We start from the raw sequence: 144,179 nt of genomic DNA, 5'->3' as shown, positions 1-144,179 counted from the left end.
TGACAAATGACAGGAGGCATGCGGCGACTGCGTGTTTGGCACGGCGCGTCGGGCGTGGATGGGTTAACAAATTAGACGTGACGTCATTTAAAGTCAAAGGGTTGAAGTTCTAGTTAGGTCACGAGCCGCTGGAGTGAAAGTGCAAATCAAGTCCAAATTCTTTTAGGATGTTCTGAGGTTAAATCTGGTTAAATCTGTTAAAAAATCTGAAAAGTGTGGCTGTATTTGCATTCCCCCTCCCTGAAAGGCGTGTGATCACCTTCTGTTGTGAGTGTTTCACTACCTGCATCGCACATTAGTGGCTGAAACATTTCTTTGTTCTTTTTTGTTGCAAACACAATCCAAGTCTCACCGTTGATTCTCAAATACGTTTAGATCCGGGCTTTGACTGTCTTTTAAAAGACAGGCATCGCTGAAGCTCTTTTAAAAATGTTATGATGTGTCTGGCCACCGTGTACAAGGCGGCGCAGGGGTCAGAGTCCAGGTGTGCAGTCTACATTCACCATGGGCGAGGCAAGGAAGGAGCAATCTGGGGACATGAACTTGGTGGAGAACGAGAGCAGAGAGAGGTAAGAGGAATTTCTACTGGAGATGCACCGATCGCATATCAATATCTGTATCGGTCCCGGTATTGAAGAAAATTCTGCGCCAGGTATCAGTGACAGATCCAAAATTACTGATCTATTCAGTCTAATTCTACACTTTGTGCTCATGCTTTATGATTTATTTTACATTACATGTAGAATTTCTAAATGCACTTTCTGAACCTTTTGAAAGAAGATTTGCTGAAGTTTATTTTTACATGTCTGGCCAAGCTAGGTAACCTGTTGTTTTGTTGTTGTTGTTTTTTTTTTTTATCAGTTTCAGCGTCTTTATCATTCATTTCACGTTAAACTCATAACGGAGCTGAGTGAACAAATTAAAGTTTTGTTGTTTTTACACCAATAGCTTGTGAAGCTACAGGTGTATCTTAGTGTGCCGTACCTGTGCAGAGTTATCAAGTACATTTGTAATTCATCCACTGTCCTTTTATGTCTAAAAAAATAAATAAATAGCATGGATAAAATGCCTCACTTTAAGTGAAACAATCTGCCAGTGAACTATCATATTCAGGAATTATTAACTTCAGATAAACTCTCATGTCTTGCTGAAAAGGTCCTTAGAAGAAAACTGGGCAAGATTTGATGGATTCGTCGCATAGACCACAAGGAGGAGATTAATGTTTAATCTCCTCCCGCATATGTATATGTGTATGAATCCGGTGTTACTGTTAGGTAATTGCCATGCAGAGAGTCCGTGACTGGGCTCAGGCTCACACACCACACCCGGAAGCACTGAGAGACCCGCTGCGGGAACTTTCATTCATACATCATTCTTGATCTCCTCTCCGAAATGTATGGAGCCAGCTCTCACGCGTTGCTGGGAGTAACATTCCTCTTAGCTTTCGGTAAGTTTGTACTATTATTATTATTATTATTATTATTATTATTATTGCTTTTGTATTAATTACGAAACAAAAACGCTCATGTTGCGCAGCCGGAGTTTAAAGAGTCGGTTTTCTGTAGAGTTGTATCATCCTACAGAGAGTTCATCTGTCTCTGGTGACGCAGAGCTGAGTGGGCGTCGCGCTTGCCGACACTTTGCATGTCATCGCCATTTAAATTGGTTTATTTAATCTGACTCGGTTAAAAAACATGATTTGTTCGCTGTACTGCACCGCAGGTGTGACACGTGGACGGAGTTCATTACCGCAGACATGATCACTTTGTGGTTGTCAGGCAGTTTTGCGGCAGCAGTCAGAGTCTCTGCCAGGCTGCGGGCCGTAAATAAATAACGAAAACACTTATTTTTAACTTACTCTAATATGAAACAAACAAATAGTTCTACAGGGAGAACTAACACGTTACCCTGTTGTTGACATTTTTTAAATGTTTTGTTTGTGAGCATGTGTGTGTGTGTGTGTGTGTGTGTGGGTGTGTGTGGGTGTGTGTGTGTGGGGTGTGTGTGTGTGTTTCTTTAGCATTGCATATACATCTAGCTACTTTGAAACAGTTGGCACGGTCGACAAAACGGCGAGAAACAGAAACAATTAATACTGATGCGTCACTCTTAATATTTTGATCTCACTCAGTAAGACTTGCTGCTTCCTCCTGCTTCCCATTTCAACACCCGGCTGCTGCGTAAATAGCTGCTTAGTGGAAACACGACGGCGGCTTAACGCCTCATAAAATAGTGTTGGCAGGCAGACAAGGATCTGACATGATTGAGACGAGTTGTTTCAGGAAAGTTGTTGTCTTTGCTAATCTGGCCCCATGCTAAAGAAAGAAACCATGAGAGTTATCTACTGCAGCTATGGAAACGGCATGAAGACAGTCATGAAGTGAGAAAAAGCTCACAGAACCCTTTCTTCTTCTTATTATTATTATTATTCTTTCTCTTCTTCTGTTTTTTACTGATCCCAACTCCTGCAGGTGTTAGAGAGTACACAGTTTATCTAATAGTTTCTGACTTAACCGCTGCATTGTAACTTTTCACATTATTGTGAAGTTGTGTTGATAGTCTTCTCTGTCTTTTAGTCCTAGATCGGCTCTGCGTGGCAGAGAAGCATGAGTGCATCGCTACTGAAACCAGTGATGGGACTTTTTACTCCGTTCCAGCCCCTAAATGCTCCAGATATTCTTATTTTTGGAGCAACTCTTCCGTAAGTTCTTACTGATCTAGCTAGAGGTGCACTGATCTATCGGCCAGCTGATTTATAGGTGCCAATTTCCTTAATTTTGGGAGATTAGTGATCGGCTGATTTTTTTTTACGTGTGAAGCCGATCTTATCTATCTTGGCAAAGGTCAAAGAATCAAACTCTGTCCTCATTTGCTCTCCGGTGAGGAAGGTTTGACTGACAGACCGGCTCACTAAGTTTATAATTATACAATAGTGACCCCACTGTTGCCGTCTCTCCAACTTTCTTGCTATATTGAGCAATTATTCAGACAAAAATAAATTGGTATTGGCCAAAATTCGGAATCGGCAGGTTAAGCTTTTTAAAAGATCGGTAATCGGCGATCGGCCAGAAAACTGCAATCGGTGCACCGTTAGATCTAGCATATGACAAAGTAGCTGTTTTCATTTGAAAGTTAACTGCCTTAATATTAGGGGTGCACCGACTGGAATTTTAAGGCAGGTCAGACTACAAAAAGTCTGACCTGCCGATTTCCAATTTCTGTGCTTTTCATCTGTTGTTGCCAAAGTCGCCAATAACACAGGAACAAGTTTGCTGAATTGGTTGCTACTTCCTTTTTTGAAAAAAGTCACCAGAGGGACCAGAGAAAGTTGCTAAATATAGCAACAGAGTCACTAAGTTGGCAACATGGACTGTACTGTATGCTGCAGGCGTGACCTACTAGTTTCCTTTTGCTTTGTTGGCCATCTGTCACAACAGAGGGAAAGGAAACTGGTTGATTTTCAGACTTTTGGGGAGGCAGAGGAAACTGGTGAATAAGATTGGTATCTGTGAGCATCAGCAGATCATCCAAAATTATGAAATCGGTGCAGATCGGCGGGGCCATCAATCGGTGGATCCCTACTGAATAAAGGACTCATTTCTTTAGAGAGCTTCATTAAAAGTTTTTTACAGCAAAGAGATTCTACACAATAACACATATACATCTTAAAAACACCTTAACTTGACACTATAATAACTTTAATTTGAAAAAAAGTATATCTTTTTTTACGTATTTGTTAAAACTGTCACCATGACATGACTGTTTGTCATGAGACAGATAATGTGTGAAAAGATCAACCTCTTCCACTTCCTCCCTGAGCGGCCACGCCCGACCAAAAACAACCAATCAGAGCCAGGGGGAGGGTCTTAACGATGTCACTCAACCCTCAAGTACTTGCTGCTAAATGTGCTAATGGCAGAGAAACAACTTACTGTTACAGGAAAACCATTTATCCGCTGTCATCGGTGGCCATGCTAACTAGCCTAGCATTCACAAAAGGCAGAGGAGATCGATTCTTTGGCACAGATTATCCGTCTCATACCACACTGTCACAACGTAGCGACAGCTTCGACAAGTATGTAAAGATTTTTCCTGTAAAATTTACATACTGCAGCTTTAAAAGTGATTTATTCTGTTTATCTGTTAGTTATTCCTGTTCACGTCGTTTCCTTGCAGGACCATGTTCTTTCTAATAGTGACAGAAAAGCAGAGGAGCTGGTGAAATCCTCAAACGGCACCTTCCTGCACACCTACCAGTGTTTTGATGTGATCGAGCACATTTCGGACTGTGATGATAAGGTATCTAAAATAAATTTTACTGAAACTGAAAGCTAGTGATATATATATATAAAAAATAAAAATCTTTCTCCATTGCTCTTGCTTTCTTTTACGCAGTGGGAGAAAAAAACGACGATTTGTGAAAGTGAGTGCCTGCATTTTACCCATTTATGTCAATCGTTGGATGGAAGATGGATGCACTAAAAAATTTGTTATTTTAACCATTTTGACTTCTTTAATCAGTTTAATACTCAAAATGAGCCACAGGTGATACAAAGCTAAAGTAGCTGATCTTGTTTCAGTCCTCCACCTTTTCTTCTGCAGTCCTGGACACAGTGCAGCTCTTCCTTCATCAGAAACATTTGTATCTGTTGTATAAGCCTATCTCTAATCTCTGTCTACTTGCATTCCTCTCCTACCAACACTGTAGTAATATTTCCTCGGAAATGTATTTATAACAGTAACAGAAGTTTTACTATCAACTCCAGGTTGATAGTAAAACTTCTGGAAACAGTTCAGTTTCCATCCCACTGAACCGAACTGATGGAAACTGAACTGCGGTTCAGTCATTAATTATAAAGTTTTGTAAAACGCATCAATATGAAGTTTCCAAATGCAAATGTTTTCCTGTTTTTACAGTAAAGTGTTCTCAGAGTGCCGGAGTTCACGACTCGCGTCACAGAGGATCTGGCAACGCAGCAGGTAGAGGACAGTCGAAACATCCGAGTTCACTTAGGATTTATTAAGTATAATAATTAATAATTCAGACATTTTCTTAGTCAGACAAGTCGATAAGACATGAAATGAGTTGTCAGTGGGAAAACTACCGAATACTCGTGGTTTAACTTTTCCTGTCTGAGAGCGGATGCTGAGGAAGACGGAGCCTTTCATTTATAAGAACATCTGATGACTTTTTATGGAGCTAAAACACTTTCCATTTTTATTAAATGTAATGCAGAGATATTAGATTTTTTTGTTTTGTTTTGTTTTTTAATCAATTCGCTATCTATGATCAAATTTATGTAATCATCAACTTGACCGGGGACTACAGGTGGAAATGAGCACGTTTTGCAGACATATTCAATATTCAATATTCATATTGAATATGTCTGCACAGCCCTGTTTGCTTCATACATCTTTCATTTGAAAAGGCCAAGGCAATGTCGTACATCGTCTCTGTGTAAAATAAAAGAAGGTCAAAGGTCACTGGGTGATTGAACATTTTTACATAGTACTTCATAAGCCGAGCCAAGCTCAGACATGGTAACTTTACCGACAAGCTGCTGAAAAAAACTGTCACATGGCCTATTTTACTACGTATCAAGTAAAAATGCCCGTTTTTCAGTACTTCCTCTTAAACTGTATTCATTCATTTTAACTTTATGCGCAACACATGCAATGACTGAGAATTAATCGTCCAACTCTTGTCTTGTCCAGGAACGACGAGGCGCCACATTCCCGTCCCGCTGGTTCTGCTCTCTGCTCTGCTGGCCCACATTTAGCCTCCAGCAGGTGTTCTTACTGACCCACCTTTATACTTGCACTGTAAAAACGCGTTTCTAGCACGTTTTGCTTTAACGATGATCGCTTTCGCTTGCGTGCAGAGATCTTTCCCGCAGACGCGAACACACCTGGAGGAGCTGGTGGCAGGAGATTCCCACTGGGATGTTCCGTGTTTCTCCCAACACAATGTGCAGATTGTTTTAACCCACAAAAAAAAAAAAAAAAAACGTCACTTTTTTTAAAACCCAGCAAGTAGGTCTGTCACAATAAGACATTTTTTCCGGATGATAAATCGTTCCAGTATTTATCGCGATAAACAATAATATTGTTGCTTTGAGATCATTTCTAAGTAATATAATGGTAATGACAAAAATAATAGTGCAAGAGCATATTCTAAAAAAATTCTAATGAACGTTTAAACACTGGAACTGGAAGACATTTAAAATGCACAGAATAAATAAGCAAAACAACAAATAAAATGAATTTTGAAGTCTGTTTAAAAATGATTTAATTGAGACCAAAGCACCAAAACTGAGACTTTTATCCTCCAGTTTTTGGTAGAAACAAACAACAAAAAAGCTAAACGATAAACCATGTCAATGGAAATAATTGAGTTTGTTTTAATTCATCATGCGATTAATTAATTTATTGATTACTGTGACAGGCCTCCTGCTAGCAATGCCTTGTGATGCGTTCAGCATTATGAATGTTCCATGACTGCTACGAGGCTGCCAAAGTGCCTTTGAGCCACATTAGTGGCAGGGGGTGTTGATGAAAACCAGCTTAAGTTACTACGGCTACTTGTAGCTGCCAGTTTTATGCTTCAGATCTGATCTGAAACATAAGAGTTTAATCAGTTTGAAGTTAGACAGAAAAAATGTGAAAAATGCTTTTCACTTTTATTGTGGCACTAATCTCAAAGCTCATTGTTTAGATCTGTAGATATGCTGCATGCAAGCTTCCTTTTTTCATAATAAGCTTCTCTACTTTTTCAGTGTTTCTTTTTCTTTTAAACTGTACCCACACGTTTTTTTTAGTATGATTTTCCAAACTACAGATTTTTTTTTTTTTTTTGAAGAAAGCATTTGTGTATCAAATTGATACAGACAGCAGAAGTGTAGCAGTACACACGTTCATACTGGATATGTCTGTACGGCCCTGTTTGTTTGGTACGCACAGACAGCAAAACAAACATGGCGTCGTTTTATATACGTTCATGTTGGAACTTTGGTAACACTTTATTTGACATAAGACTGCATAAGACTGACATGACACTGTTGTGAAAATGAAGGAGTCTTTATGAATGTCTATGACTGTTGTTGTGAAGTGTCATTTCATTAAAAAAAAACTTCCATTAAAAGTGCCAACTTTGCATTAAAAATTAATACAAAGTTGGCACTTTTAAGATGTTTTTGATTGGAATAGCTTTTGATTTTAGTACATGTGACCACGTAATGCTGCACATTCAAAGAATGACCATTTGCAGTTCTTTATAATCCATAAAATGTTTAGAAAATCTGCTGTGCGTAATAATTTGGAACAATGAATTTTGAGTGTTTTATTTTTGAAAAAATGACTGTTCTCATGGGGAGCTTTGTTCAGTAAAATTTGATTTATACTGTAATAGTTCATGACTTGAAAATTATACTGACCATCATTTGCATTGACCATTTAAGAAAATCTCACTTGCATAATAATTTGGAATACAAGGTAGTGCATATCTAGCTGGAACTTTTAGAGCGACTTTGCATTAAAAGTGTCATTATGGGGTGCTGTGGTGGCACAGGGGCAAAGCGTGACCCACGTTGAGGCCTTAGTCCTTGTAGCGGTGGTCGTAGGTTCGATTCCCGGCCTGGTGACGTTTGCCGCATGTCTTGCCCCTCTCTGATTACCCTGTTTCCTGTCAAACTACTTTCAAATAAAGGCCACTAGAGCCAACAAAACCTTACAAAAAAAAAAAAAGAGCGTCACTATGACAACAGTCATAGACATTCATAAAGACTCCTTCATCTTCATCACAGATGTTATGTCATGTTCATGGCAGTGTCATGTCAGTCTTATGCACACCCCTTAAAACAAAGTGTTATAGAAACACTTTATTCTCAGATGTTACAAAAATCCTAAACAACAACCTGGATTGTTTTATCGTCCGTCCGTCCGTCAGTCCGTTAGGGGTTACACCTGCTTATCCTCGAGCAATAAAAAAAAGTAACCAAACCCAGTCACTTATATAGCGGCTACCTTTTATCTGTCTCTATTGAGCGTGAACTTTAAAATGTGACTTTATGCGTTCATTAATTTGACTCCCCTGGTTTTGCTCTGTCCACCAAAGATAAGTTTCTGTGACTCAAACATTCCAGATTTCTGTCGTACTGATAAAACAATGCATCAAATCTGACTGCTGGACAAAAACCATATAAAAATCAGACCGTCTGAGTTTTGAGCAACCGTGTCCCGATGTCGACTTTAGATTTGTCATGTCATAAATCCTGAAAACATGATCTGTATGACACTGGCATCATGTCGCCATGGTTGTCTTCCTTCCAAATATGAAATAAAAGTATTTTCCAAATGAAAACGAGTTTTTGTCCAATATGTCCAATTGTCCAATTCTGATGTTTCTCAGCCAGTAAAGATGTTTGAGGTTTAGGCAAACAGTTACCACCTTTTCTGTTTTTTTTTTAATAATGGATCTTTAAAGATATTGAAGGAAACAGCAGCTTTTTGTTTAAAAAAAGTATAAAGGTATTGTTCTTTTTTTCTTCACTTCAGCAATGAACTCATAGGAAGCTGATAACGTTTCTCCAGAAATTTAAAAAATGTGTCTGCAGTTTACAAGCAAAAGGCAGATATCAGAAACACCCAGTGGTCATTTGGATGAATGCATGAACCCAAACCTAAAATGTTGTGATCTCACGTGTGACTCCTGTTGACAGATTAGATAGGATGTGAAACCCGACGCTCCCTCACAAGAGTTGAGCTTAAAGTGACGTTCATTCATAAAAACACAAAAGATTGCAGAAGTTAGAAAACCCAGACCTCTCACCCAGAGAATAGTTTAAGGAGGCTCTTTGTTCTAGGCTCAGTTTCTTGCTCCAACATTTACGTTTTAAGTATTTTAAAAAGATAAAACTCCACTTGTATTTGAGTGGAGTGTTGTGTTTTTTGTTTGTTTTTTTGGTCAAACTGACAGAAATAATCTTCCTGAGGAAAACAAAAAAGGGGGTTTCACTTTAGGAAGTGATGAGAGGGGAGTGGCCGAAGATGAATCAGAGAGGGGGATTTTAAAACAAAAGAAAGGAGCAGACACGTTTTAAATCAAACATTGATTCAGTTACTCGAAGCTCTTCTGTTTTTTATGATGCAAACTTCTTTTGTCCGTCTGGTTTTTTATGTTCTCTTATGTTTGTCTTTGGCTTCTCACCTAGTTCTGCTCTCTGTCTCACTTGCGCTACTGGATTTTCTGATTTCCGAGTCATTGTTGAATTTTTTTTATATATATATATATATGCATTGAAGGTACATGTTTGTTTGTCACAGCTCTGCTCTAATGGGTTATTTATTGGACGCTCTAGCAACACTTGGCAGTGAGCAAAGCTGTCAGGATTTGTCGGTGACGGCGAGTGGAGGATGGAGGTTATTGTTAGTACTGTAAACAGAGAAAATGTATTTTGTCAGTTTCTTTGTTTGCACAACACTTGATTAACGCCGTGTGCTTCAGGCGCAGTTTAAACCCTACGTTGAAAAAAGTATGAAACGTAGACAAGGGTGTAACTCTGTGTTGCATGCAGACTCAATTAACCCTAATATTCCATAAATTAGGGTATAAATCCTGATGATTATCAGATAACCTGCTAAAATGACCTTTTAGCAGGTATTAAACATACTGAAAGATATAAATATGTTAAAGCATCAGATAATCAATCTATAGAATGTTTTTCACTTGATTGAATTACTAAAGAGTGAACTTTTCCTTCATATCCTAATTCATTGAATGAGTGTGTTTATTCGCTCAGAGCTTGTCTACAGTCGGAAACAGTTACACAATGCAGTAAGATATTTTTTGTGAAAAATCGTCGCAATAATAGTTGCCTTTTATGAGCTGATTTTAATAAATGCTCATTGATGATGCTCAAAATGATCATCGTGAAAACACCAATCCGGCCCGTTACAATTTGACGTTTTTGGAACTTTCAGCATTGATATTTCTTTTGCAGTCATTAAGAAGCAGCGGCTTGACGACTGGCCGTGGTTTGAACTCTAATTTGTCTCTAATTCTCTAATTTGAACTCTGCTTTGCTGATAATCTGTCAGAAAGTAGACGCCTGTGGGTCGATTTATGTTTGTGTTAATTGAACCGAAACGCACCGAACTGCGCAGCACGGGTCCATGTTAGGGTTGACAAACTTAAACTACAGTTTTTGTCTTGTATTTTTATTAAATGAAAAACTTTTTACTGACCCTTGAAATGTAATTTTTCTTAGATCTTGCTATCTTGCTGTCGCAGCGTCGACAATTCACCTGTTTAATCCCAAACTTTTTCACTGTTGAATAAGTGCATGCATTTCAATCCTTGGACCCCCCTAACACATGATATTTATGATTTATTTACTATATTTGGTGAAAATATAGGTTTTACACTCGGCAACATTTGTAGCCGGTGGGAAACGGCACAGTCTACATCTGGCCTTTCTATACATATAAACAAAAAAAAATAAGAAAAATGATGACATGCATAACCTATTATAACAATGCACGGTTACAAGTGTGTTCAGATCTGTTGCAGATAATGCCACATCATGCAGATGACATTGTTTCAATGTGCCATGTGACCTTTAACCTCATTTAGTCATTTAGTTAGTGAAGTTTTAGTGTCTCCTGATTTTCTCAGCCAGTGAAACTGAGTGGGAGGGTTTGCACCCTCTTTATTCCCCTTTCACGGGACAAACAAATAAAGATGCTTTATTGGGGCTGATCAGTTCATGTGAGATTAACCTGGGACCAAGATAATCAAATAGATAAGAACTTCTTCTTATCTTTACTTCTTTAAAAATTAGATATGTCATAATTAAGTGCAATTTAGTGTTTGACCCCCGTGTGCAAATGTTTAGTTAATAGTGTAACGTTTTGCACATGAAAGCACACATCCACAACGCCAGGGACTTTCCTGAAGTGTGTCTGGATTCGTAAGAGCAGTGGAAACTCATACGACTCGATGCAGAAGGGATATAAAAAGGAGAAGTGACCAAAGACTTTTTAGTTTCTGTGGTTTTAAAAACAAAGAAAGATGATTATGAAAGAAGGTCTAAATAACTCACTCGCCTTTGTCCACAAAAAGTGAGTGAATTTTCCCATTCATATTTTGTTTTTATTTTTACCAAGTGCTCTAACTAACTTACATATAACTTATCAGTAAGAAATACGAGCTTTTAAGCAAAAAAAAAAAAAAAAAAAATCTTTAAAATTGATGAGAAAGTTTTAGTCCCCTGGGCAGATTATTTCACTTATAACATGGGAATAATGTCTTGTTATAAGGAAATTCATCTGCCAATACTAGTAACACTAGTAAAAACTAGTACTTTTTCATCAATATTAAGGATTTATTTCTTAAAACAAGCTCACATTTTTTGTCTGAAAAGCAACTTGTAAGTTAGTTTAATCTTATTGACACCACTTTGTTATAAATGTAAATTCTGTTGCGACACCTCCAGGCGCTGCAACCAGCTTCTGATGTCTATTTATTTCTCATTTTGTACTATTCATTTCTTTATCTTGATATATTACGTATACACACATAACCTGCATCTTAACTCGAATCGAGCAAATCTCAATCTCTTTGTAATCTGTTGATGACAATGACAAATAAATCTTATCTTATCTTATCTTATGTGCTCAGAGACATTTGCTCTAAAAGCTAGACCTAAAATGACTTTAGTGCAAGCTGTGATCTTCTTACGGTAGCAATGTGTCACAGTAATCTAAGACAAGATGAGAGAAAACGTTCCTGCCTTATTTTCTGTAATTTGACAGGTGTGTATCTCACACACACTCGGGTCTCGTCTCAGGCATCCAGTGATTAATGTCAGCCTCGCGTCCGGCCTGAAAAACCGCTCTGCCAGCACCGAGGTTGTTCTCACAACCACCGTTTGTTTTGCGTCATGTGACACCTAAAGCGATTACGTGACTCAGAATAGAAACAAGATTTTACAACACGAGGGTTTAACGCTGCACAGACTAAAACAAACAAACAAACAAAAAACACAAGACATAACATGCCGGAAACTTCTTTGTCCTCTCTCTTCTTTTGATAAATCTACTGAAAGACTAAGACCAGATGAAAAAGTGTTTGCACCTTTTCGTAGCGGCAGAACAATAGAAACACGACGATGGAGGTAAATCAGAGAGAAACCGGAGCTGATGGCCGACACGCGTCAGTCCTGATGCCACTGATTCATCCAGAAGCTTTGTTATCCTTTCACTTAAACAAACAATGGACTGGGTTCAGTCAGTCAAACATTTACTATGTTGATATGACCTCTGACCTTACGCACTCACTCGGTACTTACAGTCTACACAGAGCTTTCCATAAGATTAAAGGTGTCAAGAGCCTCAGTCGTTAAGGAGCTGACTAACATTTGTTCAGTCATGACTGACGACTCCTGCTGAGGTTTCAGACAGGAAATAATCTCCGGTACACAGCGATATTTGTTGTAACGCTGGACCTCAGTAATCCTTGTATGTTTCCAGGGTTTATTTGCTTAAACAAAAGCATGCTAGGTTGATCGTTCCTACTCACTTCCCTACTTCTTTTTTCCCTTAATAATGGAAAACACCTTCTTTTATAAGCATGTCCCGATGCACGTTACGATGTGCATGCAGATTAGAGACCGGAGCAATGGTGTCGCCAACAGGAACCTTCAACACTTGAAACGGCTCGAAACACCACATGTCATGAAGTTTATGGCGTCCCCCTAAAGTTATGATCTTGCACAAAGACCACCTGGCCAATCTGTAGAGGGGCAACAAACAGGAAAGAAAGGATCAAAATACAAACACAGAAGAGAGCAAAACCCAAACAGGTTTGGTTTGCAGATGCAGGTTGGTGGTGGATACAGGACACAGATTTGCTCTGGCGACATCACAGCATGTATGATTAAACTGAAGAAAACTCTGATTGGATCAGAGGAAGTTTTAGAAAAACAAATGACTCAGCCATACTAGCTCTGCCGCTAACGTTTGATCCTCAGAATTGACTTGCTGTAGCGGTGAATCACTTCGCCGAGGTTTGCAGGGAAGTAATGGTGCACACTTTTTTATGTCTCATAATTCTCAGAATAGTCCCCCACATCAGTGGAACCCACTACTTTCCTTATTCACGTGACAGTAATTTATTTCTATCCTTACATCAGAAATGTTTGAGTTCGGGTTAGTAGATTTTTTTTCTTCCTAGTCTTTCTTCAACACAACACACGCTTCTCTGCATTTGCTGGGTTGAGAAGCAGAAAATTAGTCAACTCCTACTGGTGATTTACACTTAGTGGCAGGGATCAGGAAGATAAGACTGCAGGGTTGGTGGGGAAACCTCCTTTGCCAAGCAGCTGTACAAGAAACATACTGAGTCATCGTCACTTCTTCATTTGCGTCCGACAACACCCCGTTTAAAGGAGTGTGGTCAGATTTTCTAAACTTTTTTCACTGTTTTTTCATTTCTTTTTTTTTTTTTTTACTCCTTTTTAGTAAACAACCTGGTCTTTTTCAGAGGATTTGTTTGTTTGCTTCGTTGTCAGGTGGCTCCGTTAAGCTACCTGATTCAGAGACGTGAGGTCTTTCAGGAATGGAAAAGGTCAAACTTGCCGGATCATTTCTAACCTCGAGGTTTACACCCACAGACTCTGTCTGATTTGAGAACGGGAGAGAAAAAAACATGAAATTTCTCTTTCTGTGAGTTGGTGAAACATTTTTCAGCCCTTACCAGTCATGCACAGAGTTTCTGTTTGTAGTGTGGTCAATGCAGGCTGCTTGTAGAAAGATGGACACCAGACTGACACCAGCTGAGGTTCTCCATGTTCTGCCCTGTTGCAGACATGATGGGCCAATCACACGTTTTATTGCCAAGAGATTCAAGTTGCTCAAGCAGAACTTCCTACCTCATTCAAACACAGAGGAGAGGTGCTTATTGGTGTGTGTGTGTGTGTGTGTGTGTTTCTTTTTGTTAAGTGGTGACTCTTAAGTGTCACCACTTGACCAGCCGCCATGTCTGAGTGCCAGCTCAGAAATGGATGTGTGATAGATTCTTGTTTACTGTATGAGGTTTGTTGAGCTTCTTTTGCCTAGTGAAACAATAGCATCCAGTGCTTTTATGTGAACTTTATGAATTAATAATAAATATTAATTCATAATTTTAGAACTGTTTTGTGTGTTTTGACAGACCTGTGTTTATTTTCGTCCTTGCTTCTTTTCTGCGTTTTCATACCCCGTTAATTTTTGTTCTCCTTTCTGGCTTGAAACGCGTCTCGTTTAAAATGCATTTGATTTTTCTTCTCGCAACAAACATCCCAACCCTGTGAGTCACTGTTTAGCTTCACAGCACTCCGAACTCGGTGTTTCGGCTGTTTCGCAGTTTTCTGGGAAAACGGCCCAGATTTGTTCCAGGTTTGAGGTGCGTAGAAGCTGACTGCTGTTTGGTTCTGGTTCTGGACAGAGCAGGCGTGGAGCTGCAGAACTAGAAAAGCGAGACAAACATGAATGTTTGTGCGTTTCGTGTCGCAGTTTCCTTCTGATTCATTTGTCGACCGCTCGAGGTATACAGCTACATGGAAAGGCTGTTTTTACGATTTTCAAATTTTTGACGTGTTGGGATTTCCCACACACCAGGGTGGCCAAGGTGTTGTGTAGCTAATAAAAACAAGACGGGTCGTACCAGCTGAGATTTGGCGTGAGCTCAACCTTAAAACGTCTCCGTCTTTCAGCTTTTATTGTCCACTTTTGTCACAAACTGAGCTGCAAATGAAGATTTGCCGCAGAAGAAACATTACAGAGAAATCTCTGACTGCATTTGCTTCTGACTTTCCCTCCTTCCTCTAAGCAGGTATTGATGTGTAAAAAAACGACACATTAGCGGTGGGAATGGAAAGTGAAAGGAACATTTTTTTGATAAGGAGGTGACTGATTCTGCTTTGTTGATTCCACGTCAGAAGCTCCTGTTCGTGATCCTTTACAAACTGGGCCGTGACACCGCTACACAGTCCGGCCCCAAAGAGTCATTTATCGGTACATTTTTACCAGAGGATTGTGAGAACTTTTCACCTGTAAATTGTAGCTTTTCAAGAGATGTATCCCTGAAAACAGTGGTCATACTCATATTTTCAAATTCTGTCAAGCTTAGACCCAAAACGTTAATGTATATTCTTGTGATGAACACACAATGTAGTGCATATTTGGTAAAGGTCAAAGCATGGGGGATGAATGTTCTTTAACCAGCTTTAAAGACGTGGTATGCATCAAAGCACATCAATGCCTTCTCTTACAACTTTCCACTCATGAATCATCTGCAGTAATTGTTGCCATTATCTTTATGATCTCTTTATGGGCTCTTTTATTTCCGTGTTATTGCTTATGATTCACCACATAAAGTCCCACTGAAACACATTAAGGTTTGTTGGTGTGATTAAGAAAACAAGTCAAAGTCCAAAAAGTGTTCATGCTAGGTGGGGAATGTTGTCAGGTGTTCTTTGATTATCTTTTTTTTTTATCAGCAATGGGAAAAAAAGGTGTGGCGTACGCCAAGTGGGAGCTTTGTTCCACATTAGGCAGCAAGACAAACAGGTGCATGTGTTTATGATACATAAAAGTGTCATGAAAGTCCAGAATTGGAAAAAAAAAAAACAGTCCATTAAAAGATGAAGATAACGGGAAGAACAATAAAAAGAGACGAGCTCATGTTACCTAACTGTCGGTGATTACAACACTCACTGGAATGAAGTTTGTACAGTATGAGCCAGACTTCATCTCCAAGACCTGCTCTGTTTGGACTAGTTCAAAACATCAAATATCGCCATAAACACCATAAAAATACACAATAAAACACTGAAATTGATCATCCTAAGTTATTTATTCCTGCCCAGACATCTCTCACTTGAACGGGGTTCCAACGAACGGCTACTTTTGCTTTTTGTGTCAACAAGGATTTAAACAGTTGTACCTAATAAAGTGTCTGATGGATTTATTGTTCTGAGATAAACTCTTGGTCTGATTTTGATTTATGTCATTTAATCCCACCTTTGGGTTTTCTAGAACAAAAACATTGTGTTATGCACGATTAAAGTCTGTTAAGTTAATAGTCCCTTTAATAACATCCTGTTCCTTTCTTGTTGATGTGCCTCTTATTGTGCTGGTATTTCAACAAGGTGTTTAACTGACACATTCAGGTGGAGTTTGGCAGGAATATTTCCACAGCTGTCTAATGCCAATAAAGGAAAATGCCAATAAAATACAATAAAGTAATAAAATCCTGTCATGTGGGATTTTAGACAACCGTAGAAGAGTGAGGCATAAGAGCTACAGGTGAGGATGAAAACTCCTGGAGAGAAAAGAGATCTTTTAAAAAGACAGGAACATCTGAAAGCAAAGTTCGATTAAAAATATTATTTTGAAAGAACCAGCCAAAAGCATTTCTAAATTTAGCTTCAAATAAGAGAGACCTCTCAGTAAAGTGCAACGTATGCTTGACCTTACCAGAATGTGAACTTTTAAATGGGTTAGTTTGAGAATCTGGAGTTTAATTTCACTTAAAGGGGCAGTACTGTGTGTTCGCCAGACACATAGTGCCATTTTATAGCACAATCAAGTAACCATGTTAACTTCAGTTGTTATAAAAATGTTGAATATATATATCACATATAACTCAAAAGAACTCTGACTTTGATTTTGTGTGCCATGAAATTGGGCCTCTGCTCCTTTAAAAACTCCTGTTCTTTGAGAAACTCCGCCTTCAGGAAGTAATCACAACATCGCTCCTCTATTAACCCTTTAGCAACATTCTTATTATTCTTACTTTTGTCTTTCTGTGGAATCTATCCAAAGACTTGTCATTGTCTCCCTATCTGCCCCACTGTGAGGCAAACTACATGAGGGTTCGAGACCAAATACAGGAAGTAGACCTGTGCGTAGATTGTGTACTAATTATAGTTGGCTTGCAAAAAAGCACAATGTGAAAGCAAATTGCACCAAAAGGAAGAAAAGTAAATCTACTTTTGATCCAGACCAAAGGACTTTCCTGGTGTGAACAGGCCATAATTAATAATCTGTCATATCCTCTATGCTAATGTCTAGATTAGCATAGAGAATATTTCAATAATCTGTAACATCCTCTATGTTAGTGATGGTATTTAGCAGATATTGGGTTCAGCTCCTCCTTATTCAGCAGCTGTTTAGAGAACCGTTTGTTTTAAAAGGAAGTTAAGTTGAGAAATGAATTAATTATTTATGAAGCTCTTGAAGGAATTTCTACAAAAGCACAGAGCTGCCACTGAGGCTATGCTTTTCACATTTGCACAACATACTATTATGATATTACAATATTCATATTTATCATATTATAGCAAACATCTATTCATGTCTTAACAACATCTCACATTGCACTAACATGATAATATACAGTACAAATATATTTATATTGTTGGAACAATAAAGCTTTTATTTTTCCACATATACACATCTCAAGTTTTTATAAATATTCAAAGGGGAAGGTGAAGTATAACATATGATGTCCCACCTCATAATTACTTTATTCTGCTTCCTATGTTATGATAAAAGTCAAAACTCATAGCTACACTGTAAAAAGTGTATTTGGTTATTATTAGGAAATAAGTTAATATAAATTATTAGTTCATGTTGTAGACTTTTTTTTTTTACATTAATCTCACTGAACAACTTGCTCTTTTGTGTTGAATTAACTTAACTGATAAATGTTTAACTTAAACAAATAAAGGCCATTAAAACAGTTAAGAGAGAAAAAAAGTCAAGTCAAATCAACTTAATAAATGAAGTTGGATAAACTTAATTGAATTACTTGCTACCAACTGAAGCAATTCAGTTAAGTTGGTTCAACAGTTGTTGTTTTTTCAGTGCTGGATGTAATCGAGTTCTGCTTCCTGCTTGGTTTGAGATTCTGCTGATATCCAGCAGCTTTGTGATAAACACACCGTGAGTAGGAACTTAAACCACAGCCACGCTTTCACACAGACTATCAATCAAAAGCTCCTTATCCTAACACACCTTCCTCTATTGTCCTAGCTGTGGAGTAAATCCTTTTGATACAGTCTACTTATTTCCTTTAGCGGCTGAATGTGAAGCTTTTGGGCGGAAGACTGAAACAAGAGAAACATGTGTTTCTACTAATGACATGGGGTCAATATTTCACAGAAAGTGCTGAGCCAAGTTGCACATTTGTGAAAGACCCACATGAAAAGCAGAAATGCAACAGCGGTTCTTGTGATCGTATGAATTGCATCTCTTCCCAAAACCTTCAATGCCGAAAGAGTTTTAATCTAAAAAAATAAAAAAACAAACAAAAAAATACATAGTTTAGTAGAACTTCTACTAAAGCAGAAGTTCTGTGCACATAATTTTACTTGTGTAGTAAATGATAGAAAATACCATCATATGTTTGGATCTTCTTGCCAAGAATGAAGCCGTGTTTAACCTCATGGCTGAATATGGAGCCATAACCTTCACTGTCTATGATATTGTTATAACAAGATTGCATACTGTACATACTGTATGTGGGCAATAAATATTCACATTGTAACATAATGTAGCTCTATTTTTCTGCTTCCTGTTGCTTTTGTCAGTTTGTTTGTGGCGGGTTTTTTTGACACATTGCACTGTACAACTTACAACCCACGGCCCTTACCACAGGGGCCGCTTCTCATTGGCTGATGCTCACAATGGTCACGTGCGTGGCCGTCTCACAAACACACTTAGCTTCCCGTTAGCTAAGTACAGCATAACGGCAGCACTGATACAACTTCTACACCTTGAAGCCTGTCTGCTACACAGTCTTACGTTAGCTAAACAGATCAATATGCAATGTGTCTGTATCTGACATACACTGAAGATTTTATTTTAGCAGAAAAGGCTTTGGACTAAACTGTTACTCATGTTAGCCACGTTAGCACCAAGTACAGCTAGTCAATCAACCATCGCTGTGTTCAGGGAAGCGCTGATTAATAATCGAGAAATAAATATCAAGCCTGGAAACTTGATATCGTTGTTATGAATGTTATGTTTTTAACGTAATCTTTGCTCGTCTTGCAGGCGGTTGCCACGGTAACAGGTGTGCTTAAACTACAAAGAGAGAGAGAGAGTAAAAAGGTAGGAGTGGTTTTGAGTTGATCACCTGTTCAGGTTATTTTACCTTTGTTTACCTTTGCTGTGGCTCATTACAGCCGCTGTAGTTTCTAAATGTTGGACTAATTACCTCGTTCGTTTGTGAGTTTACGTCATTCACAACAAACATCAAATAGAACAAATATATTTCATAACATTTTAACAAACAAATGGCTTCTACAGCGGTAATTATGGGAAATTAAATTAATTATATCCCAACTTCAGAAGATTTGCCTTTACCTTTACAGAGCTCTTTGGTTCCTCCTATCAGTCTGTAGCTTCTCATATTGAGGTCAAAGTTCAGATCTATCATAACTGACTGACACCTGCTGGCCTCAGGTTTGCAACCAGCTTGTGACTGAGAAACCAGTAACCTCCTCCCAGATGATGACATGAACTTGTTAGTTCCTCTGTCCATGTAGTAGCTGATATATTGTGAAAATCCGGTAGAAATGATGCACTAATCATGTTTACATAGAAACAACGCGCCGCGAGGCTGTTTGTGAGACCTGTGTGGGTCGGTTGTGGGCGGAGCTTGGTAAGGTCTATTCCTTATGAGCAGAAGGAAGTCACCTGAGGCAGGATATCCCCCCGCCCCTCGTCGGCTATATATCTAAAACACGCCCCACCTTCCTGTCAAAACAGGCAGGTCTTCAGAGAGGCATGCCACTTTCCTCTCTTGGCTTTGAACAGAGTTGTCACTGCAGCCTTCAAACAGGAACAGACATAGCAGGATCTATTGAAACCAGCCGCTGTCTTTGATTTCAGGAGTGAAAGCATGACGATCCGATACCTGCTTCAGCTGCTGGCTGTCGGTAAGAGGACTATTGTAACTCATAACTGAATGAACTTTTTTTTTTCTTTTTCATGAAGCACTATTTGCCTTTGCACATGCGTACGTGCTTGCACATTTGGGGTCACATATGGGCACATTCAGTTGCCCATATGTGGCAACTGAACTTTTTATTGTAAACCATGAATCATTTGTTCTCTGAAATCCTTCTTTAAATGGTCCAAAGATGATTATGTGTATCTTTACAAAAGCACAGTGGTGCCATAATCTCTTTATCTAATGTTGAGCAACTCAGGGATTCCCCAGTAGTCAAAGTGTGACAGGCAGGCAGGAGGGAATTCCCTCGGTATTCACCCTACGTAGCAGAAGCATATATGGTATTGTTTGTGTGTGCACTGACTGTGGGAAAGGGGTTAAGTATGAGGGGCCGTTTAGGACAAAATTTACGTTTTGTCTCTCACACACTACCAAAAGGTCTCGCATACTCCAAAAAAATAGCCACGCACACTCCAAAAAATTACGTTTTGTCTCTCACACACTACCAAAAACTCTCGCATACTCAAAAAAATTACATTTTGTCTCTCACACACTACCAAAAGGTCTCGCATACTCCAAAAAAATAGCCACGCACACTCCAAAAAATTACGTTTTGTCTCTCACACACTACCAAAAACTCTCGCATACTCAAAAAAATTACATTTTGTCTCTCACACACTACCAAAAACTCACGCATACTCAAAAAAAATAGCCACGCACACTCAAAAATTACTCACGCACATTCAAAAAATACTCAAATTGCGTATACACACACTACTAAAATGTCACACACACATTCACAAACGTTAACTTTCTCGCTCACATACACTGCTAACAGCTCGCACACACACAGACGTTTATCTCTCACATACACAAGACTAAAGTTGAACACACACACAGTACTAAGACTCGTTTTATGTATGTGTGAGAGCGAGACTCTTTATGAATGAGTGAGAGCGAGACTCTTTTTGAATGTGTGAGAGCGAGACTCTTTTTGAATGTGTGAGAGTTGTCACGGAAGAGGCGGGGCATAATTTTTGGATCAAACTGCGCATGCGTAGATCCTAAACTATAAGTTTCGATTGTTGACTCACTGTATGTTCTATTACTTAGTATATTTGTGCTTTTAAATATATATAGAACGTTTAACTTTCTTGTAGATTAAATGTGCTATAGAAATAAATTAATCTGATTGATTGATTAAAAATAGCAAAATTGCTGTAGTACAATCTGTCCACTGGGTGGCTAACTCTAATTCGAAACGAGAGAGAATTGGTCAGGCAGCTGCCATTTTAAACAATTAGAGTTAGCCATGTTCGGTATAGCAAACTCTTTCTTCTTCGGCACTAGTTGGCGCCGGTTAATAATTCCTGTAATACTGGCACCCAGTGGACTCAAAACGTAAATTTTGAGTGTGCGTGGCTATTTTTTTGGAGTATGCGAGAGTTTTTGGTAGTGTGTGAGAGACAAAACGTAATTTTTTGGAGTGTGCGTGGCTATTTTTTTGGAGTATGCGAGACTTTTTGGTAGTGTGTGAGAGACAAAACGTAAATTTTGTCCTAAACGGCCCCTCATAGTTAAGTGTGATTCTTTTCAGCTGTTGCTATGGGAAGGGGCCAGCGGTTGTCTACTGTGCTTAGCTTAAATGGTGGATTTATTTGGTTCTAAATGATAATGGCAAGATAAATGGACATTGTGAAGGAAATGAATGACTTTATGATTGTAAGTCAAAATGAACATCTGCACTGTGATTGTTGACTGAGCGCAAACATACCAAGAACGACAGCAACCAGCTACATAAATATCATCACCTCCCTAAAATAATGGTCTAATTCATTTTTTGCCAAACGCGATTTTTTTATTTATTTTTTTGCCTAAACATCTTTTGGCAAAAGATGACTTATTTTGGCCGCTACCCTGCATGTCGACTTCAACACATCCCTGTCAACACCGCTCAGCTAATCTGCTAGCATAAACAAGACATGTAACTATTATGTAGCTACTGCTAATCTGTTCATTTCTTCCAGAAAACAAATAAATATTTCAAATAGTAGATTTCTTGACTTTACTATTGTGCTTAGGTGATCAGATAAACATAATAAAAAAGGAATATTAACTTAGCTGATCATTTACCTCTGAATTTGCTAAATGCTGCCTTTGGATCGCTAGCTTCTACATATGTTACTGCTGTATGTAAAGTGGGGAAAAAATGCTTACAATGCCTTTCTTCTTCATTAGTCCTGGTCAAAAATGGCACTCATCCTGGAAAACAACACCCATTGCAATTGTATGACATTACATTATGTTTCTTCAAAGGTTTTTGACATAACTGGTCTGCCGTACCTCAATAAATAGTTGAGCTGTTTTTTGCTAGCTGCCATTTTTGTCGTTTCAGTCTCGGCTGGTCGCGGTTGCCTCTCCATGGAGACCAGCTGCACTGCCATGGAAACCAACAATGGCACAATTTACATCGTCCACGGCATCACAGGCTCTAATTGTGATTTTTCTTGGATCAACAGCTCAGTAAGTTTTAAAAATGGACCTTTTTCCACATCTTCTAGAGAAATAGCAGACGTTTGTTGTGCTGTGGTTGTTTTTTATGGAAGTTTCTCAGAAGGTATTGTTGTGCAAATGCCCTCTGGTGTTAAAACCATATGAAGCTTAAACACCATGTCTATGTAAGCTACTCAGTTTTTAAGTGTTTTTCCATGCTCCCTTTATTAACTTTAGAATCATGTTATGGCAAATGGCGGTGGCAAAATTGAGAAGATAATCAGCTCCAACAGCACACATCTACACACCCTGGGCTGCTACCAGACAGTAGTGTACTGCTGGGATTGCATGTCAGAGGTATGAAGAAACTAGTCATTTTTGAAACGAGTGGTAGCAGTTTTCTACAAAAACCTTCTAATTTTACTCCATATTTCTTTTTACACAGATGTCTACCACAGCAACATGTCATGGTGAGTATTTACCTGCTTCTTTCCACAGTCACAGTCGTGAAAAAGTTGAAGATAGATTCACAGACTGATAGGCAGATTTCATGCACCCAACCCGTCATAACCGGTCTTTCTTGTCCTCCCTTGTAATATGGTCAAATCAATTTTATAGCTCTACTTCCTGAAGCGCAGTATCACCTCGGTCTTTTTCCAGAAGCTATTATGATTAAAATGATAACGGCGCAGGGATTTTCTCAAGCATTTACAAGTTTGGACCAATTGAGGAGCTGTCAGTATTAACCTCCAATATTGAACTCGGCATAATATGTGATTGCTAGATTTTCTTTGCGCAAGGCAGAAAACAATTTAATTGCGTTTTAGTCAGAAAACTTTACTCTGTTAAATAAAAAGAAGCAAGAATTGAGGTTCTTCATGATAAAACGTTCTTGTTTTTGCAGTAAACTGCACGAGGAGCACAGAACATCCTCCAGAACCAGGTATGTAGGATCCACCGCAGCAGTGACATCACACTTTATTCACATGATGTAATGCTTACTGAGTCACCAGCTGCAGTAAAAGTGCTTTCCCTTTCCTTTCACTACGGAGCTTGACATTTTTACTACTCTTTTAAAGTGGTCTTGCTGTTTGGTTTGCCAGCCTCTTCAAAGTCATATTCACACATTTCTTAAACTTTTTGACTATTATGTAACTAATTTTCTAAAACAGGAGAAAAAAAAAACCAAATCTCTGTTTTTGCTACGTCCTAAAGTTTAAGCTATTCAGGATTAACTGTGGTCGGCTATGAGACTCGTATGGCAGGAAAACTTTGAAGGACATTTTCTCTCTATGCACAAATGTTTAAAAGGAGAATGCTTGGACAAGATAAAGTTCTGCTTGGAATGGATCTATGATTTCCTCGCCAGCTCAAAGAACTCCATATGGTTTAAAACGTGTGTTAAGCTTGTTCTGTATGTTTTTTTTAATTCTGTGTTATTGTGTTTTCTGCTGTCTGACCACAAAACAATGAATTTATGAATGATTTTGATTAAAGTGATTTTTAAATTTAGCTTGTTTTTCAATCTCAAACTTGGCCTTTTGTTGCCTCTGCACTGCAGCACTTTAAGGTCAAGAAACTACCGGTCCTGTCTGTGTTTTTGTTGTTTCTTAATTTTACTTTACTTTTCAGATTATTATTATTATTATTATTTAATCTACATTGTTCCCTGCTTGCACACTGCTCCTCATTGCTTTACTTATACTTTGTGTTTAAAGTGTTTTTCTTAACAGGTTAAACTTTGAGCCGACTCACGTTACAGCAAACAAATGTACGTCTTACATAAACAATGTTTAACATAAACAATTGTATATGTTGGTTTACTGATTTTGCTTCACCGAACAATACAAAGTGTTACATATCTATGCAGTGGTGGCGATAAGAAGCTTTAAAACATTTTACAAATAAAAATCTAAATAGTGTTAGTGTGGAAATGTGTTGAGCCTCTTTAACTGATAAAGTACCACACTGACAGCGAGGTGTGGACTGGCCCTCTGGGTGATACCTGGAGGGCCGGACCCCAACGGCTCATTGGCCCCTCTGACCAAAGCTATACATCTTTCCATTTGAGCTGATTGTAGTTGGAAAAGTGACTGTAAATGATTAAACGTTTTTTTACATTTATAACTGCTTTAGCAACTTTTATCATTGGTTTGCGTCATTCACCCAGTTAGCTGATGACGCTATTAGCAGACTCTTCTTTTTTTTTTTACTCCTAGTCCAGCCGTGTTGAAAGTTGTTTCTAGGGACTGGAGCTTTACCCGTAATGTTTTTCTGAATGAATTTCAATTCAAAGGAATGCATTCAGGGGTATCAAAATAAAATGTTTTGATCAAATAAAGGAGTATTTATTTTGTCAAAATAAAATATAAAATAAGATAAATATTAAATTTATTTTATTTTGATAAATAAAATAAATCCTGAATACCTTATTAAGAAAATAAGGTATTAAATAAGGAAATAAGAAGAAATGCACCAGGTGCGGAAATAATCGGATCGCTCCAATTTCCCTTAACTCTTACAAGTTAAGGATTTAATTCGTAAGAGTTAAGGAATATCCGGATTTCCCTTTACTTGTAAGAATTAAGGGAAATACCTCGGCAACAAACTGTAACAAACATGCATACAGAGTGACAGGATGTCACAGAATCTCTTTTTCCGGACTGTGGACTTGTCACAGTGAAAGAAAATATCAAAGGTCAAAAAAGAGGGAAAAGCCTAAAGGTCTGTGAATCGTGAAGTCTAGCATTTCAAAGAAATGCTAGACTAGGATCTCTGGCACACCAAGAAAATAATATAAAACCGGTCCTGCCATGATAATCAGGCTCGCTCAGACCACACCAGGAGGTGAGTCATTTTTATCAGCCCTAGACCGGTCCGTTAGCATTCCTGGTATCGGAGCACTTTGTCCACAATGTCCCACAAACATTGCTTCAGTTTTATTTAAAGGAATTTAGGGGGATTTCAAAGTGAGGTAAACACTTCCCTCTGGGGGTTTGAAATGTTGGAGGGAAGTGAAGATGGTTACCTGGACCTGTGAGGACGTGAAGGGATGAGAGCTGGAGTTGAAGACGATGACAATGGGATTTTCCTAAAGGGCCTTCAAAAAACTGTTTACTGGCAAAAATCAGAAACAAAGGAAGTGAAAGTAATTGAGTTAAAAGAGCCTCATTTTATAATCTAGAGTTTAAAGGGTTTCATCACCTTAATGCTTTATTGGCCAATGAGACAGATAATATCAGGCAACACACACACCTGTTTGTTTAACCCGTTACACGCCTGAATTGATTTGCCAAACAAATTTATGTCTGCTGCGTTACACAATGAAAGTGGAAGTTGTTTTTGTATCGTCCCTGGTATACAAAAACAAAGGGCGATACACACACATCAATAAAATGATGTGTGTGTTTCTTCACACAGAGTGGAAGTGTGTGAAGAAACACACACTGCCACTGTGTGTGTTTCCCAGTTTCAGTGGCAGTAACTCTTTATGCAGCTACCATCTGAAGAATCATGTATTCAACCTGGATCTTAATTTATGCAAAAGAACCTGAGTTTTGAATGACGCGTTTATGAATTTAGGATGTAAATTGATCAGAGTTTTTGCTGATTTCACCATGTCGCCTGTGTTTTGCACTGTGTACTTTGTGTGCAGTTCAAAACGCCGGCCATTAAGCATGATAAATGTTTCGGTAATTACACACAGATATCTGAGAATACAAACCTGAACAGCAAGACAACAGCAGAGCTATAAAAAAAAAAAAGAATAGAAATAGAAAACACAGGAAAGACTCAAAATACAGGAACCTGAACTCAGATAAAAACAAATGCAAAGTCAGTGGAATCGTCACATGCAGGACCCTTTTATTTAACCTTCATTACTCAAACTACTACTTTAAAACTGGGTGGGATTCCAGCATTATCTGCAACATGTCTTCTCTCTGCGCCACCACATGATTGTGTCTTTGCTGTATCACGTCTCACTAAAATGTTCACATGATCCAAAAATCCTCCCCAAAAACATGCCTCATCCCATCACATGAGTGGCATTGATTTTGAATGTTGAACGCTAATGCAATCCCCGAATTTCTGAAGAAGAAAAAAAAAGCCTTTCATCAGCAAATACCCACAAGACAACAGGTCAGAAAAGACATAAGATAAGCAGAACACACCAGAAAACAATGCCCACTGCTTTCCTTTCCTGTAAAGGCGACACTTCCAGTAATTACATTTCTGCATCACTGCTCTGCTTGTCACGAAATGCCCATTTTGCAAACTCATGGAGCTCTGAGATCACTGTTCATTATTCATAACACATTTACACAGTGCATCGCCAGAAATCAAATAGAATATATACTAGACAAGCTGTTTTGCCATAACTTATCGGCCTTCTGTATCTGTCAAGCTGAAACAGAAGTTCAAAACTCAAAGTTTTTACACATGGAAAGTTGGAAGGAGCTCTGCTTGTGTCTCGTTTTAGTTTATTGCTGGTGGTTTAATGGAAGAGTTTTGATTTCCTCTGTGTGTCCTTGTTTGGTTGGGTTTTTTTAAATGTGTGAAGGACGGCAGCGGTAAGAGAGGGCTGGCGGGAGGTTAGGATGGGGCAAGAAGAGACACTCAGAGAGGGTTGGTATGTTAGGGGAAAACCTGCGAATGTAAGCAAAAAGAGGAAGTAGTTTTGGAAAAAGCAGTGCAGTCACCACTCACCACTGTAATTACAGGGGGTGACATCGGGAAAAATTTTTGTCATGACAGTTTTTTTTTTTTATGTTAGGGCCAAAAAACATGTTTGCATTAAAAAAAAAAATCTTTATTTTTAGGCAACAGATCGCATCCAAATTGAACCCAAACAAAGACGGGCGTAGCTGCAATCCCGACTGATAAACTCCATCTCCCTTTTGACCCTTAAGAAACCTCTTCACGTCTCTTAACCTTTCACTTCTCAACCATAATCCTACATCTCGCTGGTGTTGGTTCTTCTCAAGTTGCCCACACAACCACAACGCTCACACAGTATTATCTGCAATACTATCTCTATTAGCTTCACAATCTGACTGTCGGAATGTGAAACTAATAGAGGAAGCGCACCAGCAAGACAGAGCCCCGCATGAAAAGTTGATTTACTGCCTAACTTTGGTTTCATTACCAGAACAGAAGATGAGGAGCCGCATTGGTTTTGGTTTCCATCAACAGCTGCAGGGCATGGTCTGGTCGCACAGGTGAGGTAAAATCACCTGATAAGTCAGGTGTAAGAGAGAGCCGGGCCCACTCCAACCTGCTCAGCAAAACCTCCCGCAAGCCGCAAAGAAAAGATTTCCCGCCCACCTGCTAGTTATAAGAACAGCAGCCACACAGGAAATATGTGATTATATTTCATTTTATTTTTGCTCAGAGGCTTGACAATGCACATTTATGACTTAAGAACATCCCGACGAGTCATTTGAATCATCAAGTGCTCCTAGATTTCTGGTCATCTCCGCCACCCTTCATCCCCTTGCATTGTTTCCCTTCACAACTTTGTTGCCAAGGTAAATATTGAACTAGCACACACCTGGTGGACCTGCAGGCCTTGCTGAGCAGATGATAAAAACTATTTCCCAGTCGAACGTTTGAAAATGATCAACAGAGGAACGTCTCAAAGGGTCAGAGGCGTTAAATTGTGAAGTCACGATAACTAATGACCGATGAATACAGCATTTATGCAGGTGACAGTTACTTGATTGTGCTATTGTGCTATTACACTGACCCTTAATGTTAGAAAAATTATCCAAGTTCATTTACTTATGAGTTTATTTGAAAGGCTATGTTTTCATATTATTATTCTGTTTGTTGTTTACTTGGCTCCTTTCTTTTGTGATACACTATTAACTGTTTTTAGGATGTTTGCCTGGAGGCTAGGAACATTGACACATTCCTGTGTCATCAGCTGCTTTCGTCATTAGCTGCCTGTGAAGCTGATTTGCAAGTCAGCCTCGTGCCCTTGTAAGGGCATGTCCACAGAAGGTTCCAGAACAGCTTGTGGTAAAGATTATTGATCAATTGTTTGTGTGACTGTGTGGAAAAAGCCCAACTTCCTTACTTGTAATCATAATAAAAGGCAGTTGACCCCAGACAGTGTTTGACTCCGCGTCTGACTCAGCTTCCCTCTTCTGAAGAAAAGTAACTTGTGCTTTTGGTTGATTCCTTGCAGGTTGGGAACTAAAATAGGCCCAACACTTAATAAACCTTTTGCCTTTCAACCGTAATAATTCTGCATTGTTCAGGCAGGAAACAAAAATGTGCGGTAGGGCGTGGTACTTTACAAATAACATGTTTAAGAAGACGTCTTACAGGACGAATCTGTCACAATGTGAGTGTAAAGGAAGGAACAAGCCAAAAAAAAATAAAAACCACAAAACAAAGAACTGTAAACCATCTATGTGGTCACCTCTGGTTAGATTAAAAATACACGCAAAGCTTGTTGTTTTGCATCAGCATTAAGGGCGCGGATCAGAAGACAGGTGAGAGGACAAACAAAACGCTACGCCAAGAATTTCCATAGTGAGAAACAATCTGCTAGATGTGACGACAGAAAATCACGTTTATGAAAAACAGCAGCCTGAGTCAGTTATCAAGAGCTTCTGATAAAACACCTGTTCTCCGTGTCATTAGCCTTTTCAAATGGTTTTCTCAGAAATGATCTAGTCTTACAATAAGACCCCACCTCCCTCATTCCATCTGACAACTTTGTTTCTAAGGTTTCTAACCCTTGCCAACTATCAGGATGTGGTTTGGTAAAGGTGTCGACTCACGATGGGGGCTTTTTTTTTCATTTGTGACGAAAAGAAGCAGCCTGCGTGTCAACTGAATGCAGCGCTTTCTGCTTGTTTGAAGAAGCTGCAGGCATCTGTAACCCAGAGTTGCGTCTTAGTTCATACAAACTCTGAATTTGGATTTGATAAATAACTTGTAATCCTTGTACAGGGACATTTGTTTCTGTTGGGGAAGGAGGCTGAGCCAGATACGGAAAGTAAAGATTTTAGTACGCCGCCTTTCATGAGTTTAGATTTCCTTCTCAAAGTTTTAACAATGTGAATACTTCTGATGTGATTTTTTTTGTTTGTGTGATTTTGTGATAAACCAAGTCAGACAAGTGTGTAGTTGCAACATGAAAGAACATTTTTCAAAGGTTTTTTTTTTAATACAAAGCAAAAAAAAAGTATGGAAATGTAGCTCCCTTTAAACTCCACTAACCCAACATGTGCTTTGCAAGTTTTTTTTTTTTTATGTGTATGTGTGTGATTTCTGAAACTGACGGTCTGACAGGACAACATCCCCGCTTCCCCAGAGTCCGACCGTGACATCTGCACCACGCTAGGAGGGCTGAACAAAGCTCGATTCTCTCAAACTGAACGGGACAAACAAATCACGCGTGGAAATATTTGTTTCTAATAAAATATTCATTTGCCACAATTATTGACTTGTAAAATATATGCAAGGAAAACATCTTTTTTAAAATCATTTATTTTCTAGTTAGACTGAGTCATGAACAAATAAAAATGAAAACGAATATAAAAGATCGAGCTCCAAATGCGGTTGTGTGATGATGAAAACTGAGGAAGTCAGTCTGGTTTTTAAAGCATCATCACGGGAAACCGCTACAGAGTCCAACTTCTGTTTGCTCTCCAGTGCTGCAATAGAAACGGTAGAGCAAAGTTGTTTTATGTAAATATGAAATTCAGAATGCAACAAACAGAATTCAGAGGAGCTCTATTTTTTTCACATATCATCTGTCTTACATTATATTGTCACAACATCATTTTAACAAGTAATGTTTGACCTTATAAATGCAATGGTTTGGAATGTATAGAATGAAAATACACATTAAATGATGATTCAGACATGATGATGAAGCATCTGTGAGAAATCAAAGGAAGAGAAACGACAATGGTCAAAATATTAAAAACATGTTATTTAAAAAAACAAACACATTAAAGAAACACATCCTGGAGTAAAAGATTGTGTTTGTGTCAGTTTTAAACATAATCTTGGTTTCTGCCTGCCCAGAATAAAAACACCCCTTAAGTTATTTTAATGTGTGTTGACACCTGCTACAGAGATGACAAAAGTAAGGCATTTTTATAAGAAAATTATTTATACTGCCTTAAAAACATTGAAAGAGGAAAAAAAAATATTATTGCAAGCACATACATTTCTCACAGCCATTCATAGAGCAAGAAGCCAAAGTTAAAATATTTTCTTCGGCTTCCAGCCTCCAAAGGTTAAACATCTATCATTTAAAACACTCCAGATGTAACCACAAATTATTTATAATTTCAACAGTTAACACTTTAAAATGTACATCATTATCCATTCACAGCTGACTGTTGTGACAGTGTTTTGCTTTTCCGATTGTTCAACTTCACAAACTGCATATAAATCACAATCACATATCGGGTCGTTGTGCAAAGCACTGAGGAATTACAAAGTGTCTCAGTCTGCCGTCCGGGAGGTTGCGTCTAAATAAAATATTCTTTCTGGCTCTCAGTCGGACCGAACTGCGAGATGGTCTGGCTGGTAAACTGCAGTCTGTTGCTATCTTCTGTTTTTGTCAGCTCCTGGTTTTGGCATGTCCCCTTTCTTCTGTACAGAAGTCGGATCAGTATGGCTAATGCAGCAACAATCCCAAAGATCACCACCATCAGGCCTAAAATGCAAAGAAAAAAGGCCAGAGATGAAGCGTTCTCTTAGGGCAGGCGTTGTTCTTTAAGGAAGAAATGCACGATTAAAGATTAGTACACAATGTGATCAGTAGACTTGACAGAAACTCAACTATCACAGCCATAAGAAAATTACCTAATTGCATTACACAGACACGATGCGTTATACAGACACTTCACTCACCTCAGGATGTTTGATGCTTGAAACATAAACATAAACTTACTGTGGATATATTTTGACTAACATATTTGACCACTTGGTCAAATACGAGCATAAAAAAGTAATTTCTAGACAGTCAATTTATTCTTACATACAAAAAACAAAGTTATAGAAAGATGCCAACATATTAATGACATAATCCTTCAGATGAAACAGAATACTCAATTCCACTCCCTCGATCCCAATACCAACACACTATTTAGAACGGAAGCAAAACAAGCTCTCCGTTCTTCAGAGAACTGTGAAATCTTGGTTATTCCGATCCAAAAGATGACACATGTGCTCCTGCTGCTTATGATCACGCTCTTCAACACTAAGCAGCTCTCTGATAGCAGGCACCATGTCAGCCGGCCCACTTCGGTGGTTCCGATGTTGTTTCGAGTTTGCAAGGCCTTCGTTCATATAGCGACATAAATCATGTGCCGATCAAGGAATGGAGTCTGCTGTCAATCAAATCGCTTGTGCGCAACACACATCTCAGCAGGGCTCCCTGTGCCACCCTGAAGTGGTAGTGAAAAATACTAAAGAGCTGGTAAGGATTTGCAAAATCGGTCCCTGATTGACCCCAAGTGACTAATGAGGAGAAACCTCTCAGTCACCAGTGAAACTCAAAACCTCATTGAATGTTTCAGCCTCTCTCCGGCTCCCAGTCAGCCCCACTGCCCTGCCAAGTCTGGCTGCAGGAACGTTCGCCAGTCTTCCTGCTCCAGCGGTCATCTTCTACCAAAGTCTTTGATTGGCTCCAAGTCTGAGCTCTCTCTTCAGACCAATTTATCATGTGTGGTCCTACCAGAGGCCAGTACTCTGGACAACATAGCTGCACTGATCACATTTATTCTAACCTCCCTGTTAAAAGAGTTATGACGTTTGCAGAACCAAAAACCGGCATGTATTTGGATTACAGAGTGGTCCACATCCTTATTAGTTCTATTCCTGTTTACCGTGGAGACAATGGAACTGTTTGGAGAACAACCGTGAGGGTTCATTTACACAGTGTTTCTTTCACAGAGTGGTTTTATCAAGCATATTGAATTAAACCGTAAAGTCCACCATCGGACATGTCCCGTCTCATGATTGATGATAATAGGAGCACAACTCTGGAACTAATTTCTGCTACAATACCTCCGATGAGAGCCGAGTCACTTCTGAGGGCATTCACTAACGGCTGGCCTCCTCCTACCGACCCTGATTGGTCTGCAGCGAACAGACAGTAGAAAGGAGACAAAAACAAGCAAAAGAAAATAGAAACACGTCACTGAACAATAAATATACATTTGAAAGAAAATAAAACAAGTGCGTGTTTATGAGATGAAGTTGTTTTTTTTCTTAAAGTTAAGAAAATCCTTATTCTTGACATAAACTCTTAGGTACAACACAGTAGACTGGTCCTTAAAACAATCAAAGGAAAAACAAACAGAAACATTACATTTGTCATTAGTTCATCCTTACAAACCCCAGAGATCAACAGAAAGAATGATCAGCCCTATAAAACTCAGACAGAGCTTGGTTGCATATTTTTTATTTTACAACCTGAATCCTTAAGAAGTTAATGTCCCTTCAGATTGACTCTTTAGTCCTTGTTTTTTATGTAGTTCTCCTTAATTAACATCATTGGATCCCACCTCAAAAATACAATCAATTCACACAATAAATATAAAACAAGAAAAGTACAAACACAATTATCCTGAAAAGTATAAGAAATAGTTCAAACTAAAATAATCCTTTATTTAGATGTCAAAACACAAGTGGTCATGTGGTGGGATTAGGATTAGGTATTGATTATTCAAAATGTTGACAGATCTGCTGTGTTATGAACCAATTCTTTAATTGTTTTTTAAAATAGATTATAAGTGGTAAGAGCTCTAATGACAGCTGTTTAAAAATGTTTCTCTGTTATCGATATTATTGTCGAATCCCTCAGCCACCAACACAAATGAAAATGGCAACATGAAGCTTTCTGGCGGTGCCCAATTTAATAAAAATTAAAAGTGAAATGATTCCCAGAATTTCTCTCCACGGACCATCAGTATCAGAAGTGCTTGGAGTAAGAATGAGCAGTAAAAATCACAAACGACAGGACGGCGCCGCCCCTCCCCGACCTGGCTGGTGGTGTGTGTTTTCCGCTGCGTGGGGATTGGCTGCAGCGGGGCCACAACTGGACCGGATGAGCGGCCCCCTGACAACAACAGAGCCGGCGCGCGGTCGGAGGAGGGCGGCTTTCAGAGGGCTGATGGAGTTGAAGAGGATGGCAGACAGACAGCCGGCGAAACCCAGAGAGCCGAGCTGAGCCAGCGCCGGATCCAAACCCTGAGAGTCTGTGGAGACAAGCAGTGAAACGGAGGACAAACTATTTTCTGGTTTAATTTTAGGTTCTTCAAACAGAAATAAATGAGAGCTATCTAAATGTTAGTAAGATGTGAACAAGTGTAGTTTGATATGTCTGAAAATAATAGGATTAATAGGATATGTAGCCAGTGATTGCATTATATCTTGTTTGCTAATTGCAGTGCTGTAATACAGGAGAGGAAGCCTCTTATATTCTTTTTTTTAAACTCCATCAATTCTCTGTCACCTGGGAGCAAGTCTTTGCACTTTTTCTCAGGTTTTTCTCTGATTTTCCTCCTGATGTTTCCATGGTTACCGGAATACTATTTACCCCTTTCAGTAACTCAATGGTTCCCAAAGTGTGGGGCGCACCCCCTAGGGGGAGCACAGTGCCATTGCAGAGGGAGGGAGGGGTCGGGAAGAGGTATGGATGAAAAACCCCCAAAAAACCAGTTACACAAAAGCGTTTCACTGTAAAGATGGTTTGTAGTTTGTTTGGTAACAACCTGAAGTGTGAAATAAACTTCAGTGGAGTTTGAAAACAAAATATGTGTAAAGGTTTATGTCTGGCTGAATGATGTGTGTGCCCAGTTGATTTTTTTTTTCTTTTTTGGGAAGGATTTTATTATAATCCATAGGGGGGCCCAGAAGAAAATCTTTGGGAACCACTGCAGTAACTGCAGGTGGCTGGTTTTAAAAGCAATGCGATTTCCTGAAAACAATCAGGGCTTTTTCTTGTTGCTGCCTGCTCAATGGGGCAATACGATAAAGGACAAAACACACACACACATATCTTCAACTTATTTTTAACTATGTTCTACATAAAACACAATAATTGTTACTGCTACCTAAAAGAAAAAGATGGTAAAGAAAAAAACTTCTAATTTGAGGCGAAACAATTATTATTATTATTTTTTTTTTACAAATTTTATGATAAAAAAATGTAAGGATATCTGTTGTTGTTTTCTTCCAGATCCAGTATTGTATACCCTTTACAAAATTAATGTCGTTTTGGTCTTTGAGAGGTCGAACTTACAGTATTATGTCCTTGTGAATACACCACTTGAAAATGGTCTCAAAACAACAATGTTATCATTAATCGCGATAATAACTAGGAGAATTTATCGTCCAGCAACGTTTGTAAACATGACAGCCTACTTGTTAATTATATTGCATGTTATTCAGTGCTTTGACCAATTTCCAGTGCTTAAATTTTCTTGCCCCGATTTTATTAGTATAGAACTTCACATTACATATGTAAGTAAAATAAACTCATCGGTTAGGTTCATTTTAATTTAGCAATCAAATGTAACAGGAAATTATTGTAAAACTTACTGTTGGTTCTTTGCTGGAGATAATAATTTCAAATCCAGACAGTAAATCAATAATAAAAAAAAAGGTTGGAGTTTTGAGGCATTTTATTAAAAAAGAGAAAATAAATTGAATCTTTAGTATTTAACTTACAAACCACTAATCAGATTAGTGAATGAAACGGTTTGTTCAGAGTTTCAATAGGGTCCCTGTGTCATTATTACAAGGAAAAACATCAGCATCTTTACCGTTGTAACAGTTTTATTTAACCAAATAAATTAAAATGTGGCATCTGAAGATAGTTTGAGTGCTCAAAATAATAAAAAAACCCTCTCATCTACTGTTTGTTTGTGCAGCTGAGTCACTTACTGTGAACTCTACCAAGAGTCAGTGACCTTATGTCACTAAATTCAACACCAGAGGTCATGTTGAAATGTTCTTTGCTATGTTGGTCAACCTGGAAGGAAATGGCAGACGTCAGTACCAAAAAAACAATAACAAGAAACACAAGCGCTGAATTTCCTTCACTGTAGGTAAATATTAAAGAATTTAATCTATAAATAACGCAAAAAAATAATTCTCATCCCTGAAAGGTTTTAGATTTTTTTTTTTCTAAACAAAATATTTCAGGTTAAAACTTCAGGCGTTGTGATGAAGCTTTGCTTCGAGAGTTCTGCGAAGTTCTAGTTGAGAAAACCTCATAGAACTGAAGTTGTGAAGCTGCCTATAACATAAACAGGCAGTTTAATGTGATGTCTGTTTGCCGCTAAAGTCGTTCTTCAACCAGTTTAAAGGCCGAGCTAAAAACCAGAGTTACTGAGGACGATGCGTTACCTGTATGGTGACGGAGTCGGCCAGTCTGCTGACGGAAACAGAATGCAGCTGTCCGTTAGCAAGGGACCTCACTCTGCTCCTGAGGATTTCTTCTTCTCTGCTACTTTCCAGCCTGTACCTCACCTCTAGCTGTTCTGCACTCACACAATGTAAGCATAATGACATGTTGCTATATTAATGTGAGACTTAAGCATATTCAGTATTGGGACAGAAACAGGCATGATGGTTGTATTCACTAGTAGACAAACGTTGATTTCTATGTCAGTATCCTCTGCCGGTCCATTCAGGCGCACGGCTTTTCCTGTCAAAGCTGCCAAATTCTAGAAGTTGCAGGTGCTAGATTCACCCGCAGTTATTATTTTGTTCACATTTTGCTGAAAACCAAACAGTTCATCTATACAATCATCTCGTATCTGGTCTCGTGTATGACGGTGGTAGAGTATATTTGGATTTGCTATGCAGCCACAGTCGAACACGTCTGCAGATGACAATATCCGATTGTCAAATATTAATCCATCTGTCTACCAGCTAAACTTTGGACAAAATTAAAACCCATCAAGAAAGTAAAAAAAGAAAATCGACTTTATTACTGATTATAGATAACCAAAGCACTACAGAAAAAGAAAAGAATTAACAAAATCTCAGTAGCTGCGTTTCATTGACCATATATTTGTGCAAGATGGAGTCATGAAAATAAATTTGCTTAATGGGAGAAATGGAATTTTTCAAAAAGCTCACATTTAAAGAAAAAATAAAATAAACAAAGCTTTTGCCCCAGGTGGTTTCTCGGTTGTATCAAAGTGAGTGCTTTTCGCAAAATTGCAATGGAAACGCAACACGAGTCCCATGATCAACAACTGGATGTTACTACAGGTGGCAGCAACAAAGAGCACAACAGGAAGTGGTAGGAGGACGAGGGTGTGACGTATCATGACTTATTTTAGTCATGTGAACAAACGTATTTACATGTGATTTTAATTGTGTTTTCTATTTAACAGAAATGCAGGAATTGCAAAATTGTGTTTTTTTCGACATTAGCGGAACATCGGCAACGTTTTGCTCCCCGTGTGTACCGAGCTTCTAGCACAATCACAGTTGATCAACTGAGATCAACAATTATCACAGTTGATAAATGATTTCAAAAAGCTGAAAATTCACTGGTAACGAAGGCAAAGGGCTGTAATATTAAATCCTAACTTTGAGCCTCAGGAGATGCCACCTTACATCAGCTAATCCTAATAAAATTACTAATTTTAGCCCAAATGTGTCAAAGAATGTGTTACTAATTTTTCTTGATAAAATAGAAAATGTACTTAGCGTTGACTCATTTAGAGACTAATAATGTTGCGGTCAGCAGTGTTTTCATGAGCGAATAAACGAATGGGAAGGCTATTATACACTCTCACATTGTCAATTATTCACCACTTACAGTCCTGAGAATTAATTTTAACAATTCACCACAACTCGTGTCTTGTTTCACGAAGCAGACCGTGTTCACACGGAACAATGACTCTCATTAACAAATCAAAGGAGGCGTTGGCACAACTCGCAAACAGCAGCAGCTCGGCTGGTAAAAACTTTGTGACGGCTGAAGATGTCGTTACATCTCACCACGTGTTTGTGTTCTTTAGATTTCCAGATGGAGGTTTGAATTAGATCCTTATAAAGTGCGTGACAACTTGAAAGTTGCTTTCCAGGATTCTTTTAAGAGTGTTTTGTGTTGGTGCTGTGGTGGCGCAGGGGCAAAGCATGGCCCACGTGTTGAGGCCTTAGTCCTCGTGCCGGTGGTCGCAGGTTTGATTCCCGGCCTGGCAACATTTGCTGCATGTCTTCCCCCTCTCTCATTACACTGTTTCCTGTCGAGCTACTTTCAAATAAAGGCCACTAGAGCCAACAAAACCTTTTAAAAAAAAAAAAAAGGTGTCGTGTGACTTACACTTTTAACTATAGATTACGATGATACAGCTGCAAAGGAAAAAAAAAAGATCTATGTACATATTACAAAATGTACATATGAAAAATGACTTCAAATACATTTGGCTTTGGCTTCTGAGAGTTGAAGAGGTCGCTGAGCCATCAAAAACATGTGAAATTAGAAAATGTTGACAACCTGTGTATTTTTCTGCTCCACTAAAGGACACGAAGTGATGTCCCTTTTCCTCCTCCTTCTCCACAAAAGCTACTAGTGAAGAAAGGCAGTAAGAAGTAATTGTTTTGGATGGGTTCATTGTAGTGCAGTCCAAACTGTGGCTGTTAACTCCTGTAATCAATGCCTAAAAGCAACACCTTACAAGCGTTTCTTGTAATTTTATAGATCCACATCTACTGAATAACAGTTAGGGAGTGTTTAAAAAAAACTTTCCACCTCTCTCTCACCTTGCTTGTTGAGCAGCAGAGCCAGGTACTGCCTGCGGCGAGAGCTGACGTAAAGGAACAAAGCAGGACTCTGGGCGCTCCTGAAACTCAGCGAAACGTTTTCTCCTCTCAGGTTCAGGTTGGGCAGAAAGGGGGACAAATGGGAGCGGCTGCTCCCGTTTGACTCATTCGGCAGGTTTTCCTCGAAGCTGTAGCTGAGGGATGTTTCCGGCTCGAAGGCGACTGAGACGTCTGCAGGGAAAGGTTCACAAAGCCTCACTGCAAAACAAGTCGGAACATTTTCTGCTAATATTTTGTAGTGCGACTTTTTAACTGTGCATCTTAATTTAGCAGAAATAAACTCTTAGCTTAGTTAGTTTCTCAAAACCACGCATGTTTTTATTCACCTTCCAGTAACTTTTGCTGGAATAAATAATATTGTTGTAACCAAGACCACCTCCCTGAGTTCCTTCTCAAATGCTATAAAGCCTAAATTTGGCAGTATCAGAATCAGAATCTACTTCTGATTGGCTGATCAGTGCCTCCTGACGACTCCTCTCCTGGACGCTTTGACTCCCAAGCAGCCTGGCTGTGCAGGAAGTGACAAACAGAACCAAGAACTTGTAATTTTGCTGTTTTTTGTGTTTATTAGTCAGGGTTCGTCCTACCTGAGTGAGAGCCAGCAGTGACCACCCTTCAGTTGTAATAAATGTTGTTTGGGGTTTTGTGCATTCAAAGTTGTCTATTTTTGAGAGAAGCTCTATAAAACTGTTTGTCACAGGGTGTCCTCTCTGTACTAACAGTTTGATTTCCATGTGAAGTGAGAAGCTTGCAGAATTTTTAAAATTTGTTAACAGTGCCCTCCATGATCCTGTCCCCTCACCCCCATGTCCTCTTCAAGCATGAGTTCATACTAACGTTTAACAATAAAAGTCAACAAACATCACTTACTGTCAAACAGGGAGATCCATGCAAATGCTGCATCCACTCTTTTTAATTATTATTATTTAATCAGTACCTCATTAGCATCCAATTTGCATAAGGGAACAAAATATTCCTGGCTTCTGACTTGGAATCATTTTTTAAAAAACTACTGCAACAAGAGAAACTTTGTGCATTATTTATATTTTTGCCTCTGTCACGCTGACATCGCTTCATTAGCGATCTGGCGAAAGAGCAGCTTGAGAAAACCGGCCGACAGGTGATAAAAAAAACTCTCCAAACCCGGCTTTCTAATTACATCCCAGTCAGGTGACAGAGTTCTGATTTACCTGTGGAGCTCCAACAAGCTGCACAGCTGGGATTGGTTAATTATCCGACACACATGAGGCTGCGCTGCTGCGCCACTGTCATGGCTCAGTGTGCCTTTTATTTCCTAAATAACACAAACCCAACAGATGAGTCGAAACCCGGAGACACTTTTGCCAAATTAGGGTTTCAAACTGATTAGATATGCACAAGAAGACTCTGTTTCAAACTTAACTACGCTGTAAACAATTGACCAGCAACATTTCCAGGGAATATTCTTTACTTCTAGGAAACACATTCACTTCATTATATTGCCGAAGAAGTTTGTTGTTCTGTGTTTAAAAGCTTAACTAATCTTGGGTTTTTTTCCCCACAAAAAAAGCTACAACAAACATGATTATTCTAAATGTACAATTTTCTTTCAAGCCAGTTTATTTATGTAGCAAAAACAGACAGAATTTCAGGACGCTGTAAAAAAAATAAAAATAAAAAATAAAGCAAAATATAAATCTGAAAAGTGTGGCGTTCCTTCCTATTCAGTCCCACCAACCACATTGCAATATTTAGTAGAGACATTTTGGTATTTTCACAACGTCTGGGAAAACAAGACATCATTTTGGCCTGGACTAGATAACTAGCTAATGATGACGATGGATAAACTGTTTTCCAAGTCATTTCTCTACCATTTGCATATTTAGGACCAGATACCCAAAGTTGACTGACTGCCCTTTGACCCTCTCTGATTGGCTGTTTTTTGATCATTAAATGTTTATAGTAGCTCAGGGAGGAGGAGCTTGATATTTTTATAGATGATCAGTCATACTTAGTAACAGTTTGATCGAATATGGAAACATTTTTGGTAGAAGTTTCATACTGCAGTTTAGATATAAAACTACTCTAAAATAATTTTTATCAGGATATAAAATGTATTAAGAAAGAAAGTAACACATTTACCTGCAATCAGAAACTGCCTGCTGCAGGTTATTGACCTAAGCTTGGGTAAAACTATCAACCCTACATCCTTCTGCCATGCCACCGAACCACATCTGATTGGAGGAAGTCTGCATACCCTGGTCACAGAAGGCTCCAGTGAAGGCAGACGAGCTGCAGTCACAAGAAAAGCTTCTGATTCCCTCCACACAGCGGCCTTGGTTCTGACAAAGCCCACCGTAGGTGCCGCAGTGGCCTGGGCATCCTGCCTGGACCCCGGGGGTGACCTTCGCTCTTTCCTCCAGGTCCAGAGTAACACCGTTCAGCTGCAAGGAGCGGATACATCCTCGAAATCCCTTCTGCCTGGAAGCAGTGCCTCCTGAGGAGATACACAAATGTAAAAACTGGTCGTTCAGAGACAATAGTTTTCAGTAGAATTACAAAAACGTCTCAGTAATCCTGTGAGCAGCTTTAAGATTCTTTTTTTACATTGTAAAATATATCAGAGCTGAATTGTCCTTAAGTGGATTATCTCAGAAAGTGTCTCTGATAATCATGTACCTTTCTGATTTGCTATCATAAATCCTGGTGAGTCATCAGCCTCGCTCTGACGTTTTGCTTTGTCCTGGCTGTCTGAACAGATTTTAAACCCGGGAAGTTACTGTTCCGTGACTTTTCCCTCTACAATCTGCAGCTGCCCGCAGAGTTCAGGCTCTGCACGTTGTAACTGTCTCAGACTGCCCAACTGTCAAGCTCAAAACTTTTGTGAGGAGACAAACCGTTTTTTTATGATGGGGTTCCTATCACAGCTCGCAGTTTTCTGAGGAACTGTCAGGAAAACACCAGCTTCGCAGTCCAACCTACTGTCCATATTTAGGCTACCAGAAGGAAACTGGACTATTAATTGTGAATTGAGGATATCTCGACCAAAGTATTATAACAAACATTTCAAAAACTGAAAATATGTTAACAAGCAGCTAAACATTAATGAAAAACAGAGAAAGATCTTATAGACTCTATGAAGTGTGAACAGTGTTAGCCGCTGTGCTAACAAAGTTGAACTAAATCCAAAACACGGGGGGTAAAAATAAAAACTAGAAGAGCAAAAAGACTTTCAAAAAAATGTTGAAGAAAAACAACATAAGTAACATAAATTATAGGAGTAAAAATGTAAGCTTAATAATGCTGAACAAGCAGAAGTCAGAATTAGCTTAAACTCCTAGTTATAATGGGTTGTTGTTTCTGTAATAATACTTTTTTTGTGTGTCATAATTAGCTTTAATGTCAATGTAAGCCAACATATGAAAATTGCCATGTTGGTCTTCGCACTAACATTAGAGAGTATTTTTAGCTTTAGCTAATATGCTAGCATGATCTGAACATCTAGCAGTTTAAAGGTGATGAAGTGATTCTCAACCCAATAATTTATAGGTTCTTTCTAACCTAAAAATATCAACTTAGTACCCAACATAAACATCCACTGGCAGAGATTTTAAATTTGCAGTAAAGCTGGATTAAGACTTTTTTCATTTTGTGTTAAACTTAGGCGTCACATTCCTGCCAAAAACCTGAGGAGCATATTAAGGCAATCACAACATTGCATTATGTTGCTAGAGAGACCAGTAATCACAAAAGTGTCTGATAGCCATGGATAGTGATGGGTCCAGTAACACCGATGAGTCGGCGCATGCGTCAAGCCCTTAGACAAAACTCTGTGTCGGTGCGAATATTACTTTCAGCAAGTCACGTGACCGATACAGGAACTGTTTTGAAATGACACTGAGGCGCCAAACTGTCTTTATAAGGAAGCGAATCCGTCAACGGGATGCATTTGCCAAAAATAATTCTTGATCGTTTACGGTACAGCGTCAACTATGGAGCCTCAAGGCAAACGAAAGGTTTCGTAGTTTGGGACCATTTTGATCTACATCAGAAAATAAGGCATTGGTTATCACTTCGTTGTTGTTTCATCCGGTTCTTTTCAGTTTCTACTTGATCTATCTGAATCCAAATTCAGCTGAAATTGACTCTTAGTTTACTTTCATATAATGTTCTGCAGGTTAAGTTTTTCATATATTTGACAGAAAGGTCTTATTTAAATAAATTCACCTCCTCAATGCTGAGGCATTAAAGGGCCAGGCATCAGAATGAAGTCCCAGATTCACCCAGGATAAACTCAGGTATACAGCCATTCAACAAATTACTCAGTTGCTTTTAATAAATTATTTCATATAAATGTATTGTTTACTTCATTTTTTTTTACAGAAGGAGCTTTGTCAAAAAAGCGTAACAGCGTAACTTATTCCAACATTTCTAAATGTTGGAAAAAGTTATTTTTTTGAATGAAAATTTGTGGGGGAAAAAAAACCCCAGTCCACAATCATCCTCATTCTAAACACTTTCACTTAAATTTTCATCACTTGGTACATGTTCACACTATTTATTGACTGTATCTAAGAATATCAAATATATTTTGAATTTAACTGAATGTATGACATAATACAATATATAATATACAATAAAATACAATGACTTAAATCTTATTGTACAGACTAGGTTATCAAATCAGTCTGTCAACTGCGTTGCCTGTAGGGATTTATAATGTCCAGCAGGTGTCAGTATTCAGTGTCGACAGAATATAAATAGTTTTGCTATGGGTCAAAACAATACATGACGCCTCATTTACCCATCACTAGCCGTGGACATACGCCGTACATCAACCAAAGCTGTAATAGAACCTCACTTCTAGTGTCAGTTTCTTTGGAAACAAAGTTAGCATCAAATTAGGTTTTAAAGTTTCATGACAGGAACTAAGTTTCACAGACCTACAAATAATTGGCTGTTCAGCTGCAGGTGGATGTGTCCGTCAGCAGGGGCTTCCTGTGTGGCGGCGGGGAGCTCATCAAGGCGAAGCGACGCCTCTCTCACGTTCCGCTCAGCTTGAATGCGATGCCACCTGTCGTCGTTCAGCGGGACGCCGGCCTTCACGCTTACCTCCAGTGGGCCGTTACCCACGTCAAAGGAAAAGACGACCTCCGTGGGGGCTGTGACAGAGAGGGAGAGGGAAAAGATACCTGCTGAACAGAATCAAGATGGTTCTTTCCTAATTCAACATCTTGAAAACTATTTTTCTCACTGGTTTCTAATCTAAAAGAGAGCTTTCACCTAGTTATATTTTTTAAAAATTGCCCCAATTTCCATCAACACCAGTGTTGATCTGAAGTTAAATCTTTCCTAAGGGAAAACGATCTTGAAAACAACATAGACTATGTTTGCTAGGCGATCCATATCATTACATTTAGGTGTTCCAATCAGTTCCACGTAGAGATGTAATGGTATGTAAAAATCACAAGTACTCAAGTTGAGTTTAGACGTAACTTGTAACACTGACATAAAGGTTTGGTCCATCTAAGCTCCGGGCTGCACAGTTGGTAGAGCTGTTGCCTTGCAGCAAGAAGGTCCTAGGTTCAATTCCCGGCCCGGGATCTTTCTGCACAGAGTTTGCATTTTCTCCCTGCGCATGGTGGGTTCTCTCTGGGTACTCCGGCTTTCTCCCACAGTCCAAAAACATGACTGTTAGGTAAATTGGTCTCTCTAAATTCTCCCTAGGTGTGAGTGTGTGTGTGCATGGTTGTTTGTCCTGTTTGTCTCTGTGCTGCCCTGCGACAGACTGGTGACCTGTCCAGGGTGGCCCCGCCTCTCCCCTGAACGTTAGCTGGAGATAGAAACCAGCACTTCCCGACTCCACTAAGGGACAAGGGCGTTAGAAAATGGATGGATGGATGGATGATCTAAGCTCCTTTTATTTTAAAGTTGTTTCACACCAAAACACGGCTGGGCTTCTGTGATACGATTTATATACATTTCTGAATGAACCTTACATAACCAACGGTCTATATGAGAGTATTTAGTGTGGAAGAACGAGTCTGACCTTATGAATGTTTTTCTGGAAGAATGGTAGGATGTCATCATAAATACAAGCTAATATTTTTAGCTTTTTGTTATTATATCATTGTACAGGTTTTCTTCAAAATCAAATTTAACATTCAAGTATTTTTTAAGAAAGAAAAAAAAACTATCTTACACTTTCTCACAAATTATTGTCACAGTTAAGTTTGGACTTGCATCACACCCAGGTGTCTCAATACGTTATACCCTCGGCGATCTCTCCACACACGGTATAAAAGGAAGTTGTGTGAAAAGGGAAGTGTGTCTTTTAAAGATGAGAAAGCCTAAGTCTGATGTGAGCCCATCAGCCCCCACTGAGCTTGATCCCGGATGATCGGCGCTGCTCAATTTGTACTCGTATTGCAGGAAAGTCGGGATTTGCCATCCTATTCCTCAGATTTCACTCACAGCTGAGTTCAAGTCGAATGAAGTCTCTGATGCCCAGGTTTTCCAGGAGGACGCCGGAGGATGAGGTGGTCTTAAACAGGAGCGAGATGTCGGCGCTCAGCTCTCCGTGGAAGGTGGGAAAGTGAAGGTACGACGTTTCCTTGGCAAAAAACGCAGCATTCCAGATACTTTCTGTAAAAAAGACAGAACAAAACAAAGATGAGTTACAAAAGCAGAAATCAGGGAATACAAAAATCGAGGTACTTCACACGCTGTACTATGATATCACTAACTTACTGTCTCCATAGCAACGCAGGGGTCCCACCTGGTAGGAGCTCTCTGATCCTGGCCTCCGGACATCCCCTAGTACCAACGATCTGACAGGCAGGGACTCCTTATGGGTCAGCAGACCAGAGTCACTGGACCTGGATGAACAGAGTCGGCGGACGGGAAGAAGAAGGACCGAATTAACAGAAGTCCCAGCATGCACCATCTGATAAGGAAAAACCCTGGATAAGTGTTGAAAATCCTAAGTGTTAAAAAAAAACCCAGAAAAAGTAAAACTACAGTACCACACAGTGCGGTCAGCATCACAGTTGCAGTGGCGTTTGGGGTCCAGGCAGTTCTCCTGCAGACTGCAGGCACACTGCTGGCTGCCTGGAAGGGCCCCGCCCCAGTAGGTCTGCCTTTGTCCTGTGCCGGGCCCTCCGACCCACCAGCTGAGCGGACCGCCCTCTGAAACCCACAGACAGGGTGGACAGATGGTGTCAGGCTGACCGTTCTACTTCTGAAAGTCTCTGAGTTGTGTCCTTAAACTTTTCAGTGATTCTAACAGCTATTAAACATCTGAGAAAGGAAGAATGTTGTGACCTTTTTGAACTACTGGAAATGATTTGTCTGTGATCATTTCTGTGTCTGTATCATTTTTTATAGGGATGCAGTGATGTGCAAATTTGGGCCAATATAAATCAGAGGTGCAGAAAGAAAAAAAAGACAGAATTGCAATTGATAGTCGTGGAAATTCCGAATCAATTCAAAATGCTCAGAAATCATTTTTAGTCTGCTTAATCTTTTGTAAAATGATATTTTGAATAGCTTTTTTATTTTGTTTTTTAATCTACGAAAAAGCTAGGCAGCTAAGCAAAGGGTAATTGAAGCTGCAGAATTTTATGCACAAACTTATTTTGTTTAAATATAAACTGACAGAAATTGAACCGAATCTTTAGATTGTTTCTAAATCCAATCCTGATCCTCAAAATCAGAATCAAATTGCTCTTAAATTGCTCTTCATGTTAATCTGATTCTCTTGTACTCTTGCTGTAGTTAATCGTCCAACCTCACCTGGCGAATTGAGAAGGCGGGACTTCCTGCAGTGGTAAGCCAGTTCCTGTTCGCAGTACTCTGATTGGTTGATGGTTGCCATTAGCTGCTCTTCGTCCGCAGCGTATTCAAAGTGAGTCAGATGCTGACTTCTTTCTGTGGACGGCTGGATTTTGGTCAGTTCTGTGTTGTTGTGCTGGACCACTGTCCACGTCTCGTCTTCTGTATCGAAAAAAAAGAATAAATTTTTTATATTCTGCCTGAGTGAGAAATTCCCTTTAAAGATCCAGCACAAGCAGGAACGCTGGCTGTTGAGAGACTGGACACCTGAGTGACGACATGCTGTGATTGGATGGCGTGTGTGTGTGTGTGGGGGTGTGTGGGTGTGTGTGTGTGTGGGGGGGGGGGGGGGGGGGGGTGCGTGTGTGTGTGAAAGCTACCTGTCATATTGCAGAATAGCAGCTGTGGTTTGATGGGTCCACTACCGTCAGCGTCAATGTAATAATATCCCGATGTGTTGCCTCTGTGTTTATAGGCCTCACAGGACCGCTCGTATATAGCTGAGGGCAAAAAAATAACTATATATATATATAAAATTCTTCATGTTCTGATGCCATCCTCTGAGGATGACAGCTCATCAGAGCTCGTCATCCTCAGAGGAAACATGGAGATTGGTGCAAACATTCCCACATAAAGTGAATTATGTCCAAAGCAGCAGTAATCAACACACATCCTTACAGCTGTGACATGTGGCTCCACCATAGCCGGTGCCGGAGCACTTGCAGTCAAACGTGCTCCACGACTGAGTGCAGCTGCCTCCATGCTCACAGTAACTTGGGGAACATCTGGGGGAGATGAAGCAGAGGTTATCCGGTCCGGGACTGACTAACAAACTTAAATATGTGCTGATACTATCATCCTCGAATCCAATGTTCTATATACACTTAGAGCTTTAGCCTTGGTCCCTGTGGCTTAATCAAATAATATTAATTAAAAAAACAGTTTTTTAAGTTGTGCCCACGCCTTCTGTTATACAAGTATTAACAAGATATTTAATTACATAATAGGGTGTGGATACCCCTCGATTTGGAATTAACCATCAAATTCAATGGTTGACGTTTGCCTGAGTAACTCCAAATCAAATCCAGTTGTTGCAAGTCACCTTGTCCTGACATTTTCTCAAGCACAGATTGCTGAGGGCATTGGTGAGAAATAAAGCACTAAAGACTTTAGAAGACATTAAATAAATCATAGAAAATGGGACAGACCACAATCATTAGGTGACGAAAATGTGGCACAAGACTGACATTGCAACATCTGGAAAAAACTCTCAGATTTTATGTCAATATTTTTTTTACTAAATCTTATGTCATTGTCGTGGAAAAAAAAACTATTTCCAAGCACTGTTCAGGTGAAATCACTCAATCAGGTTTATTCATATATTGTGCACAATACAGAGAACAAGGGGCGAGACAGTCTGGTTCTGATGCAGCTGTAGAAAACAACTTCCAACCTTCTACATGTAAGCACTCTTTGTATTACAAAGAGTGCGCTGAGTCAAACTGTATCATCGTTATTGGTTTATTAAGGACCAACAAACTCCCAGCGTGGGCTTTATTATAACAATCAGTGTCACCTGGACTGCCCAAGCCTGACGCTCTTTTATGATGTCATCACAGGTGGCCATTTGTAGTTTTTAACCATGCGTAACATTAACGCCACAATTCTCTGTATTCTATTTTAGTTTGGAGTTTTAGGACAGACATTTTAGGCTTTTCCCCTCCCAAATAAAGTTCTTTATCATTTTGTCCAGGGTTTTAAATATAGAGTGTTACAAAGAACATAAGATTGTCGTTGTTAATTTTATTGCCGAGTGCTTTTACACGGACATGCCGGGTAAACTGTAAATAAAGTGAAAACAAAACGTCAATGCTTAGTATCGCAATATTCAATAAACACAAATTTAAACATAGATTTAGGAGCTAGGCTTGACTTGACTAACTGGTTATAAGGCAAAGTTTAGTCTTAGAACACTTCGTAATGTAATAAACATCGGCATTCAAATATCACCGTGTAGCAAAACACAGCTAGCATTTTAGCATTTGGCTATATCAAATTATATATTTATTTGGCGATGTTCTCCACCAGAGCCAAAGCGCTGTGACACAATTACGTTGTGCCGCGTAATGCTGCTGCTTATGTACGTGTGATTGTATACACACCTTGATCACCTTAAAGTAATCAAACCTGTCTGGAGTTAATCTGTTAATCCAACCCCGTTTTCTTTTTTTAGTGAGAATGAAATGACCCCATAGATGCATTTCATGCGCTTCGATGCACGGACCAATGCGTTGCACCTTTATAAGACAAAAACTGAGGTAAAGTACTATTTACATTCGAGTGAAGTTTTCACATCCGTTTATTTTTATTTTCTTTATTTTGTCTGCGTGTTATATTGTTGTTTGGTTTGATGCTTCATGGTCTAAATAACAATGAATGAATAACAATTAATTTTTATAAAATATGGCACCGCACATGCATGAGGCCCCAGAACGACTGTGGCAGTTACTATGCTGCCTAGAAAAATAATAAAGTCAGGTTTTCAACAAAAAGAGAGAGAAAAAGACATGAGAGTCAATTTGTAGCACAGTTTTTTTTCCAAGAGTGGTGGGTAGACTCTGTGAGACTATCAACCATTTAGCATAGTTAGCTTAGCTACAGACTGTTGTTTGCCTCCATTTCACAGGCATTTAATGAACGAAGGAAAAGAAATTCCAAGATATTCACATATTTAACTTTCCCTGTACCTTTTACCACATTAACAACAGGTGAGTCAGTCAGCAGCAGCTCCAATCCCAACATAACCTTTGACCCCTGTCCCAGTAAAAGAACAGGTGAGCAACACTGTGTTCATTTACAAGCTAGTTAGCATCATTCCAGGGAATCTAGGATTTTTCTGTGTCTTTGCTCTTTTTACAATTATCAATATTTTTACTACTGACAGAAATTCAAACATTCTTAATAAAATGATTATAAAAAACAGCCTCCTTTCTGCTCTGCAGCCAGTCCACAGTGTTAGCTTGGCATTTTTTTTAACATATTTGTTGAAACTATCATTATGTTGTGAAATTATGGCATGAGAGATAATATGTGAAACATTTATTTCCTCTTCCTTCTCCTAGTGCTATCTAGAAACAACCAATCAGAGGCATCCATCCATCCATTTTCTTCTGCTTATCCCAGACTTCCCTCTCTCCAGCCACTTCTTCCAGCTCCTCCGGGGGAATCCCAAGGCGTTCTCAGGCCAGCCGAGAAACATAGTCCCTCCAGCGTGTCCTGGGTCTTCCCCGGGCCCTCCTCCCGGTGGGACGTGCCCGGACACAATCTCCTGTTCCCTTCTTCCCTCATTCGTGAACAAGATCCCGGAGTTCACTGCCCCAAGTGAACTCCTCCACTTGGGGCAGGACAACCCCCCCGACCCGGAGAAGGCACTCTACCTTTTTCCGGCTCAAGACCATGGCCCCCTATAATTGGAGCACACCCTCTGGTCCCCCTTTTTGAACAGGGGGACCACCACCCCAATCTGCCAATCCAAAGGAACTGCCGCCGATGTCCATGCGATATTGCAGAGTCGCGTCAGCCAACACAACCCTACAACATCCAGAACTTTAAGGAAGTCTGGGCGGATCTCATCCACCCCCGGGGCCATGCCACTGAGGAGTTTTTTAACCACCTCGGCGACCTTGTCCCTAGAGATTGGAGAGCCCAACACAGAGTCCCCAGGCTCAGCTTCCTTAATGGAAGGCATGTTGGTGAGATTGAGGAGGTCTTCGAAGTATTCTGCCCACCGGCTCACAACGTCCCGAGTCGAGGTCAGCAGCACATCATCCAACAGTGTTGGTCCTGTACTGCTTCCCCCTTCTGAGACGCTGGATGGTGGACCAGAATCACCTCGAAGCCGTACGGAAGTCTTTCTCCATGGCTTCTCTAAACTCCTCCCATGCCCGAGTTTTTGCCTCGGCAACCACCCGAGCCGCATGCCGCTTCGCCTGTCGGTACCCATCAGCTGCTTCCGGAGTCCCACAGGCCAAAAAGGCCCAATAGAACTCCTTCTTCAGCCTGACGGCATCCCTCACCAAAGGTGTCCACCAATGGGTTCGAGGGTTGCCACCGCAACAGGCACCGACAACCTTACGGTCACAGCTCCGATAGGCGGCCTCGGCAATGGAGGCACGGAACACGGTCCACTCAGACTCGATGTCCCCCACCTCCCCCGGGACTTGTTTGAAGTTCTGCCGGAGATGGGAGTTAAAGCTCCGCCTCACAGGGGATTCCGCCAGACGTTCCCAGCAGACCCTCACAACACGTTTGGGCCTGCCAGGTCTGACCGGCATCCTCCCCCTCCACTGGAGCCAACTCACCACCAGGTAGTGGTCAGTGGACAGCTCCGCACCTCAGAAACGACGACAAAGTCTATCATCGAACTGCGGCCTAGGGTGTCCTGGTGCCAAGTGCACATATGGACACTCTTATGCCTGAACATGGTGTTCGTTATGGACAATCCGTGACGAGCACGGAAGTCCGGCAACAGAACACCGCTCGAGTTCAGATCGGGGGGACCGTTCCTCCCAACCATGCCCCTCCAGGTCTCGCTGTCATTGCCCACGTGAGACAATGACGTGCCCAATGATGTCATTTTGATAGTCCAGAGGCAGTCAAGCATAAACAACCACATCCTTTTACATTTTTGCTCTTCCAAATGAACTGATTTGAAGAGGCGGTAGATAAACAATTTTTCGGGGTTTCTTCATAGACTTTGGGTCTGAGTCCTCAGATTTCAGTTCGATATTTTTTGACTCAATGGGTGGAAGTCTATTTTTCTTTGATAATGAGATGTCTTTAAGTTTATTTTTCAACTCTTCGTTGGTGGCATCTTGCAGTTTTATTCTTGCTACATATGCACTAATCTCTGCTTCTTGGGCTTTTATCTGTCTTCTGAGAGCTTTAAATTTGGTCTGACTCACATGCATTTCATGCAATGCATCTTCCGGCAGATAGTCTAACTTAGCCTTGAGATTCTTCACCACATGATGCAGCTTCTGCTCCTCAAGCTTGAGATCCTTAATTTTTGTCTCTTTCTCTTCCAGTTTTTTGGACAATCTGCGGTTCTCAATCCGATACATTTTTAGTTTTTCTGTTTTCCTGTCGGTGTCTGGGAGAAGTATAATATCTCCTCTCTCTTCATCTAGCCCTAACCTTTGCACCTTAGAATAAGTTGCTCTAACCACTTTAAATTTCTGAGCATTCTCATGGTGTCGCAGAACTTCCTTAGTTAGCTCTATAATCTTACAATCCTGTTCGCGAATTAAATCAGCCTGTATTCCAATTTTTCTCTCATTACAGTAAAGTGCTTCTGTGGCTCTTCTGTTTTTTGTCACAGCGTCTTCTCTCTGCATCTTCAGTTTCGTAAAATCCTCTTGTGTACGCTGGAGGTCTTTTTCAAATTTTATTTTACTTTCCTTGGCGATCTGAATCGTTTCAGCCATCCTTATCTTCATCTGCTCCACTTGATTCTTCAGAAACTGATTCTCTTGCTGGGACTTTTCCAGGAGTGTCTGGGTTTCAACAACCTCTTTCTCAAGACTCGCTGTAGAAATGTCCAGTTTGTGGGTTTTTTTCTGCAGGATTGCTCTTTCTGTGTGTGCATTTTCAAATTTCTCCTGGAGGTTTTGGTATTGCAAATCTTGTTTTGACAACTTCATCTCAAAGTCGTACAAAGACTTGTGTAGTGACCTGACTTCTTTTCTTAAACTCAAATTTTCTTCATCCATGTACTTTACCCGCTTCAGTGATGATTCTTCATTCTGTCGATTTCTTTTCGCCTCAAGTTCTATTTCTTGGGTAACTTTGTGTTGTTTCTGAATCTCTTCTTTTAGAGCATCGATTGCCTTTTGCTTTGCATCCAAATCGAGCTTAAGATTGCCAATCGTTTTCAATTTCGTTCTCAGAAGATCTAACTGCTTTTTAAGCTCGACTTTAAGGGCCTCTGATTCATTTCTAAATGTGGTTGCTTTCTGGTTAGACATGTCTAGCTGTACTTTCACTCTTTGGTTTTCATCTGTAAGCTCCTTCACCTGTTTTTCTGCCTCCACCGCTCGTCCTTTGTACACCTTCAGTGTTGCCACTGTGTCGGCCAGGTGGTACCCCCGTGTGGTTTCAGCCCTGAGAGCATATGTCTTCTCTGCAAGACATCGTTCCGTGTATTTTACCTGACCTTCGAGTTCCTGAATTCTAGTTTCACTTTCCTGAAGTTTAGTCAAAATCCCTTTATGATTGCTAGAAAGTTTAAAATGTTTAGCCTCTAGCTGTTTAATTTCCTTCTGTTGCTTACATACATTTTCCAGTTGTGTCTGTAAATCTTTCTCAATACTTTGAATTCTCTCCCTGGATACAGAACTTTCTCTTCGCTTGATCTCTTCCAGTATGGAAGGCCGCGTTGTCTCTCTAGCTCTTCCACAATCATTTTTCAGGGTTTTCTTATGGGACCGTGGATCATTCTCAGTTAATTGATCCAACCTGGCCTTGGTCCGCGAATCTTGTGATGAACGTTTCATTTCCTTCTTGTTTTTGGATAGCAATCGTTTTACGTCTCCTACTCACAGAACGTAACCTTACCTTGGAACTCTTGGAACACAATGACTGACCGGGACTTTGACAGAGTCAAAGCCTCTCACTATGACATCACTATGACCTCACTATGTCATGATCTTTGTGCTCATGACATCACAGCAGTACCCTAAACAATGAGAGTCTATCTCACTTGAAAAGTCCATAAAAAAATAAAAGAAAACCCTGACTAAAGTCCACTTGGCCTGATTTGTCCCCAAATGCAGGAAGCCCAACCAAACACTGTGCACAGCAAAAAGCCCAGTGTTGATTTAACTCCCACAGAGGTGATTTTTACGGAGCCCTCTGGGGGACATGGGGAAAGAAATGTTCTTTTACGTTCAAAAAACAGAAAACTGTTTTTTGAAAGAATAAACAAATGAAAAAGTAAGCTATTAGTTCATTTGACAAAATTAATTTGAGTAAAACAAAAAAAAGAATTTGTTGGACTTTTTTCCCCTCACCTGTCCATAATGCCACACATGTCGATCTGGAGGTTGCTGTAATCTCCCATCAGCCTCTGCTGGACCTTGATGAGATCCACCAGTTCGTCTTCCACCGTCAGGAGACGCATACATCCTTGGAAAGCACTGGAGGGATTTCTGCACGAGCGGCCGTTTCCTTCGGCCGGGCAACCTAGGAGTAAAAGATGAGTCAACCAGTGAAGTCCAGAGAAAATCATGAAATTGCCCTAAAGTTTGGTTTAAATCTGAAAATCTGCTTGATTCTCCATCGTCGTACACTACAGTTGTCAGCTAAACAATCTGAGTTATTCTACATGACCACAGCTGTTACAGGCGATGTTAGCCATGACACTTTAAAATCTACACCTCAGAATTACCTTAAAATAAAGTAAAATCCAAAATGTATTCATGCTGTACAGCACAAACACTTTAAACCATCAATATCTGGTTTTGAATTTTCAGGAAGTATAACTAAGAATCTTTTAGAGTACTCTTAGCTTCTCTGAAGGTCTCAAAGAGTGTTCTCTTACTCATTCCAGTACATGTAGCTAACCTTGACAGCATGTTGTGCAGAGTGTGCACATAAGAAAAGTTAACCTGTGGATGTCAGGCCTAAAAACTATGGGAAATGAATAGAATTTAAAGGTAATGTATTTTAGAAACAGAGGAAAGATGATTAAGTTCTTTGAAAATAACCTTGTCGGAGCTATGTTCCCAACCAATGTTATCTTTGCTGTTTGTTTTTTTTTTGTTTTTTTTGCATTAATGCAAAAAAATAAATGTTGAAATATTTCCATGCAACTCCTTGGAAATCTAGTTTAAATAAAGTTGCCTGGAATTTTGACATAGTGTAAGCAAACTCTTTATAGAAATGTTTGTGTTATTGAAAGTAATAAAAGCCAACTGTTGTACCTGTCAAACCTGCCATGTTTAAAAGATTATTAAGAAAGCATAGCTCCTCTTACCGCCATAGAAAAGATGACCTCCTGGAGTGATGGGGTATGTGGGGCTTGCAGAGGCAACTTCAGTTCCATCCACTGTGACGGTCAGATGTCGTCGTGATCTCAAGTCCACTGAATGCCACTGACCGTCATTCAAGCATGAACCTGCAGTTGCATGTAGTTTTTTCACAGTTATTTACCTTTCTACTATCACAAAAACAATTCATATAACCTCTGATATGATTGTGATGCATGTAGATCTGAAAAGTTCTGAAAAGCGACCTGTGTTATCGCCTTTCCCTGTTACATAAAATACAACTCCTCACGTATGTGACTCACTTTTGTCTTCTTAAACTGTAGCTAGAGAAAGAATGTTGTACCACAGGGCTGAATTCTTGGTCCCCTACTATTCACCTTACATGATTTGCCTTAAGCGAGTCTTTGTGCACGTTTTCTATGTATGCTGATGAGGCTGTTGTTTATATGTATATGTGAAATATCTTGATTTTGTTCTGGATTCTTATTTTAAATCTGAAAATATGTCTAAACGGCGAGCGGAGTTGCCAAAGCAAATCTACATACATCTAAACCACTTAGAGATTTTCTTCCATTTCATTCTAGTATTGAGTATTTGCTTGTACTGAACGCTTTTTCCAGTGCAAGCAAACAATAAAGGAAGAAAAAGCAGATGCTGCTTTGCAAACTGTGAACTTTGGATCGAGACCTGTGAGCGGCCGCACTGACCTGCTTTTAGCTCTACAGGGGGCCTTCCAGCCTTGTGGATTTGAAGATGTACTTTGGCATCTCTCAGGTGTAGCCATACCGTCCCGTCTCGCTTCGGGAGATCAAAGGTCAGCAGCAGCCCCTCCGTGTCCCATGTCCGAAACTGAAGCCCCAGCGAGACCCCTGCCGAATGCAGACCTATGTCCCCAGGCAACCGCAGGAAACTCCGGGGGCCAGTGAACGTCACGGCAACGAAGACTGGTTCAGAGCAGGAAAATGTCACGTTGCCCTGAGTCAAACGAGTAAAAGACAGAGTGAGAGACATGAGGTTCAATAAACATGGAGGACTTTTCAAATCTGTAGGTACTGAAACCTCATCAGCTGTTTTTCCTTACAAAGGATGTTAGAATTGCCTTAATACCATTGGAACAAACACCAAATCAAACAAAAAGTACCAGGGAAATGTTTTCTAAGGCCACAGAGGAAGCAAAAGGGAGAAGAGCTGAGAAAATAGATGGAAAACATTCCTCCTCTGATCAGCAGACTTTTAGATGTGAGAAGTCATATCTGCAGCACAAGTACTGCAAGAGCAGGAAATGTGATGCGTCACATCCAGCAGGAATACCAGCTGTCCTTTTTACATCAAGCATGCAACACTTAATTAATTCCAAAAGCTCTGTGTGGGATTAGTACAGCAGTTTGAAGTGCACATCAGCTTGAACCAATCCAATAACCAAACACACACACACACAGTGTGTTTTTCTAGCTCCACAAGGACTTTCCATTGACTTCCTTTCATTTTTCATTCATTTCTGCAGCTTAAAGCCTAGAAACAAACCTCATCATTAATAGTTAATACCAAACCCTAGAACTATAATCCTAACCCTGAAGCAACACTTCATAATCTGTGCTTCTGCTGACTTTATTTTAAAAAAAAGAAAAGTACTGGTACCTGGTACTACACATAGCAACTTTGAATGAGCTAAAAGTTGACTTTTTTTTCTTCTTGCTGTATTCTAGATGTACTGTATGTCTTGATGCTGCTGGGTTTCCTTAGATAGAAACTTTTTAAACTACTTAGACTAATGAATTCAGCTATTGGCATTGTTTGATAAGTAGGACCAATTGAAATGTATGATTGAAATCAAATGATTTTTTTTGTAAAGTGCCTTGAGACGACAGTTGTTGTAAACTGGCGCTATGTGAATAAAACAGAATTGAATTTTGTTAAGCAATTTAACTATATATCCTTTATCTTGTGCATTTAAAGGTAAAATGAGGGTTTTTCCACGAATCCACTGGAAGTATATCTACCATCGCAGTAACACTCTGGTCCCTCTGTTTAGCCAAGTCAATCAGGTTCTGGCCATCGTAGAGAAGGTTTTCAACACAGCCGTGGAAATTTCTAATTGAGTTTTGAGAGTCGAGGTTCTGATCTGCTCCAACGGTCATCTGTGAAAGGAAAACATGTCAGCATGAAACTATGAGCTGCACTGGAAGCATACTTTGCACGCGCACCTCATAAATCAACATTTTGAAACTTCACCTGGTCATAGTCCCAGTGGGTGAACCATGGTGGGATCACCACCCACTTTGTGTTTTTGTCCACGGTGAGGTTGAAGTGACTGCTGTGTTGCTCCACCGCGATACGATGCCAGTGTTGGTCGTCCAACAGGCTGCCCAGAGACACAAGATGCTGTCTGGAACTCTTCCCTAGAATTCGAGAGCAAAACGACGATTGATGATGCTGATCATAGATTGAGGCAATTAGGGTACTGTATTTGTACGACAAACATTGACGTCATTAATTACATCAAATACACACAGAGTTTAATTGGATGTTTTCACACTTGATAGTTCGGTAGATTCAGTTCGACTGGGGACCTAAGTAGCAACATTTGTTACATTTTAAACTGATGTGGTTTGCTTTCACGCTGCTTTGTTTCAAACAAACTGAACCCTTTGAAAAACCTGTTCACCCAGAATTCCCTGCGCCATTGCTCGCTTTGTGCTTTTGGAGCATTGCCCAGTCCACTTAGCGTTCACATATGCATTCGAACCGCACCAGAGTTCACTTCACCCAAATTGAGGCCGAGGTTTTTAGGCGGACCAGAGTTCGATTGTGCATTTACACCTCCCCCAAACAAACTGGACTTTCTAAACGGACTGGAGTTAAATTAAAGCGGACTAAACAGGGTTGGTGTGAATGCACCCTAATTGTTAAGCCTTGGTTTGTAAGGTGTTCATTGTGTGAAAAAAATTGCTTAGTGTCATTAAAATTACTTCTCAAGCTACAAATTTCTGAATATTTGGGGGAGGGGGGGGTTATTAAAAATGAAGGGTTGAAAAGAAGCGTTTCTCCCAGGGATCTTGTCTCAGGAACAAGGCCTTCATCTGCACTTGCTGTTAAAGCCTCAGAGAAAGCCGGCATCAACACTTCATGTAATTAACACTAAAAGAGGTGAGAAAAGAGGCCGACGAGCATGAATAGCATGTCTTTCCGACATGAGCATGTTGCTGTGCAGATAAAAGCAGAGTAACGTATTGACATCTCCGTGGCGAGAGCACGACACCTTCCTGAAAATCCCGTTGAATCTACCATTCAGCAACAACTAGAATGAGTCATGACCTTTAACCCTTTGCTTCAATAGGAGAGTTTTTTTTTCTTCATATTTTCATCTGATTATCTGGTTCTAATGAAAGAGAAACGATCAAAGGTGCTAAATAAAATGCAACAATGTCATTATTGTGAGCTACATTGTGCTTTTTTTATTTAGCAGCTTTGAAATGTTTTGATTTGTTTGTGCTGAAAATGAAGTGAAAATCCAACAAAAACACAAACGTTTATTTGCAACCGCACTAATCACAGTGCCAAAATGAAACCCCAAATATGTGTACGTGAGCCTCTGATATATGCTGAGGCATTTTGATAAATGTGCATTACTGCATCCACTGGATTGTATTTTACATCCTAAATGAGTCTGGAAATCTATTCCGGCAGCCTGGACAGCTCTGGGCAAACAGAGTGGAACGAAGGGACTTCTATTGGAGCTTCTGAAGGCTGCTGAGGCTAAATGAGTGACCTCAATGGGTTAGCTGAAGCAAAACCTGCACTAACTAATGCAAATCTAATGCAGACAAAGGTGCAAATTAGCCAGTTGTTGCCTGTGATGTGATTTTTAAAGTCAGTGAATTGGAATTAGAAAGGCAGGGATTGAGCAATTAAAACTGCTCACAGATGGTTTCCTGAGGTAGACCTGCAGTGTCTGCATTTGCAAGACGGGAGGAAATTGATGAATCACAAACCAGCCAAGCCTCCAATTTGTTTAATTAGAAGACAACCTCTGAATACTTGTCTCATCTGGCTGTAATTGTTATTGGAATGACAATGGAACCAAACAAAACAGCAAAGAAAAAGGTACCTGCTAAGACACACAACTATTGAAGACTTGAGTTTTAACCATCAAGGTGTCGGATTCGTACCTTTTCTGAGGAGCAGCAGAAGTCGTCCGTCCTGTAACTCCAAAGTGAGGCCGAGCTCATTCCGTCCTTCAGCATGAAGCAGAAAGCCAGAGTTTCTCATGGTTTTAAACGTCAGATGGATGGTGTTGGTGGACGTCTGTCTCGGTCTTTGAGTCAGCTTGAAAATAAGGCTGCTGTCGCCGTCAAAGCTCACCGTGTCAGAATCTGAAAAAGGACGATCACAACAGCAGCTGTGTCTCCATCGACCACATAAATGTGCAATTTGACATTTTGAAAATAAATTAGCTTAATGAAAGTGGGACATTAAAAAAAAACTCTTGTTTTTTGATTAAAAGTCTTGGCGCCAGGCTGGTGTTTTCTGTGGCCATATTGAAATTAGTTTATTTCGCAAAACTGAGTCTTTCAACATTAGTGAAATATTAACAAAGTTTTGTGTGCATTTTTTCTTGTCCTTTTTGAGAAATACATGAACAAAATTCACAGCATTGTGTATTTTTTGGAGAGCTCTTCATCTTGAAGTCAAAACGTTTTGACTTCACCAACAAACCTTATAAGTTTGAATTAAGTCTCAAATCTCTAATAACTTTCCTAAGGCCTTACAACATAAACATTTATTAATTATTGTATTCCTTTGAATATTCACTAACAAATCTAACAAACAAGTGTTTTAAAATTCAATCCAGCATGCAAACACTGATAGTCTTCTGAAAATTGATCAAGTTTAATATTTACTCCATTGGAAATATAATCGCTAAAAACATATAGAAAACAGAGATTAAACCCTACTAATGTTGAATTTCTGAATAAATAACAAACTGTCTTTGTTAACACACAAGTTCATCACTGTCTTCATATTGTCTACACCTTCACTATATACAGGGAAATGGGAAATCATTTTTAAATCCACAGTGAGAATTTTGTTCTCAATTATGAATACTAAAAATGTTCAAACACACAGAATGAATTCCAATAAATTAACTGTATTAAATACAAATAAGGCAAATAAATTAGAATGAAAATAACATCTACAGCCTGATTAAGAATTTTGTGAATGAGCCACAAGTTTAAAAGTAACTATTTAAAAAATAGTTATTATTTTTAATCTTAAAAGAGGTTAAACAAATTTTCGACTGATTTAAAAACAGAGGAAAACATACATAAAATCAACATATGAACAAACAGTCACCAGCACTAATGAAGACAGATGAATATTGCAATATGGATGCTTCAGAGTAGAATAGGGGGGGGAAACTGACTGTAAGGACATCCGTAAGCCTCCAGCCTGAGTCCAATCCGACCGTTTGAATTCCAGCGGAGAGGAGCGACGCGGACGAAGCGAGCGATCACAGGGTGCTGCAGGTTGTGCTGGACCACACTGTCTGCATTACTGTTCCCAGGAAAGGCCTGTAAAACAACAACAACGAGAAAGATCTTCATATATCACAACATATAGACGACAACACCACAGCAAAAAGGACTAATAATGTGATGTAGGATATTACTAACTACATATTATGCTAATATGTAGTTAGTAAATGATGTAAGGTGACCTTGCATCCTAAGAAAGATCCCTATTAATAAAATGTATTATTAATATTATCGGTTATCACCTGACTGCAGGTTCAAAAGTGGATTTGGTTGAGAAAGCTTGGATCCTTTTCTTTAGTGCTTGCAGTTCTAGCTTTTCACTTGAGCTTTTAATTATTTATTTATTTGAATATGATTCACCATTATTTTTGATGTAAAGTACTTGATTTACACACGTCCGATATGCAATTAAAATTCAAAAATACTTTATTGATCCCAAAGGGAAATGAAATGTTGTAACTTTTTAATTAAAGAAATACGTAGTGTATTGAAAAGAAATGACATGCTCGTGTTTCAGAAAACAGAAGTTTCAGAAACAGGAGGAGTTTCTTAAAGCGACAGGAGCCCAATTTCAAGACGTTATACGACAAAGTAAATTTTCTTTGAAATCATATTTGATTGTGAGGGACCAGACTCAAACAAGGACAAAAGATGTTCAAAAAATAGAAAAAGTTTCAATTTAATTATTAAAAAATATATAGTTTCCTCCTCCAGGTGGTCTGTAGTTGCAGCACCTCAAACAAAAGAACAAATGTGAGTAAACCATTCAGACAAATATTAACTAAAGTGTGCACCCATTAGAAAATGTGTGTCTAAATAAAATAACTTAAACATACTATAAACTGTAACTAATAAAGAAAAATAAATACTAACACAATGCGATGGTGGTAGGAGTATTCACCACATTGATATACAGCCTATTTTATAACAGCTATTGATTGTGCTATAATATGGCACTGTTTACTTGGAAAACACATCATACTGCCCATTAACACTTCTAAAACAATACTATCAGAGAGAATTAATTTGTTTCTGCATGAAATTGAATTTCATGCTTGTGTGACACCTTGTTCTATGTACAATAAAAGGACTCATCCAGTCCCAAACTCCAGCTACATAGTACTTTCAGCAACAAACCTTCAAGAAAAACAGTATTAAGTAAATTCCACTTTTTACACTTTCAATCACTTACAAGACATACCAGGATTCAGCTGGTTGGCACATTATGTTTGCTTTCCTCTGGTGGTTATACTGGTGAAACTGGTCTGCATGTTCCTCTTTCCTACAGTGAAATCTCTCCCGTACTACCAGAAAGCTTAAGTTCAGAAACACTTGGAACAACTGTAATCCCCGTTTTCGGCTCTCATGCTCCTTCACAGGCAATGGGAAATGGAAAGAATGTGAGAAGAGCAGCGAGTCAGAGAAATGCAGCCTTACTGAGCTTAGAAGGAAGTCTTGCAAGAGTTATGACAGACGAGCAGCTCAGCGGGCAACTCCAAGCCTGGAAAGTCGTGATAAACTTTGCAAACCAATATGTGGTGCTTATTAGGAGTTTTAAGGCCCCCCATGAATTTGTTTCAATATGCTGCAGGAAAGATCATCAGGATCTGAAAGCCTAAAGGCTGTCCCTGTTCCTCTCATGTAGTCTTCAGGAGACGCAAGTATTGAGCTCACCTTTCATAGACTTTAAGCTACAAAGTTAATTCAGCGTCAACAACTTTGTGAGGGCGGGGGTGCACCGCGCCAAACAGGCTGGGACTGCCTCTGGTATAGCGACATGGACCCCACAGAAATGTGGCGGTTTGCTCATTCACTTACTTCTAAAAAATCCTGTGCAGAATCAACGACCTTTTTCAAACTGTGCTCCCCAGGCTCCCCCTAATGGTCTGGAGGGTAAAGCACATAAATGACCATATATTTGCCCTGACATGAGCTCAAAGTACGATGCGTACAGTTGGCTTATTGGTTGTTTAAAAATAATAATGAATAAATGGCTTAAAACTAGATTACTCAAAAACTGAAGATACTGGCGGAAACAAAACAACATTAATATTGATTAAAATATAACATGGACGAAATGTTATAAGTGAAATAATTTGAAAGTGAAACTGATAATTTCTCATTAAGAAATGATTAACTTAAAACTAGTTCCTATATCTTGCTGAAAGGGTTACTTGTAAGTTAGGTTTGCCTTATTTAAAGTTTTAAATAAGATATTTACACCACAAACTAGACCAGAAATACTTGGAAATGTTTTATGTTTTTGCTGTTTTATTGCAACAACAAAAAAAAAGAACTGTGAAATTTTGGAAAGACTGTGGTTTTCGGTGGGTTTAAATAAAAGTTGGCCCCCAAATGACATTTGCTTCGGGCCTCACATACGTTTGGACCGGCACTGCTTGGAATATCTGAACTGGAATATCAGCTGATATGACTGTTTTATTCACATTAAATGAAACTTTTTTATCAAAAACATCTGATTTAACAAGTGAAGAATCAAAATAAATAGATTTTTTTTTTTATCCTGACAGTTGCTATAGTAAAATCCCAACTCGTTAGATGTTTTGTAGAGGAGAGGGGGTTAAAGAAAGTCAGAGCGGGAAATGTCTGAAGAGAGGTAAAACGTCGGGAAGCAGGCTGGTTTAAAAATACTCCCTCTGAAGCCAGAAATAGACTTTGTACAACCTAATCTAGGTGCAACAGAAGCTTATCGTGCTTTAATTGTGGACGAACTGGAGGTTTGTTGACCACAAAGAAAGAAAAGGAACAACTTTGGAGCAGAAGTTTGTCATCTTTGAAAGAGGGAAACGAAACGGCTGCATCTGCTTCGCCTTCCCAGCTGTGAATGAAAACATTCTCAGCATCTACATCCAAACCGGAGCGAAACGCAGCGGAGATGCCTTGATGGAGTTCCGCTCCAGCTTGGCTGTTTTCCCCCTCAAGTCCAGTTTTCCAGGTGATCTGCCAGGAGGAACCATGGCACGCTGGAGGTGCTGCTTTCTCATCCTCAGCGTCGTTTTTGCGCCCGTCTCTGGCGCACAGCTGTCAGGTACGGATTATTCATCGTGATCAGTGCGACTGTATAAGCAATGAGCAATTTGCCCCGTGAGATTTATTTTGATGTTAACTCATTAAAGTAATTTGCTTTTACGGCGCTGAGCAGCCGCAACATCTGGCTAACATAAACTAAAGAAAAATGCAACTTGGTAATTTATTATTGTTGTTGTTGCAGTCCTATAGTTTAATTGAACACCCAAACTATGAAAGACATCCTCCAATCAGAATTAAGTTGAAAAAACAATACTTTTAAAATAAATCAAACATTTAATCCACTTCTAAATGTAACTTTCCGTGTGTTGGCAGTTTGATGGAAGAAAGTTGAAAAGTTTTTCTGTGATGCATCTCAGTGGAATCAGTGACTCGATGAAAAAGTTGCTGTGATTGGTCAGAATCAGATTTATTCTACTATTAACAGGGGGAAACAATTTTAGCATGAAATTAGTCTGGAAAATGTGTTAAATACAATAATTTGTTCAGCTTAATTATTTGAAAAATGATTTTCATTTATTTTAAATTGTTGTCTCAATCAATCTTGTGTTGCTCATACATTGTGATAGATAGACAGACGAATTTACTTATTAGGGGAAAAAGGTTGTCCAAACAAACCTTGCCCTCGTTAAATTAGGACGTAAATGTGATTAGGTACTTTTTTTGGTTAAATTTTGCCACCAACACATCAGCCTGGTTCTGGTGTTTTTTGCCTCCAGCAAACCACAGCATCAGCCTCTGCCCTCAAATGAAGAAAACATAAAACAGGCCTGAACCTTTTCATGAGTGGCTAGTTTACCAAAGTTACTCCAGAAGAGCATAAACACCTCCTCCAGGCTAGCTTTCTCCAGCTGAATTTCTGCTGGGCCAATCAGCCTGATTGGCAGCTAGCCAGAAGGCGGAGTTGTGAACGATGATGTCAATTTTCTGCGCCGTTTCAGAATTGTAGTCTGCCTGTAGTTTTAGCTGTGGCGGCGAAGAACGTGAACGAAGCCGTTCAGTCCATGTGGGTCAACGTTTCCAGATATTGAAATAACATTAGCAGCCGCCTCGTTCGGCTCGGTACTTCTCTCTTCGCAGTGGAGGATTGTTGTTAACAGCGCATACTACTTCCGTTAACCTTCATGGCGTCCAACAGGCGCATTACATACGTCACGGTCGACCGTTAGCGAACTCAAGGCTTCTCCTTCTTCTTGTTTTCTGTTACGACCGATCGTAAACACAAGGGTTTGTGTCACATTTACCGACTAATATCTTGGTCATCCCAAAAATCTTTGGGGGGATAAAGGAATGTGGAAGCCAAATGGGAACTTTTTGTACCGTTACATTCGTATGCTATCACTGCTTTAGGAGCCAAAGCACCATACTGGCAGTTAATTATGGTGGTGGTGTGATGGTCTTGACCTGCTTTGCTTGGTCAGAACTTGGACGACTTGTTATAACAGATTGAACTGTGAATACGGGATCTTCTTGACATTTTGAATAATGTCAACTTTGTATTAAAAGTGTCATGATTTACTGAATGACACTTTTTGACAACAGTCATAAATATTCATGAACACTTACTCGTGTTTATGACAGGTGTCATGTCATGTTTATGATGGTGTCATTACAGTCTTATTCACAACCAGTCAAATAAATGTTACCAGGATATTTTCATTTCAGGTGAATATATTAAGATATTGTGTTATTTCGTTGTGTTATTTAAGTTGGGTGGTCCATGAGAGTTTGTTAAATGGGTTAAGTGGTCCTCAGCCTGAAAAGGTTTGAGAAAAACTGCTATATAACAATAAACTCACTCCTATGCGTCCTTCCCATCGGTACTGTCTCCAGTTGTGTCCCGTGTCGCTGAACATCAGCTGGTAGGCCGTTTGCCAGTCAGAGCTCCCATAGCGACCTTGCGTAGAAACAGATGTGATTTGCGTCCGCCCACCCAGGTCTACCTCCAACCACTGATATTTGTCTGAGTCCAGAGGAGACCAGCCTCCAGCACCTGCAGCAGAAACAAAAGAGGGAAGAATCTAAGCAAGAGAGAAAAATCTGTTATTTCTCAACACAACGAGTTCAGATGAGGTGGTAAAAGCTGAAAACGTTTGTCCTTCCCATGTACACGTTTACTGTCGTTTCCTCTGCATGAACATGTGAGCATTGTCAGTGGCATATCGGCGAAGGACAGATCTATGAAGCGCTGAGATTCTCCTACAAATTGAATTGAGATGTAGCTGGTTTGTGAACTTTTTCAATACTGAATAATGCGTGTGGCTAATCAAAGGTGAAAGGCAGAAAATGAAACAATATAATTATCTTTATAGGGGCAGTCCTATGTGTTTTCCAATCACATGGTGCCATTTTATAGCACAATCAAGTAGCTATGTTACCCTCATAAGTTATGAAAATGCTGTAAATGTCAAATATGACTTAAAAGAAATTTTACTTTTCAATTTAATGCCTTGAAGTTGGGCCTCTGTCTCTTCCTGAAACTCCGTCTTCAGGAAGTCATCACAACGGCTCCTCTATTGACCCTTCAGTGTTTTTACCAGAGGTGCACTGAGAAGTCGTTCATATCATGAGCTCAGCAGATGCGCAGCTCCACCTGGTGTTTGCTCATTTCTGCTGGCTAGTCTGAAGGAGCTGAGGGGTGGAGCTATGAGAGAGGGGTGCTGTGTGAGGCGGAAGCTTGGAAACTGTAACTCTGAGGAGGAGTTTCATCTCAGAGGCGGGCCTACGTCCACACAGAGCTAAAAGGTTGCCACGGAAATTAAAGGGTCCCAGACACACATGTCACCACCAAGGCAACACAGCAGGTATGTTTTTGATGAAGGAATAACATTATAACATGATGTAAAGGTAGAAAAAAAAGTTGATTTTACATAATAATGCATCTTTAATAACTTTGGCTAAAAATTAGAAGGACTTAGTTCATGTTTTTAATATATATGTTTTAATATATATGTCTATATATAATAGACATAATAAAATAGTATTATGTCTATTATAATATATAGTGTATTATAAGGGCTTTGTATTGCTTATGTATTTAAGTATTTTTTAAATGTTTGCATTTTTATAGTTGGTGTACTATAGGTATTAATCTTCCAATCTTTCAATTACACATAATTATCAGATGATATTTTCAAATTTCCTGCCAACTTTAAGCATTTTTTAACTCAAAAACACGGCGGGTCGCTGGATGAATGACTGACCCAGCGCCCAACCACCAGGCTTAGCAAGTTTTCTGGGGGAAACCTTGCTTACTGATATAAAATCTACATATTTCTGTATGAATGCGTATTTAAAACATTTTTTAAAATGTACATACATTTTTTTGAATGGCCTTAAATGTGTAAAGAAACATGAGATCTTCACTCTGCCATTATTTAATCGGTGTTGAAGATTGAACACTATTCAAAACAAACTATAAAGACATGTCTGCTTTCGTTCCCTTTCTGGTTAAACAGGACACAAATATAAAAGATTATGACTTTGTTGTGTAGTCAAAAGATGATATACTAAAACATTGAGAGAAAATTCTAGACAACTATACCTGTTAGTAACCCGATAACACTAAATTGTATGTCAGCAAGTACATTTAAAACTATTTTACTTCCTGGCATGACAGAATTCCTACTCATGTAGACACAGACATGTAATCAAATCTTACTACTTAATTACTTCTTAAAGTTAACAACTTTTTCTCTTTCCACTTATTTAAGAGTAACTTTGTTTACTTCCATTTGTCTCAACCCGGTGGTCCACTATGTAATAGATTGGTTGATGGTTATCAGCGTGTCTCTGCCCAGTGGATCCTAGTGGTCCACTATTTGGTTTTGATGGTTGTTAGCGCTGAAGCAGACCCAGCAACATTAATCAATGATATTGACTCTTTGAAAGGTTGCTATTACTCCAAGGGCAATCATGTTTCAAGGAAGACCAAGACTATCGTAAATTACCTGCAGCTCAATTGCTATTGTACTATAGAATGAAATTGACATCGCAAAATGACTATTTCGAAGGGTGGAAAAAATGTTGCTTTCCATATTATTGTCAACTAATCTTAAAATAAGAAGTGTTGTCTGTAAAAGGTATTCACCCCGTGATTGTCCTACCCTTTTAATTGCTTTTATAAATCAAAATTTGGCTTATGTGGCAAAAAGAAAGCTCCATCATATCAAAGTTAACTCCTCCAAGTTATTTTAATACCACATTTAAGTAGCTGAGACTTTGGCACAGTTGAGTGATCCAACAGGATACTAACCCTACACGGAAAACTGGATTTCGGATGAAACAGGCTAAAATTAGGCTACTGACATGGTTCTTACATCAGTCCCACTAAAATTCAAAGACTCTCCATTGTCTAAAGGTGCATGCCAGGAAAACATCCAATAAAAATGAACTCTACTCCTTCCACTAAGGATATTTTCAAGATTATTCAGTCCGTTTTTACATTGGTAGAAGTGATTGAAAACCAGAAGTGAGGTGATGGTGGACAGGAAGTAGTTTGTGCCGTCATCAGAGGACGCAAACAAATTAAGTTCTTTAATATCAATTGAATTTGAATGTGATAAACTATTGAGAAAGGTGTATTTTGTACTAGATGAGGGTTTTAACAGATTAGCTTTAAGCTAACTAAAATTTTTGTGATCTCATGGGTTATTTTAGAACATTAGCAGCTTATTAGCACAATGCTAGTTCTTGTTTACTGCACAGTATGGCATAATGCTAATGTGTTGTATACTGTAAGAGCTTAGATAAATCTAAGATTAGATTGATCTAATTTGTGTTAGATACATCTAGCATAACTTTGGTGGTGATATGCTCACAAGGTCTAAATCTGTGATTTAAGTTTGTGATTATTTGAATATTATGCAATACTAGGTACTGCAATTTTGGTTTACTTTGTTGCCAGATTAACTGGTAAATCACCAGGCAATACATAAATAACACCAACAACACCAACTAGTTTATTTCTTTGTAACACATATTATATACTTTATCAATCCCAATGATACGTAACTTCAGAGCGCTTCTGTAGCTGTTCTAGATTGAATCAGGAAAACCATGTTGACTTTATTATTTATCAGTTATCCAAACATGAACCGCAGCACAAATGAGGAACCTTACACCGCCATCTTCCCTCCTTAAAATCAAATCATGAGGAGTTGGCTAATTTGAATCCAAGTGAAGCTCATCACATGGTGTGAGGTGTCATGGTCAGTGGAGCAGAAACAGCAGGGAGATTCTCTGCACAACCACTGCAAACACACTGGGAATTTAAAAGAGCTTGTGTAGTGAAGGATATAATAGGCAGCAATTATTTATTGATATAAAACTCCTAAATGTTACATGTGACAACAGGACTACAAGTGGGTGGGAGGCGTATTTTGCTCAGCACATATCTGAGGGTTTGTCTGTTTTCCCTTAAACAGAAAAAAAATTATCTGTGATCATTTTGGTATTTGATGTCCAACTAAGCCTAAACTATGTTTAATCTCAGCAGGTTCCCTTTCGGCACAGTGCGAGATGTCAGCATCCTGCAGAGCGTAGGAGTATGAGGTTGGCTTGAGGACAGCAACCCACTGAGATGTATCAGTTATCTACATGCATGGCTTTATACAGCACAAGTGAAAGATGTGCAGTGATTTACATCCTGAGTTTGTGCAGCATTATTGATACGTAGCTTCTAAACTCCTGGCAAAATTTTATCCTTTTGCTGCATCTGTGAAGGTATTGAAAAGTCAGTTTGGAAAGGAGTCAGTACTTGGATTACAAGTACTTGAACTTACCTGAAGTTAGTATTTGAATTGAATCCAAAAGTGCATTCAAAGTTTCCACTTTTGTTGGCACTGAGCACTAAAATTTTAGGGTGCCTTCACACCTGACAGTCATTTAGACTCGGTTCATTTAGGGACCTAAATTGCAACATTTGTTACATTTTGGTGTGGTTCGCTTTCACACTGACTGCGCTGCGTCAAATGATCCAAACTAATTGGAAAACCTGTTCCCCTCTGTCGCCACACCAATAACTATTGAAGGAAGAGACACAAAAACCTCCAAAGGTCTGTCAGGAATTATGTTAGCTGCACATTTATGTGCAGGAAAAGCTGCTCCCCGTCTTTCTGCATGTTTGACCTACGTTTTCCCTGCGTACTCCGGCATCGTTCCACAGACCAAAATCATATTACGGAGTGTTCACACCAAACATGTTTTGAGCGTCAGGCGCATCTGGTTTACATTCAAAGTCTATATGAAGGCGTGCCGAGGGACATTGCGGCGCAGCGAGATTTGAACCGTTTGGAACGTTTGACACATCAAGAGCATCCAACGGAAGCTCTTGATGTCTAGACGGCTAGAGCTGACGCGCCCTCGACGCGCCTTCACATAGAGTTTGAACGTAAACCAGACGCGCGAAACGCTAGATGTAGAATGCCAAGCAGTTGCATTCAAAGTACACACACGTCGAACATGAAGTGTCAAACGCATTTGGTGTGAACGCACCATTAGGTTAACTTTTTAGGTATGAGAGTTGTTTGTCCAGTGTGGCTCTATGTTACGATGTTATAGACTAGTTATCAGCGGTGGGCATACTTACTCTAAAGCGCTAATAACTACAGTAATGACCACACCATGATATAATTTACAGTATAACGGCTGCAGCGATGTCACTCACCTTCTCTCCGATTTAATTTAGCAAAACCCGGCCCATGACTGCTGGACAGCTGCGAGGAGCTTCTGAATGACGACGGTGATAAACTCGATACCAGCGGCCTGCGACATGTTTCTGAGAATCACAAAAAAAAAAACATAAACATTAGAAAATGTTTTGCAAAATCACAGTTTCATTGGTGACATTCTAGATAAATAGTCGTTAAATTCGAATACCATTTCTCAAAAGTCACAGCAGGACTCCAACTAACTCCAGGCACATAGAGCTCACGCGTGTTCAGCTCAGTGTTCAGTGGAAGACACCGATCTGGGATTTTGAAAGCCCAATTCTTTATGAATCAAAAATATCAGAACATACCAGTTTCTTTCAAAAGCTTGGTGAACTTGAAAAAAAGAATCCACGTCTCTTCTAAGCCACAGCACATTCACCCTACTTTCTTTAGTAAAGGTCATGACCCCTTGGTGTGGTGGAAAATTTGAAAAATATAGAATCGATTTTGAAGATGTGAGGCAAAAATAGACAGCATGACGTCTTTGTCACAGAGGCAATGTTAATGTGATTTAATAAGGCAAAAACCCAGAGGGGAAAAACTCCAGATAATCTGAAGCAGAAATTTTACTTAATTTGTGTTTCAAAAATGATCTGGCAACTCGTGAAGTGTGCATGCAAGACAAAGGATTATATGTGAGACTCCAGTCATTTTTCTGTTACCTGCTTTTCAAACTTTCCTTCACTAAGCCAGCTGGATGTTCCCATAGTTTCTGCTGGTTTAACATTCACCCTACAGCAACAGCAAACAGAGACCCCTGCTGCGGCCGGGAGACAAAGCTCAAACCTGACCTGCTGAAGTAGTGAGAATCTTACTGACATTTTGCATTTTTGAGCGAAAGGGGAAAGACACCCACCTTTGTTTTGTCACTGTTTAGAATGTGTGTTCTATCTAATTAACACTTTACTTACTTACTAACTCAAACTGCTTATAGAGGTAACTATTTCTAGTGGGTATTGCTCATCTTGAAGACCAGCGCTGGCTCCTTATCCAGCGAGGTGAGACTCCAAGCCCTACATGTTAGGCAACAAGACATATGTCAAGTAAGGGCAGGAATAAATCCGAAGGCTACACCAAAGTAGTTACTTTGTAACTTTGTAACGCGTTACTGACATCACTGGTCGCATATCACAGGTACATCAATTTCCATTCATGGACTGCATCATGTTTTTCCTGTTATGACGACAGATATTTACACACACTGTGTGAAATTGAAATATTTCTTCAATATTTTCACATACAATATTGTTCATTCCTCTATTCCGCTATACGCACCAGTCTTTGTTGCAACAAAATACCCTCACAACATGGTGCTACTACAGAAATGGAAAAGATGTTCCCAGATTTGCTAACTTCCACTGTTTCTCCTCCAAACGTAGTAACTGTCTTCTGACCAAAAACTTCACCTTTGTCTCCAAAAATGAAAATCTTTGTCTTTATTTTAAAAATACAATCTGGCTTTTATCTTGCTTTGACGTAAAAATGTCTTCCTTACTGAATGAGCTCTCGACCCATCATGGTACAAAGAACCGTTTGTTTCCGGAAACAGGATCTTCCTTCCTGAATGGTGTGAAAGCTGGATACCCCAGTTGTGTTTTTACTCATGTAGAACTGAGTGATGATTGTGGCAACCTTCAAGCATTGGGAAAGTTTGTCCAAAAAATGAACCAGACTTCTCTTCTCAAAATGCAACTCATTAACGTTTAGCAAGTAACTCCAGACTCCTTCATGACTGAAGCTAGTTTATCCTCCCGGCTACGTTTAGATTGCCTCGACTTCATCAGCTTCCCTTGTCTGAACACAAATCTTTACAAATGACGCTAACAGCAAAGTCAGAGCCTCTCTTTAGCTTCTTCCAACTTTTTATCTCTGCCAGTGCCACCTCAAGCTCTCGTGTCTCATAAAACATTTATCATCTTCACATTGAAGGCTGTGTGGCTTTGCAGACAGAAATGCAGGACCTATCATCCTCCGCCTGTGTACCAGCTATAATAAGAAGCCATATGGTACGTTTCGGTTTGGTTACAGACAAGATTTGTTTTGCACCGTTTTGTCTTTCCTGGGGGAAAAAAAGACAATTTTGGAAGGAATTTACTGTAAAGTACTTTTTGTTTTTGTTCAATTTTATTGAAAGGTTGGGTGTGCCGTGGTGGCGTAGGGTGGAGCAACCCACGTTTGGAGGCCTTGAGTCCTCGACGCGGGTTCGACTCCCGGACCCGGCGACATTTGCCCCTTTTCCTTCCCCCCTTCCTGTCAGCCTACTTTTGTATAAGGGACACTAGAGCCCACAAAAAGACCCCCTGGAGAATTTATTGAAAGGTTCGGTCGTGCTTTTGTTGACAATTGCAAGGTTATATCTGACAATTTCACATCACATTCAAATTCTCTCCTATCTGCAAAGTGCTTACAGAAGCACACAATGGCATCTAAAACCCTCCATTCAACCTCAGTCAACAAAAGAAGTCTGCACATCATGACGTGACACTTTCTGACATGTTACCATCTTTTATCACTTGATATTTTGTCATATCACAATAAAAATCTTCAGTGTATTTGTCTTACAGAGGCCTGGCAGCCTAGTAATTCCGCTCCCTTTTATTCCGATATCCTTTATAGACTTCAATTGCAGCTAACCAGACACAGGGTTAGGTTATGAACTAAGCTTTGAACAACTCACAGAGCTCTGTAGACTCAGTCGTCAGATAATGGAAACAATATGACAAACTGCAACCCTACCAAAACATCTCAGGTGGGAGAACACGCTACCAGGACAGCTGTTCATTGTGTGAATCATTAGCGTGGGAAGAAGAAAGCCATCGTTGAAAAAAACCCCTAAGAAGTAGAGATGTCAACTATTTTTCAAATTTTAGGTCCCCAATGACTGACAAACATTTCAAAGCCAAATTCACCATGTCTTGGTCACCCTTAACCATAGATTAGTGTAGGTTATGTCCCAGCCTGTACCTTAGACCTAACCAAAGGTCCAACACAGTTAGGCTGATATTACAGCATGAAAATATTAAGTTACCTTTTAATCTTTTAACATTTAAGTCACCATCTAAATATCTAACAAAGTTGATCTAAATAACCCCAATGTAAACCAGAATCAGACTTTATTGACATCATACAGAAGGACGACAAAATTTGTATTAGTGCAGCTCAAAGACAAACAAGCAACATAACAAACGGGTAGACAGATCCCTGAAGCTACAGCCATACGAGGCGCTGCTCTTTCATTAGACGAGAATACATGAAATCAGAAAAACACACATCTCGTATATGCAGCAAAACCAGAGGTCTGTTGTGTACAGACATTTTGGGGGGAGATCGCCAAGTATGAAAAAAAACAAAACACCAGCTGCCTTAGTAGTGTGAGATTTAATACAGGCCACACATGGCAGAATGTTTCAGACGGCTACTTTTTGATTAGAGGAAAAAGAGCAGGCGCTCTATCACCACCTAGTGGCTATCTGACATCCCTGAACACAACAGTTTGCAGACTAAAAAAAATTTCAATACTTTGTGTTGGTCAAGCATATAAAATGTTAATAATACACACAGAGGTTTGTAGCTGCGACATTGTAAAATGTAGAAAACCATATTGAACCATGTACACGTTTGAAAGGCAAGGCACTGAACTTTTACTTTATGAACATCTCTTATGATCTGCGAATGGTTCATTATCTGAACACACACCACAACTTGTGAGCATAAAAACACAATCGCTAACACCTTTTTATCGTGTTCACACACTGCTATTCACTTATCTGAAGATGTCAAGACTCCACTCACATGAGAACACCTCACACACGCCCACACACACGCGTGCACCCCCACCTGCACACACACACACACACAGGCAGAGGTTAGAAAAGCTGTGATATCATCTGTCATTAGCTTGTGATTAGAACACACACTTCACCGACTCCGTATCAGCCGAGAGACGAGATAGCGTTTCAGCGAAGGACTGCGGAGACGGCGAGAAAATAACATCACCACTGTTAAAAGTCAAGAGAGTTGTGTGAGAAGGTAAAACGTCTTTTGAAGCTAATGTCCTGCCTCATAATTATGGTCTGTTTCATCAGAGCAGATATGGGCTTTGGATGTGGCTAGTCTGAGCTAAAAGGCAGAACTTTCTCCACTCAACTATCAACTGCCTTTGTGTGAAAACCAATGTTGTGGAGACCAAATTATCCACACTTTATGGGCCCATGAAGATGTCGCCATGTTGCTACCGACCTCCATGTTTTTTCTACTTCTAAATAGAGGCGGGTGGATTGATTCAAAATGTCAATAATATCCGTACCAAGTCGGGATCAGTATTGGATCCATACTGGTGTAGCGACTTTGATACTGTAGTTTCAGATTCCCTCTTGAAATTGTATTTTATTTTTGTATTGTAGTTTCTAAACTCTCCATCAAAAGAATTTTGTTTCGATTTACCCTCAAATGATCATGTTTTGCACTTGTTTGTGCACTTAAAAGAAACACTCTCAAATCAATTCTTTTTGCTGATAAACTGTCTAAACAAGTTCTTTTTTTTTCTGTCTATAGATATTTAATGAAAATTTAGACATTTTTGGGAAATTCTTCAGCATTATTTTGTCTAGAACAGTCTCTCTACTGACCTCACCCATTGAGTGATACAACTTCGTCACTTTGTTGGTGCTATGACGCTTAAAAAAATGTTAAATTATTAGGTGGATTGTGTACTGCATTAGCTTTCCAAGATAGCATAAATCATTCTAATTCGAATGGATTTCAATTGCGCTCATTTAATTGCCACACATTGATGACTTCTTTGTTCATAATGTGCCCTTTGTACATTGAGGTCACACCTGGTAGTCTGCTAAAAAAGAGTCAATAATCCTAATAATATTAATAGATACAAATTTTGACATGAAAAAGGGCATCCAAGGTTTCCCCCAGAAAACTTGCTAAGCCCGGTGGTTGTGTGCTAGAGCAGTCATTCATCCAGCGGCCCGTTGTGTTTTCGAGTTAAAAAATGTTTAAAGTTGTCAGAAAATTTTAAAATATCACTTGATAATTATGTGTAATTGGAAGATTAACACCTGAACACCAACTATAAAGTCTTAAAAAATGTAAACATTTAAAAAACTTAAATAAGAAATGCTTAGCCTGGTGGCCCGCCAGGCTTCTAATGCACTGAGGGAAGTCTGGGGCATCCATCATAACTGTGTTTATTGCACAGCATTTGTCATGTTAAATTGTGAGGAGAGGGCAACTTTAACCTGAAGCAACATGGGAGCAACTTTCTCTTCTCTTATTTTCTATTTTTATTTTTTGTCTCATGTAAATTCATCTTATTTTTATTCTATTTATTCTATATCTACATTGTTTAAATATGAAAGCATGACTTACTGATTTATCTTTTTAAAGGATATTAAAGATAAGACAGTTTTTTTTTTAATTTACCCTAGAATTTTTTTTTAAATCAGCGTTTGTCCTTTAGTTCCCATTCAAATATATCCTAACCAAACATCAGCCTATTGGATAAATTCCAACAAGCTTTCAGTCATTTTAAAGCATCACTAGATGCCCTCATGTGGACATTTTCTCAATTTTAAACCCAATTTCACATTTAGATGGAAGGAAACTACATCTTTTCTACAGTATTGCATATGCTGGAAGAGGTGCCTAAAATAATTTCTTATTTGAGTCTTTATTATTTATGAGGTTCATGTTTTTGAAGAATCAAAGGTTAGATGGCACATCATTATAACATATTGTAAAATATAGTGAGTCGGGTCACGTCAGCTCCTGTTGTTTTTGATGACTGACGAATTATTGTGGCTCTGTTAATATTCTTGTACTTTTTTTTTTTTCAAACTCTGCTGTAATTTTTTGGAGGGAAAAAATGCTTAAAATTAAATAAACATTAAATACTAAAAAAAAAAAAAAAAAAATCAACTCATTTTTCATGTTTTCCTTTCAGGAAACAAAGGATTCAAGTTCAACATACAGAAATTCTGAAGGGCTTATTAATTGCTGCTTTCTTCACATCCAAATTTTCAATATTAACACAAAAAAAAAAGTTTGAAAATGCCCTGGAAGAAATCGTTTAATGCGGCTGAAATTAATTAAACAACATCCGAGATGTTTGGGCTCACCTGCATTTATGTCCACACACCAGCTGACAAGCATCAGGACGAGCCATGTGTTTGTTCCCCGCCTTCGGCTAGTCCACAGGCCCATGATGAAGTGGAGGGAAGCCGCAGCGTTGATCTGCTCTCCCTCTCTGCTGCTCTCAGAAGAGTCTTCGTCGCTCGCTGAAATCCTGGTGAAACCTCACAGGCTGCCGTCTGCACGGCTGCTCTCCGCAGACTGAGGGGGAAGAGGAGACGGTGGGAGGCAGAGGCACAGAGAAAGGGAGTTCATTCACCACCGTCACATCAAGTGCTTTCCTGTCATGAAGAGACTTTAATGACTAAATGCCCATTGCAGGCTGTTACATGATGGTCGTTCACACTTGGCCAAAAAGAGCGAATGAGCTTGTGCTTGATCGATTCATTCTTTGTTGTAACAAAAAGTGTCTTGGACGCTTCTTTCACATTGTTATTAATCATTTCTCCTTAAATGGTGCCACATTTATAATAAAATTCGCTTGTGTATTAAACAGCGGAGCTGAGTGAAAACGTGCCAAATCCTCTTTGTTAATGCCAAACAGCTTTTGGTGGAGGCAGAGTGATGCTGTGTGTGGTGGAAGACCTCGACCTAAATCCAATTGAGAATCTGGAAAGTGATGTTCACACATTCCCTTGAGCCTCAGCAGCTCTGAAAGAATCATAGGAGGTCATCTGCAAACTATTTTGTTCTGCAAAGTGATCGGGGCATCACAAAATGTGAGAAACTTCAAGGGTATGAAGATTGTATACTACGAGAATTTGATAAGTTTACTGGGTAGAACAGGTATATCTGTATTTCTACCACTAGGGGCAACAAACCACTCTATTACACTGAGTGTTTGCATTTGGTCAAAACACAGAAAGTTGAGACAGAATTAAATAGTTTGAAAACTTTCTCTCTCTAATTGGGACCAACTTGTGCACAGTGAGGGTCTGAAAGCATGTCAATAATACTTTCTGCACTTATATTTACTCTCATCGACTGCCATTTTCATTAGTACACTGATGCAGCAATATTATGTAAATAGTTAAGGCAAAAAGGTCTCATGTTTTCATGTTTTTTTTGGACAGTGAGGAGCATTTGCCTTAGAAATCTGAGGAAAGATTTCTGAAATTCTCTAAAAGACAATGAGCAATGAGAAGACGGATGACTGATCACAATCTTTTCCAGGTTTTGGTTCGGATACCACTAAAGCCTCTCTCCAACTTTTAGGAAATGTTCCACATTCCCATGCTTTGTTATATAAATCCAATAAAATTAACTTTGAATATCCAATAAGTTCACTTACATAACAGATTTGATCATTTTCTGGAGTTGACATTTCCTCAGGGCAGATCTTAACTCCACTGTTGAAAAATACATATTAATGACATTATATTGTTCTTGTTGTATTAGATCCTCACTTTCTAATAAGGTTGCTGTCATTCTTCATTATTATTATGTGTATGTTTCATTTTTGGGAAATGTCTACTCTAACATTGTTGATTTTTCTTCTTTTCTTACTGGTGTCATCTCATCACTAATTAAAAAAGGACAACCAGATTCCCTTCGTACATTGTTCATTAAGTTAATCTGTGTCCCTCCCTCTCTTCCTCTAAACACACCTTGAAGCTGGGCGGATCCAACAGCTGATTGGCTGCTGCCTCTCTGCTCTTACCAGAGCTCAAGCCAGTTTCTGTTTTCAGGAAGTGAAACTAACACAGTCGCTGTGACTGAGAGCAGAAATGGAGCAGAATCAGCTGGACAGAGAAACTTTCTCCTGTTCCATCTGTCTGGATCTACTGACGGACCCGGTGACTACTTCCTGTGGACACAGCTACTGTATGAAATGTATTAAGACCCAGTGGGATGCAGAGGATCAGAAGGGAATCCACAGCTGCCCTCAGTGCAGGGAGACATTCACACCGAGGCCTGTGCTAAAGAAGAACACCATACTAGCAGCTTTAGTGGAGCAGCTGAAGAAGACTGGACTCCAAGTTGCTGCTGCTGCTGCTGATCACCCCTCTGCTGGACCTGAAGATGTGGCCTGTGACGTCTGCAGTGGAAGAAAACTGAAAGCCATCAAGTCCTGTTTGGTCTGTCTGGCTTCTTACTGCGAGAAACACCTTCAGCCTCATTACGATTCAGCTGCTTTAAGGAAACACAAGCTGGTGGAGCCAACCAGGAACCTCCAGGAGAACATCTGCTCTCGTCATGACGAGGTGATGAAGATGTTCTGCCGTACCGATCAAAAGAGTATCTGCTATCTCTGCTCTGTGGATGAACATAAAGGCCACGACACGGTGTCAGCTGCAGCAGAAAGCACTGAGAGGCAGAGAGAGCTGGAGGAGAGACGAGGAAACATCCAGCAGAGGATCCAGGACAGAGAGAAAGATGTGAAGCTGCTTCAACAGGAGGTGGAGGCCATCAATCGCTCTGCTGATAAAACAGTGGAGGACAGTGAGAAGACCTTCACTGAGCTGATCCGTCTCCTCCAGAAAAGAAGCTCCGAGGTGAAGCAGCAGATCAGATCCCAGCAGGAAACTGAAGTGAGTCGAGTCAAAGATGTTCAGGAGAAGCTGGAGCAGGAGATCACTGAGCTGAAGAGGAAAGACGCTGAGCTGGAGCAGCTCTCACACACAGAGGATCACAACCAGTTTCTCCTCAACTGCCCCTCACTGCCAGCACTCAGTGAGTCTACACACTCATCCAGCATCAACATCCGTCCTCTGAGACACTTTGAGGACGTGACAGCAGCTGTGTCAGAGCTCAGAGAGAAACTACAGGACGTCCTGAGAGACACAGGAACAAACATCTCAGTGATTGTCACTGAGGTGGACGTTCTACTGTCAGAACCAGAACCAAAGAGCAGAGCTGGATTCTTGAAATATTACCATGAAATCACTCTGGATCCAAACACAACATACAGATCTCTGGTACTATCAGAGGGGAACAGGAAGGTGACAAGGATGAATCAGGATCAGTTTTATTCTACACATCCAGACAGATTCACTTATTGGGAACAGGTTCTGAGTAGAAAGAGTCTGACTGGACGTTGTTACTGGGAGGTGGAGTGGAGCGGGACAGTTTCTGCAGCAGTCACATACAAGAATATCAGGAGAGTAGGAAGTGGGACTGAATGCGGATTTGGATTTAATGACAAATCTTGGGCTTTATATTGTAACAGTTCTAAATTTGGCCACAACAACATCTGGACCTCCTTCTCAGGTCCAGTTTCCTCCAGACTAGGAGTGTACCTGGATCACACAGCAGGTCTTCTGTCCTACTACAACGTCTCTGACACCATGACTCTAATCCACAGAGTCCAGACCACATTCACTCAGCCGCTACTGGCTGGAGTTTGGGTTCGGCACCACGGAGACTCTGCAGAGTTCTGTAAACCCAACTAGATTTATTCTGTTGTCTCTGATTGCTGATCAGGGTTCATTGTTCTGATCTCTGCTCTGTTCTTTACTTTTTCTGGTTTAAATGTATTTATCTGCGTTCCATGTTTTTTGAATTCTTATTTGACACAGAAATATTTCTCCACATGAAAATTTAATCTTCTCTGGGCTCTAATAGTTTTGCTTTAATATTCATATTGATGTATTTGGATGTTCTGGTTCCTCTTCCAATGTTCTGCAGAACAAATGTTGTTCTTGTTCAAATCAGTTGATATTGAAGTGAGATGAACTCACTGGTGTTTTCTGTATAGTGATCCAAAGAGGAAACTGAATCTGTCATAGAACTGATGCTGTTTTCTGCTACGGTCTTTAGATTTAGATCAGAAATATGAATGTCTGCTGTTCTGTCTTCTTGGCTTTCTTCAATAAATTTGATTAAAGAGAAACTTTGGAAAAATTTGCTCTTCATTATTACAAGAAATTGTATATTTTGCTTTTGATCCAATACCTGAAGATTGTAATTTAATAATTTTGAGGTTTTGAAAGAGCTCGTTTTCCAGACGCCAAATAACATTCATTTACTACCAGAAATCTTTTTTTTTTTCTTTTTAAACATGACGGCATTTGACAAAATGTAATGTTTATTGCGTGTTTCAAAATTTTTGACTGCATTATGTTTTTATGATGTACAGCACTTTGGTGAGCTTCGTTACTGAAATGAGTTATACAAATGAACTAGAACTTCAACCATTTATTCGGTTAATCATCTTCCAGACATTCCCTGATGTCCCTCCTTCTCCTCCCTGCTCTTAAACTCACCTTGAAGGTTGTAATGTGAGAAAATGTGAGACGTTTAAGAGCAAATATCACAAGGCACTTAGACGAACCGTTAACGTTCATTTCTGTCTCTCTATCCTCTAATCTGAAACATAATGGAAGTCACAAATTCATTAGACGTCCAATAATGTCTCATCTGAAAGACTATTAACTCGGCCATTAGATGACTAATGGAGAAAATAACCATTTGGTGTATCGATCTACCATTTTTCTATTGCTTCTTTCAGATCCAGCACTCAGTTCAGCAAAGTTTTCAACATGTCTGTTGTTTCTCTTGCTTTCACTTTTTCTCCTTTCTACTGATTTTATTAGCCTCCCACTTTCAACCATACTTGTACTGGCATGATTCTGCCTCTTTATTTTCTGGACATGTTCACCTTCCTTACAACAACCACAGCTTTATGTCAAAGACGCTGTTATGAGGCAGAGGAGCTGCTCCTAAAATCACTACTTGTATCAACAAAGTGGGAATAATGAAACCAGAAAGCCATAAAACAACTACAAACTGAGAAGCACTTGAAAATGCCACTGTGTTACAGAAAAGCAAGTGCGAGAGTAACACAACTCAAATTTCTTCATAGCCAAGGTAGAACAGTAATATTTCTGTCTTTTGTCACCTCGGGTGGAACTGCAGCATTCCCTTCATCATGTGCAGTTTTACATTTCATTATTATTTTTTGGCTGTTTAAGAGATTTCCCCTTCAGAGAACCACATCCTCTTGATTCTTGAGTTGAAGTGTTGTTTATTGCTAAACAATGTTACAAACAGCAGAGCTCTCCTACACAAAGGCTTGGTGGTGTGTGTCCACCATCATGTGTTGCAGCTCATTTCACACAGGTACTTCTGTTTTCACTATTGATTTTTTTTTTTTTTGCTATAATTGACCACACTAGTTTTCTGTCTTTTTCATCTGACCTCCAAAACAACCAACCTAATGAATGTTTCAACGCCAGATCGATAAAATGGAGAGATTTATAGTGCTGCTCTCAACCTTTAAACATCAGGTTTGTGCATATTGTGAAAAAAAAGAAGACTCTCCATGAAATATTCAGTTCTTTCAAAGGAATCTTAGGAAGTCTGTGTTATTTTTTATTATCTCTGGAGAATAAAGTGACAAAACTGAAGGAAATGTGGAGAGCCGTTTCATCATTCATAAATAAATACTGTTGCTAATTAATTATTAATAAGTATTCACTGTCAGCCCGCTTCACTTAAATATTTTTTTTGAAAGGATAGGACATCCTATTTACCCTAATAGTGTTACACACTTTAACTTAAAGTCACACCTGGTAGTCTGCTAATACACCCTTGCTAGCTTCCTAGCTTTTCTTGCCTGTAAACTTTCGCCCATTGGCTGGTTGACGTTAGTCTTCGCCGCTTTTCCACTTCTGTTGCCAACCCATAGGATGCTGCTGTGCAAAATAGCTTGGCACTACTTCATTATAACATATGTAACAATCTTTTTTACATTTCTGTTGTGATACATGTCTAACATTTCATTCACAAGGTTCTCAAAAGGCCTTCAATTTGAGTTGGTGAAACCTGCAGGAACCCCGATAGAGAAGATTTAGCGTTTTCAGCCCGACTTGTGCTGCGGCTGAATTTCCTGGTTAATACTGACTATAAATGTGTAAACTGTGCTGGAAAATGTCAGCTTTTGAGATCAAAACACTGTCAAGCCAACTGGACCCCCTGCCTGCAGCTTTTTGATATCTGGCTCTTCTTCAAACTGAATGTCTTTTAGCCTCACTGACTGAAATGATTGCTCTTCCACTTGTCTGCCGGACCTGAGCTGATTTGCTCCTGTTGACTTTGACCTCGGCGAGCAGCCGCGTGAATTAAACTATGTCCTCTGGTGTTTTTGGGAGCACTCTGGGCTTTTTCACACCGCTGTCGAGTATTGACCGCAGAGTGGAGCGTGATATTAGGTGCAGGGCTCCATGCCAGGATGCTTCAGAGCTTTAACGATTCGAGGCGTTGCTTACCCATCTGAAGTGAACGACAGGGGGGTGCTGAGCTGAAAAATAAAAAAAAATCCCACTTTGGTGAAAACTGAGGGAGTAGAGAATATGAATCTGCTGCTAGATAATGGCTACTTTGGAACATGGGATTTATGTTACATCATGTACCATCTTACAAGGTTGAAAGTTTGTCAGGGGTTCCGCTCCTTTATTTTCAGCTTCTCTGTAAATTAGCTTCATTTCCACAAAGAGGGGAAAATATATAAAGTATATATACAGTATATATAATTTTTACCTGCCACTTTGGCTGAAATGCACGTGTAGGTACTGTACGTACGTACAGTCACATGAGAATATTGGACTCCCTGAAAGCTTCCTTCAGTCTGTAAAATGTAATAAAAGTTATTAAATATTAACCTACTAATGGAGAATATCTGGCTTTTCAAGCAAGAATTACACACACTGTGCAATAGTGTTGAACATGCAGCCTGTTTATTTTACCTGTATGACTAATGTTAACAAGCTAGCTAGCCTGCTGTACTAACTACATCCATCCATCCATTTTCTGTTCACCCTTTGTCCCTAATGGGGTCGGGAGGGTTGCCGGTGCCTAAGTCCAGCTATGTTCCGGGCGAGAGGCGGGTTCACCCTGGACAGGTCGCCAGTCTGTCGCAGGGCAACACAGAGACATACAGGACAAACAACCATTCACACACACACTCACACCTAGGGAGAATTTAGAGAGACCAATTAACCTGACAGTCATGTTTTTGGACTGTGGGAGGAAGCCGGAGTACCCGGAAAGAACCCACGCATGCACAGGGAGAACATGCAGACTCCATGCAGATTCCCCGGCAGGGAATCGAACCCAGGACCTTCTTGCTGCAAGGCAACAGTGCTACCAACTGTGCAGCCCGTGCTAACTACACTTAAAGCTAATGTTAGCTTAACTTAAAAACCAAAAAACTATTCTCTAGTGTACAATAAATCAGTAACACGTTGACATTGTTTGAAACTATACTTCTGTCTCCACAGCAGGAATCCAGAATTTTCTTTTTAAAATAAAAATAAATGAATAAAAATTCCAATTATAAAAGAACAAAACAAAGCAAACTCCAATAGTTCAACATTTTAAAGTGATCTGCTTAGGAACAGCAGAGAATTCCCGCGTACAAAAAGATATTCTTCTTCAAGTAGAGCTTGCAGCACGATAGCTGAACAAGTTATGGATACATTATTTCCATGGCTAGAAGTGCCAGTAGATTTTTATTTCTACTGTCTCTCACTATATTCCCATCCCTGCATTGAAACCTAACAGACACCAAGGTGTATTATTCACACGAGGCAACAAACTAGATTTAACAGCCGTAATTGCTACAAGTTGCACAGAAGCCTCGGAATAAGTTGCAGCACTGAGTCCCTTCCTCTGCAACAGGATCCGTCTCTGTCACCGAGGAGGGGGCAAAATTAATCACCAGGCTTTTGGACAGGCCCTTACCACTGGCAACTTACTGTGGTAAACCAGCAGAGTATAACGAAAAATGAATTAACACGCAGCCTTACAACTGCATGGAGCGGTAATGAGGGTCTTTGTGCATCAGAGGCTCCAGCTCCAGGGCTAATGGGATATTATTTGTCAACTAATCTCCAAAGATTGGTCCGGAAGAGAAGCCAATGAGAGTAACTTGGATCTGCACAAAAATCTAATCGGTTCTTCTGTTTTCTATTTTAGCCATTTCATAGAACAATGCTAACAACAAACATGAAAAAAAAACCCAAACTGCACACACTGCTTTATTTATTAAAACCTCCATATTGAAATGCTGAAGTAAAAAAAATCTAATATGATCACAACATGGACTACAAATTTAAAGGAGTCCTGTGAAGTTTACCCGCCTTTATGACACAGTTGCAGAATTCTGTTTTTATGCGTCCAGCCGTCACACACACTTTTGCAATCTGGAAAGATTCAACTGCGCTCTCGGCTTGAAGGCGTCGGCTTTTAAGAGCCACCGCTTCAATCTGCTCGCTTAGTATTCTGTGGTCACGGCAACTTGGATTGTGTCGTTTTGGCCCCCGAGAAAAATCAAAGCCGATCCAAAAGCTTTGATTACGGCCTCCGAACTAAAATCACAGTGTTTTGAGAAACCTGGCGGTTCTCAGCGTGATTAGCTTTTCTTTTTGCTTGCTCAAAAGAAATGTGTTGTTATGAGGCTTCCCTGACATCAACCTGTGTCATACACAAAGTACACACTAATAACAGACCAACTAGTTCTGTAGCTGTTTACAAATTAGAAATGAACACACTGTTGCAATGACCAACAGTAAGAAAAAAATGGGTTGTTTAGGACTGTTTCTATGAAGAAAACTGAAAATCAAATACGGAAATAATTCCAGAAATAATTGTTGTAATGCAACTTGCCTAACATTTTAGGATGATGATTATGTGTCGTCAAATTATTTTATTTTACTAAATTTTTAAAATAATTCATTTCACTTGTTTAGTTTTATCTGTTCAAATAAGAATGATAGGCTAACTACGAACATGAACAGACTTCAAGTTCAAGAATAGGTCACACGTTCTATTTAAGATTTAAGTCAGTCAGGTACTGAACTTTTCTAAGATATTTCTTGGTTAGCTATGCAGAGAGTAGTAGTAGAAATCACAGTTTTGTTAAAAGATCCAGATGTTTTTCTGCACAACTGCTTAAAGGGGCGGTTTTGTGTATTTTTTCCGGGTACATGGTGCTGTTTTATAGCACATTCAAGTAACTACGTTATCTTCAGTTGCTATAAAAATACAGTATATGAAATATAGCTTAAAAGGAATTTGACTTTGTAATTTGACACCTTGAAATTGGGCCTCTGGCTCTTTAAGAAGCTCCTGTTGTCTTCAACACAATGTTTCTCCATTATGCTATTTACACCAGTTCTTCGGAGCATTGCAGTGAGAAGTATTTGGTATGATGAGCTCAGCTCCATCAGGCGTTTGCCTTAGAAATGGTTTTGTAGCTCTTTCCAGACTGATGGACGCTAATGATTTTTCTACATCTGTTTGTTTAGTTTGTTGCTGTTTGAACCGCTGTAAAAACAGCGCTGAAAATAATAAAATCATGTGGTCTTGCTAGTGGCTTTACTTTTGAAACTCCTTCCGAGATTCAGCCAGCAAATGTCTAAAAGTTACTGACACTACGTTTTGTGGACTTTTATTTTATTTTATTTTTATTTTTTGCTGTCATACCATACAGGCATTTTCTTGTCATTTAATGCCAACATAGGGTTCCCACCTACCACCTTTAAAAAAGAAGAAGAAAAAAAGCAATTACCCTAAAACTCCTTCTCCCACCTGCAGTTAAAAGTAAAAGCTCAGTAAATATCGACACTAAATAAAGTGGCTGGGAGTGTGTATAATGCAGTCTGATTGCAGAATTTTATTAAATATCTTACATTTTTTGTGGCCTACCATTCAAATGATGAAGAGCACAAAACCCGTTTAGTTAGAACGGTATTAGAAACGCACCCCTGGCTTTTCTCTGCGCTGTCAATTAAGTGTAGTAATCACCCTGATCCCAGTGTTACCGCACTGCTGCTGTGAAAGAGAAGATGAGTTCATCTCTAATGAGATCAACCACAAACATTCCAGCACGATTTGATCCGCTGCACTTCATTAACTCTCTGTCATTCATCATTCATCTGTTTTTTTTCTCTTCCTTTCTCTCTCTCACGCTCTTTCTTTCTTCACAAACTTTCTTTTCGTCAGGAAGTTTTGAGTTTTTGAAGAGTCCCGAGCCCTCTGAAGGGCTAAGATGCTTTATGAGGGGGGAAAAAACACAAAAAAACGTTGAGCTTTTCCAGGATCTACTTTAAACTTAAAAGGAAAATTCTTCGAAAACATCCTAATCCTGAGACTTGAAAGAGAACTTTGATATGGTGAGAGGAACTCTTTGTGCTCTTGAAGCTTTTGAGGCTTTGGGTTGTGCTCATTAAATCACACGGAAGTGACAGATGTTGGTGACTGGAACTTAAAAGTAGCTACAGATAGAAGTTCAGCGATGAAATTATTGACAAATGGTGATAAAGGTGTGATAATCATTCAGGAAAACACTTACCTAAAAGACATCGACTTCTTCGAGTCAGTAGGTAATTTTTCATCAGAGTGGACAGAAGTCATATGTGGGGTGACATTGAACCCAGAGTTGACCCAAAGTTCAGTCCTGGGTCCCTTCCTATTTAATATCTATCTGCTCCCGCTAGCTCAGGTTAGAACAAGAAATAAGATGAGCTACCATCGCTGAGCAGATGATACACAGCTGTACGTTACGATGTCACCAGGTGACTCATACTCAGAAGTTGAGACGCTTAGGACGAATCAGTTTATGACAAATCAATTTTCTTCATCTGAACAGAAACAAAACTGAACTTATTGTCTTTGGATCTAAGAAGGAACGATCTGGAGTCAGCTCAGACTATCTCAACCATCAGAGACACAGAGACAGTTACTAGGTCAGCCTTCAGTAACCTGGATACAATATTTAGGATTAAAGGACTAATGTCTCATCAAGATACAGAGAAACTCAAGTTCTCACAAAAACCAGGAAGACTGAAGACATCGCCCTAGTTATAAAAGTCCTTACACTGAGTCCCTGTAACTCAAAGAATAGACTTTAAAATAGTTAGTTTATAAATCACTACATGACTTGGCACCAAAATATATTAAAGATCTGCTGTTGTATCAACCTTCCAGACCTCTCAGGTCTTCTGGTTTAAATCTACTCTGCACCCCCAGAGTCTTAATCAAATGCTTTCAGTTTTTATGCCTCACTAATCTTGAACAAACTTCAAGGCTAAAAGACCATTTCCTGTAGAGTTGCTTTTGATCAACAACAACAGGAACATCACTAGTTTTATTTTGGATTTCAACTTTTTATTACCTTTTCATTTTGCCATTTGAGACTGTAGCATGACGGAATCTCAGCAAGTTCAGGAGATTTGAACGCTTTAGTGAGACACTTTAACAAACGAATGGGTTTTTGTCTCAGCACAAACTTGACAAAGATCTGCTACAAAAGTGGTTGGCGAAGTTGTCTGATGTTTAAAATACCAAGTTTGTCAAAACTTTACATCTCCCCAGGGCCCGATCTTTTCGAATAAATGCTAAAATGTCACAGGTGGTGAAACATTCTTCCCAGAAGGTTGTATACTGATGACCGCTGCTGCTTTTTATATCTCAGGTGGTGCACCGGCTGTCACCAGCTTTGTGGTCTCATTAAAAGCACGTCAGGTGTGTTGCTCTGGGCTCAACTCCAGAAACAGTGTCTGACTAACATCAGATTGTACAGGACCGTGTTGATCTCCGTGCTCTCAGAAATAAAGAATAAACACACTAATGGTCTAAGGCAAGCAGTGAGCACACAGTCCCTCATGTTTGACAGCATTGCTGAGACGGTACAAGAAGATACATTTGTGTACATGTGTTGGTTTTAGCCAAAACTTTGTCTTGAACAGTTCACAGTTTTCTCTCACTTGTCATTCTGCATTACAGTTTGCTGTTGTGTTTTGTCTTCATAAACTGTGCTCAAAATGTAATGTTTCATGGTCCGAATAATCACGGATTATTCAGTAAAATTAAACATGGCTTCCGACCAGGCCGGTTTGTCAGATTGAAAGTATTTTTTAACAACCTTTCAGCCGGTGCGCCTGTCACGATAAAAAAGTTTGTCGGATGATAAATTGTCCCAGACTGTTATTGCAATAAACGATTATATTGTTGTTTTGAGACCATTTTCAAGGAATACAATGGTAACGACACAGGAATGCAAAGACATGTTCTCAAAAATCGATAGTTTAAAATCTAATGAATATTTTGACATAGAGAGATACACTGCCTGGCCAAAAAAAAGTCGCCACCAAAAAATGGTCACACTCTGTAATATTTTGTTGGACCGTCTTTAGCTTTGATTACAGCCCGCATTCGCTGTGGCATTGTTTCAATAAGCTTCTGCAGTGTCACAAGATTTATTTCCATCCAGTGTTGCGTTAATCTTTCACCAAGATCTTGTATTGATGATGGGAGAGTCTGACCACTGCACAAAGCCTTCTATACATATATATATTCTGTTTAAATTGAAATTGTGCTGTGGAGCTGTGACTGCACATCCCACATGTAAGGAGGTTTTCTGTTTCATCAGTCAAACAATTGGAATATGGTAAAAAAATAAAAATAAAACTTTTTGTCTGTGTTTACATACAAAACTCTCAGGACAAGCAGCTCCTTCAGGAATGACTGTTGTCTTCCTCTCCCTGTCCATGACTGTCTTCTGGACATGTCCACTCAGCTGTCCTCCCCATGATTGTGTCCTACTGGCCCAGACTGAGACACTGTTTAGAGGTCTAGAACCCAAACACCAGATCAGACCACAGTCAACATTTCTCTAGGAATAGAACTGCTATAAAGTGCAATCCATGTCGGTTACAATGTTGGTTCGTTATCTATAGCAACCAGGAAATGTCCATTGTTCCAGTGCGTTGATCTTTTTGCCTTTTCAGTTTGTGTTTTGTATGTACATCTGTCTCTCTGCTCAGGTTTGTCCACCCTCGTTTTGGACCCATCAAATGCATCCGAACACTGAGCTGTGCAGAAAGACGAAGAGCTCACGGTCGCCTACGGTTATGATCACGAGTCATTGGGGAAAAACGGCCCGGAGGCTCCAGATTGGTACAAACGTGAGCTCGAGGTTTTCCAACAAAGACAGGCAGCTCCTGTGAGCCACTAAAAACCCAAAGGAAGACCCCCAAACTCCCCAAACTTGTGCTGCCACTTCATAAAACTCCTGGAACACTGCTGCAGCTGCCGACCTTCCAAACTGCTTTGGCCAGAGTGACACAAGAACTATGCAAGAAACCAAGTGGTCTTAGAGGTTGTTGTTCTGACTGGAAGTGCTGCTTCATCTCATGTTTTAAGATTCACATGTTCATCACTGGTGCTTCTAGATGTCATGGAAACCCATTGTTTTCATTAGGTCAGTTTACACATTAGGACTCTGTTTAGGTGTTTACTGTAAGAGCTGTACAGTAGATCTGACCTTCTGCCCAGACTTCCATTGCCTTAACATGTCTGTTGACCTGACATGTGAAACATGCTAGAGATCATTGTATTTATTACAAGTTACATGAATTGTGTTTGTGAAGGACTCTGAAGAAATGAGTGGACTTTCTGCTACACAGGAAAGAATGGAGCTTTCAAAATCTGTACACCCCAAATAATGAAACGCCCCAAAATAAACCAAACCAAATCCATTCCAATGCTTCTTTTTTCAATTTTCTTTTCTTTCACTGAAACTCATTGTGCCTATATGTGACAAAGTCTTAAAGTTCCTCTTATTTTTAGCCTGCTGTTCTATGATTCTTCAGACTAAAAGCGAAATGAACTTCGAGACTTAAGCCAAAGTATTTCAGGAAAAGAACATATGGTGGTGGTGGCAGCATAGTGGTTTGGTTGCTTTGCTGCTTCCAGATTCTAGATGGTTTGCTAGTTATAGATCCCTCAGTTCTGCTCACTAGAAGAAAATTCTGGAGAATTTATAGCCATCAGTTTGTGATCTTAAGCTCAAGTGCATACGGTTATAAAGGGTTACAAAGTTTTTTCAGAAGTAAAATTAAAGTTTCAGAAATCTTAAATTATGTTGGAAAATATCTTTGTTTGATGTTGGCCAGATTTGTCTCGGTATCCATTTTAAGCCGTTTCCAAATCATGAACTTTCAGATGCCAGCTTCGTTCCCATCTGCTGCACATGTTGTGTGCTGCTATATTTGTGCACTTCTTACACGAAGATACAAAAAAATACAGATAGATATTATAGACAGTTGTTTACTGGAATAAAAAAGAAATTAATTTGCAACATTTTCCAAGAACAGTTTGAACAAATCTACTCTCAGCCAGTCCTAAAAACACAGAGAATATTGACTTTTCAAAAATTGGATATATTTCCTAAAAATAGTCTTTGAAATTTTATGAACAGCGAAAGCAAGGTCTTAAAAAAATACCCCGCTAATCTCCACAAGGCACCTGTGATTTCTGTACCAGGAACGAATGGCTATAATGTGATGTGGGCGGGGTGTGAGAGCCTGAGAGTCCAAACTCTGGGCAGAAACATCCCACGCTTCCCCCTCCACCTGCGCCCGGTTCAGCCAGGTTAAACTTCCTGCCTCCAAACTGACACCGAAACTTCTCCGGAATACTGCCGCTGAGGTGACGAACCTGTCAATGGGACTTTTTTACAAGAAAGTTATTTTTTTTCTCCAGTCAATAGTTATTAGTGTTAATGTTTCTGAGTCATAAACCCAACCAAACGGCGCTTAGCATCAGCCTCGCTCACACGTTTCCCTCAGAGCTTCTTCAAACCGAAACAGAAGCAGAGCGGGGGGATTTCCGTCTGAACATGGACCGGTACCGGTACTTCATATTCAACCAGAGGAGTGTGCTCATCCTGGGCATCCTCCAGATAGCCTGTGCGGGTCTCTGTGTCGTCTGCGGCTTAATGGACGCTGCTTTCCGCAAGAACACCCCGCTGAGCACCAGCAGGACGCCGGTGTGGGGAGGACTGGTCAATCACCTGGAAGGCTCTGCTCAGTGGGCATCCAGGTATCAGGATACCTACGGAGTGTTATTGGTGTGTTACAGGCTCATATAGGAGACCGCTTTCTAAAATATGGTGTGGATCCTCTTGGAGAAGAATAATGACTGTTGACAGGGTCGGCCAAAGATTGGCTGAGGCCGTGAGCAGACTTTCATTCGCCCCCCTCCACTTCCATCTTCAGTCTTTCATGATTATTATGAACATGAAGAGTCGGGACGACGGCGAATCGCTTTTTAAAATATGCTTAATTAATTTGCTTTAGATTCTGCTGCATAAAAACAACAACTAAGCAATCATTGATTATTCCATCCATCCATTTTCTAACACCCTTGTCCCCAGTGGGGACAGTGGGAACCAGGAGGTACTGGTTCCTATCTCCAGCTAACGTTCCGGGCGAGAGGCGGGGTCACCCTGGACAGGTCGCCAGTCTGTGGCATTTATCCTTGATTATTATTTTTTCTTTTTAATGATTAAAATAATTTTCAGTTAACTGACTTGTAACGTTTTTTAATCAGTCAAAGGGTAACGTTCCTTATTGGAGAATATGATATCATCACTATTAAATATCTGACAATTTCACCAGCCTGTACTGATGTCCAGATAAATATTCTAGCTAAATCCTCAAATTGACTTAGAAAATGATATTTGATGTAAAATCCACTTTTAATATGATAGTTAAGGATATGTTAATGTGTTTTTGGTATGCAGTGAACCTCCAGGATTTGTGGGTGTTAAGAACCAGAGTTGTCTGCGAATGGCTAAAATCTATAAATACTTGAGACCCCTTCATAAAACACTTGTAACTGCATCTTAATAGTTCAAACATCAAATATACCTTAATATGCATTAATACACACAGTGGAAGCCATGTTGACACTACCACAGAAGCTAACATCCAGTCTTCCGTATTTCCACTTTGAAGTTTACAATCAATATTGTGTAATTTAACGGTGCTCTTGGATTGACAATTTTGTAATCGACAGCCAATTGTTTGCTAAGCAGCGTTGCATCAAGACATTTCAACTTCTCTAGCTGCATTTTCTTCATAATAACTTAGTTGGGCTTTACAGAAAAAAAATATTTGTGGTTTTCACAAATAATTTGAAATAGCATTCTATGGAAATATCTGCAAATATTGAACCCCAAAATCTGAACCATGAATAGTCACTGTAAAGATATTGAAAACATGACTAAACAGACAATTGTATTCGTTTAAAAAAAATCTAGATTTTGGTTAAGTTGGACCAAAGTTTGAACAATAAATCTGTAACTATGCCTCCAGAGAAATAAAAATTCATCAACAATCTGACATATTCTGGATGTAGTTTAACTATCATGGGGAATGCTTGAATTTCCAAAACTGCCCCCCACCCCACCCAAAAACAAAAAAGTAATTTTTGAGGACACAATGGAGCCAATGTTCTGACCACACACAAAGATGAAATAGAAAGAGAAACAGCAGAGGTGGACTCACTGATGGTACTGTACCTGCTGTTACGCCGTTTATCCAGGAGGAGGAGGAGGAAGTTCAAATCATCTCTTCCAACCGTCGTAACGGGACGTGTGGAGATTCTTTACGAAATGATGAACATTATGAACAACCTGGAGCATCCTCATCATCAAACTATCATACAACAGTGTCTTCAGTCAGAGGCTTCTTCAGATGTGCAGTAATACAGACTGCTACAGGAGTTAATCCCTACACAGCCATGAACATGTTAAATAACCTTGGATGATAAACTTTTAAACAGCATTTGATCTGTTTAAAGTCACAGTGTTCATGAAATGTGGCCTCAGCCCAGACACATATTAAATTGAAAATTATGAAAATTTTCAATCATGAAAGTTGAGTTTTCATAGTTAATTGCGGTAATAATTAATACTATGACTAGGCCTGTCGCGATAAACGATAAATCAATTAATCGTACTATAAATTAAAACTATCGACGTCACTGTAATTATCGGCACTATCGCCTCTTTCTGTTAATGACACTAAATGAAAAAAGGCTCAACTCCGGTGCTCTCCACTGACTCCTCCCTTCCTCATTTCCTTAGTGTAAAGCCCAGCGGGCACGACACGATCTTAGAGCTGCCCATTTTCAAAACCTGAGAGACAATACATTATTAGCCGACAGAAATCCTAGGTACAACGGTTCGTTCCTGCCATGTGGTGTCCAACAATGGGCACAAAATAATGGCTACAAGTTCAGTGAACTAATTTTAAAACCAGGCATTAATCAATGCTTTACTACAATCTACCTGCAATGCATGTGGCTAGTGTCAGCGTAAAGTCCTGACTGAATGAAAATCATTAGAACCTATTTGCACAGAGCAGAATCCACTCTTTCTGATTGGCTACCTGTCACATTCAACAGGCTGAGTTAAAGCTCCCAGTCGGTGAAAACCCCTGATTTAGATCGCAGCGGCAATGACAATCTACCGCAGGGTGCTCAAACTTTTCTAGACCAAGATCTACTTTTTCTCTCACCAGCCGGCTGAGATCTACCTCTCATGACACGAAGACATAAAAATTGTAAATTAAACTTTATTGACTTATTTTATATGCGAATATACATCAGTTATAGCAGAAATAATAAAGTGATAGAAAACCTAATGCAGTATATTTCTTCCTCAGTGAGATTCTCCTACCGTTTACACACTCTCTCTCTTTGTCGTTAAGCACGCCCGTTGCCGTGGCAACCGCCTGCAGAGCAACGACGTTAAAAACACAACATAACATAACAGGCTGGTACATATGGCAAGCTCAGAGACACCTCTTCAGTCTGTGTCGACGTGACAACCTGCTGATGACACTCTAAGCTCAGTGATCTCTTCCAGTTTGATGCCTCACAATGCCAAGGTACTGTTAACTTTTTACATGGACTGGGCGATATGGCTGAAAACCATATCACGATATAAACATTTTATATCAGTGGATGCTGATAATTATGGATTAGTGTTTTGTTTTAAATACCTGAAATGCTGCCAAGCTGGTGACATGATCTTTACTGTTTAATCCTCAATTTCAGTCGTTTTCTCCTTCCACTCCATGCTGCTGCTGTTTATTTCTAAGCTGCTAAGAGGCACAGTGGTGAAACCTGAAACTGCTGCTGCGCATTGTACTCAGCAGGCTGTTGCTAGGAAACCAAAGAGTGAGCGAGTGAGTTAGTTGATGCCACCAATCTAGCTTAGGTGGCTGTGAGAGGTTGAGCAGCTAAAGCCTTTCCTCTGCCTCCATCGCCCAGAATGCTTTTCTGGAACAGAGTCCAATCAAAATTGTATCAGACATATTTTCTATTGATATTGATGATTTTCTGTTGCGATATATATTGTTGTTGATTTATCGTCCACCGCTACTTTTTACACATTTTCAAGTTTTGACTTTTCAGAGTCAACTGCACCTCCAGGGAAGTTTCAGATGGATGGATGAATTAATTGATTGATTGATTGATTTGTCAATTCATTTTTTATTGGGTTTTACGCTTATGTCTGGATTGCAGAAGATGACTCTGTATGCCTAGCTATGATCTGAATATGACTCTCTATGGGGGGCAGTGGAGTGAATGTTTTTCCAGAGGGGTCATGTTTCCCCCTGATCCCCCTTTTGAGGGCGCCACTGTTCAGAGTCAGTCAAATCTCTTTGTTTTTGGCAATTTTATAGCTTTTATTCTAAATTCTTTTACACACCTTGATATAGATGATCTCCTTAGGTGGCACCTTCCCTCATTGCACAAATGTACATCTCTCTCTCTCTCTGTTGTTCAGTAGATTTTTCAATACATATATTTCACTCATCTTAAGAACTACTTGGGATGGGATCATTTGAACATCCTTATTGGTGATGATTTAAATTTAGGGTGTGTGTATTTACCTTGTACCATGGCTGTGTGTGGAAGTGTTGTGGTGTAAGCTGATACTGTGGTGCTGCATGGCTCTCTTATGAAATGGCCTGGAAATGGAAAGGTCGCAGGATGAGCTGGAATCCCTCAACAGGCGTGAGGTTAACTCCTCATTCCATCGTTTCCCTGCTGCTTGTCCCTTCCACACATAAACACGTCCCAAACTGTCTGGACGTTTTGTGTCTGTCCTCAGGTCAGCTGCATGGTGGTGGCTGCAGGACTTTCCTGTGCAGCTGCGGTCGTCATCTTCGGCTACTCCTCTCTGACGCTGACCTATGGGGAAGAGGACGAAGACGTCTTCCACCAACACAAAAGTGCCAAAGTGGTAACTACCACGCACAGCCGGCTGCATTCAGAGCTCTTCATTTGGTGGAATTGGAAAGAGTGATATGTGTTTATACACATACATATAAATCTATATATATATATATAATATATATATATATATATATTGAATTGGAAAGAGTGATATGTATTAATACACATACATATATATATATATATATATATATATATATATATATATATATATATATAGTATACATTGAATTGGAAAGAGTTATATGCATATATGTCCATCCATCCATCCATTTTCTGTTCACCCTTGTCCCTAATGGGGTCGGGAGGGTTGCTGGTGCCTATCTCCAGCAACGTTCCGGGCGAGAGGCGGGGTACGCCCTGGACAGGTCGCCAGTCTGTTACAGGGCATGCATATATGTATACATACATATATATATATATATATATATATATATTGAATTGGAAAGAGTTATATGCATATATGTATACATATATATGTATAATGATGACATTAAAAGTGTCATTATTATGACAAAAAAAAAAGTTTGAGGCTTTTTAATTATAACAATTAAAAGGCCTCACATCCATCTATCTATCTATCTATCTATCTATCTATCTATCTATCTATCTATCTATCTATCTATCTATCCATCTATCCATCCATCCATCCATCCATCCATCCATCCATCCATCCATCCATCCATCCATCCATCTATCTATCTATCTATCTATCTATCTATCTATCTATCTATCTATCTATCTATCTATCTATCTATCTATCTATCTATCTATTTATCTATCTATCTATCTATGCTGGCCTATATTATATTATATTTTGTCCATGAAAACGTATTAAATAATTGCAAATGGTCTGTCAGCTTCCTTTCATTGCTAGCCCCCTGGTTGCGCCGCTTCCAGACGTGTATTTTCATATTTAAGCATTTAACCAATCACATTTCAGCCGCTATTTGTTGCCAGGGTCAAAGAAATCTGCCTGGAGGCCTTCGCAATCAGTTCTGCGGGGCCTGTAGAGTAAAATAAATGTCGATCAAACTGTTGCTTCAACCAATCAGATTTTGAGTTGGCGGAAACGTCAGCGTATTCACACGTTCTGATTGGATAGTCAAAGCGTGTAGTAGCCAGAGCTAGCAAACTGCATCTGCTGCGCAAGCAAAGATATTGTTGTGTTGATTTAATAGCTGTTTTGTCAACCCACAATGGATGAAGGAGGAGAAGAAATGGATTTGGTTGGAGATTTACTGTCAAAGCCATTTTCAAGACGGACTTTTCAAGAAAAGCTGGACATTGTTAAACAAGGTCGGGTAACTCCGAAGCTAGCAAGCCTGTCACAACCGGGAAAAGGATTTGTCCGCCACTTTCAGTCTACTAACTAAAACTTATGCCAGAAATAGGACCGGGCAGGATCGACTTTCAGCATTAGCTTCGATGGCGATAGAAAAGGACTTCTTCATGGAAGTGAAACGCAAGGATAATCTGCACAACAGAGTAATTGAAATGTTGAGGAAAGAAAGGAGGATGGATTTTGTGTACAAATAATCAGGATTTTTGGTGAGTAAAATGTTGCTATATTCCTAAATAATATTGCAATTTTATCAGGTTATTTTTGATGCTTTTTACAAATGTGTGTCGCAGCTGTACCTGCAGTAGAAGTTTTATAGCCATAAAATAGTTATTGAGGGTTGGATTGAATCAGACGGAGCACTACTGAAGGCCTAGGTGTGAAATGCACGGCTATCTATCTATCTATCTATCTATCTATCTATCTATCTATCTATCTATCTATCTGTCTATCTATCTATCTGTCTATCTGTCTGTCTGTCTGTCTGTCTGTCATTTTTTGTAGGAAAACTGGAGCACCCAGAGAAAACCCTTTGTTTAAAGCAAGATTATTTGATTTTACTAAGAGAGCAAATTACAATGTCTGTCTGTGACTTGTGTTTTTAGAGAAACTGGAGCACCCAGAGAAAACTTATATTTGAAGTAGGATTACTTAATTTTACTAATAAAGACAATTTATCTATCTATCTATCTGTCGGTCGGTCTGTCTGTCTATCTGTCTGTCGGTCTGTCTATCGTTTTTGTAGGAAAACTGGAGCACCCAGAGAAAACCTTTTGTTAAAATGACTAACAATAACTTAAACTTACTAATACCGTGTATGCTACCTTCAAAGATAAGGCCTCATATGTCTGACGTAGCTAACAATCTTACAAAGATGTTATGTAAACGAAAAGTGATAGCGCTGTTTTCACAGACAGGCAGAAGAGAAAAGGAAAGACTGGTTTGAAGAGCCATCCATCCATCCATCCATCCATCCACCCATTGTCTTCTGCTTGTCGGGTCGTGGGGGCGGAAGCCTAAGTATGGAGGCCCAGACTTCCCTCTCCTCAGCTCCAGGTGAATCCCCTCACATTCCTTGGCCAGCTGAGAAACAATTATTCATTTTGTATGGGAATGGATGGGAGTTTTACAATGTTATTCTCAGTCTCTTGGCAATCCTCAGGGAGGTGCATAGAGCCAGAGTCCAGTGAGGGAAGTAAGACAGGCGTGGTACTGCTAACCTTCTGACGACTCAGTAAAGATCTGCAAGCATTGCTGGTTCTTCCCGCACAGGACTTGGAGCTGCTTCTCCCTGGTCTTGCTGCTGGCAGAGTCCCCTGAACAGGCTGTTTGCATTTCTGATGGCTGATTTTTCTACTACTTCCACCTCCACACACTCTGTCCAGCTCAATTAAGGACAGCATGTCTCTCCTCTCAGCCTCACGAAGTTCCTTTTTCTCCTGCTGTTTGCGTCGTATCTGGGAACCCCACGAATCAATCAGACACATGTTAGCTGCAGCTTTTTTCTCTTTCTCCAGTTTTTCAAGCTTCTGCTCTGCAGCTTCCCGATGTTTAATGTCTTCCATTAACTTTTCCTCCATAGAAGTCCTTTTCATATCTTCTTTTTTCTTTATAAGTGAAAGTTGGTCGTACACGATTTTTTTACGTATTTCAAGACTTCTGTTGTTATCAGCAATGTCACAGTGACTGTCACGATCTAGAACGACCGATTGATAATGAACAGCTCTTCCTGGCTCAGTAACGTTGTTCTGTGTCTTCAGGTTCTGCTGAGCCGCCTTCTTCTGTCTACTTTCCTCACCTCGATATCCAGGAAGAATCCCTTGCCTTTCAGCCCTGTCCATTTCCCTCTTCTTTTTCTCTTTGCGTTTATGTCTGGCTGCCAATTCATCAGCCAGAGGGTTTTGCTTTGGAGTTTTCTGTTGGTGCTGTATTTCATATGACAATGTGGCAGTCTCATCCTCAGAAAACATGTCACAATGCTTTTTCTGTAAAAGACCATCACATTTCTTCAGTATGTCCTCTAAAGTGTAATCACTAGATTTCTTTTTTTCTTTGGTACGCAGAGTCTCATTCTGTCTCAAAAATTTCCGGCATTGCTCTTTCTTCCGTCTCCTCGTCTCAATTTCCTCAGTTTGATGCAGTCTATCTGACTCCATCATGGCAGCCCTGTATTGCCTTTCAAGTTTAGCTTGTTTCTCCTCCTTCTGTTGTTTATATTGAATTTGAGCATCCCAGGTATCAGTCAGAGACTGTTTCATTTCATCTTTCTGCTTCCTTTCTTGTTCCTCTTGCAACTTCTGGAGTAACTGCCGATTGGCCCTCTCTGCACAACGCTTGTTCTCCAGAAGAATGTAATTGGCAGCTTCTTTCCTCTTTATTTTGTCTAGATTGTCGTAAACAATCTTCTTACAATCCTGTTGAGAAAGGACCTTTTCAGGAAGTCTCATCTCACGCTGGTGTTGAAACACAGATATAGAAGGAAAGTCTTCATTTGTCTCCCGCATAGCCATTTCTTTAGAAAAAATGTTCTCCTCTAAAGTGTCTTTCGCAACTTCTTTTTTCTTCAGGTCCTGTATGATGGGTTTCTGTTCTTTTTTACATGACAAAGGCTTCTTAAACTGTTTGTCATGTTTGTCTTTCCCAATAACCTCATTGCAATTAGCTGTGGACACAGCTCTTTGTCTCATTTTTCGTTCATGTTCTGCATTTTTTGTATATATCGTCCAGTATGAAACAACGGTGTTTGAAGATTCTTCCTGCTCTCGAAGTCGCAAAGCTTGGTACAGTTCTTCATTTGGTTGTATCTTCTTTGTCCTTACCATAGGAATAATAATCTTGGGTAAACGAGGGGAGTCCATCTTCCGTTTCTGTCTCACGGTGCAAAGAGAACAATTCACTATAAATCCGCTGGGTTCTGCAAGTCTGGCTCTAGAACACAAGTGACAAACTATTTAAGAGGTTTCAGAGCTGATGTCATAGATCTATGACACAAAGCATCTGATCCTAATGACATCATCAGTTAGGTAGAAGTGTAACATTAGTTGCTATTGCTATGGTAACCAGGAAAAGCTCTGAAGTGATTCACACCTTCTAGTAAAGGAGATGTTTCAAACCATTAAAACATTTCCAAATAAATTCATTCATATTAAGACAAATGAAACTTTTCCCAACAATTTAGACCAGCTTCAGCCAATGTGGCTGTAATTTAAATAGGCTTAACAATGGAAAACACAATCACCTGGTTTCCCATTAAATCTGCTCAACAGTGTTTTCCTCATCAAAAGACATTTTTGATGAGAAGTGTTGGATGAACTCAGGTTAAACTGTCTCTCATTTAGACATCTTTAGCGCTTTGTTCCTTTAGCTGGCACGTGTCATTCTTTGGTATTCCTAGCCCTGTCACGATAACAAATTTTGCTCAACGATTAATTGTCTCAGAAATTATTGCGATAAACGATAATATTGTTTGAAGACCTTTTTACACTGATGTAATGGAAATGACGTAATAAGGCATGCGATTTCCTGCCAAAGTTAGATACACTTTATTTTCAAAAAACACTAAACACTGGAACTGATGAACAAAATAAACAAAACAACCAAAAACAAAAATAAAGTGGATTCTCAGTCTCCATTAACAAAAAATTTACTTGTAAAAAAAACTAAACAACATAAAGCCAAAGTGGAAATAAATACTGCATTCAACCAAAAGAGTGCAGATTATGAAGTCTGTATACTATGTTGCCCTTCAGTAATAATTAGATTTAAATAGAGAAAATGGGCACATCGACTACCTGATGCAATAATTCACACTACAAGGTTTTTTTGCCCCTATTTTTCCCCTTAAGACAATGTTAGAACGCCGGCCGTTCTAAGATTGTCGCTTACGATTTCGTAACCGATCATCCTGTAGTGTTTGGTGTGTTACGGTAGATCAGGGGGCTCAATACGTCGATCACTGGAAGGTTTTGAGTTGATCTCGACAGTTGGTGACAAACTGAACACCGCCAGGACGATGAGACCAGAACTTCCTCTTCTGACACGTTTATCAAAATATTCACTAAGGTCCTAAACGTTTGTAGCTTCTTTAAAGAATTATATCAACAAATAATAATCAACAAAACCTGTTAAAATTTATATTCTCAGTAATTATTGTTTCAACAAGGTGTTGCGCAATTCAGTGCGTTTCAGTTCCATTAGCAAAAAAAAAGCGACTCAAAGACCGACTGATTAGCAGGGCAGGAGTTTACATTAGCTAATCAACCAATAATCGAGAAATAAATATCAAGTCTGGAAACTTGACATCGAATGTTATGTTTTTAACGTCGTTGCTCCGCAGGCGGTTGCCACGGCAACGGGCGTGCTTAACGACAAAGAGAGAGAGTGTGTAAAACGGTAGGAGAATCTCACTGAGGAAGAAATATACTGCATTAGGTTTTCTATCACTTTATTATTTCTGCTATAACTGATGTATATTCGCATATAAAATAAGTCAATAAAGTTTAATTTACAATTTTTATGTCTTCGTGTCATGAGAGGTAGATCTCAGCCGGCTGGTGAGAGAAAAAGTAGATCTTGGTCTAGAAAAGTTTGAGCACCCTGCGGTAGATCGTCATTGCCGCTGCGATCTAAATCAGGGGTTTTCACCGACTGGGAGCTTTAACTCAGCCTGTTGAATGTGACAGGTAGCCAATCAGAAAGAGTGGATTCTGCTCCGTGCAAATAGGTTCTAATGATTTTCATTCAGTCAGGACTTTACGCTGACACTAGCCACATGCATTGCAGGTAGATTGTAGTAAAGCATTGATTAATGCCTGGTTTTAAAATTAGTTCACTGAACTTGTAGCCATTATTTTGTGCCCATTGTTGGACACCACATGGCAGGAACGAACCGTTGTACCTAGGATTTCTGTCGGCTAATAATGTATTGTCTCTCAGGTTTTGAAAATGGGCAGCTCTAAGATCGTGTCGTGCCCGCTGGGCTTTACACTAAGGAAATGAGGAAGGGAGGAGTCAGTGGAGAGCACCGGAGTTGAGCCTTTTTTCATTTAGTGTCATTAACAGAAAGAGGCGATAGTGCCGATAATTACAGTGACGTCGATAGTTTTAATTTATAGTACGATTAATTGATTTATCGTTTATCGCGACAGGCCTAGTCATAGTATTAATTATTACCGCAATTAACTATGAAAACTCAACTTTCATGATTGAAAATTTTCATAATTTTCAATTTAATATGTGTCTGGGCTGAGGCCACATTTCATGAACACTGTGACTTTAAACAGATCAAATGCTGTTTAAAAGTTTATCATCCAAGGTTATTTAACATGTTCATGGCTGTGTAGGGATTAACTCCTGTAGCAGTCTGTATTACTGCACATCTGAAGAAGCCTCTGACTGAAGACACTGTTGTATGATAGTTTGATGATGAGGATGCTCCAGGTTGTTCATAATGTTCATCATTTCGTAAAGAATCTCCACACGTCCCGTTACGACGGTTGGAAGAGATGATTTGAACTTCCTCCTCCTCCTCCTGGATAAACGGCGTAACAGCAGGTACAGTACCATCAGTGAGTCCACCTCTGCTGTTTCTCTTTCTATTTCATCTTTGTGTGTGGTCAGAACATTGGCTCCATTGTGTCCTCAAAAATTACTTTTTTGTTTTTGGGTGGGGTGGGGGGCAGTTTTGGAAATTCAAGCATTCCCCATGATAGTTAAACTACATCCAGAATATGTCAGATTGTTGATGAATTTTTATTTCTCTGGAGGCATAGTTACAGATTTATTGTTCAAACTTTGGTCCAACTTAACCAAAATCTAGATTTTTTTTAAACGAATACAATTGTCTGTTTAGTCATGTTTTCAATATCTTTACAGTGACTATTCATGGTTCAGATTTTGGGGTTCAATATTTGCAGATATTTCCATAGAATGCTATTTCAAATTATTTGTGAAAACCACAAATATTTTTTTTCTGTAAAGCCCAACTAAGTTATTATGAAGAAAATGCAGCTAGAGAAGTTGAAATGTCTTGATGCAACGCTGCTTAGCAAACAATTGGCTGTCGATTACAAAATTGTCAATCCAAGAGCACCGTTAAATTACACAATATTGATTGTAAACTTCAAAGTGGAAATACGGAAGACTGGATGTTAGCTTCTGTGGTAGTGTCAACATGGCTTCCACTGTGTGTATTAATGCATATTAAGGTATATTTGATGTTTGAACTATTAAGATGCAGTTACAAGTGTTTTATGAAGGGGTCTCAAGTATTTATAGATTTTAGCCATTCGCAGACAACTCTGGTTCTTAACACCCACAAATCCTGGAGGTTCACTGCATACCAAAAACACATTAACATATCCTTAACTATCATATTAAAAGTGGATTTTACATCAAATATCATTTTCTAAGTCAATTTGAGGATTTAGCTAGAATATTTATCTGGACATCAGTACAGGCTGGTGAAATTGTCAGATATTTAATAGTGATGATATCATATTCTCCAATAAGGAACGTTACCCTTTGACTGATTAAAAAACGTTACAAGTCAGTTAACTGAAAATTATTTTAATCATTAAAAAGAAAAAATAATAATCAAGGATAAATGCCACAGACTGGCGACCTGTCCAGGGTGACCCCGCCTCTCGCCCGGAACGTTAGCTGGAGATAGGAACCAGTACCTCCTGGTTCCCACTGTCCCCACTGGGGACAAGGGTGTTAGAAAATGGATGGATGGAATAATCAATGATTGCTTAGTTGTTGTTTTTATGCAGCAGAATCTAAAGCAAATTAATTAAGCATATTTTAAAAAGCGATTCGCCGTCGTCCCGACTCTTCATGTTCATAATAATCATGAAAGACTGAAGATGGAAGTGGAGGGGGGCGAATGAAAGTCTGCTCACGGCCTCAGCCAATCTTTGGCCGACCCTGTCAACAGTCATTATTCTTCTCCAAGAGGATCCACACCATATTTTAGAAAGCGGTCTCCTATATGAGCCTGTAACACACCAATAACACTCCGTAGGTATCCTGATACCTGGATGCCCACTGAGCAGAGCCTTCCAGGTGATTGACCAGTCCTCCCCACACCGGCGTCCTGCTGGTGCTCAGCGGGGTGTTCTTGCGGAAAGCAGCGTCCATTAAGCCGCAGACGACACAGAGACCCGCACAGGCTATCTGGAGGATGCCCAGGATGAGCACACTCCTCTGGTTGAATATGAAGTACCGGTACCGGTCCATGTTCAGACGGAAATCCCCCCGCTCTGCTTCTGTTTCGGTTTGAAGAAGCTCTGAGGGAAACGTGTGAGCGAGGCTGATGCTAAGCGCCGTTTGGTTGGGTTTATGACTCAGAAACATTAACACTAATAACTATTGACTGGAGAAAAAAAATAACTTTCTTGTAAAAAAGTCCCATTGACAGGTTCGTCACCTCAGCGGCAGTATTCCGGAGAAGTTTCGGTGTCAGTTTGGAGGCAGGAAGTTTAACCTGGCTGAACCGGGCGCAGGTGGAGGGGGAAGCGTGGGATGTTTCTGCCCAGAGTTTGGACTCTCAGGCTCTCACACCCCGCCCACATCACATTATAGCCATTCGTTCCTGGTACAGAAATCACAGGTGCCTTGTGGAGATTAGCGGGGTATTTTTTTAAGACCTTGCTTTCGCTGTTCATAAAATTTCAAAGACTATTTTTAGGAAATATATCCAATTTTTGAAAAGTCAATATTCTCTGTGTTTTTAGGACTGGCTGAGAGTAGATTTGTTCAAACTGTTCTTGGAAAATGTTGCAAATTAATTTCTTTTTTATTCCAGTAAACAACTGTCTATAATATCTATCTGTATTTTTTTGTATCTTCGTGTAAGAAGTGCACAAATATAGCAGCACACAACATGTGCAGCAGATGGGAACGAAGCTGGCATCTGAAAGTTCATGATTTGGAAACGGCTTAAAATGGATACTGAGACAAATCTGGCCAACATCAAACAAAGATATTTTCCAACATAATTTAAGATTTCTGAAACTTTAATTTTACTTCTGAAAAAACTTTGTAACCCTTTATAACCGTATGCACTTGAGCTTAAGATCACAAACTGATGGCTATAAATTCTCCAGAATTTTCTTCTAGTGAGCAGAACTGAGGGATCTATAACTAGCAAACCATCTAGAATCTGGAAGCAGCAAAGCAACCAAACCACTATGCTGCCACCACCACCATATGTTCTTTTCCTGAAATACTTTGGCTTAAGTCTCGAAGTTCATTTCGCTTTTAGTCTGAAGAATCATAGAACAGCAGGCTAAAAATAAGAGGAACTTTAAGACTTTGTCACATATAGGCACAATGAGTTTCAGTGAAAGAAAAGAAAATTGAAAAAAGAAGCATTGGAATGGATTTGGTTTGGTTTATTTTGGGGCGTTTCATTATTTGGGGTGTACAGATTTTGAAAGCTCCATTCTTTCCTGTGTAGCAGAAAGTCCACTCATTTCTTCAGAGTCCTTCACAAACACAATTCATGTAACTTGTAATAAATACAATGATCTCTAGCATGTTTCACATGTCAGGTCAACAGACATGTTAAGGCAATGGAAGTCTGGGCAGAAGGTCAGATCTACTGTACAGCTCTTACAGTAAACACCTAAACAGAGTCCTAATGTGTAAACTGACCTAATGAAAACAATGGGTTTCCATGACATCTAGAAGCACCAGTGATGAACATGTGAATCTTAAAACATGAGATGAAGCAGCACTTCCAGTCAGAACAACAACCTCTAAGACCACTTGGTTTCTTGCATAGTTCTTGTGTCACTCTGGTCAAAGCAGTTTGGAAGGTCGGCAGCTGCAGCAGTGTTCCAGGAGTTTTATGAAGTGGCAGCACAAGTTTGGGGAGTTTGGGGGTCTTCCTTTGGGTTTTTAGTGGCTCACAGGAGCTGCCTGTCTTTGTTGGAAAACCTCGAGCTCACGTTTGTACCAATCTGGAGCCTCCGGGCCGTTTTTCCCCAATGACTCGTGATCATAACCGTAGGCGACCGTGAGCTCTTCGTCTTTCTGCACAGCTCAGTGTTCGGATGCATTTGATGGGTCCAAAACGAGGGTGGACAAACCTGAGCAGAGAGACAGATGTACATACAAAACACAAACTGAAAAGGCAAAAAGATCAACGCACTGGAACAATGGACATTTCCTGGTTGCTATAGATAACGAACCAACATTGTAACCGACATGGATTGCACTTTATAGCAGTTCTATTCCTAGAGAAATGTTGACTGTGGTCTGATCTGGTGTTTGGGTTCTAGACCTCTAAACAGTGTCTCAGTCTGGGCCAGTAGGACACAATCATGGGGAGGACAGCTGAGTGGACATGTCCAGAAGACAGTCATGGACAGGGAGAGGAAGACAACAGTCATTCCTGAAGGAGCTGCTTGTCCTGAGAGTTTTGTATGTAAACACAGACAAAAAGTTTTATTTTTATTTTTTTACCATATTCCAATTGTTTGACTCATGAAACAGAAAACCTCCTTACATGTGGGATGTGCAGTCACAGCTCCACAGCACAATTTCAATTTAAACAGAATATATATATGTATAGAAGGCTTTGTGCAGTGGTCAGACTCTCCCATCATCAATACAAGATCTTGGTGAAAGATTAACGCAACACTGGATGGAAATAAATCTTGTGACACTGCAGAAGCTTATTGAAACAATGCCACAGCGAATGCGGGCTGTCAAAGCTAAAGGCGGTCCAACAAAATATTAGAGAGTGTTACCATTTTTTGGTGGCGACTTTTTTTTTGGCCAGGCAGTGTAGTAATAATAATAATAATAATAGAAGTAATAATAAAAGCTATTAATATAAATATGTACAATATAATATCTGCGACAGACTGGCGACCTGTCCAGGGTGAACCACGCCTCTCACCTGAAACGTTCACTGGAGATAGACACCAGCAGCCCTCTTGACCTCAGTAGGGACAAGGGTGCTAGAAAATGGATGGATGGACAATATAATATAAATATATACAATAAAATATTAAATAAATAGGAGTTTTGTAGTCTTTTGGCATGAGGGATAAGACTGGAACTGGAAGACATTTGAAATATCCAAAATAAATAAACAAAACAACAGAAACAACAAATAAAATGAATTATGAAGTCAAAATCGTCCTTCAAAAGAAAAGGACAATTTTGCACCAGACTGATGACTTTTGTTATCCAGTTTTTGGTAGAAAAAAAAGAGAGAGAAAGCTCACATTTTTGCATTAAGAATGTTTGTTTATTGGCCTATATAGTATTCTAATATTAAGTCATAATTAACAGAAATAAAGGCTTGAAACCTAAGTCTGTGCATAAATAATCTATGGAATGTGTTTCACTTACTCAATTGAGTTAAATGGACTTTTCAACAATATTCTAATTTATGGAGCATAACTGCAGAATTACACTGTCCATGTTTCCCCCCACCTGTTCCCCAGTCATTGCTGTGGACAGGAAACCCTAATGACGCTGCACGGATAAATAATTATAGACAATTATTCATGTTTTACCTGTTTGTGGGTTTTCCACAAACACATAACTTGGTGTGTGTCAGGCTAGAATAAAAAGACTCTGCCATCTACAGGACAAACGGGAAAATTACACCATGTGGTTTTTTAATTTTATTTCTTATTCTAAAGGTGTTTATCTCAGCCCCGGCTCCAGGCGGGTTTAACAGGGCTTATTTTGGGGCGGGGGGCAAAATGAATCTACGTAGCAATGATAATATGACTTAAGTAAAAGAAAAAGGTACAGTGCAGTAAAACTACTCTTATAAGTACCTTCCAAAAAGTTACTCAAGTGAATGTAACAAGTACTACCCACTTTTGAACATAGACAACATCGGTAGCCTATAGACTACTTGTTAACAAGCTCAAGGTTCTTGTTATCTTTTAGCTATCATTACCTGCATCCAACAGCATCACTCGACTCAGTCGGTTAGTTTAGGGGAAAAACTGTGCAAAGTTCTTTGCAAGATGTTATATTGGATATAAGTCACTCAATTTTTAGGATTAAAAATGATGGTTCTCATGTTAAACTAGTTTGGATTTCTGCCCACATTGGTATGAAAGGAAACGAGTTGGCTGATAGTTTTGCTAAAAGAGTGCTGCAAAAAAGAATATGGTTGATTTAAATATTAAAATAAGTTAAAAAAAAAAAATGAGGTAAAGAATATTGTTAAAATGTATATCAAGAAGAAATGGCCAGAACAATGGGATAGAGGAGGCAATGCTAAGTTTTATTATAGTATCCAAAATAAAGTTGGGGAATTAAGGAAATGTAATAGAATTTTTTTTAAAAAAAGAAGAAGATGTTATATCTAGAAAAAGGTTTGGACATGCAGGATTAAATAGTACTCTTAAAACAATTAATAAGCATAGTACAGATTGTTGTAATTATTGTGGAAAATTAGAAACAATGCGACATATTTTTTTTTTAGAATGTAATAAACATGTTCAGGAACGAGAGGTGTTACTTAGAGATTTAAGTAGGAATAAAAATAAATTCGATATTAGGGAATAGTTTCAGAGATCATCTATGATCTATGAGGATGTAGTTTTTAGCAGTACTTTTAGTTTTTAAAGAAGAGCGGGCATTATGGGGAGATGATAATAGGTAAACGTCTGATCCACACGCCAATCTGGAAGGTGGCGGTAATGCACCTATAAGTTGTTTGCCAACCGCCATAAAAAAAAGAAGAAGAAGAAGAAGGAGACGTTCACGTTGACTTTGTGCTTCCGTTAAACCCTGAAGTGCTCGTTCAGGTTGCTCTTTCCGGCACAACGGTTTATATATATATATATATATTTTTTCCGTTTCAAGGCGCATAAAATATACTTGAAAATGTCCGAAGGGCACCAACTGGAGAATGCGAACCCGGTGATCTTCCAGCGCTCCGGGGACAGGATGGTAACAGCGTCCGAAGAGGACGAAGACGTTCACGACCCCATCGACGACAGGGAAATATTTGATATCCTTTAAAAAAAAAAAAAAAAAAGTGATGAAAATGTCCTGCAATCCAGGTTGTATTTAATGTTATTAAACAAAATTGAGAACGTTCCTAAAGTAGATAAAATTTATAGCAAACCGTAAACCACTGTACTTGTATTTATATTATCTGATGCATAAAAGTAAAAAAAAAAAAAAACAAGCTTCAGTTATGCTGAATAAATGGTTGATGTCCTTTAACTTGTGCTACATCTGATCCGATCCATCAATGACCCGGAGCATCCGCTGTCTCTGGAGGAGCTCAACGTGGTCGAGCTGGACCGAGTTAAGGTTCGTGTTTAAATTCGTATCAACCTTCACCGCCACTAACGGGCTCTGAAAAGATTCACCCATAAGCTTCAATATATTTTATGCGACAGACCAACCATGAGTTCTGCCTAAGAGTGAGTGAAATGAAAGAAATATTATACTTGTTGTTTATTTTGCTTTTGCAATCAGAAATCTGAAAAGTGTGGAGTGCATTTGTGCTTAGAGCCCCTTTTACTCTGAAACAGTAAATGAAGCCAAAACAACCAATTACTTTCAGAAGTAATTTTGTATTTATTCTAGGGTACTTTTGCTGATTGTTTCAGCAAGATTGTTGCAAAAAGCAATTAATCAATCAGTCGCATGATAAAATAAAATGAGCTCAATTTCCATTCTGATTATTAATATTGTTTGAAGGGAACAATTGTGCAAATTGAAATTACGGAAATAAATGTGCTTAATGGAAACACGGCAACTTAAAAAAAACAAAACATGTCTTTCTACAAAAGTTTCTGCGCTAGGATGAAGAGGTTTTTCCGTTATATGGAAATAGATGTAAATCGCAAAGCTCCATTGAAAACACACAAGTCACGTCATTAACAGCCGGATGTTACTTCTGGTGAAAACGATGAAGAAGGCAACAGGAAGTGGTAGGAGGATGATGTTTTTTTGTTTTTTTTGCAGACATTGTGCAGCTGCCTCCACCAGAGCTCTCACAGAATTACGCAGTCCATAAAACGTTGTCATTCGTACATGTTGTATCCACAGCTCTTCTGTAAAGTTGCAGACTACAATTTCACCAAAACGTTTATTCGTTCCAAGTACAAGGACTGAATAAGACGCCAGCGTATTCTGTGATGAGCGTTAGCGCCAAAGCTGAATTATGAGTGTGTAACTGCTTACGTCCGTCACTGCCGTGGTTTGTAATGTCTTGTCGCGTGTCCAAATGATTTATGTACAATTTTCATTTAGTTTCTTATTTAATCACACCAAATGTAATCACAAAATTATGGTTTTTCGGCATTAGCAAAATACTGACAATGATTTACACACATGAAAACGCAGCTAATGGTTGCATAGCACACTACTGCCACACCTATTGCCTGATTCCATTAAATTTCTCACCTTCGTCGATGATGCTTCCTTACCAGTGGATGTTTGATCTCCCAAAATGTGAAGAAAGATATTTTTTTTTGCCAGTGACAAAATCTAAACAAAATGACAGACTCCTTCCTTTGCCTTCTGATTGGCCAGGAAGTAGACACACTTCTGCAAGTTGACCAGAGATCCTTAGGGTCCTTTAAATTCCAGATTGGTATTTTCTCATCAGGGTTGGTTTGATCCACAAATTATGGAGGCATGCTGGTAGAAGAATCTCCAACTTCAACAAAGTAGTTTCCTCTGCTGCTCTGAGTGAATTTACGGATACAAGATGAATTTTGGTGTTTGTGTGTGTGATTATTTTCAGGTCAATGATACGGAGAGTACTGCGAGAGTCGAGTTCACTCCCACAATCCCCCACTGCAGCATGGCGACACTCATTGGTCTGTCCATCAAGGTCAAGCTTTTGCGCTCCTTGCCGGACAGGTTCAAAGTACGTTTGCTTGGATATAGAAGATGGACATTAAATATCATCTGCTCTTATGAGTTTGTTGGTAAATAAAAATGTACTGCAGTATTCTTATAATAATTATTTTAACTAGACTTTTTTCTTTTACTCCTCAGATTGATGTTCACATCACTCCTGGAACTCATGCCTCAGAAGAAGCAGGTAGAAACATGCAAAGCACGTCAAAGGTTTGACCGTGCAGGTGCATATCAAATTGTTGAGAGAGAAAACGCAAAATCGAGATTCTTGGGAAATCACGATTTTCCAAGAATCTCTTATGTAAAATGTACATTTTACCTAGGACAAATACAAATGATTTTTAGTGCTTAAATGGGTGCCTATTGAAAGGATTGGCTTTGTTCTGTACAGTGTTTTCCCACTCAAAACTTGATAAATGCTCCTGTAGACACATTAAGCAGACTGAACAGTACAGAAATGTATATATATATTTTTTCCATCTGCAGTGAACAAACAGCTGGCGGACAAAGAGAGAGTGGCAGCAGCTTTGGAGAACTCGTCTCTGTTGGAAGTAGTCAACCAGTGCTTGTCCAACAGGACCATCTAAACATCTTGGACTGTACCATACTTTTCCATCAGATCCTGCCTGCCTGTCTGTGACGTGGAGATGGAGCTGATGTACATAAGCAACCAGAAAGGCTTACCGATTAGAAGCTTGTCTCCAAGTTGGCAAATATTTACCTCAGATGTTTCTTCAGTAACACATTTAAAGATTTACTTTCTTTTTAAACCAAAGTTTTTATGCACATCATTTGTTGTTGTCTGTATATAATGTGCATATAGAGTTAGTAAATTATATCACTCAGAAAACATGTTGTACTTCCAGCAATTATTCGTTCAATATGTCTCTGCCCCGGGCTGCACAGTGGCGCAGTGGGTAGAGCTGTTGCCTACCCACTGGTAGGCAACACTGGTGGAACCCACGGGTTCGATTCCCGGCACGGGGTCTTTCTGCATGGAGTTTGCATGTTCTCCCTGTGCATGCCTGGGTTCTCCGGGTTCTCCGGCTTCCTCCCACAGTCCAAAAACATGACTGTCAGTTTAATTGGTCTCTCTAAATTCTCCATAGGTGTGTGTGTGTGTGTGTGCATGGTTGTTTGTTCTGTCCGTCTCTGTGTTGCCCGGTGACAGGCTGGCGACCTGTCCAGGTGACCCCGCCTCTCGCCCAGAACGTTAACTGGAGATAGACACCAGCACCTCCTGACCCCACTAGGGACAATGGTGTAAGAAAATGGAATAGAATAATTATTCGTTCTGGCGCCCCCTTGTGAACATGGATGGATGGATGGATGGATGGATGGATGTCTCTGCCCCCGCCACCACAGACTGATTATTTTTTCCTGAACATTCTGTTTGACTTTTCAAGCATTAAAATCACAGTTTACTTGGAGCGTTTGAAAATCTCAGACCAACGTTCAAGGTCACTTAAATGTTTTTCTTCTCAATTCTGATGCTCGGTTTAAATTTCAGTACTATGGTCTTTACTATGATTAGGACCCTACGTGTATCAAGCAGCTCCGATATGATTGCGTGATTCACCATTTCCTTTTTCACAAGCATTCAACTAAAAGAAAGGAACGTGGCCTGTGTGTGCAGACACATTATCTGCTCATTATTGGCTGTTTTCAATGCTTAAACAGCTGTCAAATACAGAAAATACCAACTAGAATAATTATTCGTTCTGGCGCCCCCTTGTGAACATGTGTGTGGAACCATAGACCTGGGACAGAATCCTGACATTTTCCACCATTATAATGTAATGAATGTGTCCCAAAATGTGTCGTTTCTTTGAGCTTGACAATCCCTTCAGTGGAGCCTCGGTTCACGCTCTCACAAAAGCCTGTGCTTGAAACCTGGTTACACTTGGGACATTTCCTCTCCAAGCATGTCTCCAGGGATAAACATAGCTGGGCTAGACACACCCAGGAACCTGGGTAGTCCTGGGACAGACCTCTGACCTTTTCCACCTATATAATGTAAGTATAGTAGACTCTAATTTTGGAACAACTGTGATACTTCAGAATTATGGAAAATGTAAGACAAAAGTCATTAAGCACATGGGAGCGTGAAGCCTCTTACAATCAATGATTGTTCCCCAAACTCCTGTGCCCATTTTTATTGTGTAGTAAAATTATGTTAACAAGGTGCTTTTTAGGAACACTTTAGTTTGATCTTTATAAGAGTCCGTGCAGAAGAAGAGCAAAGATGATGAAGTAATAATTAGCATCTAGCAGATTTAGGTTCCAGTGGAGTGTAGCTCAAAATCAAATATGACAAACATGGCTTAAAGTCAGACATACAAGTATTAGGAAAGTCACTACACCATACAGGTTAAATATTGTTAAGTCTCTGCAAAACCTGATGGCTGCAGAAGAGGTCATGCAATCATTGAATCGGCTGTTCTGGAATAGATACGCATCTCAAAATGAAGGGCGGGAGGGTTTTAGGACTGGAATCTAGAAATGCTGGGTTAGAGTCAGCTGCTGCAACATATCACAACATATCGCATCAAGTTTGAAATGATGTGTTTTCGTTAGCTGTAGATATAAAATCATAATTAGTAGAGCAGAAGGGGTTGAAACCACGAATCTACTTGGAAAAAATCTATATGTTTTGAGTTTGGCAATAACATTCTAATTTAATTCCTGTTAATTATCTTTAGTGTGTGACTTGAATGTAAAACAGCCTGTGGACCGCTGATGAGCACCGCAGCAGAGAAATAGCTCAGGATGACCAACAGATCACACTACTCGATGTGAGCCATGTTCAGCATATTTCAGTGTCCATGAATGTGCTAATATTTTCCTAATAACACACACATCCACACCAACACACAATAGCTAGGAAATAACGAGCCATTTTCTACATAAAGATAGTTTATTAGCATGTATTATACATAGATCTCTGGATATATAATTGTGATTATATAATACCAACAAGTCAAAAATAATGGCTGTAAGTAAATATTTATATAAAAGCAGATTTACTACTATTAAACTTTAAAAACACGTCTTTCAATATATATGGTAATTCCTGCTTGTTTCACCAAAGCTACAAAAACAACATTTCACAGAGTCAGGAGGTTATACTGTGTCGCCTCAGGATTATATGTCTGTCTACGGGTCTCTGCACATACATTATTGTCAATGATTTTATATGGTGCAACAAAAACGTCGAGTCCTTCTCAAAACTACGTATCAACTTCATCAGACGAGATCAGAATTATGACTTTCAGTGTAAAATGCCTCAAAACTTTCCGCTTACAAATAAATGAAGGATTTGCCTTTTCTTCAGGAGATGGAGAACTAGGTGCTTTAGAAACTACTTCCTGCCATATAACACTCCCAAGACTTAAGGCCAATTATTCTTAGCTTTAATAACACGTAGCTGTGCTTTATCTGTCAAATAAATCCCAGGCTCAGACTTTTGAAGCGTTTCTGTGTGGAACGCTTCATCCATTCAACACGGATCCCAGTGAGGAACAAATTTTTATTGTGGTTCTGTTACAAAGTGAGATGAAGAATTTTATGGGAACAAAAGAGTATGGGAGAGACTGTTGATAAATATATTTCACAGAAGCCTGTTTACAACCTGTAAATGACAGCGTGAAGTTGATTTAATAATAGGCATGCTACATTTTGAGTTACTGTTTCGACTTATTAAAGCGGGGTCCTGTTAAGAGCTTTTGACCAGTAAACCCCTTATCTAGCAGTCTATGGGCACTGTAGGCAAAGAGATAGAGACACCTAGTCTTTATTTTGTTCAAAACTGTAAAACTCCTCCTCTGCAGCTTTTTCTGTTGCCAGATAAAGCTTCACACACTCACATGTCGACACATTTAAGAACGATGAAAAAGGGTCTCATCTCTGGTAGAAAGGATCTTTCATTTCTACCAGCAAACACTTGGCTGTAAGGTATATTTTTTTATTTATGTCATGTAAATAAATAGTGAAAAAGACTCTACACATCACTGTGAAAGGCCGACTCTGTGGCAGAGACATGGAGCTGTCAGCTGGATGTGACCATGCTATCTTCCCAGGGAACTCTCGGATGATAACAGCATATGGGAGGGAGTGAGTGTGTGAGTGTTTTTAGGGGGGAAAAAATGGCCCCCTGACTAAAAGCACTCCCATAACTAGTACATTACAACTAGATATCTTTTTACTTTATTTTAAAATAAACTTTACATCCTCAGCCATCCAGGCGGTTTAGTCTAAATGTTGGGCCCATAATGATAATATTTCTATAGGTTCTGGAGAGTTCATAAAGTAGGAACAGTTCTGTCTAGCAATATGAACTGAGAATGCCTCGGTATTTTTCAGCAGATCAATATATGTTCCAAGAAAACAGACATTTATGTAATCAGACATGAAGCCTGTTTAAATGGTTTGGCAAACTTGATCACATCAGGGCTGAGTATGGATTTCCCCCCTCCCCCCCCCCCCATGTGTTTTTATTAGCCAAATTTGATGGAAAAAGCTATTAGCTTATCTATTGCAGGTAGCATATTTACTGTTCATGACCTCTTGGTAGAACCCCACTTTGGGAAAACATCTCTCCACATGGTGGATTTCAAACCTTCAATAAAGAAATTTACGTTAGGAATCTATATGCCAAAATCTGAATTTCTTTCTTTATTTTTTTTACTCTTACAGAGTTATAAATATTTTGGCACAGTGTTCTTTTTTTGGAACCAACATGTTGAGCAAAGCTCTTGTGGCACAAAGAACTTTTGTACAATCTAGCTTCTTTGAAAGAAAGAGCTTTGCTCTTTTGTTCAATAAGCAGGAGAGTTATGAAAAAATAAATGAACCTAGAAGATAGTGTAACTCAAAAGATGAACATGTTAAATTACATGTTGAATTGAACAACATGTAATTGCTGTCCAGTTACATGTTGTGTTGCTTGCTATTTATAAAAAATGTTGCTAACGGCACATTGTCATTGACCTAGAGGTGCACAAAATGGCGCACACACACACAAGCACAGCAACACACAATATGAGAGCGGACACAAAGTTTATAATACTGCAGCACTGTTGACATAGGAGCAGATCTTGGCCGAAAAAATATATATATATATATATTTCCAAACAAATTTATAACCCTGTGGGAAGCAGCAGAGTAAGGTGCTCATAACTAACTGCTACATTTTTAGAAGTTGTACACACACCTTCCAATCTCACATCCATTTTCTGAGAACTAAAGGTAACATTTGTTATATTTTGTTATTTGGAACAGTTCTGCGTTGTTAATTTCAGACTAACTATGACTTTATCAGAAAGTCTAATTTTGTTGTTGGTAATTGGATAGTGTGATTTCGACCCTCATTTTTTATTTGCAAGAACAACTTTGTACTTATTCTTTGCTACTTGTGGTATACAAAAATACATATGGTTTGAATTTGGCATCCAGGAACTATGAAGTTAGGCTTAGGGAATAAATAAAGCATGGATGATAGCTTATATGTCTGTCTACGGGTCTCTGCACGTACATTATTGTCAGTGATTTTATATGGTCCAACAAAAATGTTGCATCCTTCTCAAAACTACGTATCAACTTCATCAGACGAGATCAGAAGTTTGTCTTTCAGTATAAAATGCCTCAAAACTTTCCGCTTATAAGCTGTGGATGATAGCTATATTAGAATTGAAAAGAGATCAGATAATGTATGTCATAAGCTGAAGGGGTATGTATTCCTTTCACACTACCATTCCCATAGTACGAAAGGTCGTTGCTTATGAGCTCCTCAGAATTAATTAAAGTTGCACTATGTAACTTTTATAAAAAATAAAAAAGATTTTTACATATCTGTAACTATCACCATTTTCTGGCAGTATAATATGAGGCAGATAATCTGTGAAAAGATTGTGCTGCTATTCCTGTCTGAAGAAATGCACCGCTCCCAGTCAAAAACAACCAATCACAGCCAGGAGGAGTGTCTTAGCACGGCCAATCATCTCACGAATGCGCTGCTAAATGTGCTAATGGCGGAGAAACAACTCTCCTATATAGGAAAACCGTTTATCCGCTGTCATCGGTGGCCATGCTAAATGTCCTTAGCATTCACAACAGGCTCTGAAGCTGTATCGTAGCGGAGAGAAAGGAGGGGAGTGAGGGAGGGATGATTGACAGCGCTAAGCTAAGATTCTCCTCCTCGCTCTGACTAGTTGTTTCTAGTTAATACTGGAAGCACTGAGAGAAGTGAGAGGAGCTTAATTTTATTTGACCGATTATTTGTCCCAAATATGTTACAAATGTGTGAGAATATCTTTTTATATATATAAAAGTTACATACTGCAGCTTTAATTCTCATGTTGCCCATAAGCCTCCACAAGTGTGAATGGAGAAAGTAATTAGTTACAGAAAAATGTTGCTGACGTCTTTCTTCTCCTCTCTAGTCTGAAGAATGTCTAAAAACAATAAAGTTTTCTTACCAGCTATCCTCATGCCTGCTCCTCTCCCAGTAGCACATGCTAACTGGTCATTCTCTAGATTTGTTTACCAAAAATGGTTTTGCTTTTATTGTAAGCAAATCTATAATTTGTCAATTTTTCTGTAAAGATGAGCAAGACTGTGGCCACAGAACATCCTTGTACGCTCTATGGCATTTAGTAACTTTAGAAAATAAGATCCTCTTAATCTCCAATCAGATTCTTAGTCCAAAGTCAGGAGCGACCAGGATGTTAAATAACCCGGGTCAGAAATAACAGCGGCTGGTCTCAGAGAGACCTTGTGGCCAACAACAGCAGCTGTCTGTGTTGAGCTGAGAGGCAGCAAGACATGTGGCAACCACAGCTGCAATTGGCATATAAGTTCCTTAAGTGAAAGTAAACTACTCAACTTTGGACTACAGTAAGGAACTTAGATCGTTCTTCAATGGTGGTTCTGGTGGTGGAAGTTAATGGGTCCAAGTGATTTTAAGACTTTGAATTCCTTCCCTATTTCAGACTAAGAGATTAGTCCCAAAATTGTAAACTTTCGAATTATATTTTGAACATTCGATTCCTTTATCATAACCTTCCATTTTATTTCTAGTTACACTATAGAATCGACGTTACAATATGTGCTGCACAAATATTATATTGAAGTCATCATCCTAGTACAGGTGTGTGCAATACTGCAATTGAAAAGGACAGCTCACATTCATTCATTGGTAGATTTGTAGGCGTCAGATGTTTCATTCATTCACGCTCTGCGTATTGATCATATATTTGGCCATACTGCCCGTAAATGACCAAACCTGAAAATGTGGGTACACTGTAATCAATAATCAATACCTTCACCAAATACTGTCAACCTGGCCAGGGCGTGCCCCGCCTCTCGTTGGACATAGCCACCTGGTCTCTGCAAGATTAGGTGTTTTATATAATGTGATGGATGGGTCTTCAAATTCACAAAAATTATTTTGGTTGTAATAAATATTTAATAAAGGCTAGGAAAATAATGAATTCTTAAAACTGATATTAACATTATTAGACAGATTGGTTTATGAACAATAAAATAGTTAACAGAATATTGCATATTAATAAGACTTTATTAAAATGCTTAAGGAGTATCGTGAGCTATAGGTTGTGTCTAAGGATCTGCTCACAAGCCACAAATGGGTTGATTGGTTACAGTAGCAAGATGGTCTTGCTGAACAATATGCTATGATTTTAAAATAAGAGCGTCGCACTAATCCACACTTGCACTTCCCCTGTCCTTACACTGCCAGGACCAACATCTCCATTGCCTATTGTTAGAGGACGAAATTATTGAAACTGCCTGATGATGACGACCAATATAACAAGAGAAAATATCCTTTGAATTAGAGTTTGTGCTTTAAAAGTAGGTTTTGTTCCAAAGCAGGAGCCATATTTAGTACCTAGGCGTTTGCAGATTTCGAATGCCAGCTGATATTACTGTTGAGGGGGTTTTTAACCTTCAGTGTTAGCGTCAGACGTTGCTTCTCGTATCGAGCGTCTTCTATGAGGACGCTGTCTTTCAAAGGAGGTAGAACCATATTGTTGGCAACAAGGATTCTGAGCAGCTTTAGTCATTTCGTTCTGTTTCTTTTGGCAAAGGAGGGATAAGTCCTCACCTATCCAACACGACGAACATCTAGTGTTACCTAGTAGAGATGCATAGTAGCATTAGCAGCAACAGGAGAAAGGGCAGAATGTGTGTTTCCAGAGTTTCGCCTCTCAGTGCCCGTGTTTCGTTCTTCAGCGTCTTTGTTTTACGCCGATTCATTTTCAACCATTTATCCACCCGGTTAAACATTGGTCCATCCCCCCGCTCCTCTCTCTCTGTCTCTGCGGTGTGTGTGGGTGTGTTGTCAGAGCAGCATCAGATCAACCAGGCGTGTCCTGGTCAGGAGGCGTCAAAGCTGAAAGACAAGAAGGTAACGAACAACTGTTATCAACGTATTTGTGGACTCACCAGAAAGCAGGGATGTGTCTTTCTAGCATGCTGATATATTCTCCCCATCAGATCTACTGCACATTAAATATTCATTTCTTCCTTTTTCCACTGCCAACTAAAGAAACTACAAACTTGTGACCCCAACTGGCCTGAGTGAACAGACCTACATTATTTTAAAGTTTAAATAATTTTTTCTCAAACCATAGAACTCAATTGAAACACAGTTTTAGTACAATGTTAGATGTCTTACTGGCTCAAATTGTACATGGGGATTTGGCTCCATCATAAGGCTACTACACTAGGGTAGGAAAATGATTCTCACCTGTTCAAAAATGTCATTTCTTTTATTTGTAGATAGAGTCAGACAAGATTTAACTATACTGACAATAAAGCATGTCAAAAGTTGTTCAACTTATGACAAGAATCATTTTAATAATGTCTTTTAATCCTAAAGAACTAAGAAATTTACTCATATTGCTACTCAAAGGAATAGAAAGGAGTGGATGGCCTTTGATTTGGAGAATAGCGCCACACTTTGTTTCCCGTATTGGGAAAAAGAAGACTTCCTGGTTGAGTTCTTCCTTTTTCTCGTTTCAGCTGAAGAAACTGCAAAGCTGCACCCCCCGACTGACCTGGAGGCGCAGGACTGAATTATTTTAAGATATCTTTTTTTAAAAAAAAAAAAGACTTAATTGTGAAGGTGTGGCAATGAGTCACAATCAAGATGAAACCATTTAAAGTTGATATAAATCAGATTCAACACAGAGAAGTCAAATTAGGCACAATTTGAGTGGCCAAGATAGAATCCCTACACAATCGCGTTGTAATAATCCTCATGGGAAGGGACCAGATGTGGACAAAGCATCTGGTCTTACAAAGCAGTAAGGGAAGGACGAAGGTGGTTAATATTTCATAGGTGGAAGTAGACAGACCTGGTGATGTTATTAATGTAGGGTATAGTGTGATATTAAGGATGATACCCAACCTGGGTCGAGGATGAGAAGGAGGAATTATCAAGAGTGAAAGAAAAACTATCAGTATTGGTTAGGGGGGGATTTGGTACCAATGAGGAGAACCTCAGTGCTGTGGCCTCCCTGTATTCCTTCAGACCTGCTGACTGGATCCCAGTGATGAAGCTTTGATGGAAACATTGGAGACCCTAGCACTGGCCGGAACTGTTCCAAATCCTCCTCGCCATCCGTACCACGGTGAGGATTGCTGAGAGAACCACATGGCTCCTCGTGAGCCAGTGCAGACTGTTCTCTGGGACGCCACCTGATAATAGTGGCGTCCCAATCCTGCATCCACTATTTGAATCTCTTATTAGGGCAGAATACTCCCTTGAGGTCTCAGTCCATTAGATAAAGGGAAAGTCTACTCTTTATCAAACCATGAGCCGGACGGTGTAAGCAGTTTTATATAACTTCTATTGCATGGTATTTCTTCAGTGTTTCAGTGTGGAGAAGGCTTACCTGTCCCAAAGCTTTACAGTCCGACAGGAACTGGTGCAGCAGCCAGCAGATATCAGTGCTGTAAAAATCATCACAAGCAACAATTAGATTGTGTCCTGGCTCTGATATAAGTATTTAAAGGCAGTAAATAATGTAGTCTGACAAGTAAGAAGGTTCTCTGGATGAACCTGTGTTACTCCACCACTAAATCCATCTGTCATTCACTCAGTCTGCTCTTATTCATTTGGTGACCTGCTTACGCCTCTGGTTGTGTCCCAAAGGTCTGGCCTGTCAGAGAGACACACTCTACTGTCTCTCTCTCTTATGCTGGGCAGGACTTCTGTTTTGCTTCAGTGCACCTTACTGTGTCTGTGAAGCTCATTGATAGATAGAGAAACAGGCATGACTTAGGAAGAGGACGCTTAGACGACGTTCGGTGAATGCTGTCTGAAAGTCGAATATCAAAAGTTGGGACTTGATGTCCAGAAAACATCTGAATGTTCATTCTGAACATTCGCTCACTATGGAAAAAATTGTTTTACTTAATCACTTAACATCTTTTCTACAAATATTCTGCAATCTCTAGGAATTCCACTCGTTCTTGTTATTTTAACACAAAAGGCAGGTACTATCACCAATAACATCTTACAGGTAAACCACAGTAGACAGTATGCACCCATAAAAGGACTGAATGGTAAATTCATACAGCACTCTTCTAGTTTTATCCACCACTCAAAGAGCTTTACACTAGACTCACCCAGTCTTGCAGCTGTTAGGAATTATTGCAGGATATGCGAATCACATCACTGCATGCAGGCCAGATAAAAGTGTTCAGCAGATCTCATCAAACAGCACCAACACAAAGAAGAAATGGTTCATGTCTTTAAATAGGGATGAAGCACCCAGTCCACCATCAAAGGACACATTCACACTAGTAAGAGGTCGATGAGTCCAATTCTTATTCTTCACAAACACACCCCTTCATACACAGTGCATACACAGTACGGCATTAATTTGAATACATAACAGAGGAACATGCTTGGGGCTGACACCTGGACACTATTGTTTCCCATCTGTTCGTTTTTACCAAGATATTCTCATTAGGAGCGTCTGCATGCGTGTATGACTGGAGTGTGTGGACGTGTGTGAGGTGGTCACCACAGGTCTGGGGTTGGCATAATTGAAGATAAAAAGGGACTTCAAAGCTGACAGGAGACAAAATGGCAGGGAAGCAGCTGCTGGCCTAGTTAGCATGTCTGTCTTTAATACAGGACCTCCAATCATAAATTACACAGAAATAGAAACACACACGCGCCACGCCACGCGCACACAGTCACTCATATTACATAAGATACAACATTATAATTTTTAGGCCTATTATAAGCACTAGATGAGCCGGTTGACTTTCTTATTGAACTGTGTATTATTTTTGATCGCTTAAAAAAAAAGACTGGCGAGAAGAAGTAACTATTTTATGTACAGTTTATAGAATCACTGAAAAAAAACAGAAAGTGTGTGACTGCTAATAAAATCTCACGTACCATGACTCAACAGTTTGTCGATCCACTTTTAGCAGCGTTTTCCTGATTGAGCTGTACATGCGCGCATTTCTGACCAGGTTCTTGGAGCACCTGCTAAAGCATCTCAGTCATGTTTAGGTCTAGATTTATTTTATAGCTTTTGTGTCCATGCAAGAGACTGAATATTTGTCGCCTTTGTCACACGTGGAAACAATATGCATATGCCACGGTGCACTCTGCCACCCATTTGCTGAGACCAGAAATGTATTTTCCGTTTCGTCCATAAACTACACTTGCGCTAAGCCTCAGCTACAGAACTGGAGCGCAGCCATCTATGTTCCATTTATATGCATGTGTCTGTGCCTCACCTGTATGCATACACCCACTGCTGCCGTTTGAGCCAAACTAACCACGCAAATGACTCTGATCGCTCAGCTGGACGAGGACAATCAGCTGACGCCTCATCACACAAGTCCAATAGGAAATGAATGGAGAGGAACATGTCTAAATTAACACTGAAAACAAATTGCATTCCTTTAAATCATTAAACAACTCATTTAACTACCCTTTGGGATCAAAAACGTATTTTTGGTTTTGAAATAATCTAAGCGTACTGTGGAACACTGTTTGTGTCTTGTGGAGCCGTGGAGTGGAGCATCATTCATTGTTCTGTTAGTCCAGAACTGACCTCGGTCTCTGACTTCCTTTGTTGATTATTATGCGCAGTGGTTTCCAAGCAGCATAAAAACACATCTATCACAGCGCTTCATTCATGTCTTCTCTCCATGCAACAGACTATTGTGCCTGCAAGCCTCTAAAACAAGAGTGCATTGGCCGCTGCAGAACAACCGTAGGCAGTTAGTGAGATGGGTGGGGGCTGGAGAAAGATCTAGGTGGAGGTTGGGGTAGTTTAGCACCACCTCTATTTTGATCTGACCTATGTGTTGGAGGCCAGTAGTCTTGTCCTTCCTCATCTCGAGGTCAATTGTTTAGTAAAAACATGAACTGTTATAAGCAGAAGAAGGATGGAAAGTTACTTGTTTCCCAATGAAATATTTAGCACACCGACTGCAGTGGAGACAGGCCTTCAAAGTTAAAGACCCTCCATTTGTAAAGGTACTGGTCTGTGATGGAGGCTCCCCGATTAAGATTTACACCAGCTGCATGCAAGGCGGCACCAAGAGGAGGGGAGCTGCTCTCAAGATGGGGCTGCTAAGAAAGAGAGCCATGTGATGTTGGAAAAAAGAAATGAAAGTAGGAAGGATGACAGGTGGAGGAGATAGATGAAGATCAGAAATAGATCGAATAGAAAACCATTAACACCTATAGATTAAATGCAAGATATGTTGGACAATGATTGATTTTGTGAATACAATGATTCACATCTATGGTTTCACTTTTTGCTGATAGAAACTATTCCATAAAATATTTCTGCAGCTTTTTTATTTTTTTTTATTTTACTTGTCCTGTCTGTCAGAATTGTTGTCTTGGTGTCAAGTTGAGGCCCAACACATTTACTTCCACAAGCAGAGCTGGAGAAGCCATTTATCTTATTTTCCTGTGTTTAACCGTGTATTTCATTTTGTGTACCAAGTATGTTGGAAGGGGATGTAAAGGTAAAGGTAATTTTATTGATGTAGCACATTTTCAGCAACAAGGCAATACAAAGTGCTTTACAGCAGTGGTCCCCAACCCGACAAATGGTTTTCTGCTGCTCTTAGTTTAGAGTTATGGTGGATTTATTTGGTTCTAAATGGAAATGACAATGTAAAAAGACATTGGGAAGGAAATAAATGAGTACGATTATAAGTCAAAATGAATATTTGCATAGTTCATTTTCATTTTGGCTTTTTTGATGGCTTGTCCCCCCACAGGGAAAACCTATCTTCAACACTACCAGTCCAAAAGTAACTTCACTGCATTTTTAATAAACTACTTTATTGCTCACATAGCTGTGGCCTACCTGTTATGAACCACTCCTTGCTTAGATGGCAAGGCCCGGTAATTTTGCCTTTCTTCACCAAGAAATCGCCCAGCACTTCTTGTCAAGAGCCTTTGTAATAAAGCAGATCAACAACTCCCGTCCCCTGCTCCGCAGAAAGGACTGCACGTTCCGAACTGCAATCTTCCTCTGAACGCTTCACATTGTGCTGCAAGGACTCTTAATATGAACAGCCGATGCTCAGACACACACGTACAGCACTCATTCCCAATCTATGGCCGTGGTGATGGTGCCCTGAGACTGAGGGAGATGTGCCAGCATCGTTGGGAATTTACTTAGCAGCACGGCACAGCTGATGTAATTCTCAAGGGTCTATAGGTTATAAACCGATATCTGTCTGGCTCTGTGCTACACGCTGCTCCAAACAGATTACTGTGAAACAAGAGGTGACAGCAGTGAGAGAGGGAGATGGGGAAAAGACAGAATTAAATGTAAATGTGAAGCGTGCCAGAGCAACCGCGAGCTGTCTGGAAGCTGACTGAAGCCCAGCTGATTTTATTCTGAAGATGCACACGACTAACAGACTCATGCTGTGCCTTTAGACAGAACATCCAAAGGCACATTGTGCTCCTGTGTCTGCTCTAACTGTTCCTCCCTCGATGCAATATTCTAAGAACTCCTTCTGAGTGGAAGGACATTTCTAGAAGCTTAAGTACCCAGTCGTCAACAAACTTACAATAACGATGCACCCAACAGAAACTAAAATTCAAAAGTACCTGTTTGGTCCTGAAGGGAAAATGAATGTTGCTGTAACTTGTATTCAATTCAAAATTCATGAATTGAATTTTGAATTGAGTTGTTTTAAGTATAGAGAAAATCTTAAAATGGGTTGTATTTATATTCTTCCACCTCTTCTCCCATGACGGAAGTGGGATTTGATCTAACACTTTTTCTCCTGAAATCTACATGAGATTATTCTTTCTTTCAATACCATGCCACAAAGCGGTCCACCGACTCTCTGTGCTCAGATTCTTGTCCATCTTTGATACACCTGACAATTGCCGAATCATCTGAGTATTTCTGTGGATGATGGGAGTCTGGCTCCTATCATCAGACTCCTATCTGGACGTTTGAACTGTACAGAGAGAAAAGGAATGGTGAGAGTACAGTGCCCTGCAGTGCTCCGGTGTTGCTAACCATCTTGTTGTTAGACACACAGTCCTTCCCTTTAGTCTCACAAACTGTGGTCTGTTTGTGACGTAGTCATAGATCCAGACGCACGAAACGCAAAGTGTAGAGCAAAATGTCAAGCGTCTGGGTTCAAAGGGCATTGAACTTGCAGCGTCGGACGCATTTTTGACTCACGTAATGCGTTTGGTGTGAACGCACCGTCAGGGCAGCAGATCTATAGTCATTGTTGACTGAAGGGTGAGTTTTCTGCGGTATCTTTTAGTGACTACTTTCAGTTTTCTTCTTTGTTATTTTCTTTTTATAGCTTTGAACTTTTAGTACCGATCCTGACCAAATCAACCCTCTCTTTTAGAATAAAATGAGAAATTTAATAACGTTAAATGGTGAAAGGCCTGCATTTATATGGTGATCCAACACGTCAGAGAAAGCCAAAGTGCTTCACACTTCAATCAGTCATTCAGCCTTTCGTCCACCGATGGTGGTAAGCAACATCGAAGCCACAGCTGCTCTGAGGCAGACCACCTAGCCCTCTGACCACCACCAGCAGGCAAAGCAGGTGAAATGTCTTGTCCAAGGACAGGAAGGCTTTCAGCCTGAATGAACCGGAGAGTTGTCTCAAAGGTCAACAAATATCGTTAGCTTTAAACACTTTTAAGAAACTGACCAACTCTGAAGATACTTAACTTTAACTTCCTGGATTTGTTCCACTTAGTAACAACAGAAACACAAAAGATTGTGATTGTCAGGGCAAACTGGTAGCTCCAACTTACTACATAGTGAGTTTACTGATTGCCATGAGATTTTTTTTTATGTATTTGGTCAGTCAGACATAACATGTCTGATTCCAGTCAAAAACTCGTTCCAGAATGCATCTTTACTTGCAACTACAACAGAAAACATGACAACAGATTAGTATTCACTCAGGTTATTATATAAACAGACTGATATTGATGTCATAAGATGATCGATATCATTTCCACATATTTTAGTATATTGTTTTAGATGTTTGGCTCAATCGACTGAAGTTAATAAGGCTATCGGTTCAAACGAGCGGGACGATCTAAATGCACCAAACTACCGTGTTTTGCTCCCATTCTTTCACAATAAACTGCCATCAACTGCTGGCCTGTCAGACCAAATCATAATCAACATTATCTGTGCTTCAAAATAATAAAAAAAGGACTCCTCAGAAGGCCGATATGTTTCTTGTTCTGTTTTTTTTGCACAGTCCAGAACGTATAAGATAACAGGGCACAAGGGCAATAATGTGCATGTGTAAGCAGCTCCTGGCTGCTGCTGCTGTTTCTCTCTGCTCCTGACTGAGCAGAGACAAAGCTGAGAAAAGTATTCCTGTAGGAGTGCAACTTGATCATCAGCATATACGTGTATAAACCCGTACACACACACACACACACACATATATATATATGATAAGTATGTTAACATATTAAGATTCCTGCAATACATGTATCTGTATTGAACTGTTCAATAAAATGCTCTCTGTTCGATACACACTATGTATCGAACAATTCGTCTACTCCACCTAGGCTTCATTATCGAGCCCAGATCCACTGAGTGCCTCCCATGTGCATTCAAGCTAGTCAGACAAGCTATGTGAAACTAGCTCATTACAACATGGCTACTGCCTCCATTATGTCTGAAACAGAAGCTCCTCCACCATCATTCAGATCTGGCGTTTTAGAACTGCTTTGGTTTCCATGTTAACTATGGCCCTGATGGCGAGCGCATCATGGACCAAAGCACAGCGGTATGTCGAAAGTGTCACTCGATGTTTACCTACGTTGGTGGGACCACGACCAAAATGACCGTACGTCCACGCCGACATCACCCCGGTGCAAAGACAAGAGGGATCAGATAAAAACAACAGCAAGCTGGCAAACTTTACCCGAGTCATTCAGACAGCCATTAGCACACGATATAACTTGTATCTACAAGTTGCAAGAAAAAATGTGTCAAAGAAGACTTGAGTTTGGTATTAGGTTCTAAAAGGCAATTGAAATTTTAAAAATGTGGGCAGTAATCAAGGGAAGTATATTTCATTTTTTTGAAAAATACTGGAGACGTCGAGAGAATTTGAGGAAAGGAAACGATGAGTGGTAAAATCCAAGATTTGGCAGCAGTACAACATTGATGCAAGCTGGCGCTAAAAAACTGAAGGGGGGAAAAAGATGAAGAAAGTGTGAATGCATTCAGCGACCAAACTTTTCTGGAAGTGGCACATCGGCGTGGTAAAACATGGTCCCGAGTGGCTAATGAGCCAAAAACAATGGCTTCTTGAAGGGCGGCTATTGCTACCGTCTTTAGCATGACGGCTTAAGGTAACTGAAGAAATGTGAACCCGATCTCGATTAAAAATAATCACAACACCCACACCGAACATGGTGCTATCTGCTATGACATCAGACAGATAAGAATGATGTCACCATTTCCTATTATCAAGCAGATAATTATGGGACAGATAATCATTGTGAACCCCTAGTTTTGTGATTTCTCATCCGTTCCAAAGTCTTCTGTTTTATACATAGTTTCGTTTTACTTATCTTGTAATTCAGAATTAATGACCATCATGGCAGAAAAGACAAAAAATGTATTCTCATATCTTCCTTTACATCTGGATCAAACAAAATTAGTATTTGCAGGTCGAAGCTTTGCAAAAACGGAGAAAACTATTTAAAATTCTGATTATTGCATCTCTTCTAATGATAAATATAGCAATCTGGGCTAATAATTTAGCAGTAATAGTAATATTTGAATTAAGAATGAATGTGCCTACCATTGTACAGACTCTGATGATGGGGGCTCATCTCTTCTCCAACAGCCCTCCTCTGAGCCCTGTCCCTGCCCGGGGAGCCGCCGCTGTGCCTTCCCTTGCTGTTCTCCCCTCCAGGGCTGTGATGGTAATTATGGTGGTGCCGCATAGACTCTGGACTCCCAACAATCACCCGGCCTTTCCTCAGGTACTCCAGGGTCCCTGATGTGGGCTGCTTAGTTTCAGGGCCTTTGCAGCCAGCCCCCAGATTGTCTCCCTGGAACCTCCTCTGACTCAGCTCCGGGCTGGACTTAGCCGACCCCTTCCAGCAGGCTGGTGATGCGTGTCCTGACATCAGAAATGGTTTTTGAGCTAGTAGCTCAGAGGTGGAGGGTTTGGAGTTGGAGTCACAAGGTAGCCTGGTGGGGGATTTGCTGTTTTTCTCAGGCCAAGGTCCTCCAAGCCCATAGGGTGCTAGGCTTAAAAGGGACCCGCCACGGGGGCGGCAAGACTGAGGGAAGGTTTGGTACTCAGGGGTTGAGCTGTTTCTCCTATTTGAAGATTCACACATATCTCTATGTTTCTCCAAGGAGTACCTTGGCCCTGATCCTGGGCTCGCACTGGAGCTCAGGGCAGGTGACTTGTGGTGGGGTTTATCGGGTTTATCGGGGCTATCCGTGCTTCCTGCGCTGGAGGTACTACTCCCATCGCCGACGTCCCGCAGCAAGCCAGGTGTAGGCCCGCCCCCTCCGAGCTGAGACAGGCTGTTCTGGCTGTCTATTGAGCTCCTGCAGCCGGGGTCTCCCTGGGTGTGGGCCCCTCCTTCAGCTGTGGCAGCGGCTCGCTCCTCCTCCAGCATAAAGCACACCTCCTTCAGCTCCAGATTCTCCTGGACAACCTCCATCTGCCGCTGCTCCAGCTCCTTTAACTTCTGCAGGTAGACGGCCACCTCCTTCCTCATCAGCCCCGCGCTGAAGCGGCCCAGGCGCTGCCACTCCCGCGACACCCGCTTCCCCTTCTGCCGGTCGTCATCCAGGAAGCAGCACAGGTCCCGCAGCTCCTGGTTGTCCTCCTGCAGTTTCTGGTTCACGTCCTGGTTTACATAAATCCAGCATACACACACACAAATAGAGAGCAGATAAGCAGGGAATGACGTGCACATTTCTGTTGTGACTGATCATTTGCTGACAGACAAGCCTCTCCGCTTAATATTTTTAGCTACTTTCTCAAACCCAAATGACAATTTTTTTTTTATACCTTTTGAGCTGTTTGGATAAAATGATCAAGGACAAATGTCGGTTTTTTGCTGTTAAAGTGAAACTGAAGCTGCGGCTAATATCTGATCCAACTATTAAATATCTGCGTTGACGATTTTCAAGACAAGTCCGGATGGAGAATCAATAGCAAAACATCAGAAAGAAAGCAGCCAAAAGCAGACGTTTTGCCTCTTTGTCTTGACATAGCCACTGGCCTATTCCAACTCCAGTTCCAATGAAGTTGGAACACGGTGTAAAACATAAATTAAAATGCAATACAATGATTTGCAAATTCTTTTCAACTTACATTTAATTGAATTCACTACAACGACAAGATATTTGATGTTCAAATGGATCAACTTTATTGTGTTTTTGCAAATCTTCACTCATTTGGATCGACCTGTTGTCGTGTTAGTTTTGTATAAACAAGGTTTCCCCCATAAGCCCGGATGTTGGGTGCTGGGCAGTCGTTCATCCAGCGGCCCGTCGTGTTTTTGAGTTAAAAAGTGTTTAAAGTTGACAGGAAATTTAAAAATATCACTTGATAATTATGTGTTATTGAAAGATTGGGAGATTAACACCTGAACACCAACTATAAAGTCTTAAAAAATGCAGACATAAAAAAACTAGAATAAAATAAGCAATGATTAGCCTGGTGGGAGCACAAGTAAAGCCTGGTGGCCCGCCAGGCTTATAATACATTGGGGGAAAACCCTGATTCACACGTCACAATACTAAACTCCATCGTTCCTTTATGAGTTTAAAGTCTATTTGGTCAAATGACAGGTATGATTGTGACATGAGTGGGTTAAACACAGGTGGCAGATGGATCACCTCTAGAAGGAAAACAGGAAGTTACTGGCAGCAGTGGCTCAGCCGATGCCCCTTCCAGGAAGTTTTGACCGATCGATACGACCCAATATATCTGAGATTTTATGTTACAGATTTACACAAAATAGTGCATATTTGCGAAGTGGGCCGTAAGTGATAAGTTTACATTTAATTTTTTTTTAAGTACCGTATAGAGAAAATCTTAAAATGTGTCGTCCACCTACACTTAGAACCAGCTCTGGCTACAGATCCGGAAATATTGGTGGGGACATGTCCACACCAGTCCTTCGGGAAGTTACGCCTATGCTTTGATCCAAACCGGCTGGGTGTCCTGCTGGAAGGTGAACCTCCACCCTCGTCTCCAACCTTCCACAGCCTCTAACTGTAACAGGTCGTCATCTTCCGTTATTGTTCGGCGTTGAGCTCCATCTACCTTCCAGTCAACTCTGACCAACATCTCTCTGCTTCTGAAGTTTGCTTACACTGGCTTTCATTCAAATGGGGCTGAAACAAAATGTACGCCAACTCTTATTATTGCATTAGTAGAAGTATTTTAAAAAATCACGAAGTGCTACTTTCAGCCTGTCATATAAAATCGAGTTCAATTTGTGGGTGGAACTTGGATGGGGGAGGAATGTGGCAAAAGTTGAAGTGGTGTGAATACTCCTGCAGGATACATTTGCAGCGTTTCATTTTGACATTCCACTCAAATGTGCACCCCGGCAGCATGCTCGCTCGCTCCTCCTGTAACTAAACGAGGTGAAATCCTCAGGGGGGGGGGGGCCTGCTGCTGCTGCTCCGCTGCTCCCGGGGCCCCCCTCCCCACTCCTCCTCACCTTCAGACTCCGGATCTCCGTGAGGTGCTGCTGGAGCCTCCGGTTCACCTCACGCATCAGATTGCCGTGCTCCACGATGACGGCCCTCTTCTCCGTCTCCGTCTGGCGCAGCCGCCGCACCAACTCCTGTTTGCTCCACTTCAGCAGCTCCTCGTCGGGGATTTTGGCGACGTCCTCCGCCGGACGCTCCGCGCTCTTGGACAGAGGCTGATGATGCTGCTGCTGCTGCTGCTGCTGCAGGCGCTGCAACGCGCCCTTCTCCATCATTCCGGTCGGTGACGGGGAAAGTGCTGCGTGTGGTGAATCCGAGCGAACCCGAGCTCAGATCACAACTCGGATCCTTTTGCACGGTCCTCCTTTTTGCCGTATTATGTCCGCGAAATCGCATCCCGCTCGTTTCGACCCACGCCCATGTTGCAGCTCCAGCTCCAGCACCCGGCCCGCTGTATTCATGCTGTTAGAGCATCATCCTGCAATCCGGCTGAAACTCCGAACAGAGTCTGGAACCGGCTTTACAGGGCGGGTTCCCCTCCAGGTGCATGCCGGCCCTTTTGCGCACTGCCGTTGCTCAGTGCGCACTACAGCTGTCCAGCAATTGAGGAGGAGGAGGAAGAGGAGGAGGAGGAGGTGGAGGAAGTCGGGGCTGCAAGGAGAGCAGGCTGCAGGTTCATATCCAGAGAGCCAGGATGAGAAGGTGTGTTCGTGATGACAATAACCCGCTTCTGTCCCCGGATGCTGCTTCCGTCCCGCCCTCTATGCTAATACCGCTTGGTCTTTTGGCGCCATCTAGTGGACACCAACATTCAAAAGTGCTGGGCTTGAACTACACAGCATGTAGCTCACAGTCATTGTTTTTTTGTTTTGTTTTGTTTTTGCTTAAAAATATACATAATGATGTCATGGGACAATTATTAGTTATTGTCCAAGTTATTATTAATTATTGGCACTGTTTTTTCTGTTCATTCTTTTTTTTGTTTTGTTTTTGGTGCAAAAAATCAAACCCTTCTTTGGTTTACAAAAGATAATAAATGTCCAGCATATCACCAGATTGTCTTTCTCCAAGATCATTTCAAACTCACACACAGCTGTGTGGGACTTCCTATTTGTGATGAAAAAGCCTCTGATTTGCTCTTCTTTTTATTCATTTACCACAAAGTGTGTGTGCAATAAACATTCCAAACATTACGAACTGACAATAAAAATAAAACAAACAAACAAACAAGCGAGGGAGTGTTCATTCTTAAAAGTTGAACCACAGCAGTCAGCCCTGAACCGAGACTTACCAGCCGTGTGACGACATTTTGCTTCTGCCTTAAAGTATTGGATGTTCCATTATATATATATATATATATATATATAATGGAACATATATAAGGAACATATATAATGTTCCATTATATATATATATATATATATACATATATATATATATATAATGGAACATCCATTTTCTAACACCTTTGTCCCTAGTGAGGTTTTGACCAAACCACACTTTAAAATTCCAGAACTATCATTTTAATCTCTTAATCTGTAGCTTTATAAGAAGTCAAAATGAAATAAGTTGAAATTGAAAACTTCTCAAAAGTGTGGCGTGCCGTTGTATTCAGCCTCAGAACATCTCCTAATCGCTCAAATCATCTTTTGAAAGTCTGCAGTTCTCTGATTATTACTTTGAATAGGCCTCTTGTACACCTGAACATGCCTTGATCTAACTGGACAACTTATTAACTATCTTCTCAAAAGATTCTCCCACCTGAGCTGTGCATCTCAGCAGCTCCTCCAGCGTTACCATGGGCCTCTTCACTTCATCTCTGATTAATGCTCTTCGTGCCTTACTCCCACTCCTCACTCGAAGACTTTTCTGTCGCTGCTCGCCTGGATTGGCAGAAATAATTAAGTCGTCTCCTGGTAAAATGATTTAGGCTGATCAAATCGAAACATTTTCTCCATTCAGAGTGATTTCCTGGACTTCTATAAGCTTTTTAAATGTAATTTTTTTTTTTTTTAAATCCTTATTTATACACGCTTCATTTTACAAACCATTTTAATAAATCTTTAGTTCAGCACCAATGCCCTACAAATGTCTCCTCATGGCACTTTACAAACAAAACATTCAATGTAACAATACAGGTAGATTACTTTACTCTGACCTGGAATGTTGGGTCAAACCTTTATTTTCCCCCACAGTCCTCTACTTGATGATAAACTTGATAAACACGATGCTTTAACAGAACTTACAACGACACCTTCTTCCCAGCAGGAAGTGCAAAACAGACCTTGGTGACTCACCGACGACAAAATCTGCAGAATGCGACGCAGCCGGTTTGGAGCCCGATCCAAGACATGAACCTGAAGTCACCGCAAACAAACGCAAGCTGATAACCACAGAGAAAAACCAGAGAGCTGTGCAGCCAACAGGGGGGGAAAAGGAGCTAGAAGTGATGAAAGAAAGCAGCAAAATGATAAGGAACTATTAACAAATACTACACACTTTGTACAATATTTGTGGCATTGGACTAATTTGCGGTGTCCTGCCCCTTAATGGGGAATAATGAGTTTATTGGTAGGTTCAGCTGTTGCTTCCTTTCTTCCAGGTGATCATTTCCTTTTAAATAGAAGCAGAATGACTTTGAAATATAACATCTGCTAATAAAACAGTACAAGCTGGTTTTGTTTCAAACCTGACTCACGGAATGAGTTGCTTGTTGAGGTCAATGACTGACATTGCAAAGTCGAGTCAGTGGAAGTCAATGACCTGATGCGGTCTGCTGGGTTTCCTTAGATAAAAAATCTTTTTAATCCACCTTGGATAACAAATTGAGGTTACTGTACCGTTTGATAACTAGGACCAGTTGGGATGTAGGGATGACTGAATTTTTTTTGCGACACGTTTCAAGACATTTGTTGCAAACTGTTCGCTATATGAATAAAGCTGAACTGGATTGAACAAAAGGCTTTTACTGATCTCCCTTGAGAATATTCTCAGAAGCAAACAGTCGGCTCCTCTCTGGAAGCTGCCGTTCTTCATGTGTAGCTCGAAGACGGTTTCCACAGTTCCGATTAATGTACATCAGGTTTTATTTTGGTGTTTGAACTATAAAGCTAGACGGTTGTAAGAGTTTTTAGAAGGAATCTCAAGTATCTGCAGATTTTAGCTGATTGTGGATGGTTGGGGTCCCTCACTCCCTTTGAAAACTGGGGGTCCACTGTACTCTACTCTGTTCTATGTTTAGCGAAATATGCTTTGTAAATATCAAACATTTCATGCAATATGAAATTTTGTACATTAGTAATCTATTTCACACACACAAAAAAAAAACTTTACCTCCTGATAGACCTTAGAAATAAATGTTGCATTCATACGGACCGATTCAGTATTAGAACATGGAAAAGGAACATATTAGATGTGTTAGAGATGAAAAGGTAATTTAATTTAGCAACCAAATTCACTAAGTGATTCATTCCAGACTGACATTTTCAAGGTACCTTTTTCTGTCAGTGTCTCAGTGAACTTATTTCTCCTCTGTTAGTGATTTTTATTTACGAGACATGATGTAAAGAAAATCATGCCCCGCTACTTTATTTTCTTAGTTTCTCAATGAACAATAAGGTTAGAATTCGTTAGTTGCTGACAACAACGTGGGGCGTCCGCCCAGGAAGTCACACTTTAGGACTCCGGTACATTTTTGCCATTTGGGGCATAGAGAAGACAGACGTGCGGCAGCCCCTACTGTAATAAATGAAGACAGCACGAATAGAAAATTGGCCATGCTGAGGTAAAACATAATAAATAAATGAAATAAATATTAAGTAACTACAAAGCTATCTGTCCGGTACTAGTGCTAACTAACTAGAAACAACCAATCAAAGCCAGGAGGAGTGTCGTAGCGCTGTCCATCACAGTCTTGTGTGGCGCTGCTCATCTCCCTACCTCTTCCCTTGTTGCTCTCTGCAAAGACAGCTAGCATAGCGCGTTGTGAATGCTCAGGCTAGTTAGCATGGCCACGGCTGATGGAAGACAGCTGGTTTTCCTTTATTGATAAGTCGCTTGTCAGCCATTAGCAAGTTTAGCGGTGAGTATATGAGCATGATTGAAGGTGCTAAGACCCTCCTCCCGGTTCTGATTGGTTGTTTCTAGTTAGTCAGAGCGATACATTTCTTGAGACCGCAATAGTTGCAGAAGGAGGCAGTGGAGGAGACCGATTCTTTTTAATAAAATGTGCATACTGCAGCTTTAATAGTATTGAGATAACATGATGGGGATTTTTTCTTACATTTGCAGAAATACTACCAGAAATATTACAATGCATTTGGTTGCAAGTTTTAATCCTACATGAAAAAAATCCTATTAAAAAAAAAAAAAAATCCCCAAAAAAGTAATAAATACTGACCACTGGATATGGCCACCCTGGAAGTGGGCGTAAATGTAAATTGCTCCAAGACAACTGGTATGAATTTAAGATTTTATTACATTTATCTAAATTATCTCGAATAGACAACCACTTTCCTAACAACAAGGAGTCACATTTCAAGAAAAGCTGATAACATACATAACACACACAAAGAACATGCACTGACTTTTAATTTTAGTCTATAGTTTGCAGATTTATTTACATCTGCCACTGCTAGACTGGTTAGCTAATTCCTGGTTGCTGATTTAAATCTCAATGAACTACTTTCACAGGCATTTGCAAAAGGCACGTCGTCTTGCATCCATTGCTTTCAAAAGAGATGCAAGCGAAGGGAAAGTAAGTTGGAATTGTAAAGCACACCCAAGCAAACTGCCGTCTTCCCCGCAGGGCAAATATGTGGGAAGGGTTGTTTGACTAGGATATCTGCATTTTTTAAGAGGATGAGTTTCATGCAAAAGAACAGATGACAGCAGTCTGTCTGCAGAGTCTGCCAGGAGAAGATGGAGAAGCTGCTGCTCACACTCGTAACTCTCGTCTTGGTGCCATCCTGCAGCAGTCAGTCGTCGTCCTGCAGTAACTATCCATGTCCCAAGTACCAAGTCGTAGAGACGAACGAGGTAGGAATGATGGCAGTTACCTCAAAAGCAAATGTTTAGTGGTTTCTCTATGTCAATAGAAACAGGATTTCTATTTGCTTGCTGTGTAACAGGATTTTGAGGAGCGGCGCTATGTTGACACCGACTGGATAACCACGAAGCTGAGCAGCAGAGACAGTTCTTCATTCATGGCCGCATCGAAGACACTGAGAGCTTTCTGCAACGAACAGAAGGAAGCGGGTAAATCAGGAGCTTAAGCTTCATCTTTTTGCTTAAACAATGATATGGTTTTGGGAAGTAATTTGTGAATAAAGTAATGACTAGAAGCACAAAGCAGAACAATAAAGTCAAAGTACCAAAGGTCAGGGTTCCCCTCAGTGTATTACAAGCCTGGCGGCCCACCAGGCTTTACTTGTGCCCTCAACAAGCTAAGCATTGTTAGTTTATTTTAGTGTTTTTTAAAAAATGATTGCCTTTTAAAAAAAACTTTATAGTTGGTGTTTAGGTATTCATCTTCCAGTCGTCCAATAATGGATAACTATCAAGTGATGTTTTAAAATCACTGTTTAATGATGAGCAGAGAGAGGCTACAGACATCAACGCAGCCCAAGTCCCTTCCTTGTTCCTTTGCCGCATGTCTTTCCATCCGTTCCTGCTAGTTTACTGTGGCCACTAGTGCCAGAAAATTGTAAAAAAAAAAAAAAAAAAAAGACTGTTGCTGGATGTTACAGGGATAGGGGGAGAGAGTACAGGCAAAATAAATGTCTTATGCAAAACCAACAAACTGGAAAGAAATGACCCTTTACCCATTGATAATTACATCAACTCACACACTGAACTGCATATTTTGGGATTTGATTTTCTTTACACAATGAAAATGTTCTCTTATTTTATCGCCAATGTTCTGTCATGTGAGAGAAAGAGAAACCCCAGTGCTAACCACTGGAGCCAGACTGCAGTTCAGGTGACAACAGATGATGTCAAACCGGCATTTCCACTTTAAGAGGCTTTATCTGCACATCGTTCTTCTCTTTGACGGTTCAGTCTTCTTTTCCAGGTCATGAGGTCCTCGATGGCTGGCCCATACTGATAACCTCAACAGACGGTGAGACTCCTTCTACTTCCTTGTCGTGGTTTCTTGCACCCGGCTCGAATCCTGAGATCACCGATACATCGGTCACACCGGAGCACAAAGCTGCCACCACCATCTATGTCCGGTGAGCATTGTTGCCTTGTTGGAACTCAACCCAGTAAGAAAAGATTCTTGTAAAAATATGTTTCAAGGTTTGCCATGTGTGATCAGGTGGAGCAGGCAATACAGAAGCCAAGATAAATAGACATAAGTCGAAGTTAAGGCTAATCACTTTAAGCTTTAAAGTATTTAAAATGCATAAAAGTCCAAGATACGTCATCCACCTTGGAGGGAGGTTTTCCTCTGCGAGGATTCTGGGCCGTTACCGCACCATCTCTCTCAAATCTAAAAGAAAATGCCCAGCAACTGGTTCGAGGACCCTGAAAGGGTCATCACACGACGGCCGTAGAAGTGTTCTGTGTTCATTGTCTTGAATCAAAACAAATTTACGGGTCTATATGCTCTTTGGGACAAATGACTGGGGCAAGCAATTGTGTACAGGGCCAGGAACACATTATTGCACAGGTGGACTAAACTGTGGTGAGGAGACTTCAAGTAAAAACTCCCAAGGGATGCCCACAGGCTGACCAAAAACCAGCTTTACTTGTTTATTGGATTGCATTGCAAGCACCCAGTGGAAAGGAAGGTGGACCGAAGGTCGTCTAGAAAAAACGTTAAAAATCCCTTTCAAACACAGAACTTTGCCTCAAAAAGAAAAAAATAGTATGCATTTTTGTTTGACTGCAACCCTAATGTTTCGTTTCATGGCTGTGCCCAGTTCATTGTCTGTAGTCAGTTTGTCCTGACTGGCTGAGTGGAGCAGCCAATCAGACGTCAGGGTGCCCAGCCACACAAGCCCCGCCCACTCAGTCTGAGGGTTTGACAGCTTAAATTGTTTCATGAGAACAGCTCATACACAGGAGCCATGAACATAAATAAAAGCACAGTGAAATAATTAAATATACTTTCAAATAGAAGGTTTCTTTAAATTGTATTTTAGTGTTTAATTTCAATATTTAAAAAGGTAGATTTAATTATTTCATGGGACGTCTAGTTATTTGCATATTTCATAATTAATTATTTATTGACGTATTTAATAACTAAATTACATATTTAATCATTTAGAGTTAAATGTAGATATTTGATGAGGAATTTAATACTTTTACATTTAATTAATTAAAGCTGCATTATGTAACATTTATATATATGTATATACACTTTATTTTAATTTTTTTCTACATATTTTTTTCTACATATTTGTTAAAACTGTCAGCATGTCCTGAGAGTATAATATAAGACAGATAATCTGTGAAAAGATCGATCTCCTCCCTGAGCTGCTGTTGCCATCTGAAGAAATGCACCACTCCCAACCAAAAACAGCCAATCAGAACCAGGAGGAGGACCTCAGCGCTGACTATCATCCTCCTATACTTGCTGCTCAATGTGCTAGTGGCAGAAAAACAACTTACAGGAAAACTGTTTATCCGCTGTCATCCATGGCCATGCTAACTAGCCTGGGCATTCATAACAGGCTATGCTAGCTGTAGCGTAGCAGAGAGTAAGTGAAGAGGGTGGAGGAGGTGACAATAGGGGGATCAGCGGTGCCACACAAGGTTTGAACTTTCCTGTTCTCTCTCCTCAGGTCTTACAGTGGAACCCCAAGCCGCACCACTGCTGAGGAAAACAAAAAAATCCTCAGTGAAGCCTTGACTAAAGCAGGAAAAAAGTTTGTTTCTGACATTTATATTGGGGCTCACTATGAGTCATTCTTTGCTTTATCTCACCACAATGAAGTCTGGATGTATAGCGCCTGAAAGAAGCTGACGGGATGTGATGGTCCCCGTCATCATGTCATCATTCTGGCTTAGTTATACCTGCTTTCTTGTTTCTATTTTATCTTAGGTTAGTTAAGCAGTACTCCAATCGCCCATGCAGGGTCATGTCAGGGTTTCTTAATGTATCCCCCCCCCCATCCTTTTCTGTACTGTTCAAGCTGTAAGACATGAAAATTGATGAAAACAACAAAAAGAAAGAAATGTCTTTTTTTGTTGTTTTTATTTTTTTTGGTGACACAACAGGCAATTTGAAGTCGTCTTTAGAGGACGTTTTCCTGATTCAGGAAAATATGGTTTCAGTTAAAGCAATTTGCTGGAAAGTTTTGACCTATTGTCTCTACAGTAATGAAACTCCTTCTTTATATAGTGAGAATGTCCAATGCTAATTGTGTCTGACTATACATTTTGACTTAAATAAAGTACACGTACTACGTAATGAAAGCGTTGTGTTGATTTCATTTCAGCATAAAAACAACAATAGGTGTGTCTGCTTTGCAATGAAATGTAGTTACTATACCACTGAAGAGACAATTAGCAAAGACAATTGAATAGCTTGAATAGTGAAGTCAGGTGTAGGCTTATAAAGAAAACCAAGAGTTCCAGCAAGCAGCACTCACTATTGACCAATAGTCTAGGGTCTTTATGCAATCATTGAAACATTTTGCAATAAATAGCAATACTAAATAAATCATTAACCCCTAAAATCCTGACGTACCTCCCTGTATCTCTAACATAGACGTGCTCTATGCTGTTTTAACCATGTTCCACTCAGAAATATGCTGTTTTTCCTGCAGCCTCTTGGAGGCGCCGATGTCCTTGTCTACACCTTCTCTGCTCCAAGGAGGAGAAGCATCCATCTGTATGTAGCGTTTGTTTCTCTTGACTGTGACAGACCACCAGCCTTGGCTCACACAGTTGCTGTGTGAGATCACTACGAGGTTAAAAGGCCGTTGGAAGAAGGAGCGCAACTACATACTTCCTGAGGTGTATGCCAACACATCGTCTCCCCCACCCTAACACCCCAACACCCCAACACCCCCACCGTCCCTTCTCTGGCCCGGGTTTGACATGTCATTACATCTCTCCCTTATTCATGTGCTTATGAAATACAGTAATTCTATTATGGACTTTTTTATGTTACACATTACAGCAGGTGATCATCTCAATCACAAACAAACAAAAAGTTTCACAAGGTAAAACTATATAACAGCAGTGGCCCTCAGTGCTCAACAGATTTTCTGTAGTGGAAATGTGAAATCTAAACAACAACCAGGTCTCTATGCCAGAGTTTTAACACTAAATTGTTACATTTCGTGCCTTTGCACTTGCCCACTTGCTCAAGAATGGCATCAAATTAAACAGACTGTGCTAATAGTCCGTACCCATGTTCTGGTAGATTAAGATTTAGATATGCTGCACAAAACGATCATCTTTTCCAAGCTTTGCTTGTTTTATCTTATTATAAGGAGATAGTATCTCAAAAATATAATGAGATAATTGTCTCATTGTACTGAGAAATAATAAGATTATGGAGTTTTAACTTTTTTATGTCTTAGAAATTGGAATAGTTACCATACTATTTGTAAGCAGTGATATCTGTGTGTAATCTCTGGATAATAACACAACCTTGAGCAGGAAGAGAAAAGGAAAAGGTACATTGCTTTAGATATCTGTCACATTAAAGGCAGAATTATTCTCAGAAATCTGGTATTTTAAGAAGTATGTGTTGACCTCTTACAACCATTCTGACCACGTTAAAACAACTCCAATCTCAAAAACATATTATGCAGGTTCATAAAAGTGCCATTTTATAAATCTTTAAACGGCTGCCATATTTTTATGAGGTGGACATTTTTTTCAGGTCACTTACATAATAACCTCCCCTCCGCCCCTGAATTTTAAGATGCACAAAGTTTTTGTTCCAAACGTACAGTGGCTATAAAACAATGCTGTTATAGAGCTTCAAAGAAACACTGGTTTATATATTTTTTTCACTGCCATCAAAGTTACTCGTATAAAAGATAGGTACAGTCCTTCTGGTATCGGCCCGCCAGATTAACAACTATTGACATTGTAGTTGGTTTTCTTTATGTGGAAGATTACATTTTGCATCCACACCATACCTAAATCATCTTTGAGTACCACGCCAGGACTCATATCATTAACAGCATGACCTATTCTATTTTTACTGATTTCATCAAAGATTGTGCGAGGAATCATTATTTTTAAGACTCTCTGAAAAGGCCTACTTGCCTTCTGTGGTCAATTTGAACCTAAATAACAAGGCTCTCTCTCTTCCAACACACAAACACACTCACTATTGGAGTCTGATAAGAGAAGTCAGTGTCAGCCCTGAAGGGAGGTGCTTGCTAATAGAGTTTGCTTTGTGGAGGAGATGGCTCTGAGAACGCAGGACTGATGTATTCGCCTTTGTGTAGGGACGGAGAGAAGGCCTTTACTTGAATACACAATAGCCCATCAAACGAGCTACAAACTCTGAGGTTTGGGGAATTTTTTTTTTTTAATTTGAAAGTTGGTGAGAGATTTTTAACTATGGCACCACTCCACATTTTTTGAACTTGACAGTAAGCCGGACTCGTTTCGAGGTTGTCCTTTGTCACTTATTCTGGTCATAATCTTTGTGGCAAAAATCTCTAGGCACAGACAAGTGTTGAGGAGATCCGTTTTGTTGCCCTCAAGATCCGGTCTCTGCTTTTGCAGGTGATATGATTCTATTGCCTTCATCAGACTGAGATTTACAGATTTTGCAGGAGCGGTTGGCAGCTAAATGGAAGTCTGGACCGCTCTGCTGCCCCAGTGACCCAATCCCGGATTAAGCAAAACATAAAGCATGGAAGTATCTTCCTTCTCTTTGACCTTACTAGGGTAAAAAAAACATTTTGTAAGTAGGGAATTGTAGATAAATGTAGATAAGTGTGAATAATATTTATAGTGAGCAACAGGAATGGGCTAAAAGGCCAGAATAACAAAGTCATGCGTGATACAGCAGTTGACAGTGCATGGCTGCGAAGTCATTCGCTGATCACTGGAAGATGAGCACTCATCGTGTCACACACACATACTTGTTGTACTTTATAGAAAATGGCGACATCTGTCCAGTAGGTTCGTGTTGGGGGAATCGACTTTGATGATGAAAAAATTTTTCACCAGAAATTATTAGAACATTTTTAGATGTAAGAGTATGGTAGCATCAACAAATCCTCCGAGATGTCAGAAAATCTGGGTATCAGGATATAAGGACTACAAGCCCTATTGAAATACGACCTTGGTAGCCGGGAGGATAAGAACTCTGCCTCCGACCCGGGTTCGATTCCCGCTAAGCTACGGGATCCGGTCCAGCATGGCATTGTCCTTCTAAGGACATCTTTTGTCAAAGATTATTTCAAAGTTAACGGATAAAATGGGAGATTTGGGAAATTTGGAGGGTTAGGCTCTAAATTTTGCCATCAGGAGGCAAAAAATGGACAACATAGAAAAATCCTGGGGGTCGAACCATTTAATATGGGACATTTGGGAGGAATTATTATGGGACATTAGGGAGGATTTTAAATGGGACATTTGGGAGGATTTGTCATGGTGAGATGTTACCAGGACTCGAAGGCAAGCAACAACTACGGACACCAAACGCAGTTTAACAGATTTATTGAAAAGTTGAGTGCAATGGGGAGAGAATTTGTGAGGATTTAACATGGGAATTTTGGGAGGACTTACTATGATAAATATCGGTGCATCAAGGAATCCTCCGAAATGTCAGGCACTCCATAAGGACATCCAGGTGGATTTAACATGGGAAAATTATTTTAAATTAATACATCCAAATGTTCTTCTGGTTTGTATGGACAGTTATTGCTGTCCAAGAGGAAAATACATTTTCAAACATTATCACAGTTTAAAGTGATACCTTAATTGTACCAAGGTGATAGTATATTGTACAAACATGATAATATATTAACATGATAGCACCTCCAAGAACATCTCTTATCAGCTACATGTTCCTGTGACCACCTGATCGGGAGAAAAATGGGAAGAATTCATATTTTGCCCTGTTGGATTCTAAAAAGTTTCTAAGAAGAGTTTCAAAATGCAAAAAAAAAAAAAAAGATAAAAAGGAAATGGTTGAGACAAAAAATATTGAGTAAGAAATTTATTGCAAACAACCATTAAACTGAAACAAGCTTTTCATCAGCTGATGAAAAGATTAAGACCACAGCCTTTAAAAGCCTAAAAAGCATAAATGTGGATTCAGTGCTACTCACTATTTGTGGTGCATACTGTGATGCCAAGTTCTCCAGCAGGTTGGTTTGCTTTAAATGGGCTGATTGGCTAATGAAAAGCTTTCGGGGACCTGTGCAAATGTAAGAATTATTGATCTCTTTAGCGGTACCAACAGCTCTATCCATTGTACATCTTTGTAAAACAAACTACAGATGATTTGTTTCACTATTGGGCTGATGTACAGTACTACAAAAACTGATTTATTTATTCAGATAACTTCCCCAGTACACAGACTATGCAAAGACAGGGTCAGCATTGTCCGGTGTGTGAGACAGTCTTCTGGGTTTTGTACGTTGAATTTCAAACACGTCTGATCAATCTTTGCATAACAGAAAAACCCTTTTAACTGTTGCAAGCAAATCCCCGATGATCAAATGGGGAGGATCTACTTCAATAGTCGGTGCAAAAAGGAATAAACATGGAATCATTTACAGGACAATGCCTGAATGAATACATCAAAGGAAGGTGTAGCGTCACTACGACTGAGGTGTAGTGATGGAGGAGAAGGCATCGTTGAATGAAAACATTCAACGTGGTCACCGTTCTTTCCCCCGCACAGAGTTCTGTTTGAACGTTTCTGTCACAGTTAAATATCTCAGATTAAATCTTCTGCTTCTGATGTGTTATGTTTAATCAAGGACTTGTAAGCATCAACGGTCAGACACTGGGGAAAAGTTTAACAAGTTTATTTCAAGAACATGCAAAAAAGGAAGATTGTCACTTCTGAAAAATAAGGTAAGTTGTAAATGCGATGTTCTGGATGACCGATTGGATCGGGGGCCTTACTTTTCCTTACCAGTGATCCAAGGAGGTGGTAAGTGTGATCAGAAGGAGTGGTTGGCGGTCGGTGTACAGTGGGTGATTGTCCCTTTGTCACCAGTAAGGAACGACGAAGTGTTGGCGGATGAACAGGCGAACAGCAGCGAGGTTTGGTTCTGAGACTGTGTCGATGAGAGACAATGTCTCTCGTCACAAAATGGGGTGATGTGATCAGAACCAGAGGACACCTGCAGGGTGTCCAGGAGCCAGGCATATCCAGATTCAGAGCCTGCAAAGAGGGGAGGCGAGGAGACGAGGTAAGGTAAACCGAGGAGCAGACTTGGACCGAGGACACAGAGAACTGATTACCACATGAACCATCTGGTGTCTGCTGCTGGCGCATCAACCAGTAACTGCTAGAACAGGTGTAAAAAATCCCTTCTAAGTCAACCTGGTGATCCTTCTTAACATCCTTCATCGGCTCTAACGAAATAGGAACTTACATTTTTCTGCCACAGCCAATTTCCTCTAAGAAACTGGTGGCTGAACACCACCAGTTTCAGCCACCAGTGCCAGCCACATATTTTAATTCCTGACAGTATTTTTTTCTGTCATAATGTGATACTGGAAGACCAAAATGCAGACAAGCTTAAAAGGTTCACCCATCCATTATCTAACACCCCTATCCTTGCAGGATCACAAAGGGGGCTTCTGCCTATCTCCAGCAGTCAGTGGGTAAGAGGTGGGGTACACACTGCACAGGTAGCAGTGTTACCAACTGTGCAGACTGAAAGCAGAAAGGCATCAAGAACGATTTTATGTTAACATGAAGAAACCATAGAGGTTTATTGGCACAAGATAGAACAGGACTTAGAACTGGAGTGCTTAGAAAAGTAGAAACCATCATAAAACAATGAAAACCAAAGAGTTAAATTAGTGATGGAGAAGTGAAGAGTGACATATAAGCCAGGTGAGTCTACTCACAGCGATACAGAACAGCTGAGCGGGTGCTGAGCAGGAGGACTGAGGGGACGACAACAAG

At 39.9% G+C, this 144,179-nt stretch overlaps 4 protein-coding genes across 5 annotated transcripts; 2 read left to right on the top strand and 2 right to left on the bottom strand.

Annotated features, from left to right (window-relative positions):
* Positions 1-30,013: 30,013 nt before the first annotated feature.
* On the bottom strand, positions 30,014-75,995 carry LOC114138602 (contactin-associated protein-like 4). Its single transcript, XM_028007978.1, has 24 exons — positions 75,607-75,995; positions 69,430-69,540; positions 64,562-64,755; positions 59,603-59,750; positions 58,347-58,550; positions 56,410-56,576; positions 56,178-56,315; positions 54,885-55,152; positions 54,165-54,305; positions 53,200-53,371; positions 46,808-46,914; positions 46,510-46,629; positions 46,091-46,291; positions 45,322-45,484; positions 45,047-45,174; positions 44,771-44,941; positions 43,240-43,458; positions 40,554-40,793; positions 38,258-38,488; positions 35,882-36,015; positions 35,417-35,504; positions 33,511-33,726; positions 32,534-32,605; positions 30,014-31,178 (listed from the first exon to the last, which is right to left on the bottom strand). Exons 1-24 carry the CDS (start codon positions 75,689-75,691, stop codon positions 30,991-30,993), a joined length of 3,906 nt encoding a protein of 1,301 aa, XP_027863779.1. The 5' UTR covers positions 75,692-75,995; the 3' UTR covers positions 30,014-30,990.
* Positions 75,996-77,316: 1,321 nt separating this feature from the next.
* Positions 77,317-79,433, top strand: LOC114137460 (tripartite motif-containing protein 16-like). The gene has a single exon (XM_028006057.1). It carries the CDS (start codon positions 77,347-77,349, stop codon positions 79,009-79,011), a length of 1,665 nt encoding a protein of 554 aa, XP_027861858.1. The 5' UTR covers positions 77,317-77,346; the 3' UTR covers positions 79,012-79,433.
* A 28,297-nt stretch (positions 79,434-107,730) lies between these two features.
* Positions 107,731-110,717, top strand: ciao2b (cytosolic iron-sulfur assembly component 2B). Its single transcript, XM_028007459.1, has 5 exons — positions 107,731-107,994; positions 108,223-108,302; positions 109,747-109,872; positions 110,004-110,049; positions 110,352-110,717. Exons 1-5 carry the CDS (start codon positions 107,868-107,870, stop codon positions 110,450-110,452), a joined length of 480 nt encoding a protein of 159 aa, XP_027863260.1. The 5' UTR covers positions 107,731-107,867; the 3' UTR covers positions 110,453-110,717.
* Positions 110,718-112,763: 2,046 nt separating this feature from the next.
* Positions 112,764-132,001, bottom strand: LOC114138293 (coiled-coil domain-containing protein 85A-like). Of its 2 annotated transcripts, none has more exons than XM_028007458.1 (4): positions 131,861-132,001; positions 127,209-128,277; positions 119,783-119,840; positions 112,764-118,275 (listed from the first exon to the last, which is right to left on the bottom strand). In XM_028007458.1, exons 1-4 carry the CDS (start codon positions 131,897-131,899, stop codon positions 118,260-118,262), a joined length of 1,182 nt encoding a protein of 393 aa, XP_027863259.1. In that variant the 5' UTR covers positions 131,900-132,001; the 3' UTR covers positions 112,764-118,259. The 2 variants fall into 2 exon arrangements, with proteins under 2 accessions (XP_027863259.1, XP_027863258.1); XM_028007457.1 differs by lacking the exon at positions 131,861-132,001 and adding an exon at positions 130,108-131,317.
* Positions 132,002-144,179: the final 12,178 nt, after the last annotated feature.

Source organism: Xiphophorus couchianus, chromosome 22, assembly GCF_001444195.1.
Source record: "Xiphophorus couchianus chromosome 22, X_couchianus-1.0, whole genome shotgun sequence".
Classification (NCBI taxonomy): domain Eukaryota; kingdom Metazoa; phylum Chordata; class Actinopteri; order Cyprinodontiformes; family Poeciliidae; genus Xiphophorus; species Xiphophorus couchianus.
This window is presented reverse-complemented; position numbering and strand designations above follow the sequence as displayed.

Excerpts from the sequence above, each read along its gene's own strand:
- ciao2b (XM_028007459.1), top strand. The coding sequence starts at position 107,868 with ATGTCCGAAGGGCACCAACTGGAGAATGCGAACCCGGTGATCTTCCAG. Across the intron at positions 108,303-109,746 it reads TCGAGCTGGACCGAGTTAAG|GTCAATGATACGGAGAGTAC; the intron begins GTTCGTGTTTAA and ends GATTATTTTCAG. Across the intron at positions 109,873-110,003 it reads CCTTGCCGGACAGGTTCAAA|ATTGATGTTCACATCACTCC; the intron begins GTACGTTTGCTT and ends TTTACTCCTCAG.
- LOC114138293 (XM_028007457.1), bottom strand. The coding sequence starts at position 130,374 with ATGATGGAGAAGGGCGCGTTGCAGCGCCTGCAGCAGCAGCAGCAGCAG. Across the intron at positions 128,278-130,107 it reads CGGAGATCCGGAGTCTGAAG|GACGTGAACCAGAAACTGCA; the intron begins GTGAGGAGGAGT and ends TATGTAAACCAG. Across the intron at positions 119,841-127,208 it reads TCATCAGAGTCTGTACAATG|CACTGATATCTGCTGGCTGC; the intron begins GTAGGCACATTC and ends TGATTTTTACAG.
- LOC114138602 (XM_028007978.1), bottom strand. The coding sequence starts at position 75,691 with ATGGGCCTGTGGACTAGCCGAAGGCGGGGAACAAACACATGGCTCGTC. Across the intron at positions 55,153-56,177 it reads ACCAGAGTGTTACTGCGATG|GGCAACGTGACATTTTCCTG; the intron begins GTAGATATACTT and ends CGTTTGACTCAG. Across the intron at positions 46,915-53,199 it reads ATGTGTGGCATTATGGACAG|ATGTTCCCCAAGTTACTGTG; the intron begins GTGAGGGGAAAA and ends CATCTCCCCCAG.
- LOC114137460 (XM_028006057.1), top strand. The coding sequence starts at position 77,347 with ATGGAGCAGAATCAGCTGGACAGAGAAACTTTCTCCTGTTCCATCTGT.